The sequence below is a fragment of the Oncorhynchus clarkii genome, chromosome 15 (assembly GCF_045791955.1).
Source record: "Oncorhynchus clarkii lewisi isolate Uvic-CL-2024 chromosome 15, UVic_Ocla_1.0, whole genome shotgun sequence".
Taxonomy (NCBI): domain Eukaryota; kingdom Metazoa; phylum Chordata; class Actinopteri; order Salmoniformes; family Salmonidae; genus Oncorhynchus; species Oncorhynchus clarkii.
The window spans coordinates 37,048,287-37,170,182 of NC_092161.1; the positions used below are offsets into that span (position 1 = coordinate 37,048,287).

The following is a 121,896-nucleotide window of genomic DNA, read 5'->3' on the forward strand; positions in this document are numbered from 1 at the left end:
CTCTAGACACTATACATTTAGACAGAAACGCAGTATAACCAGGCGTCACCCAAAAACATGACACAATCAATGAGTCTTTTAAATATTTCCCTATTTTTCTTCACCTTTTCATTGTGCGGCTCCGTTGCCCTGAGCGCTTGTTCGTTGAGCTGTAGATCCACTCGGGTGTCCCCAAAAGTTTTCAAACGCACCATTGCTTGTAAGTGCCCAGCCGTACTTTGGTGTCTCGTTACTGCCTTGGTTAGACAACTCAAGTTTGCAAAGCCAGTGTGGCTCCAAACACCAAATCCATCACTTGCAAATAATAGGCATTCCCGGCAGTACAATTTACAGTGCTTCTCGGAGCCTGTGAGCCATTGATAGCGCTCGTAGTTGGAACTTTGAAAGTGGCGAACGAACCCCTTTCCCACCTGTGACAGGCTTTGATTTAATTAGTTTATCAAATTCAGTTTCCTAGTTCTGAAGTTCTGCATAGACATGCCCATAGGACCTGCCTCTCAATATTGGTAATCCAATCAAAATACGTGCACACACTACGCCTGCTAGCTGGCTCCTGTGTAACACTGGAGCCAGCCAGCAGGCGTACAATAGCCAACTCTAAAGCTGATTGGTTGACACAAAATGTTCATTTCCATTCACTTCAAGCTACAAGCGCCCGCACTGTTGATTCTGAAGGCCTGAGGGCAGATTTTAGACCCCTGGCAACTCATGATGGCTGAATATGATTGGATAAAAGATCTAACATAAAGACCAGCCCTCCAAATCTCAACCTGGGGCTGGAAGCAGTGCAACCAAGAGGAAAGCTATGAAATGAAGAGTATAACACTTACTCTGGGGAATAATTGAATACATATTTGTGGGAAAATCTATATATTTTTAAATTATATTCGGATGATGTTTAGGCCAGCAGAGAAGGCCTTGCTGGCCCTGACGGCCCACCACTGCTACTGTATGTATTATTATTACTGTTGTCAAGCCAATGCTAAGGATCTTACATGGTTTAACACCAAAACAATCGCATTAGTGCCAGCTGCACCTGTGATATTATATTGAATAGAGGCGACACAAAGGTCACAAAGTAACAGTACTCTAGTAACAGGTTTAGATGTGTTTTATTTTTATGTTGCATAGTTTGGATTACTTGTAAGGGCACCTTGATTAAGGGGAACATTGTCTCTCTGACAGAATGCCAAAAGGATGATGACTTATTCAATGGGTTATATATTCTTTATTGAAAAACACTGCATGTTGATGATCTATTCACAAGGGTGATTTTGTTCATTTCAAGGGGAATCATTTGAAATTCAAAAGAACCAAAATACCCCCTAGATAGATATATGTCTGCAGGGTTGTATTGTGAAGTCAATATAAAACCAGGTTTGGGGTCAATTTGGAATTTCTGGATTTAATTCAATTCAAACAACGATTTTGAATTGAATTTGAATTGGCCACACCCCACAACAAGCATAATTTGAATTGAATTTGAATTGAAGGTAGTAGAGTTTAATTCAAACCAATTCAAACCAATTCAACTGAGAAGTGAAACTTAACATTTTCATTAATTTGACAAATCTTTTATCAAAAGGATATGCCACCTATTAATGCAAAGAATACAAATATTATACCACTCAAATGTCAAACAGTATTTTTCTTTGTCGTGAGATGGGTTCATCCACAAAATAAGTGCCTTTTGCGTCCATTTGATATTTTAAGTAGAAATTGTGCACCAATATTACATTTAAAAAGTATGTTATATAGAATGAAGTGCCCTTTAAAACCTCTTAACGATCGGACCATTTTTGTTTTTCAATTTTCGCCTAAAATGACATATCCAAATCTAACTGCCTGCAGCTCAGGATTTGAAGCAAGGATATGCATATTCTTAATTTGAAAGGAAACACTTTGAAGTTTATGGAAATGTCAAATTAATGTAGGAGAATATAACACATTAGATCTGGTAAAAGATAACACCAAGAAAAAAACGTGTTTATATATAATTTAAAAAATGTGTCATCTTTGAAATGCAAGAGAAAGGCCACAATGTCTTATTCCAGTTCAGAAGCAATTTAGATGTTGACCACCAGATGGCAGCGTTGTATGTGCAATGCTTTAGACTTATCTAACGAACCATTGCATTTCTGTTCAAAATGTTGTATCAAGTCTGCCCAAATGTGCCTAATTGGTTAATTGATACATTTTCAAGTAACTGTGCACTCTCCTCAAGTAACTGTGCGTGGTATTCTTTCACTGTAATAGCTCCTGTAAATTGGACAGTGCAGTTAGATTAACAAGAATTTAAGCTTTCTGCCCATATCAGATATGTCTATGTCCTGGTAAATGTTCTTGTTACTTACAACCTCATGCTAATCACATACGTACGTTAGCTCAACCGTCCCATGGGGGGGGGGTCACTGATCCCAAAGAGGTTAGTATAGACCATGTGGAGAATTCAATGAATCATATTTTCTATATGAATAAAGGCTTGATAAAGTGCGAAAATTCAGCATTTTGACATATAGGAAGATTTTAACCGACTTAAAGATAGAATCCTCAGTAGTGGGAAACAGAGCCACTATCCGCCCCACAGTTGTTGTTGTTGACAAGCTGAGGTGAGGAGCACTAGGGGAGCGTAGCGTAGTACACATGCTGCTGTTCTATTGTGTGCGCAATGATGTCCGAAGGAAAAACGTCTTTGTTGTTGTAATATTGCAAACCGACGTTGTGATTTCACTATTAAGGATTCCAGCTTTAGCCCCAAAATGTCTCCAAATTTTCACCGTCATTGTAAAGCCCTAGTTATTTTGTTGCGTTGACAAAGTCATTTCTGAAGATCATTTTTTATTGTCAGCTCAGCAAAAAAAGAAAAGTCCTCTCACTGTCAACTGCGTTTATTTTCAGCGAACTTAACATGTGTAAATATTTGTATGAACATAAGATTCAACAACTGAGACATAAACTGAACAAGTTCCACAGACATGTGACAAACAGAAATTAAATAATGTGTCCCTAAACAAAGGGGGGATCAAAATCAAAATTAACAGTCAGTATCTGGTGTGGCAATCAGCTGCATTAAGTACTGCAGTGTACTCCTCCTCATGGACTGCACCAGATTTGCCAGTTCTTGCTGTGAGATGTTACCCCACTCTTCCACCAAGGCACCTGCAAGTTCCGTACTTTTTGTTCGGGAATGGCCCTAGCCCTCACCCTCCGATCCAACAGGTCCCTGACGTGCTCAATGGGATTGAGATCCGGGCTCTTCACTGGCCATGGCAGAACACTGACATTCCTGTCTTGCAGGAAATCACGCACAGAACGAGCAGTATGGCTGGTGGCATTGTCATGCTGGAGGGCCATGTCTGTAACGCACAGCACTGAGATTGCCAGCAATGACAACAGGCTCAGTCCGATGATGCTGTGACACAACGCCCCAGACCATGACAGACCCTCCACCTCCAAATCGATCCCGCTCCAGAGTACAGACCTCGGTGTAACACTCATTCCTTCGACGACAAACGCAAATCCGACCATCACCCCTGGTGAGACAAAACCGCGACTCGGCAGTGAAGAGCACTTTTTGCCAGTCCTGTCTGGTCCAGCGACGGTGGGTTTGTGCCCATAGGTGACGTTGTTGCTAATGATGTCTGTGACCTACCTTACAACAAGCCTACAAGCCCTCAGTCCATCCTCTCTCAGCCTATTGTGGACAGTCTGAGCACTGATGAAGGGATTGTGCGTTCCTGTGTACGCTGTGTAATTCGGGCAGTTTTGTTGACATCCTGTACCTGTCCCGCAGGTGTGATGTTCAGATCTACCGATCCTGTTCAGATGTTGTTACACGTGGTCTGCCACTGCAAGGACGATCAGCTCTCCGTCCTGTCTCCCTGTAGCACTGTCATTGCACTGACATTGCAATTTATCACCATTTATTGGCCACATCTGCAGTCCTCATGCCTCCTTGCAGCATGCCTAAGACACGTTTACGCAGATGAGCAGGGACCCTGGGAATCTTTCTTTTGGTGTTTTTAGTCAGTAGAAAGGCCTCTTTAGTATCCTAAGTTTTCATAACTGTGACCTTCATTGCCTACCATCTGTAAGCTGTTAATGTCTTAATGGCCATTCCACAGGTGCATGTTCATTAATTGTTTATGGTTCATTGAACAAGCATGGGAAACAGTGTTTAAACACTTTACAATGAAGATCTGTGAAGTTATTTGGAATTTATTTAATTATCTTTGAAAGACAGTGTCCTGAAAAAGGGACATTTCTTTTTTTTTTGCTGAGTTTGTCATTAGTGATTAATTTACCTCTGTCCCTCATTTTAAGGTCAACCCTTTTACATTAACTGAACTTTCATTTTAATATGGTGGAACTATTCCTTTTTAAATTTATTTTTTAAAAGTAAATCTAATAGTCAAATCATATTGGCTCTCTTCATTGAGAGCCTCTTAGAGGTGGATCCTTCATCTCGCCTCACTGCCACCCAGTCCCTCCGCCATCCCTGGGTGGTCACCATGGCAGCAAGCTCCTCCTCCATGACCAACCTGCACCGCTCCATCTCCCAGAACCTCTGGCGAAGGGTGTCTCGGGCCTCAGTCCCCTCATCCTCCTCATCCTCCCAATGCCCCAGCAGCATGGGCTCCGGGGCTAGCCACAGTCGATTTCAATCTACGGGAGAGAGAGCTGCTGGAGAGGAACCAGACCCAGAGACCCACCACCCAGAACCAGAGACGACAGCCAGGGAATCAGGGAATTAGGACAGTCTCTGAAGCCCACCTCCCAGCCCCAGAAGCCCCCTGAGCAGGTTCAGCCAGCCCCAGCCCTACTCCTCCTCCCCCACCAACACCACCCGGCCAGGGCTGCTCTGCCAAAGACCCAGTCAGAGTAACATCAGCAGCACAACAGCTGTTCAGGCTAAGTCTTCTGTCTTACTGCTGCAGACATCGGAGTGTCTCCATCCCCAGTCTGAATCATAGGCTGTCCCAAACGGCACCCTATTCCCTATTAAGTGCACCACTTTTGACCAGAGGGGGTGCCATTTGGGACGCAGATATAGTCTCCAGCTGTGTCTGTGGGTCAGGCTGAGGCCTTAGCCTGTTCTGTCGCTGCCACTCTGTCTTAGTTACAGACCCATGCTCAACTAGAAGACTTTGATCCCTCTATGGCTCATTCAACACCTGCTTGCTCACACACCACAGACTGATATGAGGGTCAGAGGCTTTTTCTAAGACTTAACCCTCTCCAACCCCAATAGGGATGATCAGACTTTGCCTTAAAAAAATAGGCAAAACATCAGATTGTTTTTCAGGTGTAGTATAAATGAAACTTTAGTACAGGCCCTATGTTCCTCCAGGAACTAAAAGGATGAAGTAAGTATAAGTGAAACTCTGGGGGGGATGAGGCTTAACAGACAGTGATATCTCTTGACACACCCTGCTCTGTGACAATGTAATAAGCCATCATAAATATTTAAATTGAGTACCTGAAAAATGTTATTTCAAATCAAAACAGTTCAACGAGTAGTCTAAAGGGAGAGGAAAACAAAAAGAAAATCAAAGTTTGAAAGTGCATTAAAATGCAAATAGGATGGGAAGAAAAATTGCCAGTAAAGCTTCATTTCATCTGGCATTATCACAAATTACAGTCATGATATGTTGTTTTGCATTAATATTGATGATTATTTTTTTCAGTTGAGATTACTTGGATTGCATCCAAAATGGCATCCTATTCCTGCACTACTTTCGACCAGAGCCCTAAATTGGCCTACTAAAGTAGTGCACTATTAAGGGAATAGGGTTTAGGGACAGCCTTGCTGTCTAGCTCACCTTGCTAGTTTCCACTGTGGAGAGGAAAATATACAGAGGACATTGGGTCCTTATCACTGACGCTGGTCCAGTAATGGAGTCAGATGTAACTGATAGCCTATTTGTGTGGAAAGACCTCACTGCATCACCTCTCTACGCCATTGATTGGCTGTAAATATAAATATTAAATGTAATCTGCCTGACACCTGTATGTTTGTCTTCCACCCCCCTTCCCCTTCCTCCAATTCTGACCCAAGGTGAAATGTCACTCAAATAGGTTAACGCAAAAAAAGTGTTTAATCAAATTAATATTTGATATAATTCTACGTCATCATGTTTTGATGACATATAATGTTCTGTTTTATTTGTCCACAAGGTGACACTAGAGGGTAAGAACCCTGTGGCAGTGGGTGAATGAATGCATCAAAAGAAATTAGGACAGGAAATAATGTTAATTTTTACATTGCCCACTTGAATAATTTCTGAGAATGAGTACATTTTTCTTGAGTTGGTGGCAACATGTCCATCATTAAGCTTTATACTTGGGATTGACAACAATTATGGCACCCTTGTAGATCGGGTTGTCACCTTGCAATGGAACAGAGGAAGAACAATATCAGTAGGTCTACATACGATTCCCAATGATTTATCTCATCACAATCCTAATTCAGACAGTGAAGAGACAAACATAACTACTGTACTGTACTGTATATTCTCCACAAGTAAGTTCCCTTGAGTCTGGTGAGACACTTGTCCTGATACGGCTGTAGCCTTCATGGCATCTACACAACAGCCATATCAGGGAAAGCCAAACCCTGTCTGTGTCCCAAATGTCACCCAATTCCCTATATAGTGCACTTCTTTTGACCAGGTTCCATAGTGTCAAAGGTGAGCCAGAGCACCCGCACCCTGTCCCAGGTCATCGCTCCCAGTTCTTTATGGAAGTGGGTGAACTCCATCCAGTTGTGGCTGGGAGGTAAATAGTTTCCAGAGCAGTAGAGAGACCACATCCAGGACCATCATGGAGCCAGACACCACTGCAGTCACCAGAACCACATCAGGACCTGACGGGCACTCCGGGAGGAAGAGAACAAGGTCAAAGTTTAAAGCCACAATCTGCCATTTCAACAGCCTGACTTTTCCATTATGAATAATCATTGGGTCGTATGTCAATAATTCAAATGGCCTTTAAACAGCAGGAATATGACAGAGTGTGGTTTATTAGAGTGGTAATCTGGGATTCAAACAGCAACAAACTGGTTACCCACCACTCTTTTGGTAAACAACTGAGGATTGTAGCTGGAGAAATGTAGACACTTTCAAATGACTGACCATTCATGAGATTAAAATGATTATTATAATTTTTTGACAAAAAAATTGTTCCTACATACAGCAGCTTAATGGTTGAGTGAATGTGGGCAGCGCCCCGTCTCTGTCTGGCCAGATACAGGAAATTAACTAAGCACCCATCTGTGTCCCTCTCATTACACTTGTGGAAGCCATACCCAACAATGGGTATGCAAACCAGGTATTGAAAAAGTTAGGTCCGAAGAGTTGGTTAGTAGACTATTTGTGTTGTGCAATTGTCATCATGGCTGTTTGCATCAGGGGCCTAGGCATGGGTTGGCCTGTGTGGAGACAGCCCCACCCACTGGGGAGCCAGTCCCTGACAGGCCCAGCCAATCAGGTTGATGTGGTTTAAGCATTTTTGTGGACTTAGAACATCACATTTTTATTTTTATTTTTTCAATGGGAAAACATTGAATTTTTAACACAGGTTGGGGACTTTTTGCCAAAATTAGAGTACACCCACTTCTCCAGGCACCACTACACAACTGCATAGGGCCGATATAAAAACACCAGTCACAGACAGTATGATGTTAAAGCATAAGCATTCACTCGGACATAATAAGTCAGTAGGTCCCAATCATAAGAATACAAAAACACAACCATTAAGCATTTCCCGATGGAAATATACAACCATTACTTCCCATTGCAAAAATTTCACGTTTAATATACAAAGTAAATGTTGACCTAAAGTTGAAATGTTTTATTTAATTTAATTTATTTTATTTCACCTTTATTTAACCAGGTAGGCAAGTTGAGAACAAGTTCCCATTTACAATTGTGACCTGGCCAAGATAAAGCAAATGTAACAATGTTTCACACAAGTAAGTAATTTTAAAGAGTTAGTGAGCTGCAATAAAAAATACAGTTCCACTCACCATGCTCTGCAGTTGTACATTTGGTTTGCTAATTTAGCAGCTAGTTATCTAGCTAAGTGGCTAGCTTCTTGCAAAATCAAGCTTCTCTTGGTAACAGTAGAGAATCCCCTCCTGGATCAAGAGCCTTGTTGTATAACATTTGCTTTGTGCGTGCAGCACATTTTTGAGTTACTTATATAACTTTAGGAGCTGGGATGTCTGTCCAGCAAATAGTTTATGTCAGACACTGTATAAAATATTTACAATGCGCTCTTTAGCATTTAGCTAGCATTCGCTATGGGATTTTACATGTACTTTTTAGCATTGCTAACATTTGGATTACAACGTTCCTAGACCACCAGCAGGGTCAAATAATAATAATCGCAGTGGTTGTAGAGGGTGCAACAGGTCAGCACCTCAGGAGTAAATGTCAGAGTTAGAGACGGCAGGTGCAGTAGAGCGCGAGAGTCGAAAACAGCAGGTCCGGTGAACAGGTCTGGGTTCCATAGCCGCAGCAGAACAGTTGAAACTGGAGCAGCAGCACGACCAGGTCGACTGTTGTAATTCTACTGCTTTAAATGGGCAGGTCAAAACAAGGGGCGCTATTTAACTGTGCAAATAGTGCCCCTTGTCTTGACCTGCCCATGTAAAGCAGTAGAACTGTTATAATCTCCACCCGGCACAGCCAGAAGAGGACTGGCCACCCCTCCGAGCCTGGTTCCTCTCAAGGTTTCTTCCTAGGTTCCTGCATTTCTAGGGAGTTTTTCCTAGACACTGTGCTTCTACATCTGCATTGCTTGCTGTTTGGAGTTTTAGTCTGGGTTTCTGTATAGCACTTTGTGACATCGGCTGATGTAAAAAGGGCTTTATAAATACATTTGATTGATTGATTGATTGATTGATTGGTTGATTAAACAGTATGCCAGATGTCAGAAAGAGAGCACAGACCTATCTCCACATGGTAAGCCCTGGTACTGGTCATAGTGGAAGACACTGCACTCACAGAACTGCCCATAGTAAGCATGCAGGGTGGGATTTCTGTGGCTTTTATGGAACACACACTTTCCTGAAACACACACGCCTTGCCCACTGCACTCTTCTGAGGTGTTGTCATGGCGACAAAGGTGTCTCCCATGATTCTTCATGCTCGGCTTTACTTTCTCACACAACGCTCTGACATGCCACACAACTTTTCTATCCCTCTGACATGGACAGTCACATATGGTCTTCAGCATAGTCTCCACCTCCTCACTGTAGCCCTGGGGCTTGATGACCACCCGGGACTATCCCGTACTGGTACCAGACCCACATTGAGGGGCAGTGATGATTACGTTAAAATTCACATCAAGCATCCAGGCTCCCCTCTGTTGAGTCCAGTTTTCCTGAGATCGGCTGTCCCCCCATCAGCTCAATGAACAGGCTTATATTGGTCGTGAGGCCCAGGAGGTCGTGGTAAGTGAAAGGAAGAACTACCCTATGCCTTGACCTCTTTCTCCCCTCTCTCTCCAGATGACATCCTGCAACTAGTGGTCTGGCCGACCTACAACCTGGTCGCTCGACCGCATCCCCTCTTCCAGACCATCTCTGGACATTCTCCCATTCCTCACTTTCCTCATCAACTCATCGCTGACCACTGGCTGCATCCCCTCTGACAAAGCTGACTCTCTCTCTCCTCTGTTCTCATCCTCCTAGATCTATCCACTGCATTCGACATCGTAAACAATCAGATCCTCCTCTCCACCCTCTCAGGGCTGGGCGTCTTAGGCCCTGCACATTCTTGGATTGCATCCTACCTGGCAGACCGCTCCTACCAGGTGACTTGGAGAGGATCTGTGTCTGCACCACGTACTCTCACCACGTACTCTCACAAGTCTAGGTCCAAAAGGCTTCTTAACAGCTTCTACCCCAAGTCATAAGACTCCTGAAAAGCTAACCAAATGGCTACTCGGACTATTTGCATTGACCCCCTTCCCTTTTTACGCTGCTGCTACTCTCTTTTTATGATCTATACATCGTCACTTTACCTCTACCTACATGTACATATTACCTCAATTACCTTGACTAACCTGTAACCCCACACGTTGACTCTCGGAACCCCCTGTATATAGCCTTGTTACTGTTATTTTATTGTTGCCTTTTAAAACCTCTAAGAGATCTCTTCACACGCCAATCCCTTCAGCGGGATCGATTTGACAACATCCAGTGAAATTGTAGTGTGCCAAATTCAAACTACAGGAATATAAATATTCAACATTCACGAAAATATAAGTGTAATACATCAAAATAAAGCTTAACTTCTTGTTAATCCAGCTGCTGTGTTAGATTTCAAAAAGGCTTTACGGCGAAAGCATACCATGCGATTATCTGAGGACAGCGCCAGGAACACAAAACCATACAAACATTTACCAGCCAAGTAGAGGAGTAACAAAAGTCAGAAATAGCTATAAAATTAATCAATTACCTTTACCTTTGATTCATATGTTCTTCAAGATCAACCTCAAAAAAATCTAACTGCTCTTCCTCCTGTGGAAGGCCTTCTCGCTCAGACCTATCCATCACAGCTGATAGCTTCACAGTGTCACCCTCCCAGAGTGCAAAGAACCTTGGCGTGACCCTGGGCAACACCCTGTCATTCTCTGCAAACATCAAAGCAGTGACTTACGGAACAGCAAGAGGAACTGTCCCTTCCTACCTTCAGGTTATGCTCAAACCCTACATCCAAACGGGGCACTACATTCTGCCACCTCAGGTCTCTTGGCCCTCCCACCCCTATGGGAGGGCAGCTCCCGCTCAGCCCAGTCCAAGCTCTTCTCTGTCCTGGCACCCCGATGTTGGAACCAGCTTCCACAAGAAGCTAGAACAGCAGAGTCCCTGCCCAACTTCCGAAAATATCTGAAACCATACATCTTCAAACAGTATGTTAAATAATCCTCCTCCTCACCTCGACCCCCCCCCCCTTCTATCGCTGACTCTACTGATAGCTACGTTATTGAGGCTGTGATATGTGGTTGGCCTACCTAGCTATCTTAAGATTAATGCTGTAAGTCGCTCTGTATAAGAACGTCTGCTAAATGACTAAAATGTCAATGTAAAATGGAAGGGAGCAGGGCCAGGGCTCACTCCTTTTGCATGGGTTCTGGAGCATCCCCTCTGTGGTTCTATTTTGTGACTTGTCCACAAATGCTCCAAAGCCTTCAGGGAAATAATGCAAAATACTGTTTAGCAGTAATGATTACACATATCTGGGCCAATCAGTACAGCCAGGCAGGCAGCCAGGCAAGCAGGCAGGCACGCAAACACACACATACCCATTTTGAAGTCGCTGGTGGTGTTCCTCATCTCCTCCATCAGGTGTGTCCCCAGCCTCTTGACATTGGGTAGGTCATCCTCTATGAAGAAGCAGAGGTCCATGGTGGTACAGGTCTATGGGGTAGTCCCCCACGTGCTTGAACTTCAACTCAAAAGTCTGTACTAAGAGGTAACCACTCACCTTTGCTGACATATTGGGGGGGATACCTAGTCAGTTGTACAGCTGTTTTCCTTCAACTGAAATATGTCTTCCGCATTTAACCGAACCCCTCTGAATCAGAGAGGTGTGGGGGACTGCCTTAATTGACATCCACGTCTTCAGCGCCTGGGGAACAGTGCTTTGCTCAGGCGCAGAACGACAGATTTTTACCTCGAGGGATTCAATCCAGCAACCTTTCAGTTACTGGCCCAGTGCTCTAACCACTAGGCTACCTGCAGCCCCACAGTGCCAGTCAAAAGTTTGGAGACATTCAAGGGTTTTTCTTTATTTTTACTATTTTCTACCATCGTGGAATTATTCTAATCAAAAGGAGATACTTTTAGATTTCTTCAAAACAATCCAACTTTATTATTTCATTACTGCAGTAAGGAGCTTGTCAACGAGCCTCCTGTAGGTAATTCGTTGAGAGCCCCAGCAAGCGGATATGAGCCACAGCATGTTATAGCAAAGTCCATGACAAACAACAGATGTATGGAATGGGTCACAAGGTTGCTAATAATTCACTGCAAACAGTATATGCTGTAAATGCTGTTCTCATTGTGTAGAGACCAGGGTCTGGCCCTGGAGCCATCTAACCCCTGGTACCCCAGTACAGAAACATTAATGCATGCTATGGAATGCAGTCTTGTTAGGCTTATCACCCAAAGACAACGTAAATCTTCTGTCAGTGTTACATCTCCCAAAGGTCCACTTTCAGTCCACACAGACACAATAGAGTTATAAGAACACTCTATTCTGTTGCATAAAACAACCATTTGATGCAATTACAGTATTATAACATAATCTTGCAATTTTCTCCACCATACTACATTGTAGAATAATAGTGAAGATATCAAAACTATGAAATAACACATATGGAATCATGTAGTAACCAAGAAAGTGTTAAACAAATCCAAATATATTTTAGATTGTTCAAAGTAGCCACCCTTTGCCTTGATGACAGCTTTGCATACTATTGGCATTATTAGCAAAAGTTTCAGTCTTCCAGAGATTTGAGACTGGGACTGAGGTTCACCTTCCAGCAGGACAATGACCCTAAGCTTACTGCTAAAGCAACACTCGAGTGGTTTAAGGGGAAACATTTAAATGTCTTGGAATGGCCTAGTCAAAGCCCAGACCTCAATCCAATTGAGAATCTGTGGTATGACTTAAAAATTGCTGTACACCAGCAGAACCCATCCAACTTGAAGGAACTGGAGCAGTTTTTCCTTGAATAATGGTCAAAATTCCCAGCGGCTAGATGTGCCCAGCTTATAGAGACATACCCCAAGAGACTTGCAGTCGTAATTGCTGCAAAAGGTGTCTCTACAAAGTATTGACTTTGGGGGGGGGGGGGGGGGGGGGGGGGGGGTGAATAGTTATGCACGCTCAAGTTTCTAGTTTTTTTTGTCTTATTTCTTGTTTGTTTCACAATAAAAAAAAAGTGGTGTGCATGTTGTTTAAATCAAATGACACAAACCTCCCAAAAATCAATTTTAATTCCAGGATTTTAATTACTTTCTTAAGCCGCTGTTTATATGTCACTCCCTTTGGTTTCTTCTCCAGTCGTCATTGTTCCTGTTTCTGTTCCTGTGTCATGTCTAAGCGTTGCTCGTGTTTCTTATTTTGTATTATATTTTGTTTATTTATCAAAACACTCACTCCCTGAACTGCTTCCCGACTCTCAAGGCACATCGTTACAGAATGACGATTCAACAAAGACAAGCATCAGGGAGTGTTTTTTTGTGTGTGTTGGGGGTGATGTCGGGTGTTGGAGTCCAAGCTACCTGGGAGGCCTCAGCCGGTTTGTAGGCTCCCATGCCTCAGCGCACACCTGTCACCAGCGTTAGGCGCATAATGACACTCACCTGGACTCCATCACCTCCTTGATTACCTGCCCTATATATGTGTTGATGGAATTTATATGAATGACTAGAATAATCCACCCTGAAGCCGTATAATCGTATGAGTATGAAATTGATTAGAATTATGTATGACCATAGTCTGTACAATATGTCTATAAACCGTGCCTCGTGATACATCAGAGAGAGTGTATTTTGTTACAAAATACAGCACGGAAGCAGAGAACATTAAAATAATAATTTAAAATTATTGGGGAATAATCCAAAGTGATACGCTACTACGCCAAGTCTTTCCTGAGCCACCAGTAGTAAGATTTAAGAGATGTCCTACCCTAAATGACAAATTAGTCCACAGTTAAACTTGGCTTGACCACAAACCCAAGGGCTCCTTTAAATGTAACCATTGCAACCATTGCAGTAATATTGCACAGAATAAGTATTTTGTTGACACAGCTTCCAAAATTGAGTATTACGTCAAGCATTTCATTAACAATTTTCTTCATAATGCATTTAATATTTCGTGGACCCTACATTACACAATTTTCTTCATAATGCATTTAATACAAGGCCCCACTTTTTTTTGTGTACATTACACCATTTATTTCATAATGCATTTTATTCAAGGCTATGTCAAATTTTATGAGGGTTGCCAGATTGGAGAAAAAAGTACAGAATTTTTGTTTTTGAAGTTGATGAAGGTATTTGATTGGGTAATGGGGATACATTTTATGATGGGAAATTATTATACACACCATAATACACACACACACACCATAGGCGGCAATCCCAGGGGGGACGAGGGACACACAACCCCCCCATCCTGGGGAAAATATGACTTGTCCCCCCCAATATATCACTGTAAACATAACTATGTAATTTAAATAATATTAATAATACGCAATGAAAGCAGTTGTGCTGATTATAGACACTTAACAGCGCGTTTTTAAGTTTCAAAAGATTGCGTCCCCCCGCCCTTTGCCTCACAATGGTTTGATCCACTGCCTCCCACCCTCACCAGCCATCAGCAGTGGCACATGATGCAGGTACTGTGCATGTGTGGGAATCTGACAGAGTCTATCGTTGATGGCTGACCTCCAGTAAGTAGTTCAAACAAAGGATATGTTAGACATTTCTTTACTTCTACCACTCAATACAAGAAAACACATTTATAACCGTCACCAGTCTCCTCCTACATTTATGACCAAAGCCCATCTCCTACTGTAAATAACCTGCACACTGTGTGTGTGTGTGTGTGTGTGTGTGTGTGTGTGTGTGTGTGTGTAGCCAGCCAGACAGGTAACAAAATGGCAGAAAAAAATAAAAAAGACGGACATCAGAGCTGTCACATTCTGACCCTAGTTATTGTGTTAATTGTTTGTTTTAGTTGGTCAGGACGTGAGTTGGGTGGGCATTCTATGTTTTGTGTGTCTAGGTTGTTTTTCTGTGTTCGGCCTCGTATGGTTCTCAATCGGAGGCAGGTGTCGTTAGTTGTCTCTGATTGAGAATCATACTTAGGTAGCCTGGGTTTCACTGTTGTTTTGTGGGTGATTGTTTCCGTGTCTGTGTTTGTTTCACCACGCAGGACTGTTTCGGTTTTCACATTTCTTGTTTTGTATTTTTGTAGTGTTCTCGGGTTATCGTCTATATTAAAGATGTTTAACACTAACCACGCTGCATTTTGGTCCTGGTCAGCCAGGAGCCGCCAGAGCCGCCGGTCAGCCAGAAGCCGCCAGAGCCGCCGGTCAGCCAGGAGCCGCCAGAGCCGCCGGTCAGCCAGGAGCCGCCAGAGCCGCCAGTCAGCCAGGAGCCGCCAGAGCCGCCAGTCAGCCAGGAGCCGCCAGAGCCGTCAGTCAGCCAGGAGCCGCCAGAGCCGTCCGTCAGCCAGGAGCCGCCAGAGCCGTCAGTCAGCCAGAAGCTGCCAGAGCCGTAAACCAGCCTGAGCTACCCCTCAGTCCTGAGCTACCCCTCAGTCCTGAGTTATCTCTCAGTCCTGAGCTACCCCTCAGTCCTGAGCTACGCCTCAGTCCTGAGCTACCCCTCAGTCCTGAGCTACCTATCAGTCCTGTGTTACCTCTCAGTCCTGAGCTACCCCTCAGTCCTGAGTTTCCCCTCAGTCCTGAGCTACCTATCAGTCCTGAGCTACCCCTTAGTCCTGAGCTACCCCTTAAGTCCAGCGGTGTCCCTCAGTCCGTTGGGCCTGTTGTTTAGGGTTTCCAGGTCAGGGTCGGCGGCAATCTCCCGCCTGTCCGGCGCTGCCAGAGCTTCCGCCCCTCAGTCCAGAGGCGCCAAAGCCCCTCAGTCCAGAGGCGCAAGAGCTCCTCGGTCCAGCACTGCCAGAGCCTTCCTCCTCTCCAGCACTGCTGGAGTCTCCAGTCTGCCCAGCGCCGCCTGAGCTGGCCGTCTGCCCAGCGCCGTCTGAGCTGCCCGTCTGCCCAGCGCCGCCTGAGCTGCCGTCTGCCCAGCTCCATCAGAGTCTCCCGTCTGTCCAGAGCTGCTAGAGTCTCCAGTCTGTCCAGAGCTGCTAGAGTCTCCCGTCTGTCCAGAGCTGTTAGAGTCTCCCGTCTGTCCAGAGCTGCTAGAGTCTCCCGTCTGTCCAGAGGTGCTAGTCTCCCATCTGTCCAGAGCTGCTAGAGTCTGCCGTCTGTCATGAGCCGCCAGAGCTGCCAGTCTGTCATGAGCCGCCAGAGCCGCCAGTCAGTGTAGAGCTGCCAGTCAGCGTGGAGCCGTCAGAGCCGCCAGTCAGCCAGGAGCCGCCAGTCAGCCAGGAGCCGCCAGAGCCGCTGGTCAGCCAGGAGCCGCCAGAGCCGCCGGTCAGCCAGGAGCCGCCAGAGCCGCCGGTCAGCCAGGAGCCGCCAGAGCCGCCGGTCAGCCAGGAGCCGCCAGAGCCGCCGGTCAGCAAGGAGCCGCCAGTCAGCCAGGAGCCGCCAGAGCCGCCAGTCAGCCAGGAGCCGCCAGAGCCGTCAGTCAGCCAGGAGCCGCCAGAGCCGTCAGTCAGCCAGGAGCCGCCAGAGCCGTCAGTCAGCCAGAAGCTGCCAGAGCCGTAAACCAGCATGAGCTACCCCTCAGTCCTGAGCTACCCCTCAGTCCTGAGCTACGCCTCAGTCCTGAGTTACCCCTCAGTCCTGAGCTACCTATCAGTCCTGAGTTACCTCTCAGTCCTGAGCTACCCCTCAGTCCTGAGTTTCCCCTCAGTCCTGAGCTACCTATCAGTCCTGAGCGACCCCTTAGTCCTGAGCTACCCCTTAAGTCCAGCGGTGTCCCTCAGTCCGTTGGGCCTGTTGTTTAGGGTTCCCAGGTCAGGGTCGGCGGCAAGGGTCGCCGTTCCTAGGAGACCACAGAGACGGACTAAGACTATGGTGGAGTGGGGTCCACGTCCAGCGCCAGAGCAGCCACCGCGGACAGATGCCCACCCTATGGTTCTCAATCAGAGGCAGGTGTCGTTAGTTGTCTCTGATTGAGAATCATACTTAGGTAGCCTGGGTTTCACTGTTGTTTTGTGGGTGATTGTTTCCGTGTCTGTGTTTGTTTCACCACACAGGACTGTTTCGGTTTTCACATTTATTGTTTTGTATTTTTGTAGTGTTCCCGGTTATCGTCTATATTAAAGCTGTTTAACACTAACCACGCTGCATTTTGGTCCTCCTCTCCTTCAGCGGAAGAAAACCGTTACAAGAGCATTTGTCAGTACACCAAAACGCAAAGTAAGAACACTAGTAGCCTAATATCTCAAAGACTAGTTGATAAAATGTTCATAGGAAATAAGTGAAATGCTAATGGGAAAACTGTCATAATGATGTCATTAGGCAGAGCAGGCAACAGCTGGCACACAGACAGCAGAGCTGGTGACAGATAGGCAGGGACAGACTGGAAGAGACAGTGAGTTTCAGGTAAGTTTGTTGAGTCTTTGTTTGGCAACATTGTGAAAGGTTCTCTCTTTTTTAGACTTGTAAAATAGGGACATAATTTGAAAAGGCCATGGATATCCCCCACTCTCAACTTAAACTGGTGACTGAACTAAGATTTGTTTAAGGCAATGGTATTAGTGTTGTGATTAATTGTGTAGTTTTGGGTACCGGTAGTTAAGAGTATGGCAAAAAACATATTTATTTTCTAGGAGACAGACTGTGAGGCAGTGAGGGTGGTGAACGGGAAAGAGCCAAGGAGAGAGACTTCAGAGGACAGTGTCACAGCTACGGCAGGACCAGATGTCAACTTTCTTGCCAACAGCACCAGTATATAGGACAGTGGCACAGCATTGTGGCACAGTGGCACAGCCTTTAGAGGCCACACGGATGACAGTGGGAATTTATACCAGCTTTTGAAACTTAGGGCAGAAGAGGATGATCCCATTTTATTGACATGGTTAACAGAGCGTACCACAATGTACACAGGCCCCAAAGCACAGAAGGAAATTCTGAACATCGTGGCCAATACAGTCATTCGAGGCATTGCAGCTGAGATTTGGTCTCTTCCGATTGTACAATTTTCAGTAATTGTTGATGGTACGCAATATGTCTCTGGTGCTGAACAGGAGAGTGTCTGCCTGCGTTATGTTGACCATGACCTTGTCCCTCAATAGGAGTTTATTGGGCTATACAGGGTGTCAAGAGGCAACAGGCGAGTGCATTGCAAAAGTGGCAACTAAATGTGTTGTTGAGGCTCAATTTGCCAATGTCTGGCTTTGTAGGCAGGGTTACGATGGTGCCTCAAAAATGGCAGGAAAATACACAGGTGCACTGGCAATTGTGAGGAGGCTGCAGCCATTAGCCCTCTATGTGCATTGTGGAGCATACTGTGTAAATCTGATTACACAGGCTGGCTGCTCAGCCTCCACTGATCCGGGATCCCTTTCTTGGGTCCATCAGTTAGGTGTCCTCTATGGCCAGTGAGGAAATTTTAAGAGCATGTTTGAACCAATTGCCACGTCCAAAGATACACATCTGGACACCCTGAAACCCCTATGTCCAACAAGGTGGACTGTGCGGAATACTGCTTTTAGAGCTGTGGTAGGGCAGTATGAGCGGGTACTAAGCAGCCTGCATTATCTTGGCCATGTGCTTAGGGTTGTTGTCCTGTTGGAAGGTGAACCTTCACCCCAGTCTGAGGTCCTGAGCTCTCTGGAGCAGGTTTTCATCAATGATCTCTCTGTACCTTGCTCCGTTCATCCATCCTGACTAGACTCCCAGTTCCCTGTCAGTGAAAAACATACCCACAGCATGATGCTGTCACCACCATGCTTTACCATAGGGATGGTGTCAGGTTTCCTCCAGACATGACACTTGGGATTCAGGCCAAAGAGTTCAATTTTGGTTTCATCAGACCAGAGAATCTTGTTTCTCATGGTCTAAGAATCTTTAGGTGCCTCTGGGAAGTCTTGGTGGTTCCAAACATCTTCCATTTAAGAACGATGGAGGCCAAGGTGTCCTTGGGGACCTTCAATGCTGCAGAAATGTTTTGGTACCCTTCCTCAGATCTGTGCCTTGACACGATCCTTTCTCTGAGCTCTACGGATAATTCTTTCGACATGGCTTGGTTTTTGCTCTGACATGTACTATCAACTGCTGGACCTTAAATCGACAGGTGTGTGCCTTTCCAAATCCTGTCCAATCAATTGAATTTACCACAGGTGGACTCCAATCAAGTTGTAGAAACATCTCAAGGATGATCAATGTGTCAAGACTTCTAGAAGTAGTGGGTGGAGGAGTCAGGCGCAGAGAGCAGGGTAGTTAGATACGTGGATATATTTATTCCCAAAGCAACAGAGTGTCGGTCAACGCCACACACACGGGCGCTAAAAGACCCAGTCCAAAACAAACAGTACGAAACGGTTCGGGAAATAAAATCCACCAAAATCACACACACCAATAACAGAAAAACAAGCCCGCACAAAAGCCGCCGGGCCTACCGGGTTTAAATAGCCCAAAACCTAAACAAGAAACAGGTGCAACTATTCAGACAACACTAAATGAAACATAAAAGCGGATCGGTGGCAGCTAGTAGGCCGGCAACGACGAACGCTGAGCGCCGCCCGAACAGGAAGAGGCACCATCTTCGGCGGGATTCGCGACACAATGGAAACAGGATGAACCTGAGCTCAATTTCGAGTCTCATAGCAAAGGGTCTGAATACTTATGTAAATAAGTAATTTATTTTAATGTTTTTAGCAAACATTTTAAAAGCCTGTTTTCACTTTGTCATTATGGGGTATTGTGTGTAGATTGCTGAGGATTTTTATTTATTTAATCCCTTTTAGAATAAAGCTGTAATGTAACAAAATGTGGAAGAAATCAAGGGGTCTGAATACTTTCCGAAGGCACTGTTAGCTTCAGTAACAAAAGAACGCCATGGTTGTAATAACACTTGGTTGGTTGTAATAACACTACTACACTGTTGGAGCAAGGAACACAAGCATTTCGCTACACCCGCAATAACATCTGAAATGTGTGTATGTGACCAATAAAATGTGATTTAATTTGTTTTTTAAACAGGTAGTTTATGAATGTGTAGAATGTGTTTGTTTTGGGTCCACATTGGCAAGTTAACTTATTAAAACGAGTCAGTCACCGAGGCTTTTCTTCTGAATAACTGGTCAGGGCATAACACATCAGTTTCAGGAAACTTTTATGTAAGGCTTGATTACACCTGTAGTGACTACATCTATCCATCATGCCCATTGTTGCTTATCCATTGTTCACTAGATATATCAGTGTAATTACACCCAACACAATGTTGAAAAACAGAATGCTTCCCACCACTAGATCACAAAACTAGAGGTGAGCTAGACGGGATCCCAATGCTGCCACCAATGTAGCGGAAGAAAGTGAAAGCTACAACAGGGACTCTAACCAGGGCTCATACGTGGCAAAGTGAGCTCTCACTGCCATTGCCATTGCCATGAAAGCCTAGTAGGCCATGAAAGCCTAGTAGGGTTCTGGGCAGAGGCAGTAGGCCTAATATACCTTGTTACAATAGCCTGATTGACGCGACCGTAATAATAATCATGAAACGGCCTTGGAAGTGCCATAAGTGTAAGCCAACATAACTCGTTATTTTGCATTAACCTGTTTAACTGCATTGATATGGCTTAATTGATCATAGTCCAGACTTGTTACAGTTGCAAATACCATGCAGTAGCACCGGCGGAATATAAACCAAACAGATTTTATTGGCAGGTCCTCTGATTCCCCACATTTGTTGATTAATGAATTCCCCATCGTGAAAATGTATCCCCATTCCCCAATCAAATACCTTCATCGATACCACAAATGAAAATAAGAAAAATGCAGCTTTTTACTCCAATCTGGCAACCCTCATAAAATCTGACAAAAACAAGCATAGGATACAGCATTGACATTACTACAAAAAAAAAAAAAAACATGAGGCTCCTCTTACAAGTATTTCTGTGACAACTTGGTTGATTATCAATATTGGGTTGTTAACGTGTTTTTTATATATATAATTAAATGTGGGAGACAAAAAAAGGCAGTGTAGAACACCATTGCCCGAAATGCATTGCTCCAATAACTTTCAAAATATTGTTCCGAAGTTTGCTCGCCCAAAATGTATTTTCCTATGAAATAATAACAAATAGAAATAGAATGGCAAAAGTCTTACCACACTTGATACATATCAATGAAACAGGGTTTATTAAAAATAGACACTTACAAATACAAGAACATGTTTCAGTTTAATACGATATGCTAAAGAACTAGATATAGATATTTCAATAATGACCGTTGATGCCGAAATTATGTCTTGAATGACCTTTTCTTGTCAGAAGGTGGGTGTAGCTGGTGCATGAAGTCAGGCGCAGGAGAGCAGAATGAGTGAGCAATGTACTTTCTCAAAATAAAGGCACAAGGTAACAATACACTTCACCAACAAAAAACGATAATCAATTACGCATGGGTGAAAACAGTACCCATCGAAAACCAGCCAATAACGTACCAAAAGAAACAATTAGCACAAAAACATGGGGGAAACAGAGTGTTAAATACATGAACATGTAATTGGGGAATGAAACCAGGTGTGTAGAAAACAAAGACAAAACAAATGGAAAATGAAAGGTGGATCAGTGATGGCTAGAGACCGGTGACATCGACCGCTGAACGCCGCCCGAACAAGGAGAGGGATCGACTTCGGCGGAAGTCATGACATTTCTATTTAAAACTTTGGAAGCTTTCAACTTTCCAGCTAAAATAATACATTTAGTAAAAATGCTATATAAATGTTATGATGTTAAAATGTTAAATGCTATATAAATGTTATAATATATTATTTGATGAAACTGCTTTAGAAAGTGGCACAGGACAGGAATGTCATCTCTCCCCCCTCCTGTTTGCACTGGCAATTGAACCGCTTGCAGAAAGAATTAGACAGGACCCAAATGTAACAGGTATTGTTATTGGTATTGGTAAACATTCATATATTTTTTTTTTTAACCTTTATTTAACTAGGCAAGTCAGTTAAGAACAAATTCTTATTTACAATGACAGCCTACCGGGGAACAATGGGTTAACTGCCTTGCTCAGGGGCAGAAAGCCAGATTTTTACCTTGTCAGCTCAGGGATTCAATCCAGCAACCTTTCGGTTACTAACCCAATGCTCTAACAACTAGGCTACCTGCTGCCCCAAAATCTCCTGATATACCTGAACAATATTGAAAACTCACTGCCCCTCTTGCTAAAAATATTTTCAGAATACTGTAAAGTCTCAGGATATAAGGGCCTCCCGAGTGGCGCAGTGGTCTAAGGCACTGCATTGCAGTGCTAGCTGTGCCACTATGGACTCTGGGTTTGAGTCCAGGCTCTGTCGCAGCCGTCCGCGACCGGGGAGGTGCACAATTGGCCTAGTGTCATCTGGGTTAGGGGAGGGTTTGACCGACATTGTCCCATCGCACACTAGTGACTCCAGTGGTGGGCCGGGTGCATTGCATGCTGACACGGTAGCCAGGTGTATGGTGTTTCCTCCAACACATTGGTGCGGCTGTCTTCCGGGTTAAGTGGGCATTGTGTCAAGAAGCAGTGCGACTTGGTTGGGTTGTGTTAAAGAGGACGCACGGCTCTTGACCTTCGCCTCTCCCTAGTCCATACTGGAGTTGCAGGAATGAGAGAAGACTGTAACTACCAATTGAGGAGAAAAATGTACTGGAAAAAAATAAATATTGGGCAACAGGAAAAAGAAAAGTAATAACTCATGATCTACAGTGGACGACAAAAAATATAAAGTACTTAGGATGCTTAATAAGTGACAACCAACAACAAATATGTAAAGATAAGTTTACTCAACAATATGAAAGCAGATCTAATTAAATGGAACAATCTTCCCATAAATATTACAGGTAAAATAAACCTCTTCAGAATAGCTTGGCTCCCAAAGTTTTTATATTCATTCTCGGTAATAACAATTACCACACTGAAGATATTCTTTATAAAAGTACACCAGAGCAATCTTGAAATAATTATATTTGAGAACAGTCTAGGAGAGATGATTGTGGCTGAGACAGGTCAATGGGTTTGTAAAGGAGAGACTAAATCTGTGTCCCAAATGGTATGTAAGAAATAGAAATAGGGTGCCATTTGGGACACAGTTTAGTCTCTCCTTTACAAACCCATTGACCTGTCTCAGCCACAATCATCTCTCCTAGACTGTCTCACTGTAAACCACAGGGCAGTGCTAAAGAGGGATCTCTTTGTGATCACATGACACAGAATTGTTACAGTAAATTTCTCATAAACATTTGTATAAACCCAGATGGCTGCTGAAGACATTGCTGAGAATGTGATATTAATCACTATGTTCTACCCTCCCTCTGTGACACGGTGCAAACATCTAGCTAGCACAGAACTCTGTAACATGCAAAGTTTTTACAGTCAAGAGGAGGTTTATTTCTAGATAATTTCAAATGCTTCCTCTGACTCTCTCTCATCTGTGTCTGATGGGCAATATGGGCTGCAGCATTAGCCCATCCCAGAAGCAGCTGAAAGCAGGACAGATCTTTGCACAAAAAAAGCTGTGAAGGGAAAGGGAGAGAGGGGGTGGGAGTGGGGTAGAAATTTGCAAAACACTCCTTTACCTTGAGTGGGGAAGGAAAATGTTGCATCTCATTGCAACAATGTATTTCATATGGAATATTGTCACTGTGTCTGTCTGCCTGGTAAATGAATGTGTCTACACTACTGCTCCAGCAATACATTTCCACACTAAATTCATATTATCAGGTCAGATTAAATGTTCCATGTATATTGTCTGGCTGCAGGGAATTTACATCAAATGAGCCATACGTGTACACAATTCAATTGTAGTCCAATACATGCACGCATTTCACAGTCTTACTATTGGCCTTCATCAATAATTAATGAAGTAGAATATAATATTAATCTAGTTCAGTGATGTTTTTACTAGGTCCACTGGAGTAAACCAACAGTGAGCTCATCGTCGCCACAGGTGATTGGTGCCACTCAAACTGTCCAATCACAAACCGTCTGTTTGACAATGCAAATTTTGGCTTGGTCAGCTGAGCTGTAATCTTTTTGGACATATTTTTCGCAACAGCTATGATATCCCTTCAAGTTCTGATGTTGGACAGCAAAATATTGATACAACACAAAATTTACAATGACAACCGATAGAAATGTGTAGCTATGTTCTAAATACTGCATAGTGTTTGTGGATTGCTGAGCTAAAGCTAGCAACTAATAATGCGGACGGTTTCCTATGGCTAACGTTAGCTGGGATATTCGACTCATGTCGACCAGAGTTGTCATCGTCCTCCCTGGTGGTTTCTCTGGTAAGTTCATTTTCTAGTGTGGGGTTTGTCTCTCTTAGACTATATACTAGAATAAATATTGTAATGTACATTTGACAAGTTTTTGAATGTAACTAGTCAAAGAAAAGGAAGACATTGGCTAATGTTAGCAAGCTAACGACGTTGGCTATCGACGCCCATGTCTTAATTCACAACTCTCGTTTTTAAAAACGCTGGTGTAAAAGTAACTTGGATATAAAATGCCCTTCCCCACAATCTAGGCTGCTAGATACGCACATTTCTTATTCATCTATACATTTGTAAAGTTATTTAACTTAGCTGTTAACATTAACTGTCCTCGTTCTTGGAAAAAACGAACGTTAGCTAACTAAGTTAGCTCCGCAACATTTGCCTGGACTGTGTGACCAAACATTCGCTAAGGTCAAGAATTGAAAAGCTGTTATTAAATGTAGATTTTTTTTTTATCGTGGGCGTAACGTTAACTCGACAAGTTGGTTAGCTAACTTACCTAGCCAGTCAACTAGCTAACGGCGCTAGTTACGTACTTTTTTTTTATAACTGCAAATTAGCCAAATTATTCGACATTCTTAACCAAGTCAAGTGACCACCAAGCAAATCTCGCTAACGTACGATATTTTTGTACCATTTTGTGTCTCTGAACACTGCATTCTTTACCAGAAAGTTGGTTGGCCCTCCTTGATGTCACGTAGGTTGATGGATACTTCTGTGTATATATAGTTTAGTAATATATGTGGACACGCCTTCAAATTAGTACATTCGGATATTTCAGCCACACCGGTTGCTGACAGGTGTATAGAATTGTGCACACCGCTATGAATTCTCCATAGACAAACATTGGCAGTAGAATGGCCTTACTGAAGAGCTCAGTGACTTCCAACGTGGCACCGTCATAGGATTCCTTCTTTCCAACAAGTCAGTTCCTAAAAAATTCTGCCCTACTAGAGCTGCCCCCATCGACTGTAAGTGCTGTTATTGTGAAGTAGAAACGTCTAGGAGCAACAATGGCTCAGCCACAAAGTGGTAGACCACACAAGCTCACAGAACAGGACTGCCGAGTGCTGTAGCGCGTAAAAGTAGTCTGTCCTCGGTTGCAACACTCGCTTCCGAGTACCAAGCTGTCTCTGGATGCAACGTCAGAACAAGAACTGTTCGTTGGGAGCATCATGAAATTGGTTTCCATATCCGAGCAACCACGCACAAGCCTAAGATCAACACGTTCTCTGGAGTGATGAATCACGCTTCACCATCTGGCAGTCCGACAGAGTAATCTGGGTTTGGTGGATGCCAGGAGAACTCTACATTCCCCAATGCATGCATAGTGCCAGCTGTAAAGTTTGGTGGATTTTTTTCATGGTTCGGACTTGGCCCCTTAGTTCCAGTGAAGGGAATTCTTAACTTTACAGTGTACAATGACATTCTAGATGATTCTGTGCTTCCAGCCTTGTGGCAACAGTTTGGGGAAGACCCTTTTCTGTTTCAGCATGACAATGCCCCCCGTGCACAAAGTGTGGTCCATACAGAAATGGTTTGTCGAGATCGGTGTGGAAGAACTTGACTGGCCTGCACAGATCCTCGACCCCATCAAACACCTTTGGGATGAATTGGAATGCCTACTTTGAGTCAGGCCTAATCGCCGACACCCGTGCCCGACTTCACTAATGCTCTTGTGGCTGAATGGAAGCAAGTTCCCGCAGTAATGTTCCAACATCGAGTGTGGGGGGGTTGTTATAGCAGCAAAGGGGGACTCTATATTAAGGCCCATGATTTTTGAATGAGAGTTTTGACAAGCATGTTTCAACATACTTTTGGTCATTTAGTGTGTTTTCATTTATAAAGCCCTTTTACAAAAAGTCCCACTGTACCTAACATCTTTACTAAACATTTGGACATACGAGTAACACACGTGGTCTCGGGTATCTATCGAAATCTTGATATTCCAGTTGTCTCTACTGAGTTAAGTAAAATCAGCTTTTTGTTCCACAACTAAGGTCCAAGAAAACCATCTTAAATGTTCTTACATTTGATGTTTTAGTACCTTAAGGGCAATTCAGAAAGCTAATAGAGGATCTTATTACTGATGAATGTGTTTGTATTTTATGACAGTGTTTGTCTTTCTGCATGCATTTTATATTTTGTGTGTATCTTTTGTAATTGATGTAATTCAGGGCCCATCTGTAAGAGACCTTGGTATCAGTATCCCTGAACCTTTATTTTAAATAAAAAATAACTAGCTAGCTACTAGCTGAATCGTTTAATACTTTTGATTCTACTTATCTATCAAAAAAAATTGTACTTTGTAAACAACAGGTGTAGACTAACAGCGAAATGCTTACTTACCGGTTATTTTCCAACAATGCAGAGTTGTACAATGCAGAAATGTATACACTCACTACTGTAAGTCACTCTGAATACGCGCATCTGCTAAATGAAAAAAAAAGTTAAAGATAAGAAATGTTTTAATAGTGACAGTGAATAACGACAAAAAATAACCACAAATATGGTTCGTTTTTCAGGGGGACTGATTATTTCCCACCCCACTTTAGCTGAGATGGGTAGAAAAGTTCTCTCTCTACATGCCAATATGTATAAATCTATTACAATGAATTGCATTGGGGGCTATGGAGGGGTTGGAGATAGGGATATGTATGACACAGTCCCCTTCAAACTACCCATATTTGGTTGGTAGAGACCCCACTGAGTATTTCCCACCCAATTTTAGCTACAAGCCAATATGTATTCTATGTACAGTCTATAGTGTAATGCATTGGGGGCTATGGGGGTGGAGTGAAAAGCCAGCAGCAGGCTGTGCAACAGTACCCTTCAAAAACAAACAATATTTGTTGAGTAGATGCCAACATTTTACTTACGATACCAGGTGAAGTATCACAATACCACGGGGGGGAATTCAGTGGTCTCGCGTCCTGTTCGCCTTGTTCCCGTTTTCTAAACGTAATGCTCATGTGCTACACATCTGGCACTGATATTCATACTTCTACTCAATACAACACATTAACTTCATACTGTTAACTGTGTAATATATTGAACAAAAATGTAAACGCAACATGTAACGTGTTAGTCCCATGTTTTATGAACTGAAATAAAAAATCCCAGAATGTGATTAATATGATTAACGAGTGTGGTGTGATCATAACAACATACAGGAACTCAAGTCCTTTTGTTCACCTGACTTAGAATTTCTTACAATCAAATGCTGACCGCATTATCGACCAAGAGAATTCTCTTCGATTTATAATCAGTCGTGTACACCCCAGCAGACACCTCAACGGCCCTGAAAGAACTTAATTGGGCTCTATGTAAACTGGAAACAACATCCTGAGGCTGGGGATTTTAACAAGGCTAATCTGAAAACAAGGCTCCCTAAATTTTTATCACCATTTCAAATGCGCGACCCGGGCTGGAAAAATTCTGGATCATTGTTACTCTAACTTCCGCAACGCATGCAAAGCCCTCCCTCGCCCTTCTTTCACCAAATCTGACCACGACTCCATTTTGTTGCTCCCAGCCTATTGACAGAAACGCCCATGCTCAGGTCTGGTCGGACCAGCGTTGAATAATCTGATTCCACGCTTCAAGATTGCTTCGATCACGTGGACTGGGATATGTTCCGGATAGCATCGAACAACAACATTGATGTACAGTGAGGAGAACAAGTATTGGATACACTGCCGATTTTGCAGGTTTTCCTACTTACAAAGCATGTAGAGGTCTGTCATTTTTATCATAGGAACACTTCAACTGTGAGAGACGGAATCTAAAACAAAAATCCAGAAAATCATATTTGTATGATTTTTAAGTAATTATTTTGCATTTTATGGCATGACATAAGTATTTGATACATCAGAAAAGCAGAACTTAATATTTTGGTACAGAAACCTTTGTTTGCAATTACAGAGATCATACGTTTCCTGTAGTTATTGCACACACTGCAGCAGGGATTTTGGCCCACTCCTCCATACAGACCTTCTCCAGATCCTTCAGGTTTTGAGGCTGTCGCTGGGCAATACGGATTTTCAGCTCCCTCCAAAGATTTTTCTATTGGGTTCAGGTCTGGAGACTGGCTAGGCCACTCCAGGACCTTGAGATGCTTCTTGCGGAGCCACTCCTTAGTTGCCCTGGCTGTGTGTTTCGGGTCGTTGTCATTCTGGAAGACACAGCCACGACCCATCTTCAATGCTCTTACTGAGGGAAGGAGGTTGTTGGCCAAGATCTTGTGATACATGGCCCCATCCATCCTTCCCTCAATACAGTGCAGTCGTCCTGTCCCCTTTGCAGAAAAGCATCCCCAAAGAATGATGTTTCCACCTCCATGCTTCACGGTTGGGATGGTGTTCTTGGGGTTGTACTCATCCTTCTTCTTCCTCCAAACACGGCGAGTGGAGTTTAGACCAAAAAGCTCTATTTTTGTCTTATCAGACCACATGACCTTCTCCCATTCCTCCTCTGGATCATCCAGATGGTCATTGGCAGACTTCAGACGGGCCTGGACATGTGCTGGTTTGAGCAGGGGGACCTTGCGTGCGCTGCAGGATTTTAATCCATGACGGCGTAGTGTGTTACTAATGGTTTTCTTTGAGACTGTGGTCCCAGCTCTCTTCAGGTCATTGACCAGGTTCTGCCGTGTAGTTCTGGGCTGATCCCTCACCTTCCTCATGATCATTGATGCCCCACAAGGTGAGATCTTGCATGGAGCCCCAGACCGAGGGTGATTGACCGTCATCTTTAACTTCTTCCATTTTTTTAAATAATTGCGCCAACAGTTGTTGCCTTCTCACCAAGCTGCTTGCCTATTGTCCTGTAGCCCATCCCAGCCTTTCGCATGTCTACAATTTTATCCCTGATGTCCTTACACAGCTCTCTGGTCTTGGCCATTGTGGAGAGGTTGGAGTCTGTTTGATTGAGTGTGTGGACAGGTGTCTTTTATACAGGTGACGAGTTGAGAAACTAACAGATCTGTGAGAGACGGAATTCTTACTGGTTGGTAGGTGATCAAATACTAATGTCATGCAATAAAATGCAAATTAATTACTTAAAAATCATACAATGTGATTTTCTGGATTTTTGTTTTAGATTCCGTCTCTCACAGTTGAAGTGTACCTATGATAAAAATTACAGACCTCTACATGCTTTGGAAGTAGAAAACACTGCCGATTTTGCAGGTTATCAAATACTTGTTCTCCCCACTGTATAAGCTAGAGGTCGACCGATTTTATAATTTTTCAACACCGATACCGATTATTGGAGGACCAAAAAAGCCTATACCAATTAATTGGCCATTAAAAAAAATTATATATATATATTTATTTATTTGTAATAATGACAATTACAACAATACTGAATGAACACTTATTTTAAGTTAATATAATACATCAATAAAATCAATTTAGCCTCAAATAAATAATGAAACCTGTTCAATTTGATTTAAATAATGCAAAAATAAAGTGTTGGAGAAGAATGTAAAAGTGCAATATGTGCCATGTAAGAAAGCGAACGTTTCAGTTCCTTGCTCAGAACATGAGAACATATGCAAGCTGGTGGTTCCTTTTAACATGAGACTACAATATTCCCAGGTAAGAAGTTTTAGGTTGTAGTTATTATAGTATTTATAGGACTATTTCTCTCTATACCACTTGTATTTCATATACCTTTTGACTATTGGATGTTCTTATAGGCACTTTAGTATTGTCAGTGTCACAGTATAGCTTCCGTCCCTCTCGCCTCTACCTGGACTCAAACCAGGAACACATCGACAACATCCACCCTCGAAGCATCGTTACCCATCGCTCCACAAAATCACGGCCCTTGCAGAACAACCACTCCAAGTCTCAGAGCGAGTGATGTCTGAAATGCTATTAGCGCGCATCCCACTAACTAGCTAGCCATTTCACATCGGTTACACCAGCCTAATCTCGGGAGTTGATAGGCTTGAAGTCATAAACAGCGCAATGCTTGAAGCACAGCGAAGAGCTGCTGGCAAAACGCACAAAAGTGCTATTTGAATGAATGCTTACGAGCCTGCTGCTGCCTACCATCGCTCAGTCAGATTGCTCTATCAAATATCAAATCATAGACTTAATTATAACATAACACACAGAAATACGAGCCTTTGGTCATTAATATGGTTGAATCCGGAAACTATAATTTCAAAAACAAAATGTTTATTCTTTCAGTGAAATACGGAACCGTTTTTGTATTTTATCTAACCATCCATAAGTCTAAATATTGCTGTTACACTGTACAAATGAGTTTTCAACGAGCCAGGTGGCCCAAACGGTTGCATATACCCTGACCCTGCGTGCCATGAACGCAAGAGAAGTGACACCATTTCACCTGGTCAAAATTGCCTGTTAACCTGGATTTCTTTTAGCTAAATATGCAGTTTAAAAATATATACACTGCTCAAAAAAATAAAGGGAACACTTAAACAACACAATGTAACGCCCAAGTCAATCACACTTCTGTGAAATCAAACTGTCCACTTAGGAAGCAACACTGATTGACAATACATTTCACATGCTGTTGTGCAAATGGATTAGACAACAGGTGGCAATTATAGGCAATTAGCAAGACACCCCCAATAAAGGAGTGGTTCTGCAGGTGGTGACCACAGACCACTTCTCAGTTTCTATGCTTCCTGGCTGATGTTTTGGTCACTTTTGAATGCTGGCGGTGCTTTCACTCTAGTGGTAGCATGAGACAGAGTCTACAACCCACACAAGTGGCTCAGGTAGTGCAGCTTATCCAGGATGGCACATCAATGCGAGCTGTGGCAAGAAGGTTTGCTGTGTCTGTCAGCGTAGTGTCCAGAGCATGGAGGCGCTACCAGAAGACAGGCCAGTACATCAGGAGACGTGGAGGAGGCCGTAGGAGGGCAACAACCCAGCAGCAGGACCGCTACCTCCGCCTTTGTGCAAGGAGGAGCACTGCCAGAGCCTTGCAAAATGACCTCCAGCAGGCCACAAATGTGTTTCTGACCGTTTGAGCAGATACATGCAGACTCCATGAGGGTGGTATGAGGGCCCGACGTCCACAGGTGGGGGTTGTGCTTACAGCCCAACACCGTGCAGGACGTTTGGCATTTGCCAGAGAACACCATGATTGGCAAATTTGCCACTGGCGCCCTGTGCTCTTCACAGATGAAAGCAGGTTCACACTGAGCACATGTGACAGATGTGACAGAGTTTAGAGACGCCGTGGAGAACGTTCTGCTGCCTGCAACATCCTCCAGCATGACCGGTTTGGCGCTGGCTCAGTCATGGTGTGGGGTGGCATTTCTTTGGGGGGGCCGCAAAGCCCTCCATGTGCTCGCCAGAGGTAGCCTGACTGCCATTAGGTACCGAGATGAGATCCTCAGACCCCTTGTGAGACCATATGCTGGTGCGGTTGGATCTGGGTTCCTCCTAATGCAAGACAATGCTAAACCTCATGTGGCTGGAGTGTGTCAGCAGTTCCTGCAAGAGGAAGGCATTGATGCTATGGACTGGCCCGCCTGTTCCCCAGACCTGAATCCAATTGAGCACATCTGGGACACCATGTCTCGCTCCATCCACCAACGCAATTTCCCTAGTTAAAATAAATTCATGTTAGCGGGAAATATTAACTAAATATTATTGTGCATTGATTTTAAGAACGGCATTGGTGTTTATGGTAAGGTACACGTTGGAGCAACAACAGTCCTTTTTCGCGAATGCGCACCGCATCGATTATATGCAGCGCAGGACACGCTAGATAAACTAGTAATATCATCAACCATGTGTAGTTAACTTGTGATTATGATTGATTGATAGATTTTCTAAGATAAGTTTAATGCTAGCTAGCAACTTACCATGGCTTCTTACTGCATTCGCGTAACAGGCAGGCTCCTCGTGGAGTGCAATGGGAGGCAGGTGGTTAGGGCGTTGGACTAGTTAACTGCAAGATTGAATCCGAGCTGACAAGGTAAAAATCTGTCGTTCTGCCTCTGAACAAGGCAGTTAACCCACCGTTCCTAGCCTTCATTGAAAATAAGGATGTGTTCTTAATTGACTTGCCTAGTTAAAGGTGTAAAAAAAAATCTGATTGTTATGAACTTGAAATTGGCCCTAATTAAATCAGCCATTCCGATTAATCGGAAGTATAAGCTGATTTGGTGAGCGAGTTTATTAGCAAGTGTATCTGTGATGTTGTACCCACGGCGACAATTAAAACCTTCCCCAACCAGAAACCGTGGATTGATGGGAGCATTCGTGCAAGACTGAAAGCGCAAACCACTGCTTTTAATCAGGGCGAGGTGACTGAAAACATGGCCAAATACAAACTGTGTAGCAATTCCCTCCGCGGCAATCAAACAAGCTAAGCGTCAGTATAGAGACAAAGTAGAGTCGCAATTCAACGGCTCAGACACGAGAGGTATGTGGCAGGGTCTACAGTCAAATCACAGACTACAAAAAGAAGCGGGCCACCGACACGGTCCGCTACCAAAACCTGCTGACCCTCCTTCACCGCAGCCTACGTGAGTAAAACATTTAAACGTGTTAACCCTCGCAAGGCCGCCGGCCCAGACTACATCCCCAGCCGCACCCAGGTGGTGAGGGTAGGAAACAACATCTCCACTCCGCTGATCCTCAACACTGGGGCCCCACAAGTGTGCATTCTTAGCCCTCTCCTGTACTCCCTCTTCACCCATGACTGCGTGGCCATGCACACCTCCAACTCAATCATCAAGTTTGCAGACGACACTACAGTGGTAGGCTTGATTACCAACAACGACGAGACTGTCTACAGAGAGGAGGTGAGGGCCCTTGGAGTGTGGTGTCAGGAAAATAACCGCGCACACTCAATGTCAACAAAACAAAGGGGATGATCGTGGACTTCAGGAAACAGCAGAGGGAGCAGCCCCCTATCCACATCGGTTTTAAGTTCCTCGGCGTACACATCATGGACAAACTGAAATGGTCCACCCACACAGACAGGGTATAAAGAAGGCGCAACAGCGCCTTTTCAACTTCAAGGGGCTGAAGAAATTTGGCTTGTCACCAATAACACTCACAAACTTTTACAGATGCACAATCGAGAGCATCCTGTCGCCCACAACCCCAAGGCTCTCCAGAGGGTAGTGAGGTCTGCGCAACGCATCACCGGGGGCAAACTACCTGCCCTCCAGGACACCTACGCCACCCGATGTCACAGGAAGGCCCAAAAAATAATCAAGGACAACAACCACGCGAGCCACTGCCCGTTCACCCCACTATCATCCAGAAGGCAAGGTCAGTACAGGTGCATCAAAGCTGGGACCGAGAGACTGAAAAACAGCTTCTATTTCAAGGCCATCAGACTGTTAACCTCTCTGGGATATTCGGGACGGTAGCGTCCCATCTCAACAGCAGCCAGGGAAAGTGCAGGGCGCCAAATTCAAAACAACAAGTCTCATAATTAAAATTCCTCAAGCATACAAGTATTTTACACCATTTTAATGATAGACTTCTCGTTAATCCAGCCACAGTGTCCGATTTCAAAAAGGCTTTACAGCGAAAGCAAACCAAACGATTGTTAGGTCAGAGCCAAGTCACAGGAAAAACACAGCCATTTTTCCAGCCAGAGAGAGGAGTCACAAAAAGCACAAAGATATTAAATTAATCACTAACCTTTGATCTTCATCAGATGACACTCATAGGACTTCATGTTACACAATACATGTATGTTTTGTTTGGCGCATTATGTTCAGTGGTTCCAAAACATCCAGTGATTTTGCAGAGAGCCACATCAATAATTTAGTACACAATCCAAAATCACGACGCCCCGGCAAGTCCATGCTAAAGTTCAGACAAAGTTATATTACAGTTCGTAGAAACATGTCAAACGAAGTATAGAATCAATCTTTAGGATGTTTTTATCATAAATATTCAATAATGTTCCAACCGGAGAATTCCTTTGTCTTCAGAAATGCAATGGAAAAGAGCTCGCTCTCTACTGTGAACGAGCTCATGGCACTCTGCCAGACTCTGCTCAAACAGCCCTTATGAGCCCCCACTTCACAGTAGAAGCTTCAAACAAGGTTCTAAAGACTGTTGACATCTAGTGGAAGCCTTAGGAAGTGCAACATGACCAATATCCCACTGTATCTTCAATAGGGCATGAGTTGGAAAAACTACTGGTTGGATTTTTTTCTCAGGTTTTTGCCTGCCATAGGAGTTCTGTTATACTCACAGACATCATTCAAACAGTTTTAGAAACTTCAGAGTGTTTTCTATCCAAATCTACTAATAATATGCATATATTAGCTGAGCCTGAGTAGCAGGCAGTTTACTCTGGGCACCTTATTCATCCAAGATACTCAATACTGCCCCCCAGTCCCAAAGAAGTTAAACAGCCATCACTAACATTTAGTGGCTTCTGCCAACATACTAACTCAAATCTCTAGCCACTTTAATAATTACAAATTGGATGTAATAAATGTATCACTAGCCACTTTAAACAATGCCACTTTATATAATGTTTATATGCCCTACATTACTCATCTCATATGTATATACTGTCTACTGCATCCTGTCTATGCCGTTCGGCCATCGCTCATACATATATTTATATGTACATATTCTTGTTCATTCCTTTACACTTGTGTGTATAAGGTAGGTGTTGTGAAATTGTTAGATTACTTGTTAAATATTACTGCATGTTCAGAACTAGAAGCACAATAATTTCGCTACACTCACATTAACGTCAGCTAACCGTGCGTATGTGACCAATAGTAGTGAGAACTGGTCTACCTGTCTCAGCTAAAGAGGTGTGGAAAATACTCAGTAGGGTCTCTACTAGTGTTGCACGGTATACCAGTCCCACGGTTGTATCACGGTACCAAAACTTTATATAAAATAACTTGTCCCTACCTATCTAAAGAACCCGCTGGCGCCTGTTATAAAATGTTCATGGGTTTATAGGTTCTGTTTAATTGTTGAAGGAACAGCAACTAGTCTCGTATGCACCGCTCCAATAATGTCCACTTCACTTTCACGTACATATCATGTGTGGCAGCTGTGAACAGCCAGCTGCATCCCCTACCAGCCCTCACTCACCTGCTCCTCTCCGTCCGCATCTATTCCGCCATCAGTTTTTAAATATATATATATATATAATTTAGCGGTGATGGAGAGCGAGGATGGAGACCCTGATCAGTCTTCTGCTGTTACATTAGAGTCTCAACTTTGGAGTGAGAGAGGGGGATGGGCTTTGTGTATAAACCGAAGAGGTGGAGCGAGAGGTTTCCCTTGCTAAAATATGTTCAAAATAAGGGCAATGTGTTTCTATGGGCTTATTTTGGAATAATCTTGTCGCTTTGGGACAACTTAAATTGTAAGTGCGGAGACGTACATCTCTCGAGTAGTGCAGCGTTCTGAGGCATTACATCTCAGTGCTAGAGGCGTCACTACAGACCCTGGTTTGATTCCAGGCTGTATCACAACCGGCCGTGATTGGGTGGCGCAGAATTGGCCTTGCATCATTATGGTTTGACCGGGGTAGGCAGTCATTGTAAATACGATTTTGTTCTTAACTGACTAAATAAAGGTTACATAAAAATAAAAAAAATCTTGTCATTATATAAACATCTCTGGTGTGAATGGGGATGGTACACACAGCATGGAGAAGCAAATGAGACGAGACCAAAAATACAACATGAGAACAAGCAGACACAAACTCTCATAAAAAGGGAAAATAACACAACCTTGATTCTTGCGATACAGGCTTTTGAAATATCACACAAATATAAATTCTAATTAATTTGAACAATTGCCCAGCCCTACATTGCAGTGGGTGGAGTAAGGAGTCACCAGAACTCTGTATTAAACCCGTTGCCCAGCACGAGACAAATGTGAAGTTTTCAAGTCTATTGAGTAATTCCAGTAACTTATATTTTATTAAGTGTATTTCTTCAAATACAGCCTACACTATCTGTAGTATAATTTGACAAATGTAATTTATCAATAGATTTTTTTCGAAGGTGGTTGCAATACTGGGGAAAACTATTTGTTTTTGATATTCCCAACGTTTAGCATGTCTTTGCAGGGGGACTCCTAAATCTGTTATCGTGCTCCCAGCATAACATCATACTGCTAAGTGAAATGGTTGACTGGCTAGTAGCCACACATACTGATGCTCTTGCTGGCTACATTAAATCAAATGTTATTGGTCACATACTCATATTTAGCAGATATTATTGTGGGTGTAACAAAATGCTTGTGACTTGAATCTAGCTAGTGACAATACATCATCTACAGTACAACTCCAAACATGGGTATATCCCTGGGACAACTCTTACCCTACGAGGTCGGAAAACTGCTGGTTTTCTGTTCTACCTAATTAATTGCACTGACCTGGTGTCCCCGATCCAAACCAGTCCCTAATAGTGGGGAATAATGGGGGGGAGAAGCAGTGGAACTTTCTTTAAGATCCAGATTTTGAATTTGAGGGTATAGGTTTAACGTCCTTTGGACAACATGTACACAATGACATCAGTTTCATTTCGGTCTCTGCTTTCCAGGCCACTATCCCATTCCCAAATGGATGATAAGCATGGAGTACGTTCTTAGCGTGTGGACTACACACCCACACTCTACAGGCAGGAGACCACACCCTCCTATCAGTACAGGTGAGATTAAGCTATATGCATTCATACAGTGCCTTCGGAAAGTATTCAAACCCCTTCCCTTTTCCCACATTTTGTTATGTTACAGCTGGGGATGCATGATATCGGAATTTAGTTCAACGCCGAAGTTAAAAACCGTTGTCAAAGCTACCGTGCATACCTATATAACGTGATGTAATGACACCACATAAAATTTTGCACTACAAGTGCCACACAGCATGTGGATCGAGCAGTCAACAAGTCGAGCAGTCATTTGAAAGAGTAAGAACATTTCAGCGAGACAACTCAAAAGACAAAATCCATTAACGTCAAGATAATGTAATTCATTGCCCTTGACAATCAACCGTTCTCTCGTGGGTGATGTTGGCTTTCGCCCACTGGTCGAGCTCCGGTACACACTACCAAGTGCGCTATTTTTCAGATGTTGCCCTACTGGAGTTACACAGTAATAGCGTCACTGCTATTGGCTTCTCAACATACAGTACATACTATGGAACGCTGTTTGGGACTTTGCGTGTAAAAAGATACAGTTGCACTGTCAAAGCTGTACAAAAGTCTGCAAACAAGCAAACCCCGGACACAAACAATGTGTAAACAATACCGTGTTGGTAATAAAACATAATTTGTTCGACCGCAACTTCTAGGCGAGATAGCTTTAGCTTGGTATATAGCTAGCACCAATACAACCAGCCTGAAAACAATGACCAGTAGAAACTGCAGTCATTTGCTGCTGGTGATTCTCTGATCCACCTTTACGCAGATGACACCATTCTGTATACTTCTGGCCCTTCTTTGGACACTGTGTTAACAAACCTCCAAACGAGCTTCAATGCCATACAACACTCCTTCCGTGGCCTCCAACTGCTCTTAAACGCTAGTTAATGCATGCTCTTCAACCGATTGCTGCCCGCCCGACTAGCATCACTACTCTGAAAGGTTCTGACTTAGAATATGTGGACAACTACAAATACCTAGGTGTCTGGCTAGACTGAAAACTCTCCTTCCAGACTCACATAAAGCATCTCCAATCTAGAATCGGCTTCCTATTTCGCAAAACAAAGCCTCCTTCACTCATGCTGCTAAACATACCCTCGTAAAACTGACTATTCTTGACTTCGGCGATGTAATTTACAAAATAGCCTCCAACACTACTCAGCAAATTGGATGCAGTCTATCACAGTGCCATCTGTTTCATCACCAAAGCCCCATGTACTACCCACCACTGCGGCCTGTATGCACTCGTTGGCTGGCCCTCGCTTCATATGCGTCACCAGACCCACTGGCATCAGGTCATCTATAAGTCTTTGCTAGGTAAAGCCCCGCCTTATCTCACTCAGCTCACTGGTCACCATAACAACACCCACTCGTAGCACACGCTCCAGCAGGTATATTTCACTGGTGATCCCCAAAGCCTCCTTTGGCTGCCTTTCCTTCCAGTTCTCTGCTGCCAATGACTGGAACGAATTGCAAAAATCACCGAAGCTGGAGACTCATATCTACCTCACTAACTTTAAGCATCAGCTGTCAGAGCAGCTTACCAATCACTGCACCTGTACACAGCCCATCTGTAAATAGCCCACCCAACTACCTCATCCCCATATTATTTATTTTTGCTCTTTTGCACCCTAGTTGCACACAGGAGGAAACCTGGCACCATATTGAAATTGAACTTCAGTTCATGAAGATAAATAGCTAGCCAGCTACTTAACCCTGTTGCCCAAATCTAACGTTGTAAGCAGCCACCGAGCTTCATCTGGCTATTAAGGCTCGACCTGACCGGGTTATGTGTTGTTAAGCTAGCCACAATAAGGATTAGGCACAATAGTGGAATTTGCAGTTTGTCTTCAAAATAAAAGTGTCATTGACAGTCATACAAATAGTGGAATTATGCCATACTTTTATTTTGAAGGCTAACCGCAAAGTCCACTATTGTGGCTAATCCTTATTGTGGCTAGCTTCACATAGATGGGTCCAACCACCATTAATCAAATAAGAACTGTCTTATAAATTAAAGTTATTTTAGATGACACCTAGCTGTATAGTTAGCTAGCTAACTGTAGCTAATGAAACATTGTTTTGCTGTTTTCACGGCCGGATGTGATACAGCCTGGATTCGAACCAGGGACTGTTTTGTCTCTTGCACTGAGATGCAGTGCCTTAGACCTGTGTGTGTGTGTGTGTGTGTGTGTGTTAACTGTACTAGAATGCTTAAAAGGCTGCTCAAATTTTAAATATCGGTATCAGGGTTTTTGGCAAGGAAAATACCGGATATCGGTATCTGCCAAAAATGTAATGTCGGTGCATCACTAGTTACAGCCTTATTCTAAAATGGATTAAATTACACATTTTCCTCATCAATCTACACACAATACCCCATAATGACAGAGTGAAAACAGGTTTTGAAATTTTTGCTAATTTATCATTTAAAAAAATACTGTATTTACATAAGTTTTCACACTCTTTGCTATGAGTCTCGAAATTTAGCTCAGGTTCATCCTGTTTCCATTGATAATCCTTGCTGTTTCTACAACTTGATTGGAGTCCACCTGTGGTAAATTCAATGGATTGGACATGATTTGGAAAGAATCACATCTGTCTGTATAAGGTCCCACAGTTGACTGCATGTCTGAGCAAAAACTAAGCCATGAGGTGGAAAGAATTGTCCGTAGAGCTCCGAGACAGGATTGTGTCGAGGCACAGGTCTGGGTAAGGGTACCAAAAAATGTCTGCAACGTTGAAGATCCCCAAGAACACAGTGGACCCCATCATTCTTAAATGGAATAAGTTTGGAACCACCAAGACTCTTTCTATAGCTGGCCGCCTGGCCCAACTGAGTAATCGGGGGAGAAGGGCCTTGGTCAGGGAGGTGACCAAGAACCCAATGGTCACTCTGACAGAGCTCTAGAATTCCTCAGTGGAGATGGGAGAACCTTCCAGAAGGACAACCATCTCTGCAGCACTCCACCAATGAGGCCTTTATTTTAGAGTGGTGAGACGGAAGCCACTCCTCAGTAAAAGGTATATGACAGCCCGCTTGGAGTTTGCCAAAAGGCCCCTAAAGACTCGGACCATGAGAGCCAAGATTCTCTGGTCTGATGAAACCAAAATTGAACTCTTTGGCCTGAATGCCAAGTGTCATGTCTGGAGGAAACCTGGCACCATCCCTATGGTGAATGGTGGTGGCAGCATCATGCTGTGAGTATGTTTTTCAGCGACAGGGACTGGGAGAGTAGTCAGGATTGAGGCAAAGATGAATGGAGCAAAGTACAGAGATCCTTGAAGAAAACCTGCTCCAGAGCGCTCAGGACCTCGGACTGGGGCGAATGTTCATCTTCCAACAGGACAATGACCCTAAGCACACAGCGAAGCCAACCCAGGAGTGACTTCGGGACAAGTGTCTGAATGTCCTTTATTGGCCCAGCCAGAGCCTGGACTTGAACGTCATCGAACATCTCTGGAAAGACCTGAAAATAGCTGTGCAGCGACGCTCCCCATCCAACCTGACAGAGCTTGAGAGGATCTCCAGAGACAAACTCTCCAAGTAAAGGTGTGCCAAGCTTGTAGCGTCATGCCCAAGAAGACTCGAGGCTGTAATTGCTGCCAAAGGTTAAAGTGCTGACTTATGTAAATGGTATATCTGTTTTTTTATTCTTAATACATTTGCAAAAAAAACGAACCTCTTTCTGCTTAGTCATTATGGGATATTGTTTGTCAATTGATGTTTTTTTTATATTTTATTCATTTTAGAATAAGGCTGTAACAAAATGTGGAAAAAGTCAAGGTGTCTGAATACTTTCCGAATGCACTGTATATACTTTGTGGTGACTTTATAAACTAATGATTGTGTTCTTGACAAGTATTCCCATACCATCTATTGTCTAATTTGGCGATCTGGAGTGCAGGTAATTGTTTTAAAAGCCTTATGACGTGATAGTGTGTTATCCCTAGTAACGAGAACCATGTAACCATGACACATTCCTACACGATTTCCTGATTTCACAGATGGACCACTTAGAAGTTAAATCATGGGGGAAATTATTTTACCCACTGATAGAACTAAGCGTTGCATGATTTTTTATTTCTGGGGGTGGATTATCCCTTTTAAGGAGCAAATATCCACACCTGATTCTATCAATCAGCATAGGCATACATGGTTACCAGCATTAGGTCATAGAGAGAGATCGAGGACTCGTCTTTGTATCTGTGCCATTATAGCATCTGTGATTGAGGCTATCTCCATTTGGAAGTAGCACATTTTCTTCCTTACAATTGGCTGATCTCTCCTGAAGAACCAGTTGGACATGACTCCAACAGGGTCACCAGGAATGATCAGCCAATGAAGTTGGAAGTCCCACCCAGTTGACTAAATTAAAATGGTGGAAGCCCACAATGGCGCTGCAAATGTTAATCAAAATAAAAACATTTTTTAAATAACTAACCCAAGATGGACCACAACCTGTCGTTTCCAATGGGAGCAAATTAATCATAGTGACAGAACAAGCAGAGAGGTGGACAGAGCCAAGAACGAGCTAGCGAGACCATATTTGCGCGTTCTAGCATGTATTTCAATCAAATGTATTTATAAAGCCCTTCTTACATCAGCTGATGTCACAAAGTGCTGTGTAGAAACCCAGCCTAAAACCCCAAACAGCAAGCAATGCAGGTGTAGAAGCACGGTTGCTAGGAAAAACTCCCTAGAAAGGCCAGAACTTAGGAAGAAACCTACAGAGGAACCAGGCTATGGGGGGTGGCCAGTCCTCTTCTGGTTGTGCCAGGTGGAGATTATAACAGAACATGGCCAAGATGTTAAAATGTTCATAGATGACCAGAAGGGTCAAATAATAATAATCACAGTGCTTGTCGAGGGTGTAACAAGTCAGCACCTCAGGAGTAACCCGATCATTCAGAGTATCTCTACCGCCTTGCTGTCTCTAGAGAGTTGAAAACAGCTGGTCTGGGACAGGTAGCACGTCCAGTGAACAGGTCAGGGTTCCATAGCCGCAGGCTGAACAGTTGAAACTGGAGCAGCAGCACGACGAGGTCGACTGGGGACAGCAAGGAGTCATCAGGCCAGGTAGTCCTGAGGCATGGTCCTATGGCTCAGGGCCAGAGTGAGAGAGAGCATACTTAAATTCACACAGGGCACCGGATAAGACAGGAGAAATACTCCAGATTTAACAGACTAACCCCAGCCCCCCCGAGACACAAACTACTGCAGCATAAATGAGCATATTTCCATTTGGGAACGCCTACTCTCTGAACTGTGCATGCGCAATAACTCGATTTGCGCTAGCACTGTTTCTCAACAATGCAATAAATTGGCCCATTCTGTTCGTAACAGATTCAAGTTTTGTGAACAGAAAGCTGTATTGAAATCAAGTGTTTCATCAATAGGAAAATTAGCATAATGTCGGCCAAAATCTATCTTCTCCCACTGCCGGCCACTGGGCTTCCTCTCATCACCATATTTGGTGGTGAGTGGTAATGTCAAACGGATGCTTCAGATTTAAACATCCTGTGAAACATCTGGGGCCTCCTTTTATAACCGTTGTGTAAAATTTACACAATCTACTTACACCATTTCTGAAAAGACTTAGCAAGCACAAACATATTGATTTACTAACTTGGCGCACGCCATATACACATTGTTCCGGTTATAAATCAAACCTGTCGTAAAACCGCTTGTGAACGAGCATTGTAGCGCCGCCTGATAATCGCCCGTCATTCACCTTTTATGGTGACAATAACACCCTTTTATTTTCTGTATATTTTGGAAGTAGGCAAAGACACAGTATCTAATGGAAATATCAATGGGGAACATCAAATGTTTTTGGGGATGCATACAGAATATTTTATTTTTCAGGCTGCAGCAAATTTCACTGACTGTTTCTGAAAGACAAAATGATTGCAAATTGTTGTGGACCTGTAAACAGTTTAAATTCATGTTTTGCATTTACTTTTCCCCAACCTAAATAGGCTGCACTGCCTGTGAATTCTGAAACTTTGTCTACTCAAAAAATAATTAAACTACAGTACTCAATATTTGGAAGGTATTCTTAATGTTTTGTACACTCATTGTAGATGCCTGTTAATAATTATTTTAGAATGCAGAGATTAAACAAATGAACAGGACCAACTCCAGGCTTTTTCACCTGGTTTTTACTGATTTTCCTTATGAACTGTAACTCATAACTTTTGATATTGTTGCATGTTGCGTTTTTTAAATATTTTTGTTCAATATAGAAGACCAGTTGAAGTATGACAAAACCAACGCTTTGCAGTACTTAGGGAATGCCACAAGAGGGTGACATTGACTAACATATAGGTCCCCTAAAATTACAGTACACTGAGTCGTGGTTTGCTTTTCAAATTTGGTTAGCAAATAATTTGGGGAGGTGCGTATATTTGTCCTGTTACAAGTGTCAGTAAGACCAAGGAGCTGATCGTGAACTATAGGAGAAAGAGGGGAGAGTACATCCACATCGACTAGGCTGTTGTGAAATAGGTTGAGAGCTTCAAGTTCCTTGGGGTTTACATCACTAAGGACTTAACATGGTCCACACACACCTGCACGGCAGTGTCTTTTCCCCCCCAGGAGGCTGAAAATATTTATGGACCCTTGGATCCTCAAAGTTCTACAGCTGCACCATCGAGAGCATCTTGACTGGCCGCATCACTGCTTGGTATGGCAAATGCACGCCCTTGACCGCAAAGCGTTAGAGGGTGGTGCGGACAGCCAAGTACACCACTGGGGCTGAGCTCCCTGCCATCCAGGACCTCTATATCAGGTGGTGTCAGAGGGCCTGAAAAATTGCAGAAGACTCCAGCCATCCAAGCCATAGACTTCGCTCTGCTACTCTCCGGCAAACAGGTTCTGAAACAGCTTCTACCCCCAAGCCATAGGACTGCTAAATAGCCAGACTGGTGAATAGTCAATTAATGGTACCCAAACTATCTGCACTGACCCTACCTACACACACACTCACTAGACCATATTATATATCTACATATCGCCATCTACACAGACACACACACACACTACATTGACACATTCACAGACACTACATACACACACGCATACCAACAACACAAACACACATTACACACTTTTTACACATCATTTGCAGCTGCTACTCTCTTATTTGACTCTTATCAACCCTGATACCTAGTCACTTTACCCTGCCGTCATGTACATATCTATCTCAAATACCTTGTACCTCTGCACATTGATCTGGTACTGGTATTCCCTTTTATATAGCTCCATTCTTGTATTTTATTTTATTCCTCGTGTTACCATTTTATTTTTAAACTCTGTATTGTTGGGAAGGGCTCTTAAGCAAGCATTTCACGGTAAGGTCTACACCAGTTTTATTAGGCGCATCTGACAAATACAATTAGATTTCTTGCCTAACCCAACTTCCCCTGAGACACCCGCAGGGAGTAGGGTCACGGCCAGGGTCATCATTTCTCACACCAGTCTGCTGCACTTGTGTTCAACTTCTCAAGTAGCCCATCTAGAGTTTGTGCATTCCTTGTAACGTGTAGAAACTTTTGTTTGTTTTACACTACATGACCAAGTATGTGGACCCCTGCTCGTCGAACAACTCATAAAAAAATCATGGGTATTAATATGGAGTTAGTCCCCTCCTTTGCTGCTATAACAGCCCCACTCTTCTGGGAAGGCTTTCCACTAGGTGTTGGGACATTTGCTGCGGGGACTAACTTCCATTAAGCCATTAGCATTAGTGAGGTTGGGCACTGGCTTGCGTCGGCGTTCCAATTCATCCCAAAGGTGTAAGATAGGGTTGAGGTCAGGGCTCTGTGTAGGCCAGTCAAGTTCTTTCACACCGATCTCGACAAACCATTTCTATATGGACCTCACTTTTTGCACATGGGCATTTTCATGCTGAAACAGGAAAGGGCCTTCCACAAACTGTTGCCACAAAGTTGGAAGCACAGAATCGCCTAGATAGAATGTCATTGTATGCTTTAGCGTTACGATTTCCCTTCACTAGAACTAAGGGGCCATGCCCAAACTATATATATAAAAAATGACCCAGCCCATTATTCTTCCTCCACCAAACTTTACAGTTGGCACTATGCATTGGGGCAGGTACCGTTCTCTTGGCAATCGCCAAACCCAAATTTGGCCATCGGACTGCCAGATGGTGAGCGTGATTCATCACTCCAGAGAATGCGTTTCCACTGCTCCAGAGTCCAATGGCAGCAAGCTTTACACCACACCAGCCAACTCTTGGCATTGCGCATGGTGATCTTAGGCTTGTGTGCGGCTGCTCAGTCATGGAAACCAAGTTTGTGAAACTAACGACAAACGTTTTTTTTGCTGATGTTGCTTCCAGAGGCAGTTTGGAACTCTGTAGTGACTGTTGCAACCGAGGACAGACTATTTTTACACGCTTGTGGCCTACCACTTCGCGGCTAAGCCGTTGTTGCTCCTAGACATTTCAACTTCATAATAACCGCATTTCCAGTTGACCAGGGCAGCTCTAGCAGCACAGAAATTTGATGAACTGACTTGATAGCCAGACTGGCTATTTGATAAGTCTGGCCATAATTCTATCCTCCTGATAACTGCTTTCAAGCAAGAAGTACCAGTGACTCGATCAATAAAAAAGTGGTCAGATGGAAAGCAACAGGACTGTTTTGATAGCACAGACTGGAATATGTTCCGTGACTCTTCCGATGGCATTGGAGTACACCACATCAGACACTGGCTTCATCAATATGTGCATCAACGATGTCGTCCCCACAGAGACTGTACGTACATATCCCAACCAGAAGCCATGGATTACAGCCAACATCTGCACTGAGCTAAAGGTTTGAGCTGCTGCTTTCAAGGAAGGAGACTCTATCACGGAAGCTTATAAGAAATCCTGCGATGTCCTCCGACGAACCATCAAACAGGCAAAACGTCAACACAGGACTAAGATCGAATCATATCACACTGGCTCCGACGGATGTGGCAGGGCTTGCAAACTATTACAGACTACAAAGGGAAGCACAGCCGAGAGCTGCCCAAGTGACACGAGCCTACGAGATGAGCTAAATTACTTCGATGCTCGCTTCGAGGCAAGTAACACTGAAACATGCATGAGATCAGCTGTTCCAGACGACTGTGTGATCACGCTCTCCGCAGCTGAAGTGAGTAAGACCTTTTAAACAGGTCAGCATTCACAAGGCAGCAGGGCCAGACAGATTACCAGGACGTGTACTAAGAGCATGCGCTGACCAACTGGCAAGTGTCTTCACTGACATTTTCAACCCCTCCCTGTCAGTCTGTAATACCAACATGTTTCAAGTAGACCACCATAGTCTCTATACCAAATAATACTAAGGTAACCTACCTAAATGACTACCAACCCGTAGCACTCAGGTCTGTAGCCGTGAAATCCTTTTAAAGGCTGGTATGGCTCACATCAACACCATTATCCCAGAAACCCTAGACCCACTCCAACTTGCATACCGCCCTAAAAGATCCACAGATGATGCAATCTCTATTGCACTCCACACTGCCCTTTCACACCTGGACAAAAGGAACACCTATGTGAGAATGCTATTCATTGACTATAGCTCAGCGTTCAACACCATAGTGCCCTCAAAGCTCATCACTAAGCAGAGAACCCTGGGACTAAACGCCTCCCTCTGCAACTGGATCCTGGACTTCCTGACAGGCCGCCCCCAGGTGGTAGGGGTGGGCAACACGTCTGCCACGCTGATTCTCAACACGGGGGCCCCTCAGAGGTGTGTGCTGAGGCCCCTCCTGTACTCCCTGTTCACTCATGATTGCATGGCCAGGCACGACTCCATCACCATCATTAAGTTTGCTGATGACACAACAGTGGTAGGCCTGATCACTGACAACGATGAGACGGCCTATAGGGAGGAAGTAAGAGAACTGGCATTGTGCCAGGACAACAACCTCTACCTCAATGTGAGCAAGACTAAGGAGCTGATCGTGGACTACAGGAAAAGGCGGGGCAGAACGAGCTCCCATTAACGGGGCTGTAGTGGAGAAGGTTGAGAGTTTCAAGTTCCTTGGTGTCCACATCACCAACAAACTATCATGGTCCAAACATACCAAGACAGTCGTGAAGAGGGCTCGACAAAACCTTTTTCCCCTCAGGAGACTGGAAAGATTTGGCATGGTCACCAGATCCTCAAGAAGTTCTACAGCTGCACCATTGAGAGCATCCTGACCGGTTGCATCACCGCCTGGTATGGCAACAGCTCGACATCTGACCATAAGGCGCTACGGGGGTAGTGCGTATGGCCCAGTACATCACTGGGGCCAAGCTTCCTGCCACCCAGGACCGAGATCATGGGCAGTGTCAGAGGAATGCAGGTAAAATTGTCAGACTCCAGTCACCCAAGTTATAGACTGTTTCTCGGCTACCTCACAGCAAATCACCACCGGTGATAAATAAAGGTAACAAAAAAACAATGCCACTTAATATAATGTTTACATACCCTACATTACTCATCTCATATGTATATACTGTACTCGATACCATCTACTGCATCTTGCCTATGCCGTTCTGTACCATCACTCATTCATATGGGGCGGCAGCAGCAGCCTAGTGGTTAGAGCGTTGTGTGGACTAGTAACCGAAAGGCTGCAAGTTCAAATCCATGAGCTGACAAGGTACAAATTGTCGTTCTGTCCCTGAACAAGGCAGGGGCTGTTCCTAGGCCATCATTGAAAATAAGAATTTGTTCTTAACTGACTTGCCTGGTTAAATAAAGGTAAAAAAAATATATATATATGCTATGTTATATATATATATATATATATATATATATATATATACTGCTCAAAAAAATAAAGGGAACACTAAAATTACACATCCTAGATCTGAATGAATGAATGAAATATTCTTATTAAATACTTTTTTCTTTACATAGTTGAATGTGCTGTCAACAAAATCACACAAAAATGATCAATGGAAATCAAATTTATCAACCCATAGAGGTCTGGATTTGGAGTGACACTCAAAATTTAAGTGGAAAACCACACTACAGGCTGATCCAACTTTGATGTAATGTCCTTAAAACAAGTCAAAATGAGGCTCAGTAGTGTGTGTGGCCTCCACGTGCCTGTATGACCTCCCTACAATGCCTGGGCATGCTCCTGATGAGGTGGTGGATGGTCTCCTGAGGGATCTCCTCCCAGACCTGGACTAAAGCATCCGCCAACTCCTGGACAGTCTGTGGTGCAACGTGGCGTTGGTGGATGGAGCGAGACATGATGTCCCAGATGTGCTCAATTGGATTCAGGTCTGGGGAACGGAGGGGCCAGTCCATAGCATCAATGCCTTCCTTTTGCAGGAACTGCTGACACACTCCAGCCACATGAGGTCTAGCATTGTCTTGCATTAGGAGGAACCCAGGGCCAACCGCACCAGCATATGGTCTCACAAGGGGTCTGAGGATCTCATCTCGGTACCTAATGGCAGTCAGGCTACCTCTGGCGAGCACATGGAGGGCTGTGCGGCCCCCCAAAGAAATGCCACCCCACACCATGACTGACCCACCGCCAAACCGGTCATGCTGGAGGATGTTGCAGGCAGCAGAACATTCTCCACGGCGTCTCCAGACTCTGTCATGTATGTCACGTGCTCAGTGTGAACCTGCTTTCATCTGTGAAGAGCACAGGGCGCCAGTGGCGAATTTGCCAATCTTGGTGTTCTCTGGCAAATCCCAAACGTCCTGCACGGTGTTGGGCTGTAAGCACAACCCCCACATGTGGACGTCGGGCCCTCATACCACCCTCATGGAGTCTATTTCTGACCATTTGAGCAGACACATGCACATTTGTGGCCTGCTGGAGGTCATTTTGCAGGTCTCTGGCAGTGCTCCTCCTGCTCCTCCTTGCACAAAGGCGGAGGTAGCGGTCCTGCTGCTGGGTTGTTGCCCACCTACGGCCTCCTCCGTCTCCTGATGTACTGGCCTGTCTCCTGGTAGCTCCTCTATGCCCTGGACACTACGCTGGCAGACACAGCAAACCTTCTTGCCACAGCATGCATTGATGTGCCATACTGGATGAGCTGCACTACCTGAGCCACTTGTGTGGGTTGTAGACTCTGTCTCATGCTACCACGAGTGAAAGCACCGCCAGCATTCAAAAGTGACCAAAACATCAGCAAGGAAGCATAGGAACTGAGAAGTGGTCTGTGGTTATCACCTGCAGAACCACTCCTTTATTGGGGGTGTCTTGCTAATTGCCTATAATTTCCACCTGTTGTCTATTCCATTTGCACAACAGCATGTGAAATGTATTGTCAATCAGTGTTGCTTCCTAAGTGGACAGTTTGATTTCACAGAAGTGTGATTGACTTGGAGTTACATTGTGTTGTTTAAGTGTTCACTTTATTTTTTTGAGCAGTGTATATTCTTATGTACATATTCTTCATCCCTTTACACTTGTAAAGGTAGTTGTTGTGAAATTGTTAGGTTAGATTACTCTTTGGTTATTACTGCATTGTCGGAACTAGAAGCACAAACTAGCTACACTCGCATTAACATCTGCTAAACATGTGTATGTGATTTGGAACGGTTGATTGTCAAGGGGAATGAATTCCATTATCTTGCCGTTAATGGATTTCGCCTTTTGAGTTGTCTCGCTGAAATGTTCTTAATCTTTCAAATGACTGCTCGACTTGTTGACTGCTCGATCCACACAGCAGACATTGGTCTAGGTTAGGAATGCTGTGTGGCACGTGTAGCGCTAGATTTTTTTGTGGTTCATTACATCATGTTATATAGGTATGCATTGACATCGGTTTTGCAAATCGTTTGTTAAACGAGACATCGGGCCAATGTTGGCATTTTTAGCTAATATCGTACGATTCTGATGTGCTTGCCGATGCATCGGGCATCCCTGGTGGGAACTCTTCAAGACTGTTGGAAAAGCATTCAATGTGAAGCTGGTTGATAGGATGCTAAGAATTTGCAAAGCTGTCATAATGGGTGGCAACTTTGAAGAATCTCACATATAAAATATATTTTGATATGTGTTATTTCATAGTTTTTATGTCTTCACTTTTATTCTACGATGTGGGAAATAGTAAAAATAAAGAAAAACCCTTGAATGAGTAGGTGTGTCCAAACTTTTGACTTTTGGTACATTGATTGCATTTTTTTTTTTTCTGATACACGTTTTGTGCAAAATATTAATTATCACTGCAGGGCTGTCTGTCTCTGTACTGTTGAATAAAACACATTAGTACTGCAAGTGATTTCGTTCCCCGGTATCGCACAGTGGTTTTCAGCTGCCTATACTAATATGTGAATATCAGTCCGTTCTACGGAGGCGCGTGAGTACTCTCCTTTCACCAGGTTTCCACTAGTTACCACAACCACAAAGTCAAAATTGACAGTCGTAAAAGTTCATGAAAACATATCGTTTTCTGGTCTTAATTTAAGTGTAGGAGTGTGGTTTAGTTTTTTTTATATCACATTTGAGAAGAAATTGTAGAAATAGGCGGGGGTTGACTTTCTGGCTGTGGTAACTAGTGATATCCCCTTCCCCTAGTGTTCCCGCCCCTCGGGGCTCCGCGAGCACGCATGCGCGCGATACCGTAAGGGAATGGCTGTTGTGCGATCGGGGGTTGGGCCGCCAGGAGCGAAGGGACAGCTGCAAGAATTTGTAATGTCCGCCATGTTGGCTATGGCGTATTGAACCAGGGAGGGAGAGTGGAGCCTCGGAAAAAAAGAGACCGATAGTAGTAATCGACCAAAATCCGGGCCTTCCCGGCTCCCGTTCGTATCGCCCTGGTACCAAGCGAACGGTTGACTTCTGATGAACATCACAGATCCATCCATGAGAACTCAAACCAGTACTGCTGTGAACATTATTAGATCGGTAGATTTATGCTGCATCTCACATTATAAAAAATGAGTAAATTGTCGTTTCGGGCACGGGCGCTGGACGCTACCAAGCTTCTACCCGTTTTCCGCTGCGAGGACTTGCCTGACCTGCACGAATATGCCTCTATCAATCGGGCAGTGCCGCAAATGCCAACTGGGATGGAGAAAGAGGAGGAATCGGTATGTTTTATTATCGCTGTCAGATTCATATTTAAGATGTTTGCACTATGTTCACAATATCGGGGTCGCCCCTATCTTGCCTGCGCAAGTTTGCACAAAATGGCTGCCGTGTCGGTTTTCTGTTAAGTGTAAATTGCGACGAAATGTGCGTGTAACACCGACATTTTACCGTCAACATGATCCCAGCCGTGTATTGTTTCGAATGTAGGTTAGTAAGCCTTGTTGCATCCACTTATTTCACTTGGATTTACATTGGAAAACACAAAGGGGTCACGTGATTATTTTTCGCATCCGCCATTTTGTTTACGTTGTCTTTGCCAAAAACACAGTTGGGGATGGGCTTTGAAGTGGTGCCATTACCACGAACAAATACCAGGGGGAGACACTGAGTCGACATGTCTTTCCTATGCATGTTTTGAATGGGCTACACATTTGGACAGATCGGTAAAACAACCATCACACGCACGACGCTGTGCGACTGGCACTACCAGTCGATAACTGAACAGAAACGTGCGAACTCTAAGGCGCTGAATACCTCTTGCCAGACTGCACAGGCTTTTTTTCTAATACATATGTGTGCACAAAAGCTATGCTTAGCCAAGTGTCTCAAATTGACAGGGACATTGATTCTGTTGGAATGTATACCCATAGTAAAATTCGTTCAAGCTTGAACTACAACTGACAGAATCTGCAATTTAGAAGCCAGTCCAGGTATTCATAAAGCACCTCAGAGTAGGAGGCTGTAGTAAACTAGTTATGGAAGTAAAGAGCAATGAAGCACATGATCTCCTGAATATAATATGGCAGATCTGAGTGCTGATGTGGTGTGCATATTTTTTGTCTGTCGGGGTGAGGCAAAACAACCCCGTTCTGGGTTATAATCCAAAACAAACCCAGTGACCAATTTTGAGCATTTTGGTGTGATGATCGGCAATGTCTCAACTAGAGCATCGGAGGGATGGGGGAGCAGTAGTGCAGTCAATTTAACTACCAGAAGAATACCACCAGCCCCATCTCCCTTCCTGTGCTCTCTGTTATGTAACCTCCTGGAGTGACAGAGGAGAGAGGTGTTTTACTACAGGGGCTCAAGTGATATGCAGCATGGCTTCTTTGCTGTCTGACCTTCATCTACCCGATGGGAACTGGATGGAAAACCTGGACTATTCTCTTTATAGTGCATTACTTGTGTCTTACTGTACATTGGGTTAGTCGTCCAGAAGTTGTGACATCTGGGACGCAGTCTTGGGGCTGGTTGACTGGGGCAGACTGAATGGATGAACTGCTAGCTAGCTTCCCCTGACCAGGTTGTTTTAAATCTGGAAAGCAAAACTCTGTGGCTGGCTGTCTATAGTGAAACCATATAGGAATCAACAGCATACATATTTTATACGTCTCACTGTTTTATGGAATGTTGGAAGTGTTGTTTCCCCATCATGCTTTGCTCTAGGACATGGGTAGGCAACCCTATTTTTGATTTAACCAACTTGGAAGACCAGGTGTGTTGAATTTTAGGCAATAACTGAACTAATCAATTAGCCCAGTTGGGCAGGTGTTGTCCCTAGTTTAAACAAAATCATGCAGCACTCCAGGAACAGGGTTGCTTACCCCTCTAAGAAATTGAAGACTGTTTGGCTTGACCTATGTCTTTTTCCTTGACTGTCCTCTAGTTCCATTAAGTCAAATTATTATTTGTCTTGGTGGATTTCTCTTTGCACAATTAAGCTACTTGGTTACTGAATGGACTGTGCCAAACCTGTATGAGGTCTTGGATGGGTGAGCACTAGGCCAGGGGTTCTCAAAGTGAGGTCCATGAAGGTACTGCAGTGGGTCCCCAGCCTCCATTTTTGTTTTAATTGATTAAACATTTTGGCCAAAGGATCCTTGGAATAAGATGAGGCTGTAAAACAATACAATGTGATATTAATCTACAACAGGGATGGGCTACTCCAGTCCTCGGGGGCCTGATTGGTGTAACCCTTTTGTCCCAGCTAACACACTAAACTAATCTTCTGTTTAGAATGCAGTTTGTTTAATCAGCTGTGTTTTTCTAGGGCTGGGGGGGGGGACAGCTCCAGCCCTCGGACTAGTTTCCCATCCCTGATCTACAATTGATCTTGTTAACCCTGCACAACATGTGCCTGGGAGGCTCACAGGAATATATTTTTATGAGCAGTTCTCTACTTTTCAACTCAATATTTCTTGTTCTCCCAAAATGTTTTTATTTATTTTATTTAAAGTAACTGTCCAGTCAATCTCACCTTTTAAAGTTAATATTCTATTAACTCGTACCCAAATAATGTTGACACATCCTATACCTGTATTTGTGGCCAAAGCATACATTGCAGGAAATTAACTTCAAAACTGCAACATTCTCTCCAATGCCAAGAGGCGGGCCTTTAAAATGTTCTTTCCCAAGATCTGAGACTTAGTCCGTCCAGCAATTCACTGCTGAAGTCATGGTAAAACTCGGTATGCTATTTTTCTCATTCAAGTTGTTTTGAGGGCGTTCCGGATGAGTTTCCTGTAACAGAAAAGGGTTCCCGGACCCAAAAAGTTTGAGAATGCATGCACTAAGCTGTGTCCCATGTAGTGAACAATTTCCAACCCCTGCTTGTCTAATGAACACCTGCTGGAGGCCACACTTTTTTTATTGGAGTCTACATCCTGTTCCTCGGGAGCATTGAGGGAAATGCATGTCTCTGTGAAAATAGGCTGCAAAACTTTCCCACCTGTGTTTTTGTTTTAGCCCAGGTGTCCTAGCTGTGTGTATCAGGTAGTCTAATGGTATCAGATGTTTCTGCTCTTGACATTGTCATGCCAAAACATGGAGTTGGCATGATGGCACAAATACGAGCACTAAGACAAGTAAAGCTGATGCTTGTAGCAAGGTTTCTGTATCATGGATTTTCATGCTTTTCTATTTATCACCCACCCTACATGTTGCACCGGCCTTAGCTAATGCTGCTAGGCCATAAGAAGGTAGACTACCTGAGCTAAGGATAAGCTAGCTAAATGATCTAATGTATGATCCTTCTCCCTGCGGTGACTATTTTGTTCATTGGTTGTTTCATTCACAGACATCCTTTATCACTACCATGTGCGTACACATTAATAGAGGAAGGTCCCCAACTTCACTAAGCTCAGTCAAGCAGCTGTGAGTAATTTTGCTATCGTCAGGTCAGCTGTGATTCAGGTTAGTGGGTCGCTGCCTGGCGTTCTCCAGAGGAGCGTGCAAAGGAGTCTGGCTTAGGCCTGCTTCCAATTGGTTCCTTATGCAAGTTTTCACCCTGCCCGGAGTTCAGCAGTGTGTGTGCTGCCTTAGGCCTCATGGGGGTGATTTGGGGCCATGCTGAGACATTCATAAACGGCTCATTGAGAGTTTAATTCTTTATTTACTTTATATGCTATCATATCTGATATGAACATCCTGTCAGTGACATGGTCACATTACTAAAGCAACAGTCTATCCTTCCAATATGGTTGTCTGGAGTGTATTATTTTATAAATTAGTGAGTGCCGCAACGGTTGCCAGGATTCAGCTATAAGCCCACTGTGCCACCATCGGGACAAATTGGAAACAATGCGCAAAGATGAGCTACTTCTGTACTGTTTACCACACTTACCAAATATCAGAACAACACATTGAACAAATTATCCAATAAATATTATGCTTATGAGGTATTTTGGACTATTTTCAAAGATGGACCGATTTGGCACCAAATTTGTTATGTCATCTCTGTACCCATGTCTTAAATGCAACTTTTTCCAGGACTCTAGCGCAAACAGTATGGCTGATATGAGCCAATGAGTTTGCATGACTGTTTTTTCATGTCTAACAGCGCCACCATGCGGCATAACTGAACCATACTTTACAGGTTAGCTAGACTCATATCCCTGAGCATGTGTGCCAAATTTCATCACATGGAATCAACAGATTAAGCTATATTAACATGGGTGCGTTATAGCGCCACCGTGTGGTCGATCTGACCGTGCTTGAATATGTTGAGTCTCCAGTGTTTGGAACGGGTACCAAGTTTTGTTACAATACGAATATCCGTGACTGATTTGTGCCAGATCACGCAAATGCGTGTTCGTCAATAGCTGCCATGTTTTATGTACTATGTGCCTTAGAGCTGCAATATGTAACTTTATGGATGACCAATTTCACATAATTTTATTTTAGATCTGTCATTCTCATTGAAAGCAAGTGTAAGCGGTAGATCTGTTCTATGTGCTCTAATTTTATGCTTCCCGTTAAGTTTGGCTTTTACTTTCTGTTTTCTACACTAGCTTCAAACTGCTAAAAATACAATATTTTTGATGATGAAAAACATATTTCGTAGTGGTTTACAGTTGAAGTTGGAATTTTACGTACACTTAGGTTGGAGTAATTAAAACTCGTTTTACAACCACTCCACAAATGTCTTGTTAACAAATTATAGTTTTGGCAAGTCGGTTAGGACATCTGCTTTGTGCATGACACAAGCAATTTTTCCAACAATTGTTTACAGACAGATTATTTCACTTATAATTCACTGTATCACAATTCCAGTGATTCCAATTCCAAGAAGTTTACATACACTAAGTTGACTGCCTTTAAACAGCTTGGAAAATTCCAGAAAATGTTGTCATTGCTTTAGAAGCTTCTGATAGGCTAATAGACATAATTTGAGTCAATTGGAGGTGTACCTGTGGATGTATTTCAATGCTTACATTCAAACTCAGTGCCTCTGTGCTTGACATCATGGGAAAATCAAAAGAGATCAGCAAACCTCCAAGTACGGTTCATCTTGAACGTACTTTGGTGTGAAAAGTGCAAATCAATCCCAGAACAACAGCAAAGGACCTTATGAAGATGCTGGAGGAAACGGGTACAAAAGTATCTAAATCCACAGTAAAATGAGTCCCATATCGACATAATCCGAAAGGCCGCTCAGCAGGGAAGAAACCGCCGTAAAAAAGCCAGACTGTGGTTTGCAACTGCGCATGGGGACAAAGATTGTACTTTTTGGACAAATGTCCTCTGGTCTGATGAAACAAATTGAACTGTTTGGCCATAATGACCATCCGTTCTGTTTGGAGGAAAAATGGGGAGGCTTGCAATAGAGGTCGGCCGATTAATCGGAATGGCTGATTTAATTAGGGCCGATGTTATGAAAATCAGAAATCTGTATTTTTAATACCTTTTATTTAACTCGGCAAGTCAGTTAAGACCACATTCTTATTTTCAATTACGGCCTAGGAACGGTGGGTTAACTGCATTGTTCAGGGGCAGAACAACAGATTTTCACCTTGTCAGGTTGGAGATTCAATCTTGCAACCTTACAGTTAACTAGTCCAATGCAATAACGACCTGCCCCTCTCTCGTTGCACTCCATAAGGAGACTGCCTGTTACGCAAATGCAGTAAGCCTAGGTAAGTTGCTAGCTAGCATACATTTTTTTTTAAATCAATCATAATCACTAGTTAACTACACATGGTTGATGATATTATCTAGCGTGTCCTGCGCTGCATATAATCTGACTGAGCATACAAGTATCTAAGTATCTGACTGAGCGGTGCTAGGCAGAAGCAGGTGCGTAAACATGAATTCAAACAGCACTTTCGTGCGTTTTGCCAGCAGCTCTTCGTTGTGCGTCAAGCATTGCGCTGTTTATGACTTCAAACCTATCAACTCCCGAGATGAGGCTGGTGTAAACGATGTGAAATGGCTAGCTAGTTAGCGCGCGCTAATAGCGTTGCGAACGCCACTCGCTCTGAGCCTTGGGGTGGTTGTTTCCCTTGCTCTGCATGGGTAACGCTGCCTCGATGGTGGCTGTTGTCGTTGTGTTGCTGGTTCGAGCCCAGGGAGGAGCGAGGAGAGGAACGGAAGCTAAACTGTTACACTGGCAATACTAAAGTGCCTATAAGAACATCCAATAGTCAAAGGTTAATGAAATACAAATGGTATAGAGGGAAATAGTTCTATAACCACAACCTAAAACTTCTTACCTGGGAAAATTGAAGACTCGTGTTAAAAGGAACCTTTCATATGTTCTGAGCAAGGAACTGAAACGTTCGCTTTCTTACATAGCACATATTGCACTTTTACTTTCTTCTCCAACACTTTGTTTTTGCATTATTTAAACCAAATTGTACATGTTTCATTATTTACTTGAGGCTAAATTGATTTTATTGATGTATTATATTAAGTTAAAATAAGTGTTCATTCAGTATTGTTGTAATTGTCATTATTACAAAAAAAAAAATAGAAAAAAATTGGTTGATTAATCGGTATCGGCCTTTTTGGTCCTCCAATAATTGGTATCGGCGGTGAAAAATCATAATCGGTCAACCTCTAGCTTGCAAGCCAAAGACCGCCATACCAACTGTGAAGCACGGGGGTGGCAGCGTAATGTTGTGGGGCTGCTTTGCTGCAGGAGGGACTGGTGCACTTCACAAAATAGATGGCATCGTGAGGAAGGAAAATTCTTAAAATAAAGTGGTGATCCTAACTTACCTAAGACGGGGAATTTTTACTTTGATTAAATGTCAGGAGTAGTGAAACTGAGGTTAAATGTATTTGGCTAAGTTGTATGTAAACTTCCGAGTTCAACTGTAGATGTTGTTTTGTCACAAACTGAAATTAGGCAAAAAAATACAAATTTTGGCAACCAGGAAATGTAGCTTACTAATTGCAAGGTGTGGCCTTTACCACGTTTGCGCCATTATCGTTATGCACACTTGCTGCTCCTCATTCAGGCCCCAGGCGGCTAAAGCGTCTCAACCCCAGAGCAACGTTTTCTTCTGTGCGATCTCCGGGGAAGTAGTCTATAATGTTTGCAAGCACCGCCCTCTCAGTTGAAACTCATTAATAAAGTGTACTGTCAAACTAATGCATCTTACTGTAGGGCTCAGTTGATCTTGTAAACTAAAGGTCTGTTGTAGGCGTGTAATCAACGTGTGAGCTCTGTTTCAACTTCTCCTTAAATTTTGTTATGCAGTGTTGGGATGGCGACTTGGGAGAAACGTACTAGGTGGAGTCTTGTATCTCCTGTCAAGCTTGTTTATCTTCTTAAAGCTGTCTTTGCTTACTGTGTAAATAGGAGCCATGTCTTTGGCTATGTGGTAGGTTACGGCCTTTGTCTTTTTATTTATTTTCCCAATTGGTAGTTAGTCTTGTTTCATCTCCAACTCCCGTACGGACTGGGTAGAGGTGAAGGTTGAGAGCCGTAACGCAACCCAGCCAAGCCGCACTGCTTCTTGACACAATGTCCGCTTAACCCGGAAGCCAGCCGCATCAATGTGTCGGAGGAAACACAGTACACCTGGCGATCGTATCAGCGTGCATTGCGCCCTGCCCGCCACGAGTCGCTAGAGTGCAATGGGATAAGAACATCCCTGCCGGCCAAACCCTTCCCACCAGCAATCCATCCCTGTTTAACATAGGTGGCTGGCTGTAGCTGAGGGGCTTTGCTGCTGTCGAGAGCTTTTTTCACCTTGCAATTGTCGTAAAGTAGGGGATGGTTCTATAAATTATTTTAATACGTTAGTCGCCACAACACTGAAGCAAGCACATTTTGCGCAACACTTGCATTTGGTTGATATTGGTTTGTCTGTAGCATAAATACTGCCATACCACTGAAGACACCTTTCTTTGGCACCAAATCAATCTCGTTAGCACTCGCAGCTCTCATATTTCCGAGGTTTACTGAGGTAAAGCCCTTTCTCATCACCAGCGTCTAACTGTACACGGGGACGTTTGTGATTGGCCAGAATGTACATGCCATGACACGTGACAGCCTGCTTGTGATTAGTCAGCATCCTCTATGCATGTAGAGAGTAAATGAATAGAGTCAAGCGCATCTCATTGGCGGTATCTTAAGTCTATTTTTTTGTTGTATTAATGGATTGTAAAAAAAATAATAATAAAAAAAAAAATACATTTCCTGCCATCTCTTGCTATTTATGGATATATTGCACATGTCAATATCAAATATTTGTTCTGAATTTGATTAATCGTGCCTTGTGTTGAAGGGAATGTGAGCTGGGTGTTGCATCATGATTTGCTTCAACTGCTAACAGAAGACCTAAGACTGGCCTGTTAATGTTTGTAGACTAGCTTATCTCTGTTAATATTGTAGTTGTAATAGGATGTTCAGTCTTGCTCTGATGCACTGTTTGCATTGTTTGTTATAAAAAATAAACAACATTAACTGTTTTCGGCAGGAAGCTGCCTTAACCTGTCTGGGAACGGGGTTTCGCTAGCCAACAGCCAATGAAATTGCAGGGCGCCAAATACAAATCAACAGAAATCTCATAAATCAAATTTCTCAAACAAACAAGCATTTTACATCATTTTAAAGATACAATTCTCGTTAATTCAGCCAGTGTCTGATTTAAAAAATGCTTTACAGTGAAAGCTCCACAAACAATTGTTAGGTCACCACCAAGTCACAGGAAAAACCCTGCCATTTTTCCAGCCAAAGAGAGGAGTCACAAAAAGCACAAATGGAGAGAAAATGAATCACTAACCTTTGATCTTCATCAGATGACACTCATAGGACTTCATGTTACAATACATGTATGTTTTGTTCGCTAAAGGGCATATTTATATCCCAAAAATCTCATTTTACATTGGCACGTTATGTTCAGTAGTTCCAAAACATGCAGTGATTTTGCAGAGCGCCACATCAATTTGCAGAAATACTCATTATAAATGTTGATGAAAATACAAGTGTTTTGCATGGAACTTTAGATAAACTTCTTAATGCAACCGCTGTGTCAGATTTCAAAAAACTTTACGGAAAAGCATAATCTGAGTACGGCGCTCAGAGCCCAAAACAGCCAAAAGAAATATCCGCCGTGTTGCGCAGTCAACATTAGTCAGAAATAGCATTATAAATATTCACTTACCTTTGATCTTCATCAGAATGCACTCTCAGGAATCCCAGTTCGACGACAAATGTTTGATTTGTTCCATCAAGTCCATCATTTATGTTCAAATAGCTTCTTTTGTTAGGGCGTTTGGTAAACAAATCCAAACGTGCGTTCGGGTCCAGCCGAACATCGGACGAAAAGTTCAAAAAGTTATATTACAGGTCGTAGAAACTTGTCAAGCTAAGTATAGAATCAATCTTTAATATGTTTTTATCATAAATGTTCAATAATGTTCCGACCGGAGAATTCCTATGTCTGTAGAAAAGCAATGGAACGTAGCTACCTTTCACGTGAGTGCGCCAGACCGAGGCTGTGGCACTCTGCCAGACCACTCACTCAAAGAGCTCTTATGAGCCCCTCCTTTAGAGTAGAATCCTCAAAACAGGTTTTAAATACTGTGGAATCTAGTGGAAGCCTTGGGAAGTGAAACACAACTAATATCACGCTGTATCTTCAATGGGGGCTGAGTTGAAAAACTACAAACTTCAGATTTTCCACTTCCTGGTTGGATTTTTTCTCAGGTTTTTGCCTGCCATATGAGTTCTGTTATACTCAGACATAATTCAAACAATTTTAGAAACTTCAGTGTTTTCTATCCAAATGTACTAATTATATGCATATTCTAGCTTTTACGGCTGAGTAGCAGGCAGCTTAATTTGGGCACGTTTTCATCCAAGCCACCCAATACTGCCCCCTACCCCAAAGAAGTTAATGTAGTTGTGCACAAGCACAAATCGCCACATCTGTAATTTTTGTACTGTCCGACTGCCATCTTGTTAATTTTTACTTGGCAAGAAAGTTATCCCAGCCTAAAAACCTACTGTTTTTCAGCAAACGCTCAGGTCCTCTGATAATACTTATCCCGTGTGAATCGTCATCCCTGTGTTTTGAGTGATATTAGAGTTTAACAGGTGCTGCACCCAGTTTGGATAAGAACATGGGAACAAATTGATGCTTAAAACAAAGTGCTATGCACGTAGCCTACAGATGAAGGAACTGTTTTGTCACACATCAACTTTCCTAGTGCCATACTTCTCTTTTTAAAATATGAAGTAGATGATATTGTGCCAATGAATTGACATTCTTCAGTTAATTAAATGTCTACATGGGTTACGTGGTTACATGGTTCTTATTGATATGCGTTATTATTTTGACTTTCTCGGAACTGAAGGCCCGTTAGGCCAATATTAGGCTATCCATACTCCTTTGAAATGTCTTCACGTCTAGAAGAGCCTCCAGGCTGACGTCATAACAGTTAATTTTGAATGAGGAAAAAAATATATTACAGGGGTAAAACTAATCCCGCCCGAATCGTCCACTGTAAAAACAACGGACATGCTGGGGTGATAATTACATAACCGATGTCCAATAGTAATACTATTCCCTGCGAATAGGGCTAAAGTAACCAACATAGGGTGTGTCTGTGTGGAAAAATACATGTTTTACATTTTCTACCAATCAATTGATCTAAACACTTGCGGTTGAACAAGATTTTTTTTAAAGTCTGGGACAGCCCAACTGTTTCTAGCTACTCAACCAACCTAATGAGAACTTGAGTGCGTGTACATGAATCCCAAAGTTTTTAGACTCGCCTGTACTGATATTGTTTTGAGTTGATCTGAGGATGCTGAACGTCCGACCTCGAATTCCCCTGAATTGATTTCCCCCATAATGTGAATTAAAATTGGATGAGTACTGTGAATGTGACCTCAGATGGGGACAATGGACCTACTGCTGGATAGTCAGGGGTATAAGCCTATATGTTGAATTGCTGGGGGGCTTAACCTTTTCACAGGTACCAACAAACATGTGTGAACCTTCTACAGTGGTCCCTGCCACGCATGCTTAAACCGGTTGGATTAGAAAGCTCACCAAGAACGTCCAGTTTCGATTGACGCAACAGTAAGCGTTTGAGCTAGCCACACATTTTTTGTAGAACCATTTTGCACAAACACAGTCCTTACAAAGTTATATCCTGAATGTGACAAGTTTATTTTGGAATGCAATGTTAAGGCATTCACAGAAATAGCAACAGCATACATAATCATCCAAACCAGAAAATGTGGACTACATTTGTCCAAGCGCTAACTGAGGAGACATTGATGTAACACAAGCATATTAGGAAACTTTAGGCTGACAGAGACCACAATATGAATGATCTAATACCAACATTGATCTAAATATTTGAGTAAGTAATCCATCAATGGGTAGTTTGTGTGTGCCGCCATGTATGCATTTTGAAGGGGGTGTGTCGTCTACGATCAGTTACTTACCTTCATTCACTTCCGGAAGTTTACTCGAAAGATGAGTGATCCATTCCTTGACCTCAACGCCTGACAGATGTTTACGTGACACCCAGAATGCATTATATTATGTCAACAAACATAGCGCCACGCATAGCTGGCAAATAGCTTAGCATTAGCTCATTATAATTAGTACGACCTTCAAAAAAGTATTTTACACACATAGGTGTCCATTACAATTTATGCAATAATCGGAATGCATTATTTGTCACCAGTACATGAAAAGGTGAATAAAACTGTAAATACATACATGCAAGCATGCATACATACATATTTCATGCTACAGTAGAAACGACAACACGATATACAGATAATAAGGCACTTACTTTGATAGGAATGCACACATCCACACACATTTGTTTGTAAGGAAAACAACAATGGAGGCAATGTGAGCTTCAGCCAGAAAATAAACGTAAAATGCCTATTGTAGTTGGAAACGCCAGCAAATTAATGGAATATCTACATATGCGTACAGAGGCCCATTATCAGAAACCATCACTCCTGTGTTCCAATGGCACGTGTTAGCTAATCCAATTTTGTCATTTTAAAAGGCTAATTGGTCATTAGAAAACACTTTTGCAATTATGTTAGCACAGCTTGTTGTGCTTGTTAAAGAAGCAATAAAACTGTCCTTTAGACTCGTTGAGTATCTGGAGCATCATCATTTGTGTTTTCGATTACAGGCTTAAAATGGCTAGAAACACAACTTAATTCTGAAACTCATCAGTCTATTCTTGTTCTGAGAAATGAAGGCTATTCCTTGAATAGAATGGAATAGCCTTAATTCCTCAGAACAAGAATAGACCGAGTATCAGAAGAAAGTTCTTTGTTGCCTACATTTTATTTGTGTGCTTTTACTTAGGAGTACATCATGTACTCGATTGTAAAAAAAAAAAAATGTCGGCGTAGATACCTGAACTATAATAATAAATACGCAATATCACTCAGCATTTTGTGGCAGGACAGGCACTTTGTTGATGCTTAATGTTCAGTTGTAGATATTATTGTATCTAAATTATTTATTTTAACATTGGTTAAAAGACGCAGGTCACAAAAATGAAATTAAGCAGTTATACCCCATTATTACTTACTGTTAATCATTGTTTTTGAAACATTAGAAAGCGTGCTCAGTTTGATTTTTGGTGTAATTACGTATAATTAATTTTTTTACTGTTGTAGTGTAGGCCTACTGACCTTTACCTTCCTCCCCCACAGGAGCACCATCTACAGCGGGCTATCTCGGCACAGCAGGTGTATGGGGAGAAACGGGACAACATGGTCATCCCCGTCCCCGAAGCAGGGAGCAACATCGCCTACTACGAGTCCCTATACCCTGGGGACTTCAAGATGCCAAAGCAGCTCATTCACATACAACGTAAGGAGTATTACTGTTCATGTAGCCTGTTTGTCAGCGGTCTTTGTTTTTCTGTTGTCTCTTTGGTCAGTCGGTAGATGTTTGTTTTTCTTCTCTTGAGTGTGCTTTGCGTGTGTGCACATACTGAAGTTTGTGTTCATGCTGCTGTGTGTTTGCAGTGCATGTGTGCTCTGTCTGGGGTATGTTTAAAGCCCCAGTGCAGTCAAAATGTGGTGTTGCTATGTTATATACACTGCTCAAAAAAATAAAGGGAACACTAAAATAACACATCCTAGATCTGAATGAATGAAATATTCGTATTAAATACTTTTTTCTTTACATAGTGGAATGTGCTGACAACAAAATCACACACAAATTATCAATGGAAATCTAATTTATCAACCCATGGAGGTCTGGATTTGGAGTGACACTCAAAATTTAAGTGGAAAACCACACTACAGGCTGATCCAACTTTGATGTAATGTCCTTAAAACAAGTCGAAATGAGGCTCAGTAGTGTGTGTGGCCTCCGCGTGCCTGTATGACCTCCCTACAATGCATGGGCATGCTCCTGATGAGGTGGCGGATGGTCTCCTGAGGGATCTCCTCCCAGACCTGGACTAAAGCATCCGCCAACTCCTGGACAGTCTGTGGTGCAACGTGGCGTTGGTGGATGGAGCGAGACATGATGTCCCAGATGTGCTCAATTGGATTCAGGTCTGGGGAACGGGCGGGCCAGTCCATAGCATCAATGCCTTCCTCTTGCAGGAACTGCTGACACACTCCAGCCACATGAGGTCTAGCATTGTCTTGCATTAGGAGGAACCCAGGGCCAACCGCACCAGCATATGTTCTCACAAAGGGTCTGATGATCTCATCTCGGTACCTAATGGCAGTCAGGCTACCTCTGGCGAGCACATGGAGGGCTTTGCGGCCCCCCAAAGAAATGCCACCCCACACCATGACTGACCCACCGCCAAACCGGTCATGCTGAAGGATGTTGCAGGCAGCAGAATGTTCTCCACAGCGTCTCCAGACTGTCACGTCTGTCACATGTGCTCAGTGTGAACCTGCTTTCATCTGTGAAGAGCACAGGGCGCCAGTGGCGAATTTGCCAATCTTGGTGTTCTCTGGCAAATGAAAAACGTGCTTACAAGCCCAACACTGTGCAGGACAAATCCGACCTGTGGACGTCGTGCCCTCATACCACCCTCATGGGGTGAGAGTCTGTTTCTGACCGTTTGAGCAGACACATGTACATTTGTGGCCTGCTGGAGGTAATTTTACAGGGCTCTGGCAGTGCTCCTCCTTGCACAAAGGCGGAGGTAGCGGTCCTGCTGCTGGGTTGTTGCCCTCCTACGGCCTCCTCCACGTCTCCTGATGTACTGGCCTGTCTCCTGGTAGCGCCTCCATGCTCTGGATACTACGCTGACAGACACAGCAAACCTTCTTGCCACAGCTCGCATTGATGTGCCATCCTGGATGAGCTGCACTACCTGAGCCACTTGTGTGGGTTGTAGACTCTGTCTCATGCTACCACTAGAGTGAAAGCACCGCCAGCATTCAAGTGACCAAAACATCAGCCAGGAAGCATAGGAACTGAGAAGTGGTCTGTGGTCCCCACCTGCAGAACCACTCCTTTATTGGGGGTGTCTTGCTAATGGCCTATAATTGCCACCTGTTGTCTATTCCATTTGCACAACTGCATGTGAAATGTATTGTCAATCAGTGTTGCTTCCTAGGTGGACAGTTTGATTTCACAGAAGTGTGATTGACTTGGAGTTACATTGTGTTGTTTAAGTGTTCCCTTTATTTTTTTGAGCAGTGTATATATTTCCACACTAAGGTTGGAGTAATAGTGTGAAATTGTGAAAATTATGGTAATGTAGTTTTAGTTTAAGAGTAGTTTCAAAAGACCCTGAAATTTCTTTTTTGGTGGGATGGAGTTTTGTCCTTCAATGTTGACATCACCATGCGGTAAATTAGTTAGGTGCAATACTTCAATAAGATAGCCTTTATTGGCAGAGAGGTTTGAAACACTTTTCTTTTAGTTTTCCCCTTCCAACTCAGACCACTAACAGACAGTCGTAGTAAAATTCTTGTTTGAGAAATTGCCCTTTAAGAACCTGTTTTTTGTTTCTGTTTTCAATAAAAAATTACGGTTGTACGGTACTTAATTGTTACTCAAAGAATTTGATATTGAGATTAAATTGGCTGCATTGGTCCTTTAAGTGATTGTCAGCCCCTGGGGTTTCTCTAATAGCAGCAGTGTGATCCAGAGGTGTCCTGTGGTCTGAAAACATTTGCGCACACTCGCACAGTGAGAGAGGGCACATATGGGAAGGTAGAGGGGCACAGGCTAGGCAGGGGGTGTGGGACACTGAATAGTCTAAGCCCAGGGGACCCCCTCTCAGCTCCAGCTCACAAACACTCCTGTCAGCTCTGTTTTTTTCTAAGGGGCTTTCATGTCGAACCAAAGGCAAAGGGAGGGCAGGCTTTTTGCAAGCTTAGTGTATTTCTGGAGTTCGCCGCATTAAGCTGCTGATTGTGATCTGCGCTAAATTTAGAGACGTGTGTTTTTACCAGAGTTCCTATGGTCATCTTTCTGTAACCCCTATTCACTATTAGTACACTGTTTTTCTAGGGTCCTGGTGATATGTTAAAAAGTAGTGCACCATATAGGGAATTGGGTGCCATTTGGGAAGTACTACCACTTGGGAAGTGTTGGAACATGTTCTTGGGAATGCCTTGTAAAAGGCAGAATGCCTTGTAAAAAAGCGTAGAAATGTATGTGCTTTATCGCTGATCTGCGCACTCCTGGCCAAAATCATCCAAACTGGATAATAACTCAAAACAACTTGTAAGGTTAGAGAATTTTATTAACATACTACTGACGCAGTCAACACCAAAACATGGCATAGAGTTAACACAGACAAAATGAAAAACCAAACTCTAAAAGAAAACTAGACTCTAAGACTGACACGGATGACCGTAAATAATAAAATGGGTAAAATCCCAAAAATCCAACAGTTTAAGTAAACTATAAATTCACTTTTCTAGTTAGGGAATTTTGTTAAATAATTCATTCAATTTTTTTTTACATATACTATTTATAAATATACTGAACAAAAAATATGTAAATGCAACATAGAATTGTAATGAAGTCATTAGGCCCTAATCTATGGATTCCACATGGCTGGGAATACAGATATGCATCTGTTGGTTACAATACATTAAAAAAAAAAAGTTTTTTAAAATAGTGGCGTGGATCACAAAACCAGTCACTATCTGGTGTGACCACCATTTGCCTCGCGCAGCGCGTCACATTTCCTTCGCATAGAGTTGATCAGGCTGTTGATTGTGGCCTGTGATTGGACATACTAACAATTCCCCAACTACCGAATACACACATCTAAAGGGATGAATGAGAATATGTACATATAAGTATATGGATGAGCCATGGCGGCATAGGCAAGGTCCAGTAGATGGTATAAAATACAGTATATGGGTCAAAGACGTGTAAGATTTTCAAAGTAGCAAAAAAAAATGTCACCTAATCCCTTATTAGTTAAATTCAAGAATAAAGCCAATTCATTTTTATTGTGATTCAGTATAACATAGTGTTTAAAAAAATATATAACTATGGCCATTTTTTTTTGTAATCACAAGGTTATTATATCCATGCTTGGCAGAAATATAACTACCCAGAAAAAATAACATTTTATTTTGAGTACCACATACAGTTGAAATCGGAAGTTTACATACACCTTAGCCAAATACATTTCAACTCGGTTTTTCACAGTTCCTGACATTTAATCCTAGTAAATATTCCCAGTCTTAGGTCAGTTAGGATCAACACTTTTATTTTAAGAATGTGAACTGTCAGAATAATAGTGATTTATTTCAGCTTTTATTTCTTTCATCACATTCCCACTAGTCAGAACTTTACATACACTCGATTAGTATTCGGTAGCATTGCCTGCAGCAAAGCACCCCCACAACATGATGCTGCCACCCCCGTGCTTCACGGTTGGGATGGTGTTCTTCGGCTTGCAAGCCTCCTATTTCCTCCAAACATAACAATGGTCATTATGGCCAAACAGTTCTATTTTTGTTTCACCAGACCAGAGGACATTTGTCCAAAAAGTACGATCTTTGTCCCCATGTGCAGTTGCAAACTGTAGTCTGGCTTTTTTATGGCGATTTTAGAGCAGTGGCTTCTTCCTTGCTGAGCGGCCTTTCAGGATATGTTGATATAGGACTTGTTTTACTGTGGATATAGATACTTTTGTACCTGTTTCCTCCAGCATCTTCACCTGGTCCTTTGCTTTTGTTCTGGGATTGATTTGCACTTTTCGTACCAAAGTACATTCATCTCTAGGAGACAGAACGCGTCTCCTTCCTGAACGGTATGACGGCTGCGTGGTCCCATTGTGTTATACTTGCGTGCTATTGTTTGTACAGATGAACGTGTTACCTTCAGGCGTTTGGCAATTGCTCCCAAGGATGAACCAGATGTGGAGGTCTACAAAAAAAAATCTGAAGTCTTGGCTGATTTCTTTAGATTTTCCCATGATTTCAAGCAAAGATACACTGAGTTTGAAGGCCTTGAAACCATCCACAGGTTCAACTCCGATTGACTCAAATTAGTTTCATGATTACCATCATGTGATATGCTTTAAAATGGCTTTTTACTTTTGTTATACTTAATGACATTGAAGCGCAGAAGTCCGGACAAAAGTGAAAATATTTTTTTAGATACAGTATATCACCCATTATTCTATATATTGTTGCAAACACTAACACAATTATGCCATGGGAGTTCATTTATATTTTTAGGACGAATTTCTCAATTTTAAAATTGCACAGGGTGGGGTTGAGACCCAGGGCCTCCAGCTTGATGAAGAGCTTGGAGGGTACTATGGTGTTGAATGCTGAGCTGTAGTCAATGAACAGCATTCTTACATGGGTTTTCTTTTTGTCCAGATGGGATAGGGCAATGTGATGGTGATTCTGTCATCTGTGGACCAGTTGGGGCAGTATGCAAACTGAAGTGGATCTAGGGTGGCCGTTAAGGTGGGTGCGATATGATCCTTGACTAGCCTCTCAAAGCACTTTATGTTGACAGAAGTGAGTGCTCCAGGACGGTAGTAGTTCAGTTCTTTGCCTTCTTGGGTACAGGAACAATGGTAGCCTTCTTGAAGCATGTGGCGACAACAGCCTGGGATAGTTAGCGATTGAATACGTCTGTAAACACACCAGCTAGCTGGTCTGCGCATGCTCTGAGGATGTGGCCAGGGATGCCGTCTGGGCCAGCAGCCTTGCGAGGGTTAACACATTTAAATGTTTTACTCACGTCAGCCACGGAGGAAGAGAGGGGGGACGCAGTCTTTTTGTTTTAAGCCGTTACGGTGGAACAGTATTATCCTCAAAGCGGGCAAAGAATGTGTTTTAGTTTGTCTGGAAGCGTGACGTCAGTGTCTGTGACGTGGCTGTTTTTGTAGTCCGTGATTTCCTGTGGACCCTGCCACATACGTCTCGTGTCTGAGCCGTTGAATTACAATTCCACCTTGTCCCTGTACCGGCATTTCGCCTGTTTGATTGCCTTGCAGAGGGAATAACTACACTGTTTATATTCATCCATATTCCCAGACCCCTTTCCATGGTTAAATGCAGTGCATCGCACTCTCAGTTTAGTGCGAATGCGTCCATCCATCCACGTTTTCTGCTTAGGGTAGGTTTTAATAGTCACAATGGTTAGCGCCAATGCATTTCTTTATAAACGCACTCACCAAGTCAGCGTATAGGTCAATGTTGTTCTGAGGTTGACCAACATATTCCAGTCCGCGTGATCAAAACAATTTTGAAGCGTTGTTTCCTATTGGTCAGACCAGGGTTGAATGGTTCTCGTCACTGGTACATCCAGTTTGAGTTTCTGCCTATAAGACGGAATGAGCAAGATGGCGTCGTGGTCAGATTTGCCGAATGGGAGAGCAGGGGAGGGCTTTGTATGCGGAGTTAGAGTAGCAGTGGTCGAGAGAATAATCCCTGCGTGTCGTGCAATCAATATGCTGATAGAATGTAGGTAGCCTTGTTCTCAAATTTGCTTTGTTAAAAGCCCCAGCAACAAATGCAGCCTCCGGATATATAGTTTACATAGAGTCCAGTGAAGTTGATTGAGGGCCGTTCACTTGTGGGGGAACGTACACAGCTGTGACTAACATACGAGAATTATCTTGTTAGGTAAAATGGCCGGCATTTGATTGTAAGGAATTCTAGGTCGGGTGAGCAGAAGGACTTGAGTTCCTGTATGTTGTTATGATTACACCATGAGTTGTTAATCATAAAGCATACACCCCGCCCTTCCTCTTCCTAGAGATGTTTATTTCTGTCGGCGCGATGCATGGAGAAGCCCGCTGGCTGAACCGATTCCGACAACATATCCCGAGAGAGCCATGTTTCTGTCTCTCTGGAAGGCAACCCTTGCTCGTATTTCGTCTACCTGGAGACTGGACATTGGCGAGTAGTATACTCTGGAACGATGTGCATGTCTACGGAGCCTGACCAGAAGGCCGCTCCGTCTGCCCCTTCTGCTGCGGCGGTGTTTTGGGTCGGCTACTGGGGATCAGATCCATTGTCCTGGGTGGTGTTCCGAACAGAGGATTCGCTTCGGGAAAGTCGTATTCCTGGTCGTAATGTTGGTAAGTTGACGTTGCTCTTATCCAATAGTTCTTCCCGGCTGTATGTAATCATCTTTGGCAGCGATTTTAAAGCTGTGAATGTTTATGTAAGTCTCTTAGTGCTTTCCACACCTGGATTGTGCAGCATTTGCCCATTTTATTATTATTTTTTAATTCCTCAAGGTCTGTCAAATTGGTTGTTGATCATTGCTAGACAACCATTTCAGGTTTTGCCAGGATATTTAAGTCAACTGTAACTTGACCACACGTCTTGGTAAGCAACTGCGGTGTAGATTTGACCTTTTAGGTTATTGCCCTGCAGAAAGGTGAATTAATCTCCCAGTGTCTGTTGGAAAGCAGACCGAAACAGGTTTTCCTCTTAATTTTACCTGTGTTTTGAGCTCTATTGCTTTCTCTTTTTTTATCTTGAGAAACTCAAGTCCTTTACGATTACAAGCATACCCATAACATGATTCAGCCACCACTATGCTTGAAAATATGTAGAGTGGTACTCTGTAAAGTGTTGTTTTGGATTTGCCCTAAACACAACTCTTTGTATTCGGGACAAAAAGTGAATTGCTGTGCCACATTTTTTGCATTATTACTTGAGTGCCTTGTTGCAAACAGAATGCATGTTTTGGAATATTTTTATTCTGTGCAGGCTTTGTTCTTTTCACACTGTCAATTAGGTTAGTATTATGGAGAAATGTTGTTAATCCATCCTCAGTTTTCTCCTATCACAGTCATTAAACTCTGTAACTGTTTTAAAGTCACCATTAACCTCATGGTGAAATCCCTGAGCTGTTTCCTTCCTCTCCGGCAAGTGAGGAAGGACACCCGTTTCTTTTGGGTGTGTTGTTCTTTTTACACTATCCAAAGTGTAATTAATAACTTCAACATGCTCAAAGGGATATTGAATGCCTGTTTTTTTTTTTTAACAACCAATTGGAAAACCTCCCTGGTCTTTGTAGTTGAATCTGTTTGAAATCCACTGCTCGACTTAAGGGCCTTACAGAGAATTGTATGTGTGGGGTACAGCGATGAGGCAGTCATTCAAAATCATGTTAAACACCATAATTGCACACAGTGCAATAACGAAGGGGTTGAATACTTACTGACTCAAGACATTTCAGCTTAAAATGTTTATTTGGCAAATAATTCTGATAACGTGGTAACAATTTGATATTATGGGGGTATTGTGTAGGCCAGTGACGAAAAAAAAATCTTAATTTAATCCATTTTAAATTCAGGCTGCAACACAAAGTACGTAAAGTCGAGGGGTGTGAATACTTTCTGAAGCACTGTATATAATGAATTCGGAGGAGAGAAATTATTTTAAATATTAAAGCATTGGATCTCTTACTAAAGGCTCTAGTCATACAAAAACTATACTTAAATCTGAACTGGTTCTCAAGCAGATTAGTAAGAATGTCTCATCTTGTGTTCAAAAATGACCTTACCCCTTCATTCAGATAGCCTCTCACTTTTGGTTATTGGAAGATAACTTAATCTCCAAAATATATCTATTTTTATAACAAGCCATAGAAAGCTGGTTGCAATTTCAGTTTGAGCCACAAGAAAAGGCAGAAATATTTGAACAAATATTATGGTTAAACTCAAATATACAAATTTATAAAGAAAAAATACAAACACTTGGGATGAAGTTTGTACATATCATAAATAGGACTGGTGGAGTTGTTACACATGCAGCTCTATCAAAAAGTAAATTCAACTGATCGCAGCATTACCTCAAACGGAGGAGGCAAGTGTAAAGGGGAGAAGTTAAGGAACTTCTTTCGGCCCTGCATAAAATACCAAAATTGTGATAAAGTATACCAGTTTCATTTAATGACCAAAACATGTAGAGCTGTGCCATACAGGTTGCAAAACAGTTAGAAGATTTTCAATGTACCGATTCTATGGCACATTGTTTATGAATTATACACAAAACAACGGCAGATTCGAAACTTAGTTTTTCAATTTAAATTCTACAACTACCTTGAAACCAATAGAATTTGTATTTATTTATTTGACATTTATTTAACTAGGCAAGTCAGTTAAGAACAAATTCTTATTTTCAATGACGGCCTAGGAACAGTGGGTTAACTGACTGTTCAGGGGCAGAACGACAGATTTGTACCTTGTCAGCTTGGGGGTTTGAACTTGCAACCTTCCAGTTACTAGTCCAACGTTCTAACCACTAGGCTACTCTGCCGCCCCAGAATGTTATTTGTATGGGGGATACAACTCTGCACATTTTTTCTGAGAAGAGACAGTCTCATTAGATTCAACTACAGGTATGTGGCTTGTTTTTGGTCGCAAGTTCAGGAATGGCAAAATTGCAACATTTACTTGGGACTAACGCTGCAAATAGCATTGCTGGGTGATTTTGAAAAGTCCTAGTCAATTGATCAGTAATAGAATACTCACAGCAAAAATGTTTCTTTAATTTACAATCTGTAGAAACTATTAGAATGGAAAAGTTAACAACTTTAGTGGAACAGCACAATGGAAAAAATGTCAGTAAGAAATCAAACTGGATGGTCTTCAGAGATAGATGGGAGGAGTTGAGCGTAGCTGAACGCTGGGACTAAAAACAAAATATAACTAATGTAAAATATACTGCTGTAAAATGGATATATTATGTACTCTGTAAATAAAAATGTCCCCTTTTCAGCACCTTGTCTTTCAAAGATAATTAGTGAAAATCCAAATAACTTCAGATCTTAATTGTAAAGGGGTAAAACACCATTTCCCATGCTTGTTCAGTGAACCATAAACAGTTAATGAACATGCGCCCGTGGGACACTAACAGCTTACACACGGTAGGCAATTAAGGTCAGGTATGAAAACTTAGGACACTAAAGAGGCCTTTCTACTGCCTCTGAAAAACGCCAAAAGAACGATGCCCAGAGTCCCTGCTCATCTGCGTGAACGTGCCTTAGGCATGCTGCAAGGAAGCATGAGGACTGCAGATGTGGCCGGGGCAATAAATTGCAGCGTCCGTACAATCTCAACGCTGTGCGTTACAGTGAAGACACCCTCCTCCCTCATGTGGTACCCTTCCTGCCGGCTCATCCTGCCATGACCCTCCAGCATGACAATGCCACCAGCCATACTGCTCGTTCTGTGTGTGATTTCCTGCTAAACTGAAATGTCAGTGTTCTGCCATGGCCAGTGAAGAGCCCAGATCTCCATCCCATTGAGCACATCTGGGACATGTTGGATCGGAGGGTGAGGGCTAGGGCCATTCCCCCAGAAACGTCCGGGAACTTGCCTTGGAAGAATGGGGTAACAACTCACAGCAAGACCTGGCAAATCTGGTGCAGTCCGTGAGGAGAAGATGCACTGAAGTACTTAATGCAGCTGGTTGCCACACCAGATACTGACTGACATTTGTTTTTGACTCCCCTCCTTTGTTCAGGGACAGACACATTGTTCAATTTCTGTTAGTCACATGTCTGTAGAACTTGTTCAGCTTGTCTGAGTTGTTGAATCTTATGTTCATTAAAATATTTACACATGTTAAGTTTGCTGAAAACAAATGTAGTCAACAGATGGAGGACGTTTCTTAAGCTGGAAGTAGAAGCGTACGTGTTTTTGTCCATTTAGTTTACTCCAATTAGGGGAGAGGTGGTAAGGTCAGGGAGAAATAATAAAGGAACATATTTATTACAAAAAAAAATATGGGGAGTTTGAAAGAATACATATAATTACATTGTTAGATTGCACAATTTATCTGCAATATATTAAAGCTGGTCTACCACCTAAAACAATATATTTTAAAAAACAAGTTGGTTATTTTTGGTTTACTTCTACCTGTCTTCTCTCACAGCTTTCAGTTTGGATACAGAGCAGCCGGACTACGACCTGGATTCAGAGGATGAGGTGTTTGTGAATAAGCTGAAGAAGAAGATGGAGATCACCTCTCTGCAGTTTGAGGACATGATCGACCGGCTGGAGAAAGGCAGTGGCACGCAGGTACTTTACCAAACGACAATGCTGATGAAGGCAGTTCTCTCAGAAAATGGGACGTATGCCAGTGTTTATCAAACCTTTTGTCGACTACCTTTCTGCTTATTTGATAATAAAGTTGAAAGGCTTGAGTACTAGAAAGAACAGTGTGACTAAATGTGTGTTGTCTGCTCAGCTGGTGAACCTGCAGGAGGCAAAGCTGCTGCTGAAGGAGGATGACGAGCTGATCAAGGAGGTGTTTGACTACTGGACCAGGAAGAGGAAAAACTGTAAGAGCAGTTCTCTCATCCCCACGGTGAAGCAGGAGAAGAGGGACGGATCTAGCACCTCAGACCCCTACGTGGCCTTCCGCAGGAGGACCGAGAAGATGCAGACTAGAAAGGTGAGCCACGTCCTAGGTAGGATGACGGAACTGAACAAGGGCTGCATGCAAGTATAATAAACCATTTCACTTTCAGGAAGGTGGCCTTCTCACAGGGCATTGCAACCCAGGGCATGGTTGAGGGAATGTTCTTACCCACCTTTCTGTATTCACTAGTGTGTAATTTAGCTATGAACTATTCTCAGGAAGTGACAGTATAGCAGAGAACCCAGTTAACATTTTAAAGTAGGAAAATGCCTAACTTAAATGCTGCTCCCATGCTTTATTCCTGCACCAACATAGATGTTAACATCTAACTTGTGTCTGCAGAACCGTAAGAACGACGAGGCTGGGTATGAGAAGATGCTGAAACTGCGGAGGGATCTGAGCCGAGCCGTCACTATTCTGGAGATGATTAAGAGGAGGGAGAAGAGCAAGAGAGAGCTGCTCCACCTCACCCTGGAGATTGTAGAGAAGAGGTGATACATATTTGATATTTTTACATTTTATTCATATGAATAAGGGAGACTGAGGTCATCACCGTGAGAAAATAATGGATAACTTTGTAATCAAAACCCCACCATTTCTCTCTGGGATTTAGTTCATGGATTTTTCTGCTGTTGTGGATTATGAATGAATTGTCCCCGAAATCAATGAAACAGGTTTTTTTTCCTGTGATTGTAGCAGACTATTAACTGAACGTTTTGTTTTTGACAAACCGGCCATTTTGTATCTGTGGCAATCTGCAGTAGCCTGTCTGGTTGATTAAAACTGCTATGTTTGTTCAAAAAAAGACGTGCTAATACCCATCATACAGGATGTGTCCCAAATGGCACCTTATTCCCTAGTACCCTATGGGCCCTGGTCAAAAGTAGTGCACAGGATAGGGAATATGGGAAGCATCCTGTATGATGGTATTAGCATGTTTTTTTTTTTTTAAGAAGACAGGCTCTGCTGCTCATTAATTGGCAGCATCGTTCAGTGCTCTGTTTTGCATGCATTATCAAAAAGAGTTCACCTTATTTTTGCAGTAAGGTCGAAGCAATGAGCTCATTGACTTTGACTCGTTACACTGCTGCCCATTAAAAAAAATGGCATTGTCGGCACAGAATGGAATAGAATAAGCTGGGCTTACTGTTGGTTAGTTGCCTATTATATTTCTTAATACTTATTTTGGGGCTTGTTGTTCCTTTGTGGAGCAGTCTATAATGCGTCCCAAATGGCAGCCTATTTCCTATATAGTGCACTACTTTTGAAGAGGGTACATTGGGCTCGGGACAAAAGTAGTGCACTATATCGGAAATAGGGTGCCATTTGGGACTTAACTATCCAAATATCACGTATTAGAATGGAATAGATTTCATCTGAAAGTAGCTGTCACTGACTTCAGACTTTCTGATTTGTAGTGCTTCTGATTTGTAGTGACATTGCAATTTCCGCCTGTTATCAGCCTACCCTGCGCTGGTGGCTCCCTTTTATTCCTATGGTTTTATTTTTACTTGGTTATAGTGGGATATTCTATTTTTGATGGGAGATGTTTTGCACTCATATGCTAAAAGGTGTGTCAGTGGCATGGCAGAGACACAGGTAGCTAACTTCCTTCACTGTACTTTCCTGGTCATTTTCTCAAATTTAGAAATGGTGTAGCCTATCCGCATCCAGAAACCTGCAGGTGCAGAGTACGAAAAGTGAAGTCATAAAAAAAGATGGCACACTGTTTTATTGTGCAATGTTTTGACCCAAAACGGTCTTTCTCCGAGTCTTTCTTAATCAAGCCCCCTTTATCTCCGTATGTCTTTCCCAGGAACGGAATGCCTGACTACGGCAGTGAGGTGATGGCTGAGGCCCTGGCCCAGAGGGCTCTGGTGAAGCCCATCTACACGATACCCATCATTCCCCTCTCCAACAGCAACCAGTACCGCCACCAAGACCACATGGACATGAAGGACTACAAAACGAAGGTAAGAGACACAGGGCATAAAATGTACTTTTTTGTCCACCAGCCAAGTAAATTAGAACAACTGTTTAGCCTGTGTGCAACGCTTCTAAAAATGAATTTTTCACTCAGCTCTAGGTAGAGCTCATGTCTGAAGGAGACGACACCTGCGAGGGTATTAAAAGAATAACTCTTTTTATTTTTTTAAATATTTTTTTATATATATAAACAGTTTTATAAACAGTTGATCCAATGTAGATTATTTCACATTGAAAATCAGTGTTGCAGCTCGAGGAAGGCTATATAGTATTTGAAGTTTAACGTTTGTGCAATTATTTTACCAGCTATGAAACAAAACTGAAAATGATATAAAAACAGCAACTGCAGCATTTATTTGACTATATACAGTTGAAGTCGGAGGTTTACCTACACTTAGGTTGGAGTCATTAAAACTCGTTTTTCAAACAGTCCACACATTTCTTGTTAACAAACTATAGTTTTGGCAAGTCGTTTAGGACATCTACTTTGTGCATGACACAAGCAATTATTTCACTTATAATTCAATGTATCACAATTCCAGTGGGTCAGAAGTTTACATACACTAAGTTGACTGTGCCTTTAAACAGCTTGGAAAATTCCAGAAAATGTCATGGCTTTAGAAGCTTCTGATAGGCTAATTAACATAATTTGAGTCAATTGGAGGTGTACCTGTAGATGTATTTCAAGGCCTAACTTCAAACTCAGTGCCTCTTTGCTTGATATCATGGGAAAATCAAAAGAAATCACGCCAAAAAATTCAAAGTCTGGTTCATCTTTGGGAACATTTTCCAAAAGCCTGAAGGTACCACGTTCATCTGTGCAAACAATTGCACTGAAGTATAAACACAATGGGACCATGCAGCCGTCATAGCATTCAGGAAGGAGACGTGTTCTGCCTCCTAGAGATGAACGTACTTTGGTGCGAATAGTGCAAATCAATCCCAGAACAACAGCAACGTATCTATATCCACAGTAAAACAAGTTTTATATCGACATAACCTGAAAGGCCGCTCAGCAAGGAAGAAGCGTCTGCTCCAAAAGCGCCATAAAAAAGCCAGACTACGGTTTGCAACTGCACATGGGGACAAAGATCGTGCTTTTTGGACAAATGTCCGCTGGTCTGATGAAACAAAATAGAACTGTTTGGCCATAATGACCACTGTTATGTTTGGAGGAGAAGGGAGGAGGCTTGCAAGCCGAAGAACGCCATCCCAACCGTGAAGCACGGGGTTGGCAGCATCGTGTTGTGGGGGTGCTTTGCTGCAGGAGGGACTGGTGCACTTCACAAAATAGATGGCATGATGATGAAGGGAAAGTATGTGGATATATATTGAAGCAACATCTCAAGACATCAGTTAAAGTTAAAGCTTGGTCGCAAATGGGTCTTCCAAATGGACAATGACCCCAAGCATACTTCAAAAGTTGTGTCAAAATGGCTTAAGGACAACAAAACCAAGGTATTGGTGTGGCCATCACAAAGCCCTGATCTAATCCCATAGAAAATTTGTGGGCAGAACTGAAAAAGCATGTGCGAGCAAGGAGGCCTACAAACCAGACTGTTACACCAGCTCTGTCAGTAGGAATGGGCCAAAATTCACCCAACTTATTGTGGTTAACCTGAAACGTTTGACCGAAGTTAAATAATTTAAAGGCAATGCTACTAAGTACTAATTGAGTGTACGTACACTTCTGACCCACTGGGAATGTGATGAAAGAAATAAAAGCTAAAATCATTCTCTACTTTTATTCTGACATTTCACATTCTTAAAATAAAGTGGTGATCCTAACTGACCCAAGACAAGGAATTTTTACAAGGATTACATTTCAGGAATTGTGATAAACCGAGTAAATGTATTTGGCTAAGGTGTATGTAAACTTCTGACTTCAACTGTAAATGTGGTCATACTTAACTACTTTTATTCACAAATGCTTTTATTCACAAATTACTCACACGGTGGAGCCCTGACCACCCAACAGAGTGGCTGGTGAAATAGACATCTTACCTGCCAATGCCAAAATTCACCCGGAGGTGGCCGTGTTAATTTTAGGCCCTCAAGATGCAGATGTTCCCATAGCTGTTGTATTGATAAGGAGACTGAAAAGCGTTATGGCATCTTCAGTAACAGCTTTACTATTCTGAACAAAAATATAAACGCAACCATGTCAGATTTCTGACATTTGCCTTATTTCATACAAGGAAATCAGTCAATTGAAATGCATAAATTAGGCCCTAATCTATGAATTTCACATGACTGGGATTGCAGATATGCATCTGTTGGTCACAGATATCTTAACATCAGAGGTAGGGGTTTGGCTCAGAATACCAGTCAGTATCTGCTGTGACCACCATTTGCAGCATGGCACCTCTCCTTTGCATAGAGTTGATTGTGGCCGGTGGAATGTTGTCCCACTCTTAAACGGCTGTGCAAAGTTACTGGATATTGTCAGGAACTGGACGCTGTTGTACACGTCAATCCAGAGCATCCCAAACATGCTTGATGGGTGACATGTCTTGAGTATGTAGGCCATGAAAGAACTGGGACATTTTCAGCTTCCAGGAATTGTGTACAGAGCCTTGCGACCTTAGCATGCTGAAACATGAGGTGTTGGCGGTGGATAAATGGCACTACAATGGGCCTCAGGATCTCATCAATTCAGGGCACTCTTAACCAGCATGGCTACCATGCCATTCTGCAGCAATATGCCATCCCATCTGGTTTGCGCTTAGTGGGACTATCATTTGTTTTTCAACAGGACAATGACCCAAAACACATCTCCAGGCTGTGTAAGGGCTATTTGACCAAGGAGAGTGATGGTGCTGCATCAGATGACCTGGTCTCCACAATCACCCAACCTCAACCCAATTGAGATGGTTTGGGATGAGTTGGACCGCATTGTGAAGGAAAAGCAGCCAAGTAGTGCTCAGCATATGTGGGAACTCCTTGAAGACTGTTGGAAAAGCATTCCTCATGGCTAAAATGTTGCTATCGGTACATGGTTCCGCAAAGCCGCACGAGACAAACTAAGCATTACGTTTCCATAATCAATGTTCATTTGTGCTTCCGTTTCCTGTTTTTGTAGCATTTGCTCTGCGTGCAATTTGAGGAGTTGAGACATGGTATTGTTAAAAAAGTTAACTTCTCTATTTCAGTAAAATAATGTATCAACGTATTCCACTTTCCATATGACCGAGACTGTTGGACCAAACCTCGAATGCAAATAGCAAATTTGAAACCACTTGTCAGAGGAAGAATTAATCTCAGCTTTGTTTTTGTGAGTCACATGGGTAGGGGCTTTGTGTGTGTGTAAACGGGAAGGTGCACACAGCACTGAAGATTAGAAGGAGAAGATACCAAAAAGACAACATTAGAACAAGAGGATGTAAACGCTTATAAAAAATACTTGCTTCATGCGATAGACATTTTGGAAATAATTCAATATATTGCCCAGCCCCAAGGTACATATCGAATCATCTTGAAATTGAAAGATGCGCATCCCTACTACTTATCACTGGGTGATGAGCGACTCTATTGTTTCTCTCCCACCCTCATCCGTTGATGTAACGATGACCCTCCACACTCCGAGTCCAAACCCCGCTGTCCCTTTGCTTTCGTTCCTTCCATTGTTTTGACTTATGACACACCCTGCTCCCCCGTATTGTAGCATTTCTCCCTGCCTTTTCCCCCTTGGGCCTTGGGTTGAAGGGGAGTTCAGTTCACTAACCCTCAGCAGTGTGTGTGTGGGTGGGTCTGGTCAGGGAGAGGCACCATCTGTCTGGGCAGAAGGATATGGCACATGCCTCGCCCACCATCTGCATATCAATGAGTCTTAACTCACTACACTTCTGTTTCTAAATGGTTCTCCCCATCACATCACCACCTCCATAAGAAATTCTACAGGGCTCAGACACATTTCTGTTGCTCGTGAAGTAAATGGACCATTAATTAGTCTTCTATATTCTTCCAGCCAGAGAAAACTGAAGTGGTCCGAATGAAGAGGAAGTACGAGAAGAAGCCTAAGATTCCTCCTCTCTCTGCACCCCAACACTCTGGCCCCTCTGTGTTCAACCCCAAGGACCTCAACCAGTACGACTTCCCCAGCTCTGACGACGAACCCTTTTCCCAGGTGAACTCATAAATAACACTGCTGGTGGCGATGAGATATGCGTCCTAAATGGCACCCTATACCTTATTTATTTACTGTTTACGAAATGGGATGCCATTTAGGGCATAGATGATGGTAGTGAAGGCGATGGTGTTAAGTATCGGTCTGTATTTGGTGGTAGTAGTAGCTGCTGCAGTAGTAGTAGTAGTAGTAGCTGCAGTTGTAGAACTAGTAGTGGTAGAAGAAGAACTAGTAGTGGTAGAAGAAGAACTAGTAGTGGTAGAAGAAGAAGAACTAGTAGTGGTAGAAGAAGAAGAACTAGTAGTGGTAGAAGAAGAAGAACTAGTAGTGGTAGAAGAAGAAGAACTAGTAGTGGTAGAAGAAGAAGAACTAGTAGTGGTAGAAGAAGAAGAACTAGTAGTGGTAGAAGAAGAAGAACTAGTAGTGGTAGAAGAAGAAGAAGAACTAGTAGTGGTAGAAGAAGAAGAAGAACTAGTAGTGGTAGAAGAAGAAGAACTAGTAGTGGTAGTAGAATTAGTAGTGGTGGTAGAAGAAGAACTAGTAGTGGTGGTAGAAGAAGAACTAGTAGTGGTAGTAGAATTAGTAGTGGTAGAAGAAGAAGAACTAGTAGTGGTAGAAGAAGAAGAACTAGTAGTGGTAGAAGAAGAAGAACTAGTAGTGGTAGAAGAAGAATAACTAGTAGTGGTAGAAGAAGAAGAACTAGTAGTGGTAGAAGAAGAAGAACTAGTAGTGGTAGAAGAATTAGTAGTGGTAGAAGAAGAAGAATTAGTAGTGGTGGTAGAAGAAGAAGAATTAGTAGTGGTAGAAGAAGAAGAATTAGTAGTGGTAGAAGAAGAAGAACTAGTAGTGGTAGAAGAAGAAGAACTAGTAGTGGTAGAAGAAGAAGAATAATTAGTAGTGGTAGAAGAACTAGTAGTGGTAGAAGAAGAAGAACTAGTAGTGGTAGAAGAAGAAGAAGAACTAGTAGTGGTAGAAGAAGAAGAAGAACTAGTAGTGGTAGAAGAAGAACTAGTAGTGGTAGAAGAAGAAGAATAATTAGTAGTGGTAGAAGAAGAATAACTAGTAGTGGAAGAAGAAGAACTAATAGTGGAAGAAGAAGACAAACTAGTAGTGGAAGAAGAAGAAGAACTAGTAGTGGCTGAGCAAGCACTAGTAGAACTAGTAGAAGAAGAACTAATAGAAGAAGAACTAGTAGTGGTAGAACAAGAACTAGAAGAACTAGTAGTGGTAAAAGAACTAGAAGTAGTAGAACTAGAAGTAGAAGCACTAGTGGTAGAAGAAGATCTAGTAGAACTAGTAGTAGAAGTAGAACTAGTAGTAGTTTGGGACATGATCACAATTGTGGCTGTTGTCTAGGTAGCCAGGCACGTTGTTCTTATGGTCTCTGCCTCTTAATGTAACTCACCCATTCCCCCTCTGCGTTTATGTTTAGATCCATTCAGGTTCCTCGGAGGCAGAGGAGGAGAATGACCCAGATGGCTGCTTTGTGTTCCGGAGGAAGGCCGGCTGTCAGTACTATGCTGTGAGTAGAGTATCTGCCTGCCCTCCTGTGACTCAACTGCTCTATTTATAGCCCTTACGGCGCTCTCTCGGACGGCCAGTCACACACAGCCAGGGTTGCCACTGGTCCTGCTGCTTTTTTATCTTCCACGTTCTGACGGAGCTTTCCTCCTTTGTCTCGAACTATCTTCTCTCGCTCTCCTCTCTCTCCCTGTCTCAGTCTCGCCTGGACCAGAGTGGTAACTGGCCATGGGTCAGCCCGTCGGAGGGCGGTTTGGGGGACCCTCGTTTCCGCTACTGTCTCACGTCTCTAACGGTGCCCCGGCGCTGCGTAGGGTTGGCACGGCGGCGCACGGGCAGAGGGGGCAGGTGAGTTCAGGCGCCCTTCGATGGCACCCTATTCCATATGTAATGCTGTACTTTTGGGCTCAGGTCTAAAGGTAATAGGATTCCATTTGGGACACATCCCAAATCTCACCTACTAGCCTGGTATAGTAGCCGTTTGTTTGACAGGATCCTATTTCTGTGCTTGATGGCGTTTAGGACAGGGAGTTCCCAACCTTTTTTCCTCTAGGGCCCCAACTTGTTGTTTGAAACACATTTGCTGCAATTCTATGTAATTTAACAACACTCATTACACTTTTTTGATTTAATTATGATGATGATAATAATATACATGGATAAAGAAATTCAAATCTGGACATTATTCCGCTATCAAATGTTTATGGTCTTTTACATGAACCTTCTTTGTAACTATACGTATTCTCTTGTACAGAAAGCGATTTGAACAATTGACGACAACAGTCACACATTGTATAAGATTACTTTCCAAGCAAAGTCCAATAGTCCAAATTTGTAGCTCGGCTTCTGAATTTTAGAGGTATTCCGAGGTGCATCAGTTGAATCTTCCTCTGTTTTTTACTGCTTGTTTCTAGCCTAAACCATCGTGGTTTAATGCGCCGTTTTAGATTGTTTATTTCAATCATTTTTAAATGTATTTTTACAATTATTATTACCCTTCAAATCAAGGGAAGTCTCTCCCTTGATTTCGGAACCTCTGGTTTAGGAGATTACGTTTAGCTGGCGACTGTTTCTCGCGCGTGCCCACGCGAGAGATATTGGAATCAACTATCAGGTCTTTGAGGAAGGCTAGAACTATAGTACCCTCATAGTGTGATATGCAATTACAGCTGCAAAATGTAATCACACTTATACCACCGACCTGGGGTTCTGAATATATATCCAGAACTTACCGTCTTGTGTTTTAGGAAGATGAGTCTATAACTGCATCCCAAATGTAACACTATTCCCTATACAGTGTACTACTTTTGACCAAATGGCACCCTATTTTCCACCAATGGGCCTTTCTCAAAAGTAATGCACTATGTAGGGAATAGGGTGCCGCATCAGTCTTATCAATAAAGTGATTTAGGGTATGTTAACAGTTAGCCGCCAACAGATATTTGTCCAGTCATGCATATGTTTATAGGTTGATTTGCGTTATTTCGTTTAATTAAATACTGTAGGTGTCAGAATTTAACATCTGGTCAGTCATAAAACCGGAACAGTGTCATGTTCCAAAAAATGTACAATGAGTTTATAGTTAGAAAGTGACTTGCGTTTAACGTCAACTAATGGCTTAGTGTCTAGTAGAGTGGTTCCCAAACTGAGGGGATCCACCACCATCAGTCTGCTGCTCTCTCCCTCCACTGAGACCAACCATCAGATGCAGGCACCATCAGCCCAGTAAAATTAAAGGCGCTTTTAAAAATATATATATATATATTACCTTGACTTAAAAACATAACCGGTAGTTCTCGGCTTTGTTGGACTCCGTGATCTTGACTCAAAAGGTTGGTGACCAGTGTTCTAGAGTTTTCTCTGTTAACACTGTCAACGCTTCCCTTTACTGTGGCAATTGTGATCGAATCCATGCAATATTAGCCACTTTCAATGCAACATACTGAAACAAAACAAACTATGCAAGAGATTTTGTCGGCAGAACGCATCGGAGTTGGATTCTACACAGACCTTTGCGGCATGAACAACCTGCAGTTGGCCTATATGCAAATATACCATTGCCATATGTAGATCTGTGCCATTTACTCTGAACTGGACTGTTTACGACATGAGTAGATGCTACTGTTTTGAGGTTAAAGCGAGTGCTACGTGTAGCCATTTGTGCACATTTTGTTCATATCCTTTGCTAGTTAGTGAGTTATTAGCCAGGTAATTTATAGTTGGCTATAGGGGAGTAAGTGATTTCCCAAGAAAGCACAAAATGTGTACCTTTCTAGACATCTTTGAAACGCAAGTCAGGTAAAGAGCTTTATTTATTTTTATATGGGTCAGTGTTGTATTTTGAGACGGGCTTGAATAAGCTAAGTAGCCAATAGGGAGAGAGTAGTATAATTTCTGATTCTCTGTAATAATAGTATGGGAATAATGTGCTTTATTTTAAGTGGTTTCTTGCATCAAACACAACCTATTCAGTTGTCCCCTTTTCTTAAGCACAAGTGGATAAACAGGTTTATGTCAAGCCCTGCATGTTTGTTTTGTTTTTTATTCAAAAGCCTGATGGAATGTAAGCCTACATTGAAAACCACACATTGGCTGCTACTGTAGGTTGAATGATAGAACAGCTATTTCCATGTTACTATGTTATGGGATTAATTGTCTCCAGAGTTTGATGGTAGGCCTACATTATGATGAAATAGCCACAGTAGCCTACATGGCCACTGTAAAAACTGTAACTTAAAGTGGGTATAGCCACAGTGATCATAGTAAATGTGCGTTGCAAGTTGCACAGAATTTTCACAAGCTCAAGTTTGTGCTCAGCAGACCTGAAATTTGCTCAGTGCCAGAAACAATTAGATGGATACATTGCTACTCCCCCAGACAAAAAAATACACTACATGACCAAAAGTATGTGGACACTTCCTCGCCGAACATCTCATTCCAAAATCATGGGCGTTAATATGGAATTGGTCCCCCTTTTGCTGCTGTAATAGCCTCCACTCTTCTGGGAAGGCTTTCCACTAGATGTTGGAACATGCAGGGACTTGCTTCCATTCAGCCATGAGCATTAGTGAGGTCGGACACTGATGTTTGGTGATCAGGCCTGACTCCCAGTCGGCATTCCAATTCATCCCAAAGGTGTTCGATGGGTTTGAGATCAGGGCTCTGTGCAGGCCAGTCAAGTTCTTCCATACTGATCTCGACAAACCATTTCTGCGTAGACCTCGCTTTGTGCACGATGACATTGTCATGCTGAAACAGGAAAGGGCCTTCCACAAACTGTTGCCACAAAGTTGGAAGCACAGAATCATCTAGAATGTCATTGTATGCTGTAGCATACTTTGAGCCGTGTAGCATACTTTTAGCCATGTAGAGTATATATATTTTTTTAAGAAACTCAGTCCGGCTTTCAACTTACTCTTGAAAGTTGTAATAGTAGGATGCACAAGGTGCAATTTTGAAATTGGGTAGACCATAATCAGTTTCCTCTTGCCATGTCAGTCAGTGCACACCTTAGCGAGCTATTTATAACTTGTCAGAAATGTCCAGATCAACTGGCCCATGTCAAATAACGTTTTTAGCTAGGTTTTTTAGCCCATAGATTTTTTTATGTTTGAGTCGCTTAAATATCACATGAATACACATTAGACATGACTCTCCACCAACAAGAGGGGTGATGTTCATTAACAGTACTTGTGCCTATAGAAATAGAAGTGGTGTCCGCGCAGGCGTGATATGTTCCCTGATGCTGGAGGGGGGCCTGGGGGAAAGTTTGAACACCTGGTCTCTACGAGCAAACCGTTGCCCCGACGACGCCACAGCACCAATTTGCCTTGCTGAAGCCCAACTGCGGTCCCCTCACCTGGCACACACCCCCTCAGCTTGTGCTTCTTTACCTGTGTGTGTGCCGTTGCTGTGACATCTGTTTCATAGACAGCTTTTTCCACTCTCGTTTGAAGCAGAATTGAGTGGGGAAACTCGCTACATGTTTTCAAAACCATAGAAATCCTTTGTCAAAACTCCCCAAAGGCAGCCTGAAAAGTAGCTGAATTTGACGCTAGCCTCCTCTACCAAGAATGTTGGAGGGGTCTGAAAACTCGCTAAATATTGCGACAATGTCGCTAAATTTGCAACACTGGCTGCTGCAGAGGGAGAGACAGAGGAGCAGCATGCAGCAGCGAACAATGGCTAAGCTAGCAACCGAAAAGCTTCTTAGCATTACTCTCCTGTTCTACTGGTTTTCATAAACTTCCTTTCATTGTCCTGAAGCCAAAGGCACAATTGTTATCATTTTAACAACCTATCCTAGTTCTTGCATGTTTAGATTTCCTATCTTTCTCTTGCATGTTCAGATTTCCCCACTAAGTTTCTAACGGAGATGTTTATCTCTGTCACATGAACCTGCTTGCACCAGGTGCGTCTTTTTTAGAACACTGTTTTCCCACACTGTCGGAAATGCAATGTATTACATTGTCTACTTCATAACAGTAGTTTAGTTGCATGTTCAATAATGAGAAGATAGACTTGCTATTGTCACATTTTTTAAGCTAGTTATGAAAAATGTTCATTTCTTGTACCCATGCGTAGTTTTTTGGGGTTGTCGCGTAATTTTACTGGAACTGGTTTAACCGTTTGTTAACCCGTCAATGGGGGTCGCTTAGTAGGCAGCAAAATTGACTGGAATTTGCGTCCCTACTGTGATTTGTAAAGAGTGTCTTTCTGATTTATCTTTCAGGCTGTTACTGGACAGAGCACACACAGACCTGGACAGCATTTTCCACAGCCTGGACTCGGACCCCGAAACCGAACCACTTCAAGACTCATCTTCCACAAGCTCTCCTCTCCGCAACGTAGAGCCAGCCAGTACCTCAGACGCCAATACCTCGGACCGAACCAATACTTCCAACAACAACCACCACCCCTCTTCCTCCATCCCTTCTTTGTCGTCATCTGTGGACCTCAGTGAGATTCTTTTGAACATTAAGTCGTGCCGCTGGAGGCACTTTAGGCCGCGGACACTATCCCATCACCCCCTGGGTGGAGGCGACATCTCACGCTATAGAAGATTTAACCGGACTACGTCCTCGGGACATAGCAAGCTCCTTGGGAGTGGAATTAACACCCGACCCTGCACTGGCCCTGGAGCTACCCCCGTCACTGGTGAGTTAGTCCACTGTCCAGTGCTGGAGCACTCATCCCTACCTAAGGAGGTTTATGCTAGTATTCAGGCATCAGATAGCCTGCTTGAGAGTACTGGGTACTTTGTTTCTGTCACTAACTACTTTGCTTTACGCAATGCAGGTATAGGCCTAGCGGTGCATGCTAATTTGCTTCTGATTCCTGAATGTAAATGGGATTGACCCCAGCCCTGTGATGGGGTGTGTTTCTGACATTCTGTTTTGACTTTTAAATATAACAAATAGTAGAGAGAACCTGATCCTAGATTAGCGCTCCTACTCTGAGATGCTTTTGACCCAGGGCCCATAGGACTGTGCACTATAAGGGGAAAGGGGTGCCGCATTCCACCCTCTTGCATTAGGGCACTATGTCGATGTTATGCAGGATACGCATTCTCTTTTTAGAAATTATCTTTAGAGATTGTAAAGAGTTTGTCAGGCAGGTAAAGGAGGTGGTTGTTTTGTTTTGACCTTGTTACGCGATCATAATCTCTTGAATAGTTTTTCTGTTCTGGAAGAGCTATGGGAAAATCTGAATTCAGCAGGCTTTGAGTGTGTGTGGGGAGGGGTGTAATTGGATTTTTTTTCCCATGACTTGAATTGTGAGCTGCCATATTTTCATTGACCGTGTGTGTACGTGTGCGCGCGCGCATGTCTGTTGCTGTGACCGTAGGGCTGTTGCGGTGACCTTATTACTGTCACAGCACCAGCGGTCATGAGTCATGACCGTACTCTCCTTTTGTGCACTCTGGTTGTGTTGGGAATACGCAAATCGCTAAAGACCATCAATTCGCTAATGGCCTGGTTCTCAGAGCTCTATTTATCCCGCTAACCACTGACATCAATGCACATGCAATCGAAAATCACATCTAACTTTAAAACGCACTGATTGATCAATTTGAAGAAAGAGAAGTTCAACAGGTTGTAACTGAGTGTATAACATGGTTTTGGGGGATGTTTCGAAGCCTAACACAACAAAATGGACATCACTTCATAAGTTGATTGATTTAATTCCAAACATCCATAGGCATGTTGGAGCATACGCATAGGCGTATGAGCCCAAGCCTGGGGGGGGAAACACTTTTTTAAACATTTTTTTTTATAATGATTGTGACATACAATATATTTGTATTTAGCTGCACCAGACAGGATACTCTTGCCAGCATACTTGGCGTGCAACATCTATGCTGTGGCGTGTATGGGCTTCAGGCTTTTTGATGTATTTCAGAACTACAGTTTCCTCTGCTTGGCGCAACAGTGAAGTGGGCAGGGCAGTACAGATTTCTTCTGTTACATCTGCAAGCAGTCTCTGAACATCAGACAGGATGGCATTGTCTCCCTCAATCCGTGCAATGATTACTGCTATGGGTTTCAGGAGTTTCTGGCTGCTTACCACTCTCCCAAAATACATCATCCAGGAGGATCCTCTTGATGGGGCTGTCCATATAGGCAGATTGTGATATGGCCATTTCTGAGAAACTCAGGTGTTGCTGGGCAGCTTCAATGTGGTGCTCTTATTCTTCTCACTTTGCTTGGTGAGGTAGATTGCTGCTTTAACTTGATGACCCTTCACATACCTATCCATTTCCTTGGCTCTCTTGTAGTGTATCCATGGTTTTCAGTGCCATGATGTCCTTGAGGAGCAGATTCAATGCATGAGCAGCATAGCCAATGGGTGTGATGTGAGGGTAGGACTCCATCCACTTTAGACCAAGCAACCTTCATGTTCACAGCAGTGCAAGTGCCTTCTGTGGTCCAAGGGCATTGACTGCCTTCAGCTTATCTGCAATGTAGAGACCGTCCATGTCTGTCCCTTGTGTCTATGCTCTTGTAGAATACTGGTTGACGGGTGGAGATGATGTAGTTAATTATTCCTTGCCCGCAAACATTCAACTCCCCATCAGAGATGATTGCAATACAGTCTGCATTCTCTATGATTTGCTTGACATTCACTTGAACTCTGTTGAACTCTGCATCCAGCAAATGAGTCGATAGAGTATGTCTGGTTGAAGATGTGTATGTTGGACGATGAACATTGTGATATCTCTTCCAATACACATTGCCTGTGAGCATCAAAGGTGAACCTGTTGCATACACAGCTCGAGCAAGACATCCATCAGCATTTCTCTGACTACGTTCCTCTATTGAGTCAAAAAATCTTCTGATTCCAGGAGGACCATGAGCTGTTGCTATCGATAAGGTGTCTGATTCATAATTTTTACCTTGATTAGGAGGAGGGACTTATGTCGTGGCATTTTCCTGTGAAGATTAGGGGGGGAATTGTTTAAAAAAACACCTACAATTCCATGTACAGATAAATAGTTAAGCAGTTAGATTAAACAACTTCTTTGTAAGATAAATGTTTTAAAATTAAACGTATGGAAACGGGTGAATTAACACTCAGTTCGCAGGCTGAAGCAAGCTAAAAACCCACATGGTAGCAAAAACTAACTAGCAGAAATTGTTAACAAGTTAGAATTATTTAACCTGTCAAGGACTGGGGTTTCGTTAGCGGAATGAATGAAATTGCAGGGCGCCAAATACAAATCAACAGAAATCTCATAAATCAAATTTCTCAAACATACAAGTATTAGGCATCATTTTAAAGAAAAAAATCTCGGTAATCCAGCCACGGTGTCTGATTTCAAAAATGCTTTACAGCGAAAGCTCCACAAACGATTTATATTAGGTCACCACCAAGTCAAGTCACCTCCATGCTATATATATATATATATATATACATATATACATACATACATACATACATACATACATACATACATACATACATACATACATACATACATACATACATACATACACACACACACACACACACACACACACAAACCACACATTTCATTGCATTTTTTTTATTTTTATATATAATATATATATATATTTTTATATATAATAAAACGGCATTAGCACTTACCCGTCCAGAAGTACGTCCTGTCCTTGCAGAAACGGCTCCTCAGTTCGTTTGAATCATAACACTCCAAGATTCCTCAAACAAAAAAATCTGTCTCACTTTCACTTTTTCACTTTAGACTTTGACTTCGCTTTACCTGATTTATTCGTCATCTTCAATGAAATCGTTGAAACTACAACTTTCCGAAATACAGCTGCGCGTAAAAAGCCTTACAGCAACTCCTCTGATCGTCAAGGCGAGAATGGAGTTCCCTGCGCGTGTGATTACAACCAAGGAATTGTGGTCCAACCCAAAACCATTACATACTGGCGTTTACCTCAGCCAATGAGCTATCTACCCAGCTAGATTTCAAGAAGATCAGTGGTCATTGGGCAGAAATATAGTCAATCAATGAAGCTTCGCTAAAATTATTGGTGCGTAAGGTAGTCAGTCTTTGCTCGTTGTCTTCAAATCAGTTCACTTCGGTCAATACTCCCAGCAAAAAAACCAATGACGTTTGGCTGTGTTGCAAACATCCAGAGGAATGCACTGAAACCAACCATGACTAGATAAACTATTGTTTACGGTGGGTAATCACGCCGAATGCTCCGTAAAAAATTGATAGAGATGGAATTCACAGCACAAACGGTTTACAAAAATTTTCGATTTTAGGCTATAAAAATTTATTTTATCAAAGAAAACGGCACTTCATTTGATCACTGGGACCCTCAGGAAGAGAAATAAGAGCAAGATATCAGAATGTAAGTCATAATTTTACCTTCAGATGTGAATGTGTAAAAACTGTCATGGCGGAAAATGTTTCTGTTGTTGAATGCTCTTCTCAAACAAAAGCATGGTAATTGTTCTATGTAATAGCTATTTCAAATTGGAAAACGTAGTTTGATTACCAAGATTCTAATCTTTTGAAGGGTGTAAGACACTTGCATTTTCAAGAATGTTTAATGTTACGAAGTTGTATTTTTAGTTGTCACTCTGAAATTTCCCCTGATGTTGGTCCCTGTACGGGGATCGCAGCCATAACAGGTTATTAATGCAACCGCCGTGTCAGATTTTTTTTTAACTTTACGGAAAAAGCATAATCTGAGTACGGCGCTCAGAGCCCAATCCAGCCAAATAAATATCCGCCATGTTGGAGTCAACAGAAGTAAGAAATAACATTGTAAATATTCACTTACCTTTGATCTTCATCAGAATGCACTCCCAGGAATCCCAGTTCCACAATAAATGTTTGTTTTGTTCGATAAAGTCCATTTATGTCCAAATACCTCTTTGTTCGCGTTTCGTCCAGTAATCCAAATGCACAAGGCGCGAGCACTAAGTCCAGACGACAAAGTCAAAAGAAACATGTCTACCGATGTATAGAATAAATCTTTAGGGTGTTTTTAATCATAAATCTTCAATAATATTCCAACCGGACAATTCCTTTGTCTTTAGAAATTAAAAGGAACGGACGTTAAAAAGCGTGACTAACCTCAAAGCATTCTGCCAGACCCCTGATTCAAACAGCTCTTATTCGCTCCCCCTTCACAGTAGAAGCATCAAACAAGGTTCTGAAGACTGTTGACATCTAGTGGAAGCATTAGGAAGTGCAATCGGACCAAATGTACACTGTGTATTGGATAGGCAATCACTTGAAAAACCGCAAACCACAGATTTTCCACTTCCTGGTTGGATTTTTCTCAGGTTTTCGCCTGCCATATGAGTTCTGTTATACTCACAGACATCATTCAAACAGTTTAGAAACTTCAGTGTTTTTTTTTTATCCAAATCTACTAATAATATGCATATCCTAGCTTCTGGGCCTGAGTAGCAGGCAGTTTACTTTGTGCACACTTTTCAACCGGACGTGAAAATAGCGCCTCCAAGTCATCAAAAGTTCATATGAAGTGGAAAATGCCAATGGAAAACACTGCTAGAAGTTAGGCCAGGTAGCCCAGGCCTATGTATAAATGTGCCCAACTGGGGTTGTCTGATTGTAGTTTTAACTCCCCATCACTAATGAGCTGTGGCGCTTCTCAGTAATTCAGATCTGCAAAGGGGAGGAGGAGGGTCGCTAAGTTTGTCATTTTTTCTGGTTATCTTGATCTCTGGCTCCCTCAACTCATTTGTCTTAATTATTTCATCAGAAATAATTGTTTTTTTACCCTAGCACTACACAGCTCATTCAAATAATCAACTAATCACCAAGCTTTGGGGAAACGCTGACAGATGGTGTCTATATATGAAAAATGCATGCTTAAAAATATCTACCAATCATTTGGTTGAAAGGACAGACTACTCTTGGTCAACAGATGTGTTTTAAAGTTGGGGACAGCCCTAATTCATACAATGAATGCTTCCTTATTAGAATACATACATCCTGAGAATACATTAATTCCTGTTCTCCTGGCTCAGGTGTTGTATAAATGTTGTTGTGTAAATAGATTCAGAAGAAGTGCTGGGGTGTCAGGGTCATTGGCCATACAGTAGAGGGGGAGTCTGCTGCATACTGCAGTGTCTCAAGCTAGAATATTGGCTTGATTGGAGTTTAACCGTGATAGTCATGTTAGTGTCTAAAGGTCAGAATATACCTCACAGGAATGTACGTTTTAGAATGCTGTTTGATGTCAGAACGCTCAAATGTGTGTTTTCTTTTCATACCCCCTTGTGTTGTGCTAGGCCAGGCATTAAACTGCATTACAATTTTGGGGAGGCATTTTTTGCCATGTGAGCGTTGCTGTGTTTATGTTCACCTTGTCGGCTTTTGATGTCACTAGGTGGATTTGTGTTCGACTAGGGTATGTTCTGGCAATTCAGTGGCTTTGACACCTGTTTTGCTTAGATCAAAGGATAACCATAGGAGGTAGTTCATAGCTAACCTGGGTTTTCTCCTGATAAAGCAATCTTCAGGCTCAATTGTTCTGAAGGATGTATTTGTATGGACTCCGTCAAGTCAAAGCTTTGACATAGTGACCTGATTAGAGGTTACATGCCCCATCTCAAACCCCACCTGGAATCTGGAAAGATTTACTCCCAAAGCAGAGCGGCTGGTTAAGTGTAGGATGTCTATTGAGAATATATTTTAGATAGAGTTTCTGTATCCCAATTTTCCCAGGCTAAAAATAGATATTTCTGAGCATTTTCTTTCCGTAGCCGAGTGCTCACTCCGCTGCCTATGTACCAGCTGTGTGGAGTGCTCCGCTGCCACTCCCCCCTCTGATTGCCTTCGTTCATGGGTTAGCCTACCAACTTCATGTTTTACACAAAACTGTTAGAACTATTGCATTCCGTGCCTCAGTAAGTATAAGCACCATTTCATGTTTGTTCTTCAGGAGGGGAGTAGGCTAAATGCAGCTATTTACATGTTTTACACAAAATACATTATTGACATGTTTGTATAAACAGGCAGTCGGGCGATTTCATGTTCTTCTTAGCTGATGAGTTACATGCAGCTATTTACTCTGGCCAGAATATTAGCATATATTGCGACGCAAAACAAACTCATTGTCACACACTTTTTACCGGTCCGTATACACGCTCAGCTGCCTAGAACGTTCGGCTGCCCAGAGGTGGAAATCAGCAAGACACACACAGACCTGCTCTCACTTGGAGCCAAAGCCAGACCACTGGTACTTCACACCAGCTTGGTGAAGATATTGAATGTTGATCTAGATGACAAGCTACAAGGTCAGTCAGCCTTGAAGGAGGCGATAAGCCTAAACGTTTTGTATATGTGGGAGTGGCATATAGCCTACTGTGTGCACTGTGCAGGTATTTCTTTGCTTTATCTATGACTGGTGGAGAGATATAGGATCTGCATATTACCTCAACTCTTCATTCTCCTGTGTGTATAACCCTTGTGTCTTATAACACTGTTATCCTGTATCTGTGTAGCGTTCACAGCAGAGCAGTACCAGCAGCACCAGGAGCAGCTGGCCCTGATGCAGAAACAGCAGCTGGAGCAGATTCAACATCAGCAACAGACACAGCCCAACTCAGACCCATCCTCTACTACTACAACATCCACAGCAACACCACCCAACACACAGGTCAGACACCACTCCTTTACACACACCACACACAAAGCTCCAAAATAGCCCTGTCGATGTGTATTTCACCCAGCGTTTCCCCTACCATTGTAAAGGCATGGCAGGCCCCCCTCTAGCCCCTTCATAAAATATATTAGGGGAAACACTGATATCATTCCTTTTGAGCATTTTATTTCTTCAATGGTGTGTAGAATGTCTGACTTGGTCTCTTTGTCCTCCCTTCCCTCCAGTGTATAATCTCTAAGACATTAGACTCGGCCAGCGCCCAGTTTGCTGCCTCTGCCCTGGTGACCACGGACCAGCTGATGGCCTTCAAGGAGGAGGGGGTTCTGGGAAGTGGAGTCAACGGGGTCCTCCCAGGCTCAGGTGAGCAGCACCGCTGATCTGTCGTTCACTTCATAGCAAATGAAATAAATGAGACTGGGGAGTTAAATGTTAGTAATTTTAGCAGACACTCTTATCCAGAGTGACTTAGTCGGCCACTTATCAGTCATTGCAAGTCAAGTGTTCAATTTAGGAAGTGTTCAATGTATCTCTTGTAAATGTATTTTATCTTTCCCAATCTCTCTCAGGAGTGTACAAGAGCTTACACCTGGCCAGCACCACCCACCACCCTAACAGCAACCAGACTCTCACCCCTCCTCCATCAACCCCCACCTCCCTCCAGCCCTCGTCCAACCGCTCCTCTACCTCTCCGTCCCCCGTCACGGCCTCTTCTCTCACATTCCCTCCCAATGCCCATCACACCCACCTGGGTAATAATGCTGCAAACACCTCCCCCACCACCACTCAGGTCCTGATTGCGAATAACATCCGTCTGAGCGTTCCCCCCTCATCCTCCTCCCCTGCCCTCCCCATCCTGGGCGGCACCACCACACGCCACATACCCAGGGCCCTGGGAGCCGTGCCCTCCTCTGCCTTAAAGATGGCTGCCAACACCAACTGTCAGATGCCCAACAATGTCACCGGGGCTTCTACCATGGACATAGGATCCAGGTGAGATGAGTTGACATTCTCTGACTGATGTACTATGTATGTCTCGCAAAGGGTACCCTATTCTCTGTAGTGCACTGCATTTCACCACAGCCCTTTGGGAAATGGTCAAAAGTAGTGTACTTTTTATATTGAATCTGGTGCCATGTCTTGATTGCCTAATGTCATGCCTAAGCTATGTGTCTAGTGGGAGCTGTGTATTATAACAAAAGTTTGACACTGTTTGTATTCCTCCTCCAGAGATAATCACAATCAAGACAAGCCAGCTCTAAACAGTATAACTGACAACACAGTGGCCATGGAGGTGACGTAGCAGAGTGGTGGTGGTGCAGCTAGCTGCCACGACAGGCAGCCCCAACACTACCCAGCCCTCTGCTGCACAACCAGTTCTTTGCTTAGAGTCTGCTGCTACCCTCTGAGTTCACTCTTTAGGTGCTGTGCACCGTAGCATTGGGAATGCAAATAAGGCAGCAGGTGGGACTCCACACACAAAACGGACTACATACGTAGTACGGACAGACACGTTTCCACGGCAACTGTGGGAATGTATTGTTGCAATTCTCATCTCATGCTTTTTTAATATTTGTTTTGTTTTTGTATTCGTTAATGAGTAAAAATTGACATCTTGTAAAATATGAATATGGCAAAATAGTATCTGTACTATAACTACATATTTGTAATACCCCCTTGTATATACGTTACTTGAATACAGAAACTTATTCATTTGTGATGTTTTGCACTTGGGAATGAAAAGAAAAAAGCGATAAACTATAGATGAAAGTTTCAAATTAAGACGTTTCATCACTTGCATGTTGCAGAGCCTGCTGTTATCTATTTATTGTGCTGTGTTTACAGTTTTTTTCTTTTGTTTATTTGTACACTGTACCTTCATTGGTTCCTGTGCTGTAGTAAATGTTAGGTAGCTACGGAGTCCTGGGTATTTTGTATATTGTGAACACAAAGCAGGTTTTCCCCCTTTTGGGTCCCTGTACTTCTTTGGATCATATGGAATTCAATAGTGACATAAAGAGACTCTTTGGCGATGAGGTGAGCCAGAGGAGAAGGTCGGCTTTGGTTCACTTTACTTTGTGTGGTTATATCTCTTCCCGGTATCTTCCATTTACATTGTTATCCCGATACAAGTAACAAAACTAGGGATGAAGTCTCTTCCTGCTGCTTCTGATTCAAAGCACTATTTTTTTTCCTTTTTCTAATGATTTGATTGATATTTAATGCTGCTTTTGTATAATTTGTCCCTAGTTTTCATGCAATGGTATCTCTCCCCCCTCTCACAATTCATTTCTTTTGTAAACAGAATTGTTATTTTTGTATTTTTCTTGTGGTAAAAAATGATTAAGCTTCTTCGTATTGAAAGACTTCATTATTTTGTTAATTGTTCATGCATAGGTTATAAGGGCGGTGAATGACAGTTAAAATTGCTGTACGTGTATCATCATTCCAATTTCTGACAAGAAAAATCTTGAAGAGGGTTAGCTAATTGAGAAAGGGTGTGTTTCTCTTTTCTCCCCAGAAGGATGCAAGGCCAAAAACCACAAGTATCGGGTGCCTTCCCTTGGGGAACTATGTGTTCTCTTCTGTGAAGAGTAAGGCACAAAGACAGTGCTGCCAGTAGTACTTGTCTGTGTCGTCACAATCTGAATACCCAGTCCAATGGCAGGATTTATCCTTGGAAGTTTTCTTGTCCCACCTGGAGGCTGAAAAAAATATATATTTTTGTGTGAAAAAAAGTGACCGAACTCTCACGATAAAATCAGACAATAAAGCCCAGGGCATTATGCGGATTATGTGGCTCGCTGTCTTTTGTTGGTTGAATGTCATGGTCGTGTGTGGGTGTGTAAGCTAAAAATCTACATCAATAAAAAAAGTGTCATTTTGAAACTACTCATGTGATACAGTGTTGTGTGTGTGTATATTGGTATTGGAGTAATGGTATTGTTTGGAGGTGCCATGCGGTTTGGAGGTGCTCTCAGGTGTATGAAATCGAACACACCCATGCCATCTCCATAGACAAACATTGGCAGTAGATTGGCCTTACTGAAGTGACACCGTCATAGGATGCCACTTTTCCGACAAGTCAGTTTGTCAAATTTCTGCCCTGCTAGAGCTGCCCCTGTCGACTGTATGTGCTGTTATTGTGAAGTAGAAACGTCTAGGAGCAACAACGGCTCAGCCACAAAATTGTTGGCCACACAAGCTCACAGAATGGGACCGCCGAGTGCTCTAGCGCGTAAAAATCATCTGTCCTCTGCAATACTCACAACCAAGTTCCGAACTCCCCTGGAAGCAACTTCATCACAATAACTGTCATGAGCTGGGTTTCCATGGCCGAGCAGCCTAAGAACACGATGCACGATGCTAAGCATCGGCTGGAGTGGTGTAAAGTTCGCCGCCATTGGACTCTGGAGCAGTGGAAAAGCGTTTTCTGGAGTGATGAATCAGCTTCACCAAAGGATGAATCTGGGTTTGGCGAATGCCAGGAGAACACTACCTGCCCGAAAGCGTAGTGCCAACTAAAGTTTGGTGGATGAGGAATAATTGTCTGGGGCTGTTCATGGTTTGGGCTAGAGCATACAATGACATTCTAGACAATTCTGTGCTTCCAACTTTGTGGCAACCGTTTGGGGAAAACCCTTTCCTGTTTTAGCATGACAATGCCCCTGTGCACACATACATAAATGGGTTCTATCGATCTGTGTGGAAGAACTTGACTGGCCTGCTCAGAGCCCTGACCCCAACCCCATCGAAACCTTTGGGTTGCTTTGTTTGTAAATTATTATTATAATAATAATAATTATAATTATTGCATTTTCGAGTGTGCCCATCTGTAAAAAAAAAAAAAAAAAAAGACAGATTAATAAAAATTAGAAATTATTTTTTTAGTTTTACCCCCTTTTCTCCCCAATTTTGTGGTATCCAATTGTTAGTAGTTACTATCTTGTCTCATCACTACAACTCCCGTACAGGCTCGGGAGAGACGCAGGTCGAAAGCCATATGTCCACCGAAACACTACCCAACCAAGCCACACTGCTTCTTAACACAGTGCGGCTCATGTGCATCCAACCTGGAAGCCAGCCGCACCAATGTGTCGGAGGAAACACCGTGCACTTGGTGACCTGGTTAGCACGCACTGTGCCCGGCCCGCCACAGGAGTCGCTAGTGCACTTTGAGACAAGGATATCCCTACCGGCCTAACCCAGACGACGCTCGGCCAATTGTGCGTCGCCCCATGGACATCCCGGTCACAGCTGGCTGCGACAGAGCCTGGGCGCAAACCCAGAGTCTCTGGTGGCACAGCCGTAGACCACTGCGCCACCCGGGAGGCCAAGATTTATACTTTTACTTTTGATACTTTTTTAGCAATTATATACATTTTTGATACTTTAGAACTTTTACTTAAGTAGTATTTTACTGGGTGACTTTCACTTCATTTTCTATAAATGCATCTTTACTTTTAGTATTTGCTTTTTAAGGAGAAAACCCTCCACCGCTGGCGCCTCAATTATGTCTTCACTTCTAAGTCTTTGTTAACATGTCATTTGTGACTATTTTTCCCAATTGAGTCTTGTACCATTTATAAATGGGCTTTTTTTGTACATTTTATAAAATGACGGACTCAGAGCTTCAAATGGTATATCATACACTGAAGTTGGGGGAAACTTGTGAAAGTTCTGTTTATTTGAATAGGACAACTTGTTATTCCACACTTGCTCTCTAGCTCTTTTTGTAGTACACCCATTAAGCATTGTTCGCACCCTCTTAAGCCTTACCCCCACCCATCTCTAAGTATTCACATGAGGCCATGAGCTAAACTGAATGGTTAAGGTAGTATGGTGTAAGTAGAAGTCTTCAAGGTTTAAGGTTGGCTAGCTGGCCTTTAACTAGCAATACAAATGGATTTCTGACTAAATGAGATACGATTTATAACATTAGCTGGATTGGATACCAAGCAATTTAACATTAGCTAGCTAGTTAAGTGGCTAACTAGCTAACAGTAGGCATTAACTAGCAATGCAAACAACTTTCTAACAAAATGAGATATGAATAATATATGTACATGAAGCTAACGTTAGACTTACCCGTCCGTATACATGAATAAATGCTTCACGGCAGACTGGGACTCCTTTGATTAAGTAAAATGTCCTCTGCAGTTTGCGTTTTGTCTGCTCAGCATTTTTCGGAAGTTGTGTCATGTCGCTCCAGTTCATACTGACAATTAGTTGCTCTCAAGGCCTGTTCAAAAGTAGTGCACTATGTAGGGAATAGGGTGCCATTTGGGACGTGCACTAAGAACATTGTAATGAGAAAGCTTGACTGGTGGTTAAAGAGAGACTGAATTACCTTGGCTGGGCTGAGGGGGTCCGCTCCGCTTGTGTGGAATCAATGATGAACTTACTGCGTAGTGTCCCAAATGGTAACTTGTAACCCCCTATATAGTGCACTGTTTTGGGTGCGATTTGGCATACCTCCAACACAATGCAGGGCGCTCGGCTGCTCTACGCTCATGTGTGAAGAAAAAAAAACAGCACACACACAAACATTTAGCTCTTAGAACAACTTACACTAGAGTGCTTACATTGTCATACTGGTCCCCCATGGGAATGGAACCCCTCAACTCTGATGTTGCAAGCCCCATGCACTACCAACTGAGCCACACGTGACCTACCCTACCAGCAACACACACACACACTGCTCCCATGGAAGATTCACCATGACAATGCTGTGCTGTCAACATACATCCATGTTGCACATCGACGCAAACAGCTTAAATATAAAACTCTCCTTGGCATGGGTTTAGCATTCAGGGTATAGGAAAAAATATAAAGCGCTGCCCAAAATAACCCTAATGGCAACACAAGATCCAGCTGTTTACCACCACTGGATCAGATGTCTTCATCAGGGAGGGGGTTGGAAGGGCTGATGGCCAAGCAGGTTTAACCCCTCTCTCTTTTTCTCCCCCTCTTTTCCTCTTTCTCTCTACCCCCTCGCTGTCCCACTCTCGGCCCCCTCTCTCTCTCTGCCCCCCCTCACCCTGGCCAATAGGTGGAGAGTAGTCTGAAAAGGAGTCAGGACGTTATTGATTGGTGCTCTCTATGATATGACTTCCCTGTCAATGCAATGGAAACATCTGTGGTCCCTCTTTAACTCAGAAATAATTTTACATCTGGAGAGAGATAGCCTTTCCTGTATAACATGATCGTGTTACTCAAGGATTAATTATGATTCCTGTCTCAGTAGGGTAGATGCTGAGAGAGATGGAGGAACATAAAACCCTCTTGGACCCTGGTCAAAAGTAATGCACTATAAAAGGAATAGGGTGCCATTTGGGATAAAATCCTATTTCATTCTAGTGAGGTGATGTAGTCAGACTCCGGTCTGATTTCAAGCTGGTTCTGTCTTCACCTTGACATGCATTATACATTGTTTGAAGCTGTCAACATGATGCCGTGGTAAACAGAATCTGCGTTCCAACGGTATGAGCGGTGAGTAGTTTTGGGCCCTGAATGATTCTGTGGTTATGTCACAAATGGCACTCTTTTCCCTTTGTAGTGCACTACTTTTAACTGGGGTCCATAGGGCTCTGGTCAAAAGGAGTGCACTCTATAGGGAAACGGGTGCCACTTGTTACGTAGCTACAGAATAATTCAGAGCCAGAACTACTCTCCCCTGTTGTCACCATGGACACAGTTGTGGTGTGAGATCAATCTGTATTAAAATGTTCCTTATCACTGGATGTCTACTCTGCAACACCCACTCACCTTTGCTAGGCTGAAACAAACTTGATTCTCCTCCATGTGAGGAGTTTGGGGCCATCCAGGCTAGATGTAGCAGCCAGCCGGTGCTATTGTGCTTGTGCCATCCTTGAGAGAAAATTGCACTCAATATAGAGAGAGGCCATTCTCTTTGCTTGGTACCATGAGTATTACTCTGCTCAAGAGGAGAAAACACTTATGTCAGCCTTTTACAGAGTTATCAGTAACATTGGGTTTTTAACAGGAACACTGGGTTTTTATTGGCCGGTCAAAGAGTGTTCACTGTTGGATATTTTTCTAGTACTGTTTATTCCAGCAAGAGAGCTCAATCAGTAATTGATGTCTATGTTTGTGTTTCCGTATGTGTATAGATGTTTTATCTGCAAGCTGAAAATGTTTTCGAATCTAAACTGGGTATTTCTGCACACGTGTGTTTGTGAGCCACTGAGTTTTCTCAGTGTCATGTGAACCTGATGAAGATGGGCTGCAGTGACACAGGCAATTAGTCAGTCTGGGCTGCCCTGGGGACACAAACCATAGGACAGAATGCTCAAATCAAAGTTTATTTGTCACGTGCACCGAATACAACAGGTGTAGTAGACCTTACAGTGAAATGCTTACTTACAGGCTCTAACCAACAGTATAAAAAAGGTATTAGGTGAACAATAGATAAGTAAAGAAATAAAAACAACAGTAAAAAGACAGTGAAAAATAACAGTAACGAGGCTATAAAAGTAGTGAGGCTACATGCAGACACCGGTTAGCCGGGCTGATTGAGGTGGTATGTACATGTAGATATGGTTAAAGTGACTATGCATATATGATCAACAGAGAGTAGCAGTAGCGTAAAAGAGGGGTTGGTGGGTGGCGGGACACAATGCAGATAGCCCGGTTAGCCAATGTGCGGGAGCACTGGTTGGTCAGGACAATTGAGGTAGTATGTACATGAATGTATGGTTAAAGTGACTATGCATATTTGATCAACAGAGAGTAGCAGCAGTGTAAAAGAGGGGTTGGGGGGGGGGACACAATGTAAATAGTCTGGGTAGCCATTTGATTACCTGTTCAGGAGTCTGATGGCTTGGGGGTAAAAACTGTTGAGAAGCCTTTTTGTCCTAGACTTGGCACTCCGGTACCGCTTGCCATGCGGTAGTAGAGTGAACAGTCTATGACTAGGGTGTCTGGGGTCTTTGACAATTTTTAAGGCCTTCCTCTGACACCGGTTGGTGTAGAGGTCCTGGATGAGGTAAGGTGTGTGTGATGTGTGTGTGTGCGCGAGTGCGCGTTTGTGAGAGACAGAGAGAGGGGGACAGAGATATAGATAGAGGTAAGTTAGGTGGTATGTAGGGGCCTCGGAAGAACAATCAGAGGCACATGTATAATAGGCAATAATAAATTGTTCCTCCATCTTGATACTTTCTGGATGATTAGATTAGCAATTTTCCAATCATTTTGTACTAGTGAGGAAGATTGCACATGCTTGATTATTCTTGCAAGCAATAGTTAGGGATAGCAATTTAATTCCTGTGTCATTCAGTTTCAACTCTATGTGAGTGCAGTTGCCACAGCAACGTGTTACCCTCATCTTCAAGATCCATACTTTTCTGATTCAGTTTTCTTAGAAATGAGTAAGGAGGTTTTGATACAGTACTATGTATAGAGCAGCAGAGAGTTATATGAGTGGGACTGGTACTGAATGTACAGATAGAGTTTATGGTACAATAAGTAGCTTTGTAATCAGTGTGTGTGTGTCAGTCATTTAGGCAGTCAGACAGCTCTCCCGTGAAGCAGAGAGGGGTGATGCTGTCCTGTCACTTCAGAAGAGGTACTTACTGACTGGGAGAGAGGCGGATGGTCGGTTAGTTGTGTGATTGAATAACAGCCTCCAGTATTGTACTGTACAGCCTCTCACAACACATCCCCCTCAGGCCAACTCCCCTGTTGCATCTCAAATGGCACCCATATTCTCTATATAGTGCACTACATTTGACAAGAGCCTATGTCAAAAGTAAGTGCACTCTAAAGGGAATAGGGAGCTAATTGGGAGGCACACCCATTTCATCATTTTATCTATCACGCCGCTTATCACTTGGCACAAAAGCCCTAGAATTATTATAACATTTTATGTGCACTACTCCATCAATAATGCCTTTAATGGAAAAGGGCTGTTCAGAATGACTAGCAGTGAATAGCATGCTAATTCAGACTTAGACATGGCCTGTGTTCCAAATGTCACCCTATTCCCTATATAGTGCTCTACTTTTGACCAGGACCCATAGGGCCTATGTAGGGAATAGGGTGCCATTTGGGGGGGGGGGCTTTCACATTCACACTGGGCTTCTGCAGTGTGTGTTCGGCCTGCTTTAAATGAGCTGCTTTATTGATAAACCATTACATTTACGAAAGTCAAAGGGACGGAAAACCATCCTGGTCCTGATTGCTTCGTCTGGGAGAATGCATGAATGTATGAGCTGTGTGTTGGGTGAGAGGAATCACAATAAGGTGACGATGGAGGACTGAAACTCTCGTCCCTGAAATGTCAAATTAGATGCCTTTTCAAAAAGATGTTAGGATTTATTATATTTATTTAATACTTTTCTGTTGTAGCCAAACAAAGTTTTAAGTAAAATGTTACCAATTTCCCTTCTGGGATTAATAAAGTATATTTATTGTCATGTTATTTTCCTTTGGCAGAGGATCGTTTAAAAACTAGTTCAGAGGAGAACTCTAGATCGGAAATCCAATAGACACTGGGACACTCTACAAAGTAAAACATGTGTCCCAAATGGCAGAATAGAGTGACATTTGGGACGCACACAAACAATAGTGAAACAGAGCGATATTCAGTGTGGATATCAGTGCCAGGTTACATGGATGTATGGATGCTTTTCCCATTGTCCCAAAATTGATGTTTTGTGCCAACAGACAGACAGGCAATGGCAAACACTCCTCCTTCCTCTGTAGTGACAGACAGGTATTTGAGTACATCTTCTGTGGATAGACTAGTGGATGAGTGATGTGACCTTTCCATCTATCCCAGGGGACAGGAAGAGGATTGTCTTTCCCTGACAAAAGTTTGAAAAACAGCAGCCGGCAGGCTTCTGTTGCTAAGCAGCAAGGCTTCAGAGTGTCAGTGTGTCAACAATAAAAGACAAATTAAAAATACATTGCATTTGAGTCCGTCGGAGAATGGACGCTTAGGATTGTATACAGCGACACCTGTTCCACCAATTATGAAGACATGGTCTGCATCCCAAATAGCCCCTTATTCCCAATGTAGTGCACTACTTTTGACCAGGGCCCATGCACTACTTTTGGCCAGATCCATATGGGCCCTGGTCAAAAGTAGTGCACTACATTGGGAATAAGGTGCTATTTGGGACGTATGATTGTTTTACCAACAGTATGAACATAGCTCAACACATTATGTAATGAGAGCAGCCAATTGTCACATTATCTGTGTCAATAGACAGCTCAGCCTTGTGTCTATCTATGATTGATCCATCCAAAAGTCAAAGGCAATGTGAGGGTGGGGATCAAAGATTACGGTGGCATCCCAAATGGCACCCTTTTCCTTATATCATGCACTATATAGGGAATGGGGTGCCATTTAGGACGCAACCTAGGCCTACTTCACATTGACACACTGAAATGATAACATTACGCCTTAAATTAGAAATGTGTTCATGTTATTATTGGTGGATTGTACTCTGCCTCTGTGCTGTGGTGACCTCAGCAGAGCAGCATGAATGAATAAATTCAGCATTATCGCCATGTGCTAGCGAGAGAGGGGGGGGAGAGGGAGGGAGAGAGAGAGAGAGAGGGGGGAGAGAGAGAGAGAAAGAGAGAGAGAGGGTGGGAATGAAGAGATGGAGGGATAGAGGCAGAGAGTTGACAGACAGGGAGGCAGGGATTCACACCCACCTGTTTCCTGGTGATGGTGGGAGTGAGAGATGGAGAGAGGGATGAGAGTAGAGAGACTGAGAGGACCCACAACAGAGTCACTGTTCCTCAGCACCTGCCTCTCCTCCCTAGCTACATCCCTCCCTTCCCTCTACCACCCACCAAAGAGGGCCCCTCTCAGAACAGGCTTCAGTGGCTTTAAGGGGGATGGTATGTCCTCTCTCCCGCGCTCTCTCTCTCTCTCTCTGCTGCATTTGAAGCTCTGATCCAGACAAACAAAGAGGGCTTTTTACGGTTCAGTTTAAAGCCAAAAACATCTCTATATATGCCAGGTAGGCTACTTCCTCCCAACAGTGGTTTTTGAAGTTGTTTGTCTCCCTGTTCATAAAATGCTACCTGCATGTGGCCATTATCTAGCATCTCAGCTAGATACCAGCTCCACTAGTCTACTAGAGATGGCATCTACTTTTTTACTAGAGATGGCATCTACTTTTTCTGAGACTGACAGTAAAATGTAATTTCTGGTAAATCCACCTTCCTTCCTCATCAATTGGATAACATTTTAAAAGCTGGAACATTTTGAAAAGCAATTTTCTACAAGGACATACATTCTTCCCGTCAATGGTCAATCGATGGTACTTCATCTTGAAATACAGAATGCAGTTTGAACATAATAATTACCGTGATTGCAATGGTTTATCTGCTGTCTTTGCTGGTATTTTCTATTTATTTGCCTACGTAGACAAATATTGTATAAGTGCTTTGCATCACCTTTTGTCCTCCTGTTCAAGAGTCCTTACATACTGTAACAAGAATATACAGTGTCTTCAGAAAGTATTCATACCCCTTGACTTATTCCACATTTTGTTGTTTTTTGACTGAATTCAAAATGTATTAAATAGCTTTTTTTTCTCACCCATCTACATGCAATACCCCCATAATGACAAATTGAAAACATGTTTTTAGAATTTGTTTGCATTTTGTTTTTCATGAAATAGAGAAATATCTCAATACATGTTAGAATCACATTTGGCAGTGATTACAGCTGTGAGTCTTTCTGGGTAAGTCTCTGAGAGCTTTGCACACCTGGATTGTACAATATTTGCACATTATTCTTTTTAAAAAATTATTCAAGCTCTGTCAAATTAGTTGTTGATCATTGCTACACAGCCATTTTCTAGTCTTGCTGTAGATTTACAAGCCAATTTAACTCAAAACTGTAACTAGGCCACTAAAGAACATTCAATGTCATCTTGGTAAGCAACTCCAGTGTATATTTGGTCCTGTGTTTTAAGTAATTGTCCTACTGAAAGGTGAATTTGTCTCCCAGTGTCTGTTGGAAGGAGGTCTGAACCAGGTTTTCTCTTAGATTTTGCCTGTGCTTAGCTCTATTCCCCCCCCCCCCCCCCAAAAAAAAATCCCTAGTCCTTACCGATGACAAGCATACTTATAACATGATGCAGCCACCCAAGGTCATCATTAAGGTGGGGAAAACATGAATGATTCATGGAGCCCTAGCCTGGTAGGGCCCCCTAAATGTTTAGAGAATTATTTGTTTATAATTTTAAAGGTGTTTTAAAAATCTGTGATGAAAATTAAAACGTATAACCATAATCAGATCAGGCTTCTCTATCCAATCACCCCAACGTGTGTCTACTACATGAAGTTGAAACAGTGGATCTTGGAGGTGAGGCAGTTGTTTTGTAGCAGCAGCATAACTAGACCATTTTTAACTTGTAAAGTTAGGCACATGATGACTTGGACACACTTAAATACGTATCCTATTTGATATGTATACTATTAAAACTTTTTTTCTTTCAGTAGTAGATTTTTAGTATGGTAACCTTTGTAGGAGAGAACATTAACCCAAACATGCCCTTTGTTTACCCACTTCCTAGTGCCTAGAGTGACCCAGGTAGGCAGAACCTCAGCAAAAAGCTGTCAGACAGACTCTGATGCAGAGGAGAGCAGGGAGGAGGAAGAGGAATTAAAGAATAGCAGTAGTGCCAGTGAAGGAGTGACAGAAGAGATTGAACAAGCAAGTAATAAGGGAAATGAAGAGTATGGGCAGATTCAAAGTGAGGAAGATGAGGTTTTAGATGATCCAGCACTGTGGCCAGAGAAAGTACAAGACCATGAAAGAGAAGCTATTGTTTGCAGACTAGCCAACAGGTGTGGTGAGGAGAACTGTAAAAAAAGGTCATGCCCCCAGACTCAGAAGGCAAGCTATTCCCCAACTATTTACAGTACAGTAAGTCAGCAAACGGAAGAGAAAAGGTGCGGAGAGACTGGCTTATTTATAGTAAGAGTGTAAAGGCATTATATTGCATTCCATGTGTTATTTTTTCTCATGAGCTAAGTAAACCATCACCCAGTTCTCTGAATAGTAAGAATGGCTATAAGATATCATCAGTGAAATGGCAGAGAATGTATGACACACTACCAGAGCATGAGGATGGTGTGTCTCACATGAACTGTTACTGGAAATGGAAAAAAATCTGCAGCATAGCGTAACAACAGCTACAGTATAGACAGTCAGCTGCAGAAACAAATCCAGTCAGGAATGTATAAAAACAAGGCACTTCTAGAAAGGATTGCGGATGTGACACTGTTTATCTCCTGTTGAACTTACTCAGGAATGCTCACATAAGGTCTTGACACCACAGTTGCAGTTTCACAGATGCTTGTTCTCTGCAGGTACCACATTTATGCCTGCAGTCCACATAGTTCTGGATTTTGTATTATTTTGGGGATGTTATTTAGGCATATATTTAGGAATTATGCATAGGGCAGAAGAGGTTTAGCCTTGTTCATAAGAGTTGGTAATCAATTATTTCATCTGAAACATGGATCATTGGTAATTTCTTCATTAAAACTGACTACAATACCATATATTAAAAATAAGTCACCAATTGTGTAGTTATTTACAATAAAGCATCATAAAAATCTCATGACACAGACAGCTTTTGTGAATATTTGCAATACTGTTAATATAGGAAAATGATGAGGGTTGAAACTAGAATCTGCACAATTGTAGTAGAGAGCAGCAGAAGCTTATAGTTAGTACATTTAATTAAACTTACTGTTCAGTACGTTATTTTAATCTGAAACATTCTGATTTCTATGTTAGGGGCCCGGCAGGTTTTTTTCATGGGCCCCAAAACTTCTGTCAACACTCTTGCCGCCACGACCATTCTTGAAAATATGAAGAGTGGTACTCAGTGATGGAATTTCCCCAAACATAACGCTTTGTATTCAGGACATAAAGTACATTTCTTTGACAATTTTTGGGGCAGTTTTACTTAAGTGCCTTGTTGCAAACAGGATGCACATTTTGGAGTATTTGTATTCTGTAGAGGCTTCCTTCTTTCCACACTGTCATTTAGGTTAGTATTGTGGAGTAACTGCAGTGTTGTTGATCCATCACAGCCAGTAAACTCTGTAATTGTTTGAAAGTCACCATTGGCTTCGTGGTGAAATCACTAAGGTTTCCTTCCTCTCTGGCAACTGAGTTAGGAAGGACGCCTATATCTTTGTAGTGACTGGGTATATTGATACACCATACAAAGTGTAATTAATAACTTCACCATGCTCAAAGGGATATTCAATGTTGTTGTTTTTTTACCCATCTACCAATAGGTGCCCTTCTTTCCGAAGCATTGGAAAATCTTCACTGTCTTTGTGGTTTAATCTGTGCTTGAAATTCACTGCTCGACTAAGGGGCCTTACAGATAATTGTATGTGTGGGGTACAGAGATGAGGCAGTCATTCAGAAATCATGTTAGACACTATTATTGCACACTGAGTGAGTCCATGCAACTTATTGTGACTTGTTAAGCATATTTCTACTTCTGAATTTTTTAGGCTTGCCTTAACTAAAGGGTTGAATACTTATTGACTCAAGACATTTTAGCTTTAACATTTTTTAAAATTTGTAAACATTTCTAAATACATAATTCCACTTTGACATTATGGGTTATTGCATGTAGGCCAGTGACCCATAATCTAAATGGAATACATTTAAAATCAGGCTGAAACACAACAAAATGTGGAAAAAGTCAAGGGGTGTGAATACTTTATGAAGGCACTGTAACTAATCCCACTGTATGTTACTGTATATACTGTGCATACATCAGACTACTTGGGCTCAACCTAAACTCTGGACACCTGATATAACATGTGTCCCAAAAGACAGCCTATTCGCACTACTTTTGACCTATGGTATCGGCACTAAATAGGAAATAGGGTGTCATTTAGAAAGTGGTGGACCATGGTATGTGTCATGATGCAGGGAAGAGAGAGCCATTAGCACACACAGATCTGGGGCATGGTGTGTGGCTAGATAGGCAGCCACGTGTCAACATGGACCACCTGGTCTGTAGTCCATGGATACACATTGATAATTTAGGTTACAAAGGTTGCATTGTTCTGCTTGGTTGTATCGGTCCAACGTCTTCTAACCATCAGAGAGCTAAATGGATGATAAAAAAATCTGAGTTACTATTCAATTAGACTGTTATATCTACGAAGCAGTTTGTTATTGCTGTTTTTTGCCAATATGGAAAAGACAGCATAAATAAATAGGCAGCTTATGTCAAAAGTATGAATTATGCGAAACCGCTTAAAGATTTACACAGAAACAATATTTATAGATTGTAACACAAAGGTTTTGTGTGTGTGTGTGTTACACCCACACAGTTTGGCACAGGATCTGAGAAGTGTGTGTCCCATATAGAGCCTATTGCTGTGTCACTAAACCTTTCTGGCTTTACTCAACATTCTATTCTATTCCTTCGCAACATTCCATTCTATTTCCTCTATTTCTTATGCATCTTTACAGATAGTTACTGGCAGCTATGAATATACACTGAGTATACAAAACATAAGAACACCTGCTCTTTCCATTGCATAGACTGACCAGGTGAATCCAGGTGAAAGCTATGATCCCTTATTGATGTCACTTGTTAAATCCACTGCAATCAGTGTAGATGAAGGAGAGGAGAAAGGTTAAAGAAGGATTTTTAAAGCCTTGAGACAATTGAGACATGGATTGTGTATGTATGCCATTCAGAGGGTGAATGGGAAAGTCAAAATATTTAAGTGCCTTTGAACGGGGTATGGTAGTTGGTGTCAAGTGCACTGGTTTGTGTCAAGAACTGCAATGCTGCTGGGTTTCTCACGTTTAACAGTTTGCCGTGTGTATGAAGAATGGTCCACCAGCTAAAGGACATCCAACCAACTTAACACAACTGTGCGAAGCATTGGAGTCTACATGAGCCAGAGCATCCCTGTGGAACTCTTTCGACACCTTGTAGAGTCCATGCTCCAATTAACTGATGCTGTTCTGAGGGCAAAAGGGGAATTAATATTAGGAAGGTGTTCCTAGTGTTTGGTATAGTCAGTGCATTATAATAAAAAATAGGCTGTTTTATTTGTTATTTATACATGATGCAAGCATTGATATATTTGTGTGTTAGAATTAATGAATGCCTGTTTGTTCATCAGAGTGTGTATGCTATGCAAATAGGCATATACAAACGAGCTGTGTGTGTCTATCTAATGATCGCTCTAGTGTGTGTGGTTAATGACGTGGATTAGGATTGCCTCCAGTCCTGGGGGAGAATCCCTCCTTCAACACACACACACACACACACACACACACACACACACACACACACACACACACACACACACACACACACACACACACACACACACACAGCCACACACAGCCAGCTAGTGCATCTCACACTCACCTAATCCCTACCCTCACCCCTTAAAATCACATTCAGCTGACTTCCTATCCATTGTGTGTGGTGGGCTATTTGTTCAACTCTCCTCTCTCCCACTACTCTCAGTTCATTGCTTATTTGCTGTGGAACCTTCGAGTAAACCCCAAATGGAAACCTATTCCTTATATAGTGCACTACTTTTTGTGAGGGCCCATAAGGCTCTGGTCAAAAGTAATGCACTATAAAGGGAATATGGTACCATTTGGGACACAATCTTTGACTCCGTAGGCTACCTGACATGCAAATTGGACTGATTCAGTTCACTGGCAAACTGTGATCATGCTGATGTCCCGAGTGGCGCAGCAGTCTAAGGCGCAGCGGTCTAATGCACTGCATCTCAGTGCTTGAGGCATCACTATAGACACCCTGGTTCAATTCCAGGCTGTATCACAACTGGCCGTGATTGGGAGTTCCATAGGGCGGCGCACAATTGTCCCAGCGTCGTCCGGTGTAGGCCGTCATTGTAAATAAGAATTCGTTTTTAACTGACTTGCCTAGTTAAATAAAGGTTACATTTACAATTGTAAAATGTACAGTTCATGACCAAAAGTACACTATACAGGGGGGCAAAAAAGTATTTAGTCAGCCACCAATTGTGCAAGTTCTCCCACTTAAAAAGATGAGAGAGGCCTGTAATTTTCATCATAGGTACACTTCAACTATGACAGACAAAATGAGGAAAAAAATCCAGAAAACCACATTGTAGGATTTTTAATGAATTTATTTGCAAATTATGGTGGAAAATAAGTATTTGGTCAATAACAAAAGTTTATCTCAATACTTTGTTATATACCCTTTGTTGGCAATGACAGAGGTCAAACGTTTTCTGTAAGTCTTCACAAGGTTTTCACACACTGTTGCTGGTATTTTGGCCCATTCCTCCAGGGAGATCTCATCTAGAGCAGTGATGTTTTGGAGCTGTTGCTGGGCAACACGGACTTTCAACTCCCTCCAAAGATTTTCTATGGGGTTGAGAACTGGAGACTGGCTAGGCCACTCCAGGACCTTGAAATGCTTCTTACGAAGCCCCTCCTTCGTTGCCCGGGCGGTGTGCTTGGGATCATTGTCATGCTGAAAGACCCAGCCACGTTTCATCTTCAATGCCTTTGCTGATGGAAGGAGGTTTTCACTCAAAATCTCACGATACATGGCCCCATTCATTCTTTCCTTTACACGGATCAGTCGTCCTGGTCCCTTTGCAGAAAAACAACCCCAAAGCATGAAGTTTCCACCCCCATGCTTCACAGTAGGTATGGTGTTCTTTGGATGCAACTCAGCATTCTTTGTACTCCAAACACGACGAGTTGACTTTTTACCAAAAAGTTATATTTTGGTTTCATCTGACCATATGACATTCTCCCAGTCTTCTTCTGGATCATCCAAATGCTCTCTAGCAAACTTCAGACGGGCCTGGACATGTACTGGCTTAAGCAGGGGGACACGTCTGGCACTGCAGGATTAGCTTATTATCTATACTGCTCTACCGTTGGAGACTCAACCATGGAGTTTTCCTCCTAAGGGATAAGGGGTTGGTTAAACATACACTATATATACAAATGTATGTGGACACCACTTCAAATGAATGGATTCAGGCATTTCAGCCACACACGTTGCTGACGGGTATATAAAACCAAGCACACCTCCATGCAATCTCCACAGACAAACATTGGTAGTAGAATGGCCTCACTGAAGAGCTCAGTGACTTTCATCATTGGATGCCACCTTTCCAACAAGTCAATTCGTAAAATTTCTGCCCTGCTAGACCTGCCCCGGTAAACTGTAAGCGCTGTTATTGTGAAGTGGAAATGTCTTGGAGAAACAACATGGTAGGTCACACAAGCTCACAGAACAGGACCGCTGTGTGCTGAAGCGCGTGCCGCATAAAAATAATCTGTCCTCGGTTGCAATACTCACTATCGAGTTCCAAACTGCATCAGCACAATAACTGTTTGTCTGGAGCTTCATGAAATGGATTTCTATGCCCGAGCAGCAGCACACAAGCCTAAGATCACCAACATTTGGTGGAGGAGGAATAATTGTCTGGAGCTGTTTTTCATGGTTTGGGCTTAGTTCCAGTGAAGGGAAATCTTAACGCTACAGCATACAATGACATTCTAGACGATTATGTGCTTCCAACTTTGTGGCAACAGCTTGAGGAAGGCCCTTTTGTGTTTCAGCATGACAATGCCCCATGCTCAATGCCAGGTCCATACAGAAATGGTTTATCGAGATCGATGTGGAAGGAGTTGACTGGCTGCACAGAGTCATGACCTCAACCCCACCGAACACCTTTGGGATGATTTGTAAAGCTGATTGCGAACCAGGCCTAATCGCCCAACATCAGTGCCTGACCTCTTGTGGCTGAATGGATGAATGGAAGCAAATCCCCGCAGCAATTTTCCAACATCTAGTGGAAAGACTTCCCAGAAGTGTGGAGGCTGTTGTTGCAGCAAAGGGGGGACCAACTTCATATTAATGCCCATGATGTTGGAATGAGATATTCGACAAGCAGGTGCCCACATACACTACATGACCAACAGTGTATGGACACCTGCTCGTCGACCATCTCATTCCAAAATCATGGGCATTAATATGGAGTTGGTCCCCCCTTTGTTGCTATAACAGCCTCCATTCTTCTAACATAGCCAAATCCACTAATTATAAGGGGTGTCCACATAATGTTTTATACAGTGGGGCAAAAAAGTATTTAGTCAGCCACCAATTGTGCAAGTTCTCCACTTAAAAAGATGAGAGGCCTGTAATTTTCATCATAGGTACACTTCAACTATGACAGACAAAATGAGAAGAAAAGAAATCCAGAAAATCACATTGTAGGATTTCTAATGAATTTATTTGCAAATTATGGTGGAAAATAAGTATTTGGTCAATAACAAAAGTTTATCTCAATACTTTGTTATATACCCTTTGTTGGCAATGACAGAGGTCAAACGTTTTCTGTAAGTCTTCACAAGGTTTTCACACACTTTATTTGGATAGTCTGGATTTGCCATCTGTAGATCTAGATGCAACTGCTTACTATGGTTACGGTTAGGGTTAGGTTAAGGGTTAAGTTTAGGATTAGGATAACGGTTAAGGATAGGGTTAGAGCTAAGGTTAGTAGATAGTTGAAATGTTACTGATAGTCTCTAGAGCATCTAAAGATGCACTATTCAAATAAAGTGTTACCTAAGCTGCCATTTGGGACATATCCCATCTGAAATGTATTCATGAGCAGGTATCACAGTCCCTAATCGCCCCTTGCTTTGGTTTGGGTGTTTGGCGTGCCCTAGGATTTGATTTGATTTGATTTGGATCTCTTTTAGTGACTATTTGGACTAATCTTCCAAGAGTCCTTAAACATTAAAATTGAATTTATAATACAAACACATTTTCACATATAACACACTATTACAAACATACATAATATACTAACATAATCACCCAATAAATACTCAATCTAAAAAATATTGATTATTCATCTACTTTAGTCCCACAACATTTCTATGTATTATATTTAAATTGTTTTAAAATCATGTTTAAATGTATATTTTGAAAGGTTTCTAGTTTGCTCAGTTAATTTATTCAATTTCTTTATTGCTCTAAATCTAAATGTTATTTTACCTATTTCTCTTTTCTTTCTGGATAACGCATAGATGGTGGACAATCTATTCCTAGTATTTACGGAATGTCTGTCTCTTACCAACTGAATACCGTTGTGAATAGAACTTGGCCGTTTTAAATTATGTACTGTATATTATGAAATAAAATAAGCATGTTTTTTTCAATTATCTTGTTGATTGATGACCAACCAAGAACACTGTGCATGACTGCAACAGAAGAACCATATCTCCACCTTAAAACAATCCTTGCTGCTTTATTCTGTGCATTCTGCAGCCTCATACCTTCACTTGATGATGCATTTCCCCAGACCACCGAACAGTAGTTCACCTGACTCTCAATTAAAGCTTGTGTTATTTGCTGGAGAATTTTTCCTGGTAAATATTTAGCTATCCTTCTGATTATGCATGCTGTTTTAATAGTTTGTTTTACATAGATTAGTTATTTGAGACAACCATGATAAGCAGTTGTCTAGCTGCACTCCCAATAGTTTGGCTTCTGCCACTTCTTCAATTTGTACTCCTCCCATACTTAATTGTATCCCATGCTGTTTTGGCCTTTTCCTAGTTGAACAGACCAACATAACTTTGGTTTTCTTGGTGTTTAAAACAATTTTGTTTTGGCAAACCCACTTCCTGATATTCTCCAAATCTCCTTGTAAAGCCTGCTGTACCTGTTGAACCGATTGTCTTGCTGCATAAATTGTAGTATCATCTGCAAATATAGTAGCTTGAGTTTCAACTAAGGCATAGGGAAGGTCGTTGGTATATATTAAATAAAGAAGTGGCCCAAGGCAGCTTCCCTGTGGTATTCCACAGTTTAACATATGAGGGGAAGAAAATGAACCATTGATATAGGTGGACTGTTTCCTGTCAGTTAGATTTGACTGTACCCTATTCAATGCTACCTCCTTAAAACCATACTGCATTAATTTTGTGAAAATCATTTAATGATCCACTAAATCAAATGCTGCACCGAAATATAAACATAGTACACCCACAAACGTGCCATTATCCATAGCATTGAGCCACTGGTCAGTCATGTCAACCAATGCAGTGGTAGTGGAATGGTTTTTGCGATAAGCATGCTGTTTGGCTGTAATCAGATCATTCTTTTCCATGTACTAGGATGAAGTAACACTCGCGACATGAGAAGAGTGAGGGGACTGAATGAAAGTATCACAATAAATCATGTCTGATATTTAACCAAGTTATTGGTGACGCTATCAGAAGCCTTTTCTATTAATAACAATGGTTATTTTTGTCTATTCAGTTCTAGCATTTGTGGAAAACAACCATCTCCTCTGCCTGCACAGTGCTTGTTGTATTGTCCAGGTTTAACCTCTGAGTAAGTAACATTTTAATCCGTTGAATAATGTTTTAACAAACATTTTTAGCCCTAATCTGGAGATATCTTAAACTAACTGCACTAAACTATACTAGGAGACTAGCACTAATCAGGCCCTGACCAACACTCTAGTTTCCAATGACCAGATCTGCACAGAGATCAACCTCTGCACAGAGATCAACCTTTTACCAGATTACCCCTGGTTATCCCATTCAGAGCATAAGATAGACAAAGTATCAATCTGGTTCCCTAGTCCCACCCTAACGACATAACCTCATGGCAACAATTGAACAAATAATGGATTGATACTTGGGTCACAAGGGGTTGTTCTGACGTGCATCCCTCATATGAAGAGTCACAGTTTCTCGAGGATAGGTAACAGGATAACATGAATAACAGGGTGCCTGTTCGTAGATTGAGTCACATTCAAAGACAGAGCACACAATACCATAGATGTTATAGTCTCGTTTTACATAGTTCCTAATGGCCATAAGTAACTGGGCAAGTTAGTGTGGATCCCCAATCCTTGTTTTGATTTTAGGTTGATTATCATTGATCCATCCTGAGATTGAGTGTTTATCTGAAATAAATGAACTATTCACTTTATTGGTTACATCTCATATTTCTCAATGGAGGAAATTAAAAACGGTGAACCAATCCAAAAGCTTCTTGTCCAGAATATGTAGATTGCTTGGTTCGTGAGTCTGGAGTCGTGTGTCCCATATTGCAGTGGTGCTGTTATCATAGTCTTCACATCAAAGCTTGTTTAGAAACAAGTGTAGTTATATTTAATCAGTCTTCTGGATCAAAGTGGTTTGGTCCTTTTGTGTGCCGGAGCTTTTTTTGTTGTTGCCAGCCTTTGGGATTATATGTGAAATAATAACGAGGAAAAGTGAAATGGAGAATAACATCATCTTCCTCCCCCGTAGTGTAATGTGTTCCGCTTTAAAAAAATAAGGATCTGTATCGTATTATAGCAGAGTAACATTTAAACTGATATCATGTTCTTGCATCAAAACAAAGTCTGATAAAAAAATAAAACAAAAGATGTCATTTGGAGTGAATGTTTCTTTTTCACTGTGGAAAAAAGGGAACAGAAAGAGTGAAATGTGAGAATGAGTTTCACTGTAAAAAAAATAAATACATTTAAAAAAGTGTACTTTCTTACAAGCCACTGTATTGCTTTAAGGGAATTTAATGGGGAGCATGTCGAAGGAAGCAGAGATTAAATGGGCATCATGAATGAATGGCAGAATTACAGGGAAAACAAACATTACATTTATTTCAGACTCAGTTGATGTTTTTCCTTGCTACAGTGTATTCCTTCCTTTCTGGTTGCCTCGGGAACAAATTGTAACAACCTTCAAATTGCATCTTGAATCAATGTGATTGAATGTGGTATTAACACTGGAGTGTGGCCCTGGATAATCCTGAATTGGCCCTCATCTTTTTGTATCCTATATCCATCCTTCTGAGAGTGAATGTGTGTGTGATGTCCAGCCCCATGTACATGTATAATCAAGGAAAGGAGTCAGTGTAACGCACGCGCACACAGAAAATTCCTGTTATCTCCATCAACCGCACACCTGGGGGCTCGCTTTTGTCACTGAATTGCTTTTTCACCACTCCCTTAGCTCAGAAATGATTAGCGTGACAGTGTGGCATGAACGTCTCTCAGTAAATGGCCTGGTAATTACTGTAGACCCAGGCAGAGAGGGTGGGGTTATAGAGGAAATTGTATGACCCCAGTCAAAGAGGTTAAAGCACTGATTGATTTTTAACCAAACCGAGTTTGGTGGTGTGTGTTTAAAAGGGCTGGCAGAATAAGAAGGTTTGCCTCTCGTCAACAAAATAATCCAACAGAAGACATTTTCTCACAACCTGATTTCAAAGTATGAGAATAATTGAGCCGTAAATTCCAATAGTTCCATGGATGATAGTGTCGTCAACGTACTTCAAGAATGATTAGTCCAGTGTGTCAGTAGAAAGAGTTGGCTTGTTCACAATAACACAAAAACAACACAGGGAACTGTGTGTGTGGCTGTGCCTGTGGGGGTTTGAGTGAGAAAGACACATAGGAGAACCAACCAGTAAACTACAGCCCTCATTCATTATCAACGCATCGTGCCCGACAACATCAAAACAGCTTTTCCAGATTATGAAGTCAGCAGGATTTTGAGTTCGGTATCAACCAGACTATCTAAACCTACCCATTTTCAGACTAGAGCTCCATCTGCCATCTAGTGGTCCCCCAAAAAAAGTATTACTTTTCACACAGCTACTTATCTAAGTACTCCACACCTTCATGAAAAACCGCTTTAGATGAATGTCTAGAACATCTCAATACCATCTTTTATTTTATGAATAGCTCATATGAATAGCCAGGTGACTGTCTACCACACCTAGATGAATTATCCTTTTTAATCTTCAGAACATATTGTGAATTCAATACTAAGAATCTGCTCTATTTTCCAGCAATTGTGTATAACATCATGTTGTTTTGAATTACATGCACAGTGTTTGTGTGCAGCCAGTCTAATGACAGTGTGTGTTTGTGTTGTAGTCATTATCAGTGTAGTTTGTATAATTAAGACCAGTGGGACTGCTACACTAATTGGCAGCAGCAGAGACCTCCATAATTAAGAGGCTGTTCTGTTGGGAGATGGACAGGACGGCATTCTCAGAGACAGTGAGTGAGTGAGTGAGTGAGTGAGTGAGTGAGTGAGTGAGTGAGTGAGTGAGTGAGTGAGTGAGTGAGTGAGTGAGTGAGTGAGTGAGTGAGTGAGTGAGTGAGTGAGTGAGTGAGTGAGTGAGAGAGAGAGAGAGAGAGAGAGAGAGAGTGTGTGTGTTTTGGTACAAGCTGGGCTGAACTGTGTTTGGGTGCGCTTTCATTCTAGAGCGTTTGTATGTTTGCGTGTGCCTGCGTATGGGCGTGCGTATAAGTTAAAATCTACATAAGAATGTCATCATTTCATAGCAGGTTTATGTTTCATCTGAAACGCTGATAGCCGTGGCCCTCAATCTTAAAACCATTCCTCATTGAAAGACTGATCCTAACCACCAGGTGGCAGTGTTTGATAAATCGAAAGAATTAACATGAATGAAGACTTTACAGAAAGGGTAAACTCATCCCATCCAACAACAGTGGAGGACTATAGCATCCACCATGTACTGGTTCTGGTTTATGTGTTGGAAATATTATTGCCATGGTTTAACTGGATTTTCTATAATTCTATCACAAAGCAGAGAACAGACTAAAAACCTTTCAATTTCTCAAAGTGATGTCAAACATCCCCAAAGTGGAATCTCCTGATCTCCTACACCCCTGAACCACCTCTGTTGCAGCAGGCAGCAGCTTTCTCCAAAAAATATGGTATACATCCCAAATGGCACCATATTCCCTATGTAGTGCACTACTTTTGCCCAGATCTATATAGGGAATATGGTGTCATTTGGGATGCACTGTCTATCTGGGGACCACTTGTTCAGTTTATTTATTTCACATAATCAGTTCTGATTATGTTCCGGATGTGTCGCCAATGGTACCTTATTCCCTATATAGTGAGTGCGCTGCTTTTGACCATTGGCCCTGGTCAAACGTAGTGTAACCACGTAAGCATTATGAAACTTCTATTCGATCAAATAAGCCTCACCTATCAAAATATCAAAGAATAGTGGATTCCTGCTTTTTGGCTGACCCATACATTGTTTCAAGCTGGGTAAAGGACCAACTGGGAATGGTTACATCTATGACAGTTTGGAAGAGTGGAATTGTTTAGATTTTTTACCATTAAACTCTGTATTCATCTTTGATCATTCAATTCCGTTGCAGAAGGAATGCATTACATTTTAGTCATTAGTAGACTCTCTTGTCCAGAGTGCAAACATTTTCATCCTTATTTTTTAAAAGTGAAAAGGACCACCAAACTGCAAAGAATTCCAGTAGTCTAAAGCTGACCTTCCTCGTTCCTCCCAATTTTTAAGCAAATGTCAGAACAATTATGTCATTTATTGCAGTCGGGCAAGTTGATAAGAATGCTGTTCATCGACTATAGCTCAGCATTTAACACCATAGTGCCCTCCAAACGCATCATTAAGCTTGAGACCCTGGGTCTCGACCCCGCCCTGTGCAACTGGGTCCTGGACTTTCTGACGGTCCGCCCCCAGGTGGTGAGGGTAGGAAACAACATCTCCACCCCTCTGATCCTCAACACTGAGGCCCCACAAGGGTGCATTCTCAGCCCTCTCCTGTACTCCCTGTTCACCCATGACTGCATGGCCATGCACGCCTCCAACTCAATCATCAAGTTTGCAGACGACACTACAGTGGTAGGCTTGATTACCAACAACGACGAGACGGCCTACAGGGAGGAGGTGAGGGCCCTTGGAGTGTGGTGTCAGGAAACAACCTCACACTCAATGTCAACAAAACAAAGGAGATGATCGTGAACACATCGACGGGACAGTAGTGGAGAAGGTGGAAAGTGTTAAGTTCTCGGCGTACACATTACGGACAAAGTTAAATGGTCCACCCACACAGGTGGTGCTTATGCCGTTTGGCCATCACTCATCCATATATTTATACGTACATATTCTTATTCATTCCTTTACACTTGTGTGTAACAGGTAGTTGTTGTGAAATTGTTAGATTACTTGTTAGATATTACTGCACGGTCGGAACTAGAATCACAAGCATTTTGCTACACTCGCATTAACATCTGCTAACCATGTGTATGTGACCAATAAAATTTGATTTTGATTTGAGTCTGTTCTGCAATTTGTTTTACTGACAACAACCACAATACTAATAATTCCAGAACTGATCTTTCTGATTCCTCCTTTATGTGTAGGTGAAAGGCAGGCAATAGCCTACTGTATATGGAATTTCTGTATGTAAATAGCTAATTTACATTTTCAGGCAAGTGGTCATAACCCGAAAATTCATTATAATAGTTTTATTGTCACATATGTGCAGTGAAATATGTTGTTTTAGAGGGTCAGCCATTGTAGTACATCACCCCTGGAGCAAATTAGGGTTAAGTACCTTTCCCAAGGGCACGTCAACAGATTTTTCACCTTATCGGCGTGGTATTGGACACAGAGATCTTTCGGTTACTGGCCCAATGCTCTAACTGCTAGGCTACCTGCCGCCTACCTTCTGCTGACTTGCCCAACGAGCATCTGCCTTTTCAATCCTCTGCCTTGTCATAGCTAGCTGTGCTGTACTTCGTAGTGCAGCGGTTCCCAAACTAGGGGTCGCGACCCCCTGTGTGGTCGTTTGATGTGAAAATGAGGTCAAGAAAGAATTTTCAAAGTCTTGGTAAAAAGAAAATATACTGTGTTTATATATACATTATAATATCATCTTTGTCTTTCAAAATCATTGTAAATGTGGTTAACCTTAAAAATCTAAAGGAAAATTATTCAAATCTAAAAGTAAAAATTCAACCAGAGAGTGTCCTTAGATCTTGAGGAAAAGGCTGCACTTGACCATTGCACTTGAATCATTCCCATGGTGAATGGCTAAGCCCTCTACGCGATGAAATCACACACTATTGCAGAGACTTTGATAAAATAATGTGTGGGGAGGCAGAGGCACAGAAACTCACATCAATACCTTTGTCAGATTAAACTGTGAAGAAATTATGCTATAGCAATCAAGAAGCAACTTACTGGACAACTCAAAAACTCCCCACCTTATGCTCTCCAAATGGACGTTAGCTGTGAGGGCCGAGATGCCCATGCAATGACTTTTGTTTGCTACATGTTGGGGGGTGCTATTCACAAGGACATATCGTTGTCTCACGATACCCAAGCATGAAACAGCACAGGCGATGTTCAGTGTGCTGTGTGGCTATATTGACGAAAAACAAATTCCTTGGGATCGAATGGTGGGCTTTTGCACAGATGGGGCTCCATCTATCATGGGAATGTGGGCAGGCCTCTTCACTCTAGTTATGAAGGTGTCTCCCTCCCTCTGCCATATGGGCACATTGTATGATACACCCACTGAGCAATAATGGATACACTGAGAGCAACTGGCGGCAAAAGAGCTTTGCGCAGAACAAAAAGATATGCAAAACCAATTGCAATTGACTGTCATAGCCCCACATTAAAAGTATATGATGATGTCACACCCTGATCGGTTTCACCTGTCTTTTGTGCTTGTCTCCACCCCCTTCCAGGTGTTGCCTATCTTCCCCATTCCTTGTGTATTTATACCTGTGTTCTCTGTTTTTCTGTTGCCAGTTCGTCTT

At 42.5% G+C, this 121,896-nt stretch overlaps 1 protein-coding gene across 3 annotated transcripts; it reads left to right on the forward strand.

Moving 5' to 3' along the window:
- The first annotated feature begins 23,866 nt into the window (after positions 1 to 23,866).
- On the forward strand, positions 23,867 to 97,009 carry LOC139367236 (enhancer of polycomb homolog 1-like). Of its 3 annotated transcripts, none has more exons than XM_071105465.1 (14): positions 23,867 to 24,164; positions 63,306 to 63,465; positions 73,959 to 74,104; positions 74,274 to 74,480; positions 74,790 to 74,938; positions 76,264 to 76,420; positions 80,401 to 80,559; positions 81,992 to 82,081; positions 82,280 to 82,428; positions 86,813 to 87,237; positions 94,060 to 94,214; positions 94,445 to 94,580; positions 94,787 to 95,210; positions 95,448 to 97,009. In XM_071105465.1, exons 2-14 carry the CDS (start codon positions 63,366 to 63,368, stop codon positions 95,518 to 95,520), a joined length of 2,370 nt encoding a protein of 789 aa, XP_070961566.1. In that variant the 5' UTR covers positions 23,867 to 24,164; positions 63,306 to 63,365; the 3' UTR covers positions 95,521 to 97,009. The 3 variants fall into 3 exon arrangements, with proteins under 3 accessions (XP_070961566.1, XP_070961567.1, XP_070961565.1); XM_071105466.1 differs by lacking the exon at positions 23,867 to 24,164 and adding an exon at positions 36,697 to 36,804; XM_071105464.1 differs by lacking the exon at positions 23,867 to 24,164 and adding an exon at positions 50,428 to 50,868.
- Positions 97,010 to 121,896: the final 24,887 nt, after the last annotated feature.

What these genes read in the sequence shown, in the direction of transcription:
- LOC139367236 (XM_071105464.1), top strand. Translation starts at nt 50,716, where the DNA reads ATGAGTAAATTGTCGTTTCGGGCACGGGCGCTGGACGCTACCAAGCTT. An exon ending in GCAGCTCATTCACATACAAC is followed by an intron (nt 63,466 to 73,958) that starts GTAAGGAGTATT and finishes CTTCTCTCACAG; the next exon opens with CTTTCAGTTTGGATACAGAG. An exon ending in AGAAAGGCAGTGGCACGCAG is followed by an intron (nt 74,105 to 74,273) that starts GTACTTTACCAA and finishes TTGTCTGCTCAG; the next exon opens with CTGGTGAACCTGCAGGAGGC.